Raw genomic sequence first — 143,558 nt, forward strand, 5'->3', positions numbered from 1 at the left:
TTAGTACCTGTTTTTCTAGTGCTAAATACAATGTTGGTATATTATATAGTATACTGAGATTTTAAATGCTCTAGAGGACACTAAATAGCTATGAAATATTTACCTGACCTGTAGTGATTCCTGACTTAGTGGCTGAAAGTATTTATTTATTTATTTATTTATTTATTTATTTATTTTAATTTTTTTTAACGTTTATTTATTTTTGGGACAGAGAGAGACAGAGCATGAACAGGGGAGGGGAAGAGAGAGAGGGAGACACAGAATCGGAAACAGGCTCCAGGCTCTGAGCCATCAGCCCAGAGCCTGACGCGGGGCTCGAACTCACGGACCGTGAGATCGTGACCTGGCTGAAGTCGGACGCTTAACCGACTGCGCCACCCAGGCGCCCCAGTGGCTGAAAGTATTTATGTAACAGTGTCCAACATAGATGTTTTAAAATATCACAATGTAAGGCAATGTCTTTTGTTGTATATTTAATATTATAAACTTATTTTGGATCAAATTTTCACACTTCCATGCTTAGCTATTTAAAAATACACACTTTTGGGCACCTGGGTGGCTCAGTCAGTTAAGCGTCCGACTTCGGCTCAGGTCATGATTTCATGGTTTGTGAGTTTGAGCCCCATGTCAGGCTCTGGGCTGACAGCTCAGAGCCTGGAGCCTGCTTCAGATTCTGTGTCTCCCTCTCTCTCTGCCCTTCCCTGCTTGTGCTCGCTCTCTCTCTCTCTCTCTCTCTCTCTCAAAAATAAACATTAAAAAAATAAAATAATAAAAATACACACTTTTAATTTGTCTAAACATAGTTTCTATTATATATATACTCGTGCCCTCAATTTTAGAAAAATGTCACTTGGTTTGATTTTAGGTACAAAAAAAAGTCTTTACTTATCAACCACCATTTGATTTTTATTAGCCTAAAAATTATTGAGACAAACGAATAAGTAGAGTATGACATATATTGGAAACTTTACATTAAGCTTCGTATATTTGATAAGATATTAGAGATTGGTTTTTTTTTTACAACACTTATCTACCTCTTATGTAAGGTAGTAAAAGAAAGTGAAAAGGTTTAAAGTATATCAAAATATCCCCAAACTGTATTATTTATTTGAGGATTTGAGAGACAAGGTATTAACAGAAGCTTAGCATTAATTTTTCATTTATGAGAGAGTGATCTGTAGCATGCATGTTAGATAGCCCTGTTTACTCTGATTGTGTCCATATGTCGGATTTCTGTCTGTTTCATAAAGAAAGATGGGGAGTTCATATAGCCCATTTTACATAGTATTCATGATAATTTTAGGTTCTATTCTGTATCTTGAACTTGTTCGTTTTGATAGTGCATTATCACTTTAAGATTCTGGATTGTGCTTAAATTACAGTAACCGAAGGTCATTATTCATATTTTTGCTGGACTGAAAAGTTTTGAGTACTAGCATTAACGTTTGAATTATGCTCAAGGTCTTAGACTTTGCAGCATGTTTAGTTTCTTTTCATTTCTTATTAGTATTTTTCAGTACTTAATAGTCTCCTGCTCTCACCTCCAACAAGAACTTCTCTCTGTTCAACATCAGAAACATTTTCCTATTTGGCATGTGCTTTCTAGTTCCCCAAGCAGTATAAGCAAATTGGAAAGTTCAGCTGTCATTCTTGGAAGGTCATAGATCACACTAGCAGCCTGAGTAATCCAAGAGGTTTTAAGTATCATAGCATTTAGTTTAAAGTGAAATTTGCTCTGACAGGGCTGGCAGACCAATAGGAAAAAGAAATATTTGTGCTTGGAGAAGTGCATATGTAGAGACCAAGAGTATAACTGATGGCTGGAAGTGATTTCAGTCTAAAAAAACAAATCATTAAGAGAGTGCATAGGGGTAAAATACACAGTTCATATTTTAAAGAGTCTCAAAATGAACCAGCAACTAAGGTTAGCATTACATAGTAATTAGCTGTGGTGTTCAGGCTTTAACTCACTCAGTACCAGACAATATGGTTAAACTATCGCTGCGAAAACATTGCTACTTATGTTATATTCACTACTTTAAGCCTACAGCAGTAATTTTTGTACCTTAAAAAACCAAGGTATTATGACAGATTATATAAATGTTGAACCAGTAACAGACAAACAATTATTCAAAGGAGGTGCTAATGACTCAGTTTATTGACCTAGGGGTTACTTAAGCAGCTCAGTGGGTTCCCTGAACATTTGGTGTTATGAAATGAGGTACTGCTTGATAGTATAGAACTGACAATTTCAAGAAGTCCTTGCACTTAATTGAAGAACAAGTTAAAGATGACTAGAATGGCATACTTCCCCTAAAAGATTATTATTAAAAGTTCAAGACCATTATAGGTTTGAGTAAATACTCACTTCAGCTTGATAATCACATTTGACAGCTGCCATGAGGCACCTATGAGAGTATTTTTCCTGTTAATTGCTACAAATAAGGAAAAAGAAAATATCTTCTCAAAGCTCCAGTTATTTCTTTCAAGTCATTGTTCTCTTCAAGCGGGCCAATTCTGAGTCACAGGAATACAAGGTTGATAAATTCTTTTCTTGAGTGTGCAGAGCAGATAAGGAGTAAAGTGGAAGGGACTTCCAGCAAGATGGTAGACCCGGCTGACTTAGAAGGCGCCCCCATATAGGTATATTAAAAAGGTGGATTAAATGTTAACAAAAATTTACAATTCACAGCCAAATTCACAAAGATAGGACACACACACACACACACACACAAAATAACCACGCATGAGAATAATGATGAACTCGGTATAGGTTATATAGTAAAGGAAAATGAAACTGAATTCCTGTATAAGGCCTGGAACTTCAATGGGCTGCCTTTTTCTCATCATTTGAAAAAAGGACTAGATGGTTGTAATTCACCAGCCTAGAGAAATGGCCAAAACTTATCTTCTGCCCCAAGACCCTAGGAGGAGAGTTACCCAGGAGAAAGAAATCACAAGCTTTCTCCATGAGCGTGTGTGGGTTCAGAATTTATACTATTCATCCAATTTAGTGAACCCCAAATCAAGTAATTTTCATTAAAAATGTTTTCAGGACAGTGGAACCCCCTGGAGCCTCAATGTATTATAAACAAATACAGAACCTCTCTATAGTAATATTTTCAAGTTCAAGGACTAACAGACAGGCAAAAGCAAATGAATAAATAAAGGCAACTTGAAATTGAACACAATAAAAAAATTGCAAAGCTCATGAAGAAAAGTATTGTCACAAAGGAGAATTGTCAGGCATAACAGTAAGAGAGTTAGGATGCCCAGGAACTAGAATTAATAGAAGACTCTCAATTAGACCATAACATTTTTAAAAAGACAAAGGAATTTAGAAAATTAGTGCAATGTCATAATATGAAAAAGTGCCAACTATAACGTCTCAACATAAAAAATGCAATCATTAAAATAGGTCCTGGAGATGGGTTAAACAACAGATTAAGATGCATAATAAGAGAAGTGTGAATTAAATGAAATTAGAAGAGCATCAGTAAAATGGAATTTCTTTACCATTTGGAACAAATCAGTGACTGTTTTACACATGCTTCTCCCATCATTACTACAAATTAGTTTTTATCTGAAGCATCATAGTATTGTAACTAAATAGAAAGGATCTGTCCCTAAGGTGGTATATATCCCCTTAGAACTGACAGATGTCTTTTAAAAAACTTTTTCAAAATAAATTCCAGATGAGTACTTTAAGTACAACCTCCCACTACTCGTATCATTTGCCCTTGATTTTGGGGAAAATACTACTTGGTTCGATTCCACTAAAATATTCTTTAAGAGTCATTAGCCATTTAGTTTTATCATAATAAAAGGAAAATTGATACTTATGCATGTAAAAGATTAAGAATAAAAACTAAATGGGAAATGACAGCTGAACTTGATATATATTGGTAAAGCTCATCAGAAGACTGCTTAATTGTGTTCACCTCAGTAATACAAAGGCTCAAGTTCAACAACTAACACCTATTAGCAACCTAAAATATGCATTTGTCGCATATAAATTTAGAGAGACAAGGTGCTTTTGACAGGTTCAGTGAAAATTTTAGAAGCTGTCCCTATAGGAGTAGTACTTAACATGCACGTACATTACATTTTTCAGTGTCCAAGACTCCTAGGCCCCCACCTTCGCAACCTTTTTGCATATGAATGACATTCCTATTTAGCTCTAAATTATTTCATATTTATAAAATGAGAACATGGACTATATGATAAATGCAATGGAAACCACGTTCTCTGAATGTTAAGTAGGCTAAGAAGTTTCAATTTGATAAAACTTAAAACTTGCTTTATAACTTTGTAAAAGTAAATGATACTCAGTGATAAGACAAGCTCTCCATCTAGTGTTTGGTTTATAAATTACAAGCATTGAGATCTTGATTTAATCATACATCTAATGCTGGGTGCAATTTTATAGGCTTTATCCCATTCAGTTTATACTTCTCTTGTTACTATATGTAAGAATTTCAAGAAAAATATGTTCTCTTCTGCCAGAATAGTCTAGTTCTTCCTACTGAATTCAAAGGCAAGCTATTTCTACAGTCTGTGGTATTCATCTACATGGAATACTACGGCTTCTTAGTTATTTGATGAAGCATATTTCTATGGCAAAATTGTTTCATGCCGGTTAGCTATAACCTCTAAAATTTCAGCCAGTTTTGATATTCTTTCTTTTCATTCTCAGTTCCTAAATGGTAAAAGTATAACTAAAAAACCCATTTCAAAAGAGAAATTGATACCATTTTTTTAAATGTTTATTTTTGAGAGAGAGAGAGAGAGAGAGACAGAGTGTGAGCAGGGGAAGGGCAGAGAGAGGGAGACACAGAATCCGAAGCAGGCTCCAGGCTCGGAGCTGTCAGCACGGAGCCCCATGCAGGGCTCAAACTCACGGACTGTGAGCAAGATCATGACCTGAGCCAAAGTCAGCTGCTTTATGGGCTGAGCCACCCAGGCACCCCAGTGATACCATTTTTTTTTTTTTATCATGAAAGGTAGCATATTTAATTATCGTTATTTCTGCTGCTGCCTCTGTGGGCTCTCACTGTTTCACATATGGACAGCCGTAATAGTCTCTATTAAATGCTCCCCATGTTTTTGTCTAACACCATTAGTTACCACAGTTCTCTTTCTAAAACACGTAAGTTGTTCCCCTTTTTAAAAAATCATAGACAAATTTCCCAAAGTATATAGTTAGCATGGCATATGAAGAGCTTTCAAAATCTAGTCTTGACATCCCTTTCTAGCCTTATCTGCTGCCACTTGGGTTCAGCTTTCATCGTAACCCTGACTTTAACCATACAAACCAGAGGCTGTTCTTCAGTGCCTTCTCTCTCTTGCTCAGGCTGCCACAAGTGAAATCCAATTTGTCCTTTTACATTCATCCATTCATACAATAAAATACTTTTTGAATGCCCACTGCATGTCAGATACAGTGCTAGATGCTAGTGATATAGCAATGAATAAGACAGTGACAGTCTTTACCTTTATTCATGGTACTTATAGTCTCATAGGAAATAAAGTAAAAAGATACATAGATAGGTATAGATATAGTCATGAAGTGACAGATGCATTAAAATAAAAATATTTTCTGTGAAGACTTTCTAGTCCCCTAGGTTCTTTTGGAACAATTTGTACATACCTCTATTATACTCTAACTTTATACTAAATATTTGTTCTTCTTCTATTCTTTTGTAGCAATTTATAAATGTACTACGGGTAATACAACATCATATTATTATCAGAATTTTGTTCCATGTTTAGTTGCCTCCAATGCATGGCCAAGGGATCATGTCTTACTTATTACCTTCCCAGTACCACATCTTTTTTTTTTTTTAACATTGACTGTCAATACTATACTTAACACATTGTAGGAACTCATGTATTATTTGGATGGATGGATGGATGGATGGATACAAAGGATCACTATTACATTTCACTACCACAATTACGTATTACTAAATTTCTCATGACAAATCATAGTAAAGCTGAAATTACTCTGATCAATTTATAATCTACTTAGGAAGATAAAAATACTGATTTTGATTCTATGATAAGTATATTGGAATATTTGATAAAAAGAATGAACTGTTCTAGAAAACTATTATCAGATCACATTTCACACAGCTCTATAATATCCTTCCTCTGAAAAAAGTTAGCCTATTTAAGTCCTTTCACTTGACAATCCCAAAAGAATTCTAGCCTTCGATATTATCCCATGGATCACAAAGGTAGTTAATAAGAATCACCACCCTCTACTTATAAATATATTACTCTAAAGGATTTTATCTTAGGGAGAATAGAATTCCTTAAAAAAAAAAAGACACAAACCAAAAAGATGAAATTCAGTGTGAAAATTTCATGTGTGTGTCTCTGTGTGTACATACGCACAACTATACACACACATATACATTCAACGTGAGCCATTTTGTGGTAACAACTCTTTAAAAAATTTAAGATCAGTGCATTTTTAGCCTACATTATTAGAGAGTCAGAAACAGGATCTCATTGTATTCTGTGCTGGTTTCAGACCACATAATAAGTACAGTATCACATCATTTTCAGCTTCATTGTAAGATAAACATTGAAAAAAATCATTTTATTTTTTAATATTTTTCATAGAGCATGTGTGAAAGTGGGGGAGGGGCAGAGAGAGAGGGGGACAGAGGATCTGAAGCAGACTCTGTGGTGACAGCAGAGAGCCCAATGTAGGGCTCAAACCCACAAACCGCAAGATCGTGACCTGAGCCCAAGTCGGACGCTTGACCGATTGAGCCACCCCAGCAGCCCTCAAAAGTTATTTAGAGAGCAAATCAGATAGTAAAGATTTGAGAAACCATGTCATGAGGATTGAGTAAACAAGAGTTGTGAAGTAACCATATTAAAGAAGAATTGGATTTCTTTTGTGGTTCCAAATGGTAATTCTAGAACTAATACAACCAGATTACAGGTCAAGATGTAGAACTTTCTAACAGTGTGACGGGCCCACAATGGAAGAACTGCCCTGTGAGTACTCCCATTCCTGGAGATGTTCTGCAAAGAATTCGATAGACCCTGTCAAGGATGTGGTGAATGGAAGCACAGTCTAGCTTATTTCTAAAAATATTTCCAAGCCAAAGATTCTGTGACCTGTGCAAAGAGAACTTGGCTTGAATTTATTTTTTATTTTTATTAGCATCCTTTAATATTGTCATCATTTGCTCTGCATTCATTTTGCTGACTTGGGAATTTCAAAGAAGATAAAGACGTGTGTTGCTTTCATCGAATTTTAATAAAATAATAATACTTTTCACTTATGCAGCACTTTCCATCCAAGGATTTCAAAGTGCTTTACAAATATGCACTAATTAAGCCTCACAAACAGCTAGAGGTAGGTGATTTTCTTCCCTTCCTACGGGAACGTCAACCCTGGCACAGAAGTCTAAGTAGAGCCCCAGAGTGCTTACGATTCTTTACTGGCTGCCGGTCCCCTTGTGATGTGCTGCATGTGAAGGGCCACTTGTCATGCCTCGATTCCCTTTTTCCCCCCTCTCTGAATCATCGCAAGTTTAGAAATATAATGAATGCTGTTAAAAATTTGTTTGAAGCCTTGTAAATATTACAGCAAAATTCCGTCTCCTGCCTGCTGAATGCTAATTAGGTTTCTAAATGTTCATGTAAAAATAAAATCCTAATGTGATTTCTATATTTGTTGTTGAATTTTAAATGTAATTTCTTAGTTACAAAGAGTTTGTCATTTTCCTTTCTAGGTACCTCCAAATCATTGTTCTTGGGACAGAAAACTTAGTAGCAGATGGATTTGGGGGGCCCTTACCTTTCCTAGTTGTCTTTTCACAACACACAGTAACCATTTTCTTTGAACTAGAAATAAGATATTTTTAAGAAGAGATTGCATTTTGTTATTTTTCTAATTTAAAGGTCTAAAAATGATATCTAGACATTGAGGATAATGGTTAAATGACACTACACAGTCCTATTAAAAAAAAATAGTGGTCTAGTAGTGGCATTTTCTGATCTAGAGGACACACGGCTTTTTATGTAGGTTAGGAATGCCTGGAAGAAAGTATGTACACATGGAAACACATGTGAGCTGTTAGATTAAATTCCAATATAAATAGTCAAATGTGCAAACGCTCATCTGAAGAACAGTCATACAGCGCAAGGGCAGGTGCACCGTATCACAGCTTAGTTTCTCTGGGTTCTCAGGGTCCCTAGTGAGGGCATGCAAGTTACTGTGTACTCTGGGTCCTTAGTGGATCAGGAAAGCACAAGTTTTGCTGCCACACTCCCTTTTTATATTCACATTTCTATCTCCTTCTAGACAAACTTACATAAAGAATCTATCTGTTCCTGTTTCAAGGAAAACTTATGATTAGGTATTCCTGGTTTTGAACCAGATTCAAAAGTAACAAGGCTACATCTTTATTCCAAGGGAGAAAGCACAGCATGTATCCACATATCCCAGAAGAATATCTAGCTTCAGGTTGTAGCATCCTGAATAGTTCAGTGTCCCCTCTATATTAGAACCAAACGAGAGATTAGAAAATCAAGCTATTCTGTTTCAGAGTGAATTTTATTTAAAAGATCTTGTGTACATAGAGCTGATCTTTCATAATACGAAAGGACCTAGGACTTCTGTCAAAGTACCATTCAAACTGGTCATAATGTTTCAGATATTCTTTTCTTTAAACAGCAAGTTCATCTGTGATATGTGATGGATCATTACAGAAAAACTCATTGTTAGAGTTTCTAATTTTTCTCCTTAAAATTTTTTTGCAAATGATATCTGTGGAAGTTCAAACAATTTGGCCAGAACACACAGATGTCTCAGGGTGAACTGTTGACTGCATAAATAGAACTTTATTACAGTAAACTTGCAGGCTCAGAAACTGAAACTCGCCAGTGTTCAAGGTTCGATCTTACTTGAACTTGACTTGGAGTGCAAATTCTTACCAACAGTGTGACAGAGAATGTCCTTAAAAAAACAGCTGAATGTCCATTTGTCAATTTACATCAGGCAGATTGGATAATGTCTGAGTGTATTCTTTACCCTCTTGTCAAGCCACATGGAAATACAGTGATCGGAAGTTTGCCTACTGATCATAGAAATCAGCTTTGCAGTTTGCATGTATAATGACCTCACACTCTCAGAACCTTTTTTAAGGTCCCTTCCTCAATGAGGACAAGCCTGCCAAAAATCAGGTATTCCCAATAGTGTTATAGGTCACCCCAAGGAATTGCTTGGGTTGGTACCAACATTGCCACTGGGGAGCATCTTGTTCTGTGCCAACATGGCCGACAGTCTCCCTTCTGAGGCTTCTCTTCTTTTCGATAGAATTACAGTAATAGTGCTACGAGTTCCTCCGTGAGATGTTCTGTTTTTAAGGTGTCTTTGCGTATTTTCTTTACTGATCTACTCTGTGCCTCTTGTTTCCAAGCCCTTGGAAGCCTCTAGATTGATTGAGAAACAAAGATAAAATGAACTCGAGCTTAACCTAAGTCTCCTGCTATTAGGCCTCAGAAGAGATGCTAAAAAACATAAGCAGTGTCTGAAGGCAGGTAATAGTTAGATGAAAAAGGAAGGAGTTGAAATGCATAAGCTATCCAGTCAACTTTTACGTAATTGAGAGTTGTCTGGATACATGAGTATTTGTTGGCCTTAGTGCTTCAGGAGAAAAAAATGTCAACGGCCGACTTTTCTTCTAATTTTAAACTGATGCAGGTGTATCTGTGTTCATGGACTGCATTAATTTCTGTAACATCTTTAAAGCTACCTCTAGAGCAGTGTTTCCCTTCATCATAAAACTAATTTTTCTTCCCAGGAGGCCAAGGTAGGAAGGATGTACTTCTATTTTGCCATTTCAAAATAAAACTCAGACTTAAAAATTGCAACCAATTTTTGGGAGAATCATAGACACATATTTAGAAGAAGCCCAAAAAGTTTGTTTCCTTCAGGATCACTCACTACAAATGCTGACCTAAAACTTAAATCTCAGAAATTCCATTTCCCTGAGCAGTAGATTCACATGAATAATACGCCCTGTATGTGTTAGGTTTTTTATATTTACTATTTGGTCCTATCTCAGTATACACATGCACATATGTGTACACGCATACACAAATCATTTAAAACCTTTAATATTTTAATAGTTACTTCTACTGTGTTTTAACTTAACCTCGTTTTGAGTTTTGAGAGGAAGGTAGTGCCTACATGAGTACATTTTTTAATCATACTGAGATTTTACTGATAAAGTATGTTTCCATCTAGTATATGCCTCAAATAATCTTAAATCATTTAAATATGTTATTTTTTTCAAAGTTCATGTTTCTATATTCTAAATTGTTTTCCTTTGATTGCAAATAAGCTCAGAAGCATTCACTGCATGAGCTGTGCATGAGCATGTTCTAGCTGCCATCTTTGCCTGGCCAGATAAGTACCTTGTCATTTGGCTAAGTGTTGGATAATTCTCTGATCCTTAAAAAGTGCCTTGGAGAACAGATTTTCTTTTAAATTTACTAATAGATGAAAGAATAATTTTTAAAGCAATAAAGTTTGTCCATGTATCAAATGTCATTATAACGCCGAAGGTCATCTTTAGGCTTCTATTATTTCCATAGAATAAACTGACAAAATTTATAATTATCTTGTAATTCAAAAGAAATGTATGACTTTTTTTTTTTTTTTGAGGAGTCAGAGAAGGATTTGCAGATCAAATCTGACTAACTCAAATGTTGTAAAATTCCTTGTCCTGTTCTAGTCATAGGCTTATGGTATGATTTGACCCTGAGTGAGAGTTTTACTGCTAAAACTCAAAATACATGCATTATTATTAACAATCCTATATGAAAAAAATTTTATTATCGATAACAAAACTCATTTTACAAGTTTTAGTGTTGTCGTTCCCTAACAGTACTATACTGATAATTGCTAGCACATAAAATCTTTTCATATTCTGGCATAAAAGCCATATATAAATGTAATTTATGAAAACTTTTCTGATCTGTCCTCCTCTTTGTCTTGAATACTACCTGATGACAGAGGTTTCCAACATTTTTAACACACACTGTTAGAAATATTATGCACATTTTTGTGGCTATATTAATTCAGTAAAATTAGTATTAAATATATATTATATATATAATGTGTGTGTGTGTGTGTACATACACACACACACACACACATATATATGTATATATATATGAAGAAGAAAAATGCTTAATGATAGCCGCATTAATCACTTTTGCTGCTAGGAAGAAAATCTTGGAGGTGTCAAGTTCCCGGCCTCCCGTGTGGATGTGTGATGAAAAATATAACTTATCATTCCTTTTTCTCTTTTCAGCCTTGGAATGGATGGCTTTGGCCAATCAGTTGGCATTCTTGGACGCCCTGCCACAGCTTATGGATTCCGCCCTGATGAACCTTACTACTACGGCTATGGAACTCGATAAAGTCATCCCTTTCCATATGTACTCTCAGCTTAGAAGAAATCTGTGTGGGTTGGGCTAACTTTGAATCTTGACTAATAATGCATGTTGATATTATTGTGGGTCTGTGCTTCTTTTTATTTTTTCCATGTTGTTAGCTACAAATTAACTCTGACCCCTCTGTCCTCTGTTAAGTATAGTTGATGTTTGACTTTGTTCACTCATCAAACCACATCTTGATGATGAATAACATTGCCCATGTTATTCAAAGAGACGCAAAAGAAAATGTTGAAAAGCAACTAGACTGGAAAACAAACACTACATTATGTACATTAAGTGACTAATTTAATTTCTATTAAAAAGAAGGATAAAGTACAAATGAATTAGCAAAAGTCATGTGTTTCTATTTTATGTGTATCATTAAGAGTTTCATGCTTATATAGGGTGCGTATGAATTTTCTTTTCCCCTGCCCTTTTTCCCCCCTCGTAAACTCTTAAGTGTTTTGTGTGATGTGTGCTACTTTAAAGTTTGTAAAAAGAATGTCACCTCATTTTTCCATTCCATCTGCCTTTTCAGGGTTGCTTCTCAAAGTTAACAATGAGTTTTCAATCTACAGTGGAACATGTGCCACAGGCTGTGTTATGTATGCGTGGAGTCTCTTTGCGATTTGAATTCCTGTCTTTCTGATTTTAAGGCAGAATACCTGAGACATCTGTTAGTGCACATGAACCTAGATTTGTATTGGGCTTTTAAATGTTATTACTCATGGAATCTAAAGTATGGAAAAGCTGAGGACAATTAAGGGATAGAATATTTTTCTCACCCATTTCCCATTTGTGTACTTGTCTTTATAAGATTTAGGTAGTTAGAAATAGACATTATAATTAATAATGAGGTTTGAAAGTGATTCATATTACAGTGTTGGAGATTTACTCGAAAAACAAAGCAAAATGAATAACTATAATCTCGAGATATTTGCTTGAGTGCCTGCTATGGAAGGAATTATATGAGGCTTTGAAGGGAATTGATAGATCAAAGATAAGACTTCTGTCCTTAAATTGAAAATCTCATTGATCTACTACACAATTTATTTGGCTTGATTTATGTTTTTAGTAGAATAATAGAGCTGGAAAGGGCCTTTTATTTTTTTTTTTTTAATTTTTTTTTCTTTTCAACGTTTTTATTTATTTTTGGGACAGAGAGATACAGAGCATGAACGGGGGAGGGGCAGAGAGAGAGGGAGACACAGAATCGGAAACAGGCTCCAGGCTCTGAGCCATCAGCCCAGAGCCCGACGCGGGGCTCGAACCCACGGACCGCGAGATCGTGACCTGGCTGAAGTCGGACGCTTAACCGACTGCGCCACCCAGGCGCCCCATGGAAAGGGCCTTTTAAATAACCCAGTCTATCTATGTATTTGAGAAACCAAACACATAAAAATTTTAAATATCATAAACAGATTTTCTTAATTACCTGCTATGTATAAGGAAGTATATATGCTTCTAGGGAATATGTGAATCTAAGATATGATGTGTCTTTGAACTCAGCAACCTAATTGATCTTTCTGAAAGCATACATTTATTTGTCTTAGTTTCCATTTTAACCACACAATATTAAAGCTGGTAAGGGTCTTTGATGCAAAACCCTGTCATGCTGTTTCAGCTGAAAAAATTGTGGCCAGGAGACATCAAAAGACTTGACCAAGCTTATATATTTGGTCAGTACCTGACCTGTCTCCATGTTTCCAATGCAGTAACCTCAATACTAAATATTATTTATCATACCTACAAAGTATAAAACATGCAATATAATAAGTGACATTAATAGAAAGATAAAGCAAACATTCTAACGTGTAACTTTCCTCATACTATTGTAAATTGATTTAGGAAGAGCGTCACCAACGATTCCTAACATTTCCAGGGCTGTGCTCCCTGAGGTTTACCTGCACGTGCTCTCTCTCTCTCTCTCTCTCTATTTTTTGCATTAGTTCTGGAACTTCACAAAGTTAGAAATCATGAACTCTCCATTCAGGCAGGGGCTGGTTTACCTTTACGTTATTTATGAAGGAATATTTTACTAAAGAAATAAGGAAGAATATCTAAAATTCTTACTTCAGACAACAAAAGATTTTGGCCTTGGGCACTTTTAGAAATACCATTTATATGTAAGTCAAATATCCTGGCCTTACTAAATTTTGACTACAGATTAAGGTCACATTTACTTTAATGACTAAATTGCCATGGCTTTTAGGCCTTGGTGTATAGCTGGAAATTATTTCTCCTCATGAGTTTTTTGCTCTTTCTGAGAGTTCCCGAAGGTCCTTTCTCACGTAGGGCCAGGAATAGGTTCCTCATGTTCTGTTTCCTCCTCCTGTCCCCCCACGGCTGCATCTGTGTTGGTCACCTTCCTAAGATTCATGATGCCTGCCACATGGGAGAGCCACCATGTCCAGTCGGGACTTGGGGAAGGAAGACACTCTCTACCCCTTCCTATTGCCTTCCATACGTGGGATAAGCACCTAGTGCTTAACTCTGCACAGCAGAGAACTGAAAGCTATAAATTTTTCCATGACTTTACAGAAGCTTCAGAAATGACAGATGGGGTACATCACACAAAGTAACCTGGTACTATTACCACTTGCAGCTCTGATCACAGCTGGCAGTCAGAAGCCCGTCACTCAGCCTTGCGTGCCAGGGCTTGCTCCAGGCCATGAGGGGTATGCTAAGAATCTTCAGGATAAGCCTAAGCCAGATGGTCAGAAGGTCCCACAGAAAAGAATAGTTTTTCTTCAACACAGTTGAAGGGCTGCTTTTAGAGTCTTTGTTTCTTGTTTTTCAACGTTTTTTTATTTTATTTTTTGGGACAGAGAGAGACAGAGCATGAGTGGGGGAGGGGCAGAGAGAGAGGGAGACACAGAATCGGAAACAGGCTCCAGGCTCTGAGCCATCAGCCCAGAGCCCGACGCAGGGCTCGAACTCACAGACCGTGAGATCGTGACCTGGCTGAAGTCGGACGCTTAACCGACTGCGCCACCCAGGTGCCCCGAGTCTTTGTTTCTTGTAACAAGATTAGCTGTGACTAACCTCCTGGTCTTTAGTCATGAAACAGAGAATAAGAGAAAGATAAACTGATCTTCCTACTTTTTTCCAAGCGTTTCCTGGAGGGGTCTTGTCTAAATCCACCCAGCTGTTCTTGATTATTGGCAAGTCTTCCCAAATTCTGTCTTTGAGGATACCTTGAGGTTTTCAGTGAGGTGAGTTGTTGGGTTCTTTTGTGTCTATGCTAGTTCTGTGTTATTGCTAGTTTAATGGGAATGTAGAAAACACTGGTATGTCCTCAGATATCAAAAATCCAACATATACATTTTAGCCACGTTCTTGAAAGTCTACTAAATTGGAGTGATAATGCATTAGGCTTCAACATACGTTCTCTTTGGAGTACAGCAGAACCTCCCTACTGTTTGGGATAAAGACTTGCCGGAAATAGAGAGCCATTAAAGAATAGAATTAATACTGAAAAAAAAAATCAGTAATATGAAAGAAAAATTCTAAAAGCTCTCTGAGAAAGCAGAGGAGAAGAACATAGATTAAATATGAATAATATAGAAGGTAAAAATCAGAGCACCAACGTTTGACTGGTTGGTTTTCCAATAAAAGAGTCCTTTTAAAAAGTATAGGAATGGGGGGCGCCTGGGTGGCACAGTTGGTTAAGCGTCCGATTTCAGCCAGGTCACGATCTCACGGTCTGTGAGTTCGAGCCCCACGTCAGGCTCTGGGCTGATGGCTCGGAGCCTGGAGCCTGTTTCCAATTCTGTGTCTCCCTCTCACTCTGCCCCTCCTCCGTTCATGCTCTGTCTCTCTCTGTCCCAAAAATAAATAAACGTTGAAAAAAAAATTTAAAAAAAAAAAAGTATAGGAATGGGGTGCCTGGGTGGCTCAAGTCGGTCAAATGTCCAGCTTCGGCTCAGGTCATGATTTCACAGTCTGTGGGTTCGATCCCTGCATTAGGCTCTATGCTGACAGCTCAGAGCCTGGAAGCTGCTTCAGATTCTATGTCTTCCTCTCTCCCTTCCCTGCTCGTGCTCAGTCTTTCTCTCTCTCTGTCTCTCTCTCTCTCTCAGAAATAAACAAACATTAAAAATAAATAAATAGGGCGCCTGGGTGGCGCAGTCGGTTAAGCGTCCAACTTCAGCCAGGTCACGATCTCGCGGTCCGTGAGTTCGAGCCCCGCGTCAGGCTCTGGGCTGATGGCTCAGAGCCTGGAGCCTGTTTCCGATTCTGTGTCTCCCTCTCTCTCGGCCCCTCCCCCGTCCATGCTCTGTCTCTGTCCCCAAAAAAAATAAACGTTGAAAAAAAAATTTAAAAATAAATAAAACGGTAGAGGAACAATAGCCAAGAAGATAATAGAAGAAAACATCCCTGAGCTAAAAAGGATTTTTTCCCTACAACATATGAATCATTTTAAAAAATGGGTGTGACATCTATCTTGACATATTCTGGAAGAATTCCTGAGAAAATGAACTGAAATTTCCTTAAGTATCCTGAAAAGAAAGAAAAAATGCCTTCCAAGAAACAGAGTACGCTCAGACTTTTGACATTAAGTGGCCCTAAGAACATCCTGTGACCCCAGACTAAGTTGCAGGTGTACCTCGCAGGATTTCATATCTGCAATGAACAATAACTTCCCATTGCACCCCTTTCAGAATGCAAGTATCCTTGGTGATTATCCTGTCCCTGTCTCACCTTTGTGTGTTGGGTGGGAGTGGACAGGGGAGGTGGCAGATAACTTCTTTCAGTTCACAAGTCTCTGAATCAAGAGGAACCATACTAGAGGAAACCCTGAAAACCACACCCAAGAAGCCTCATCCTCACTTGAATATGATTTTACGATGGTATCTTTCACTACAAGCCAGAGCCTAATGCCACAATGATATGAGACTTTGGGGGGAAGAGGTGAGCCTATTTTGCGTGGGAACAGAAGGTCAATCATTGGGGCCAGAAGGCAATGTGTATTGATTGAAAAAGATGGCCGTGGTATTCGTCAGCTCTTCTCATCATGAGGTAGACTGTTTTATCACATCTTAAATTTGGGCTCACCCTGTATCTTGCCTTGACCAACAAAATGTGGCAGAAACAACGTAGGAGTCCAGGGCCTAGACCTCAAGAAGACCCACGGCCTCTGCCTTTGCCCTTGTGGATCGCTCCCTGAGACTGACATGCTGTGAAAAACTGGGAGACAGAAGCCCTGCCGTCTCGGCTGAGCACACTCCCTCAGCTGACCTCTCACCAAAACGCAGTCTTGTGAATTCAAGCAAGACCTGAAGAAGAACCACCCAGCCAACCACAGAAAGTTGACTCTCTGTGAAAAATGATGAATCGCTGTTGTTTCAATTTTTGTAGTTTTGGGCTGATGCGGCAGGTTGTATTTTCAAAAGATGCCCGCCCCCATATATTCCATCTCACACGCTCATCTTACAAAGTGATATTGATACTCCTCCATTTAGTAATGGAGTCTATACCTCTTCCCCTCGAACATGGATGGACTTTTTTTTTTAAACTGTTTCAACCAGTAGAGTTAAGCGGAAGTCATAAAGGTGAAGGCTAAGTCATAAAAATACTTTCAATTCTGCCTCCTTCCCTTGGGATGCTCATTCTGGAAGCCAGCTGCCATGATGTGAGAGGGCCAAGCCACATGGAGAGGCCACGTGTATGGGCTTCAGCAGGTGGCTGCAGCTGAGGTCCCAGCAGACAACGTGTCAACTGGCAGAGGCGAATGAGCTTCAGGTGATCCCAGCCCCCAGCCCTCAAGCTACCCCAGCTGAGGCCACATGAGCCAAGATGAGCTGCCCTGCCATGCCCTGCCCAAAGCCCTACAAATTTGTGAGCAAAGTACGCGGTGTCTTATGTACTAAGTTTGTGATGTTTTGTGATGTGACAGTTGCTTCTATCAGGGATACATCCAAAGGCCTATAGAAATCCTCCAAATCACAAGTACTAGGACTTCCTTAAGCCTCTCACTTTCTCTTCACATCCATCACCACCACAGGTATTTTCAATAGATAATGAAGATTATGAATTCACGAGAGTTATTACCCAAATGAAGACCACTAGAGAACCTACCACTCTGAAGTGCGAATAATTTAAATTCATCTCTCAGCAAAATTATCAGTTACTACAAATCATGATCTCTGAAAGCATTGAGAAAGATTTCCTTTGCCAGATGTCCAATATACAGGACTTCCACTGTAAAACAAATAATAATAATAAAATAAAAATAAATAATTAAGTGTTTGTATTTGATCATCACGACCACTCGATATAGAAACTCTGCAGTTCATTAACTGTGAGAAGAAATGTTTAACATGCACATCACCTCCTCTACTCCTTTTCTCTTCCAAGCCTCCTAATCTTGCTAGGTTGGCAGTTTGGGGAACTGAAGGAAATGATTCTGGAATCTGGAGTTTGGTAACTGCTACTTAAAAGCAGAATAAGTATCTCGTATGAGTCCGCTTTTTCCTCCTAACCTGCAATTTACCAACGTCTCAAGTGGGCTGTGTAATGAGCACTGGGCAAGTGTGTGACTGTTAAGTCAAACCCCACAGAGCACGAATATCCGAGCTTGCGCCAGGTGAACGTGGGGCTGCCCGTCAAGGCCTAGATCCCAGGAGGGCTGGCTAAGGAAGTGTTGCTTTTCAATTCGCTTAACTTTCAGAGCTCATTTACTTCCCAGTGCTGGGTATGAAGCAATCTGTTTTAATTCAGTGATTTTGAAAAGGAGACCCACACAAGTTTGGGGAGCTCAAGGTATCTGCAAACTCCAGAAATGCGATGAGACACTTTGGAAAGGGAATCTGAGCTTGTCAATCATTTCTCGTTGAGATTAGTTCAGTCTACCTACTTGGAGCATTTCTAATGCCATCTTTATGACTTGCCAATTAATTTTCAGTTTTTCTGACACTTGATTTTCAACAAGGTCACCAGCTAGACCCCAAGACCCGACCTTCACTGCCCACCTGCCGGTACTCACCGACTTTTGTCCCACATTTTTCCTTCAGCTCTTCTTTCCAGCTTATCTCTTAATACAGGTCAAGTGGAACTGAAACTGCCCCTCCACTGATAGCGACCTCCAGCAGGCCCGGACCACCCAGGCCGGTGTGAGCAAAACCCCTGACTGGCGCCTGCGCAGATAGAGCGACCACTAGAATGACTGACAACTACCTGTACCTCATTATAATACTAAGATCTCCGCCCAAGAAGGAGCACAAACCTCGTTTACATAATATACAAAGTATGTATAGGCCTGTTTCCTTAAGGCGCATGCGCAGCCTTAGGCCCGCCCCTACATCCCAGGACAAGGCTTCCTTACCTGAATATTCGTTCTAACCCTAAAGAGGGTTCTTTCTAACCCATCCACCCTTGCTGGAGGGATCACGGCTTTGGAAACCTTTCCCGGTGATCTCTGTATGTGCTGCAGATAAATTTACTTTGTGCGGCAACTCCTCCTGATGTAGTTTCTATCTGGGACTTGCCGCGCTGTGAACTCACGTTAGTTCAGTTACAATAACACAGAATATGACACAAGTCCCTGCTATCAATGTAGAGTTCTCTTTTGTTACAAGTGTTGCACAATGACCTGATGAATATATCCATTCTCCTTCACATGCACACCTGTGCCTGCTCACACACATTACGTGGGCTTTATTTTTTAATTGAGAAATAATTCATGTAAAAGTCACCATTTAAATGCACAATTCAGTGCTCACTTGGGCGGCACATATACTAAAATGGGAACGATACAGAGAATATTAGCCTGGCCCCGACACAAGGATGACACACAAATTCCTGAAGCTTCCATATTTAAAAAAGAAAAAAAGTATAGTTCAGGGGCGCCTGGGTGGCTCAGTCAGTTAGGCATCGCACTCTGGATTTCGACTCAGGTTTGTGAGTTCGAGCCCTGCGTCAGGCTCTGCACTGACAGCACGGTGCGTGTTTGGGATTCTCTGATTCTCTCTCTCTCTCTCTCTCTCTCTCTCTCTGTGCCCCTCCCCTGCTCATGCTTGTTCTCTCAGTGTTTTTTAGTATACCCGTAAGGTTGTGCAACCTTCACAATGATCTAATTCCAGGACATTTTCATTACCCCCCCCCCCCAAAATTGCCATACCATTTGACAATTCCCATTTCCCCTCTACCCTCAGGCTCTGGCAACCATTCGTCTGCTTTCTGTCTCTATGGATTTACCTGTCCTGGACATTTCATAGAAATGGAATCAGACAATATGTGGCTTTTTGCGTCTGGCTTCTTTCGTGTAGCAGAAGGTCCTCAGGCTCCCTCTGTGTTGTAGCATGTATCAGTACTTCTTATATGGAGGAATGATGTTCCATTGTATGGATATACCACATCTTGTTTTTCCATTCATCACTGTCACCACTCCTTAGGCAGCAATACAGCACTCAGAACGAAGACACAGTAAAGTTCCAAGTGCACGCATCTACCTAAGCAATGTGGTTACCACCATGGGGAGCAGAAGAGTGCCGGGGTACTGAGCCCCCATCTGAAACCTGACCAAGCTTATTCCCCAGCCTTGCCTTTGTTGTGAGTTTGTCTGATGGCGTCTCCGTTTTAGTTGTTCTCTCCCCAAACTCTTTCGTGTGATCATGTTTTCATATAATACCTAATCATTCTTCCTTGGTCTGATTTTCTGTTATTAAAATGCCTGTTTACAAACTTTGTGTAGGGTTACTCTGATCTCAGCACTCGTCTACCTGATTCCATTAGGTCTTTCTCGGTGTCTTGAAGGTAGGAAAGGCAGATGAGCCCTTCTTCCACTCTTGCCTCTTCTCGAAAGAGCAGGGGGGGCTCCTGTGTGGCTCAGTCAGTTAAGCATCCCACACTTGATTTCACCTCAGGTCATGAGCTCACAGTTGTGGGATCGAGCCCCACATCAGGCTCTATGCTCACAGCTGGGTGGAGCCTGCTTGGGATTCTCTCTCTCCCTCTCTGTCTGCGCCCCCTCCCTCAAAATAAATAAATAAACATTAAAAAAAAAAAGAACAGGAAGCAGTGGTGGTGCCATCCTTTGCACTTTTGTGACACAGGCGTCTTTCCTGTCCGCTTGGTTGTCCAAACCAGTGTGGTGACAGTGTCACTGGATTCTATTTACCCCATACGGTGGGAAAAAGTAAATGAAAGAATGAAGAGGATCAGTGAAGAAAAACGTTGGGAGAAAAAGCGAAAATAATTTTTTAAGAACTTTGGTGCCTAAAGTGGGGGCCAAAGCCTGCAGGAGGAGCTCTGAAATCTCTGGGAGAGCTTTGCTTACTTTTTTTAAAACCATGTTTGCTGACCATGGGACAGACTCTTTGTGGACTCCGTTTGTCCTCTGAGCACTCCGTTGTTCCATCTCCAGGCTTCTTCCTCGATTTAGAACACAGACTGGTGTGAGTGTTTGCAGGGAGCAGGGGGTAACTCGGGAGGTAGCAGGAGTCACTCAGGAACACTCGGGGGAGTGGCAAGAACAGGGACTTTTTTTTTTTCTTAAGGAAATCGAGCAAATAATGTTTAACTTATTCTGAGCTAGAAGTGCAGCTTTGAAGACAACCGAGAAAATCGGAGAGAATCATGCATCACTATTTCTCGGCTTAAGTGTGTGACATTAACTCAATTGCCATCTGTACCTTATCAGGAAATGTGCACGTGCTGTATCCTTCCGTCTTTCCTATCAAATGCTTCTCAGCTACTATTGCATGCCCCCCCCCGCAACATTGTTACCACATAATGAAGAATCAGGAGGCCAGTTTTATAGATGTAAGACCGCAAGAGCTTCCAATCTAAGTCTACATTTCAGCTCCTCAGTCCTTTATTAAATTCAAAATTATAGAAGTAACATATGCTCACTGTAACACATAAAGCAATATGCAGATTCATATTGCAAAAGAAGTAACCCCCTCTCTAACCCCATACAGGGACCATTAACAGACTAGTAGATATCCTTCTATATTTCCACTCATTCTGTTAAGAACAAAATTCAACCAAATAAATTTGGAGATCTAGCTGGCTTCCTTAAACGATTCCAGAATGGGGCAGAATACCATCTAGCAAGCAGAGGGGAGCTCTGAGCAGCTGTATAAAGGGAAGGTTTTTTATAGGAAGGAGGGTGGGGCTGGAAAACTATTCTTTAAAAAAAGGGGGAGGGGGGCGGGCACCTGGGTGGCTCAGTCCTTTAAGCATCTGACTCTTGATTTCGGCTCAGGTCATGATCTCACAGTTCATGGATTCCAGCCCCACATCGGGCTCTGATGTTAACAGTGCAGAGCCTGCTTGCGATTCTCTCTCTCTCTCTCTCTCTCTCTCTCTCTCTCTCTCTCTCTCCCCACCCCTCCCTCACTTGCATATTCTCTCTCCCTCTCTCAAAAATAAACTTAATTTAAAAAAAAAGAAATTACCCTTTTGTAAGAGATATTTACATGTAGAAGGGAAATCTCCATTCATAAAAGAGGGATGACCCTAAATCTCTAGAAACTTATCAATGGAGAAGAAATGGATTTAAATCTACCTACTACCCTTATCCTTGTTTACTGGACTTTTCCTGGTAACCTTCCAGGAATGTCTCCCCCACCACAAATCCTTCTGTCTTTAGCTGGAGATGGGATTTAAGGTGATGGCTTTGGCCATTTTGGTGAGTTACTTAGTTTTCCTGGATCTTTCCCATGTGTATAGGAAGTACTCATGTTATTAAACTTTTGTTTGATTTTCTCCTGTTCATCTGTTTCCTGTCAATTTAATCCTTAGTAGAGCTGGAAGAATCTTGAAGAGCAGAGTAGAATTCCTCCTCCTCAACACCTTGTTTTGTATTTTAATAGAACTTACCATTGTGAAAACTAACCTTTGTTCATTTATACACTTAGTGTCTATTTCTCCCCTTATCCGTCAAACCCCTAAAATTTGAGGCCTGTGAGAACAGGGAATTAATCTTGTTTCGTTTGCCGATGTTTCCTCAGTCTTTACAGCAGAGGTTGATACACCATGAGCATTTATAAAGTATTTGCTGGGGGCGCCTGGGTGGCTCAGTAAGTTGAGCATACAACTTCAGCTCAGGTCATGATCTCATGGTTTGTGGGTTCAAGCCCTGCGTCTTGGAGCCTGCTTCAGATTCTGTGTCTCCCTCTCTCTCTCTCTCTCTCTCTGCCTCTACCCCACTTGTGCGCGCGCTCTCTCTCTCTCTCAAAAATAAATAAACATTAGAAAAAAATAAAGTATTTGCTGTACTGAGTAAGTAAACAAGGAGCAAATGTCAGGAAAGCCTTAGAGGAATCAGCGAAGTGTAGAGTCATTTAGTTCTTATCTAGCCTCACACAACAGTAGCTTGAAACTTACATACTGAAGCTGGGGCAGGGAACTTCGCAAAACTAAGATAACTTTTCTAGCATTAAGCTACTCACACACCCTCAATCACTTAAAAAGGAAAAAAAGAAGTTTTATTTGGGCCCCTTGAACCCACGTTTTTGCAATGATTGTGTCTTCTTCCTTCTTAGTGATCAGCATAGTACATGACACAGAAAAGGTATATGTTAAATATTTGTGGAATAAATATTAGTGTGTAACAACATGAAGTTTAAATTTTGCAACATTTGTATAGTGTTCAGTTTCCAAAGCGATGCCAATATTCCTTAAAGCACGGGTGTCATGATGTCTGTTGGCGATTTAAATGATTTCCGCATTGACAGTGGAATATTCTGCGTGGGCTAATTGGTTGAAGCTATGCCCTAGACGCAGCATTCTAGTAATCAGGAATCTACACTCCAGAGGTTGCTAGCTGGAATCATTCCAGAAAGGCTACATTCCAGAAATGGAGCTACAAACACTTTAGCCAACTGGATCGCTGATGGCACTGGATGCTTTGCTAATTATCATGATGAGTGTCAGAAGTGAGTATTTATTGGCAAAAGTAACAACTTATTAATTATCATGATGACTAGTAGAAATGGGCTCTCAAAAGAATTCAAGCTGGGTGAATTGTTTAAAATATTTTAGAAAATGCTCTCCACATCTGAGTGAACAGGGTCTAAAAATTCAAGGTGTCCTCAGCCTTCGGAGATTCCATTTGAGGCTGCATCCCTAATGGTGCTGGCTCTACCACTGGTCTGTAAGATCTCTGGTTGCCAGATGGTGACTATGTGGCATCATCCACAGGTGGCCCAGAAATGTGATGTGCTGCCCAAGGAAGCCAAAGGGTGGAGGGAGGGAGGTGAACCCGTTTCTGCCTCTCAACTTTCTAGTGCAAGGTGGTGGTCACACGGCCTCGGGCTGTATTCTCCAAAATGGTGGTCACTACCCACAGGTGACTACTGAGCATTAAAATATGATTAGTCCAAATTGTAAAATATACATAGCAGATTTTGAAGACAGTACAAAAAATATCAGTAACACAGTGGTTTGTTTTTTTTTTTTTTTTTACTATTGAATGCATATTTAAATGACAATCTTCCGGATATACTGTGTTTAAATATATTAAAATTAACTTCACCTCATCTTTTTTTCTTTAGTAAAAGATTTAAAAGTTTTAAAGACTCAAATCTTTAAAGATTAAAAAGTTTTAAAAACATGAAAAGTTTTTAAGGTGGCTTCTAGCGAAGTTAATATGTGGCTTGAATTCAGTTTCTATAGGCCAGTGCTGACCCAGAATAGACAGCTCAGCCATTGTCAAGCTTATCCGGCAGATTAAATACTATATGTGCCTACCTCCCAATAAACATGCGTTTAATACATTTCTGAATATGGAGCAAAAGTAGGCCTAGTTGCTTTCTTTAAACCTCAGGAGGAAATTATGGTGTCCTTATCCATCTTAAACCTTTTCAGCGACCAGAAACTTTCAGCTCCCAGAAAGAAACTACAAGTTTTGGATGATCAAATTATTGAGGTCAGCTGTCAACTGTGAGGTTGTATTAAGCAGTAGTGATGGCTGCCACTACTGCGATCATACAGATGAGAACAGGGAAACACACACAGAATCCTATTAAGTAGAAACCATTAACAGGTACTATTAACATGATTAAGCCCAATGTACGCTGAATTAAGCGTAACTTCAAACTTCCCGACTCAAATGTTTAAGCTTGAACCACCATCACCTCCGCCAGCTTCAGCCGCAGTTCCGCACGACTTCAGCCCACGCGGCGCAACCAATCGCGGCTGCGGGGGTGAGTGACGTCACTCTCCTAAAAGTCCAGGCCAATTTCCATACTTCTTTTCTGCGACCAGCCCCTTTACTATTTGTTGGAGGCGACGGCGGCCATTTTGGATTCGGGCGGGTGTCAAATTAAAACCGCGCGGCTAAAAGCCTAAAACTTACAATCAAGACAAACTCGCGAGTTCAACTCAAACGCCAAGAGAGGAGACATCTCAGCCAGGCCGCTGGGAGCAGGGCGCGAGGTGCCGACCGGCACCGGCGCCCACACTCAAGATGGCGCCGGCCTGAGCGTCACCTGTGCCGCCTCTCTCTCTCTCGGTTCCGGGTTCGTTCGCCTCAGTGGTGGCGTCGGAGGGCTGAAGGCTGGCGTTCTGTCCGGTTTCCGGACCCGTCTCTATGGTGTCGGAGGGAGCATACCCCCCGAAGATTTGTGGGTGTAGTGGCCACAGCCTCACAGGGTAGGCGAGGGTGGCTGGTGTCAACAGGGGGCGAAGAGGGGACCGGAGCCAAGACCCTCGGCCGCCTCCCCCGCCGGCCTCCCGCAGGTAACAGGGAGCCCGGCGCCGCGTCCTCCGTCCGTGCGGGACCGGGCCGCGGGAGAGGGGCCGGGCCGGGCGCGGAGACGGTGGGCGCGCGCCCCGCTCGCGGGTCCGCGCTCGGCGCGGCGCCGCTGCCGGTTGAGCTGTGCCCTCCGCCTCCGCGCAGCCTCCCCCTGCTTGGTGCGGGGCGCCCTTCGCCTCTGGGCTTCGGGGGCGACTCCCGCCCGGCGCGTTGCTGGCGGCCGGAGCCAGCGAAAGAAGCCGCGGAGCCGGGCCTCGCGGGCAGGTGTGGAAGGTGAGGGGCCAGCGAGCGGGAGCGCCGTCCCCGCCCACCCCGAGCCGGGTCGCGGTGGGACCCCGCTGGCCCCCGGGCAGCCCTCCCCGCCGCGGGTCGGGCGAGTGTGCGCGGTGCCGCCGGAGCGGTGGGAGCCGGGGGTCGCGCCCGCGCCGGGAAACCGCCTGCGTTCCTGCTCCAAGACGAGTGCCGGGCCCCCGGAGGCCCAGCCGGCTCTGTCCTTGCCTAGTGCCTTTTTTTTTTTTTTTTTTTAGAATAAAAGATGAAACATTTCTCGGACGAGCTTGTTTAGGAAACCATGTGAATACTGAGTCGGGTCCTGAATTCTGGAGTCACCGTTACTGCTGTTTTTAAGGACCTGTGTGCGTACCCACGTAACATTTCAAATCCTAGCTGAAATCATACTTACTTGTTTTGGTCCGTAAAGGCGTCTTTACGTATTGCTGGTCAGCTAGCAATGCTGGACTGAGTTCATTACAGAGAACGTGTACTTGAAACAGATCACAGCAAAGGGCCCGAGTAATGTTAGCACCAGATAACAAAGTATCGATGAGTATAGGGCGTCCTTAGAACTCACGATGCAAGCCTTTATCTTTGGAACCTCCAAGCTAAGAGAGCTAAAACCAAGATCATCTCGATTAATTGCTGTGGAAGAACAGAGGGAGAGAGAGTTCCCCAGATGACATCGATTTCTTAGTAGGAGTTGCCCGGTGACCTAGACAAGCGCTTGCATAATCCACAGGTGGCCCAGAAATGGGATGTGCTGCCCAAGGAAGCTAAAGGGTGGAGGAAGGTAGGTGAACCCATGTTTCAAGAGCAGACCTTGCCGACCCAACATCATATTATAGAGAGAGGGGATTGTAAATTCTGCAGAATATCCATGCTCTCCTTTTCTGTCTTCTTGTAACTTTTTTTTTTCTCGTGACTTCTTGACTTCAAAGCAGACAACAGCACATCTTTTTGTTGCCACCTGATGAAGTTTGCCCTGCACTGAGGCTGTAATCCTACTCTAATGTGAGCATTGCAGTCCTGTCGTGGGAAGACTTCTGTCCACGTTAATCACGCTTTCAAAACAGTAAAATGGCAGCCTGTGTCCCAAGAAAGGGAGTCTCGTCTTGCCTTTTTTCTTTTCTTTCTCTTTTCTTGTTTTTAATGTTTGTCGATTTTCAGAGAGAGAGTGCGAGTGCGAGCAGCAGAGGGGCAGAGAGAGGGAGAGAGAATCCCAAGCAGGCCCCGTGCTGTCGGCGCAGAGCCTGACATGGCCTCGGTCCCACAAACCATGAGATCCATGACCTGAGCTGAAACCAGGAGTGGGAAGTTTAACTGACTGAGCCCGTCAGGCCCCCCCCCCTTTCTTTTTTTTAAGTTGTATTTCTTGGGGTCTTAGACCCAATATATCCACTGCTAAGAAAAACTGGTTTTAACCGCTTAAAGCTTTCCTAACTCTAGGTGTCGTTGGGCCCAGTGTTCTGGCAACGACGTAGTTTGCTATTGAGAAGTGACTAAACTATATGTCCCTTGCTGTGCCTCTGCCGAGTGCCATTCAGTCAGCCGGAGCACCGCCCCTGCATCCTGGTGGCCGTCTCATCTCCTTTGAGGATGAATGCTAAAACTACACGAACACCGTGCTTTCCTCCCAAGAGGATTTTCATTTTCTTGCAGTTCCCCGTGTTGGTTTTGAAAAGCTGTATTTTGCGGCTAAGAGAGAAGGAAGTTAGACTGGCCTCCGTTACACGCTCTTCAAAGTAACACTTCTCTGACTAATGCCTCCATTCTCACAGAGGAGTTCTAGAGAAGTAGGCATTTTCTGCTGATGAAATGGCAGCTGGGGTCAAAGAACATGGACCACTCAAGCTGCCCCCTCATGCCAGCCCTGGTTGTAAGGCTGTCCATGTGGCGGTGAGGAAGTGCATTTCCAGCTGGGCTTCTGGAAGCCTCGAGATGGAGGGTAGTAATGCACCCCTGCAGATCTGACGAAGCTACTCCCAGTGTTTGCTCTTCCTTCTGCCAGTTGCCTTCCTCTGTGCTTGCCAAGTTTCTGCTTCTTTGTGGCTTTGGCTGGCCATGGCCCTGACTCCACCTCGTGGCATCCTTTTACCTTCAGCAAATAGAAATATGTCTTGCGCGTTCAGATTCCCGAGGCAGATAAAGACCTGGCCGGGGTCCTAGAGATGGCTAATGTGTGAATTGACTGCCCTTTGGCCCAGGGTAGGCACCTGACCCATTCACTGTGTCCTAGAGGAGAGGGGCAACATCCAACTACTCAACGTGACCTTCGCTGTTCAGTGGGGGTGTTGTCATAGGTACCATGCCGTCTCCAGAACAGGGGAGTTAACGGGAGCTGGTTTTCTCCGTGGGCCCGGGTAGACCCTTCATTTGTAGTCCCGGTAGAAAGGTGAGCGTTACACATAGTTCGGATACTTGGCATTTTTAATACTGTTTATCCCCTTGCTGTTGTTAAGGTCAACTGCAGAATAGGGAGGAGCCCAGTGGATTTGTTACAAAGACGACTTCGTTCTTATCCTCAGAAGTATTCTTGGATTTTTGAACAGTTTCAATTTTAGATAGTTTTAGCTTTGTCCATGTTGTGTTCTTTATATAACGATGTGTGTGGGTCTGTAGGCACTTGGAATTCTCTGTTTTAGGCATGTGTCTTCAGCAGCCCCTCATACTTTGGTAACACAGAAAGTGTTGTGTGGAACTTCTCTAAAGTGGAACAAAAAAATCTAAGTAGAGGGTCTATGTATAATGATTGTTGGGTGTGTGTTTGTTCAAAGGGTGCAATTTTTAAACTGAAATTTTTAAAGGTCTCTGTAGAATTTTTGGCCATGTTATTTAGAACTGGCAACTTCTTACCACGTCCACCAGAGTTAGTAAGAACTCTTTTTATGTTTTATTTTTTCTATTATGGTAAAGCCAGAACTGCAGACTGACTGCCACAGATTTTTCAAACGTGTGTTATTTGGCCCGTACAGGTTTAAACACATTCGAGCCAGCACTGAAAAATACGGAGATTTCCACATAAATATTCAGGCTCTTGGATCCTTATGATAAATGACCTGATCTGGCAGGCCTGGCTGGGACATTGTGACGGCCGCTCCCTGCAGAGTGCAGGCCTTGTCAGCAGGTGCCTGTCACACGCAGGGCCCTCTGCTCCTCCCCCAATACTGTGGGGCCACTTTGCAATGCCTGCTGTGGCCGTGGAAGTTTGTACCCCCGTTGTAAAGAAAGGTGTGTGCTTAGTGTAGAAGGTTTGGAAATGCAGGTGCATGTCTGTCTGTGACTTCCTCGTGATCCGACACAGACAGCAAACCTCTATTAATACTTGAGCATTTTTTCAGGCCTTGCTATGTCTGTGTGTATCTGTATGTATATAGACACATACACAGATACAACTTTATTGAGGTATAATTGATGTGCAATAAACTGAACATATTTAAACCCTACAATTAAAAGTTTCGGTATTTGTTCTCACCTTTAACCATAATCAAGTTAGTGAATAAATCTATTCCCCCACAAGTCTCCTTACACCCCTTGCAATCCTTTCCCCTCTCCTGGTCCCTGTAACGGGGCTCCTACCCCAGGCAACCACTCATCTGTTTTCTATCACTGCGTTTTCTAGGTGTTCCTGTCTGTGTGGGTTTTTTAGCATCTGGGATGATACAGTTTTGCACTTTCCCCTTTTTACCTAGCCCGACTTTGAAGAGCAGTGGGAGCGCACCCTTCCTTCCTCCCTTCCTTCCTTCCTCCCTTCCTTCCTTCCTTCCTTTCTTTTTCTTTTTCTTTCTTTCCTTCTTTCTTTCTTAGTTTCTTTTTTCCTTTCTTCCTTTCTTTCTTTTTCTTTCTTTCTTTCTTCCTTCCTTTCTTCCTTTCAGTTTATTTACTTATTTTGAGAGAGAGGAAAGGTGCAGAGAGTGAGGGAGAGAGAGAATCCCAGGCAGGCCCTACACTACCAGCACTGACACTGACTCTGTGCTCTAACCCACAAACCGGGAGATCACTACCTGAGCAGGAAATCAAGAGTCCCAAGACTGAGCCACCCAGGCACCCTCTTTGTTATGTTTATTGTCATCGTGTTCAGCGAGTTGTCTCTATCCCACTGTTTTCCTGGTGCTCCCGGGCCTTTGCCCAGCGCGTGAACTCTCCGTTTGTTAACACGTTTTTCATCATTGAGAGAACTACTCTCCAGTTTGTTTGGTTCTTGTTCTAATTTTAAGTTATTATAGACATACAGCAGTTTTCTCATTGGTGAATAATGACGTTTTGCAACAGGCTCCTGTGAGGCAGGATATGCGAGCAGGTTAGGGAGCGCGGGTGATCTTATTCTGGCTTTGATCAGCTGGCGCTGTGAGCGTTCCGTGAGAGTGTGTGTGTGTGTGTGCGCGCGCGCGCACATGTGTGGGGGGGAGGGTCGCGAGGGGCAGTAACTGCACGTGGCCTGGTAGGTGCGTTTTCTCGTAGAGCCTCAGTTGTTCCTTGACAGGCACCGCCGGTGACTTGGGGCGCACTTGGCCAGCATTTGGCGTCCTTGTTGTGGGCGGCCTGGCCGATGGGGACTGGAGGGCCGGGTGGGTGGGAGCGGCGGGGCCCCCCGCACGCAGTGATCTCCCCTCCCCCCCCGACCCCCTGCAGGTGGAGGCTTATGTGTGCAGGTGTTTTCCTCCTTCTTCAGCTGTGCCGGGCCTCCCGGCGGAAGGCATGGGCTCGGAGAGCAGCGCCCTGAAGAGCTACGCGCTGACGGAGCCCGCGTTCACCCTGCCGGCCGGCCTGGCCGTGCACCCCGCCGCGCTGCAGGATGGCCGGCGCGCCTCGGTCTTCGTGTACCGGAGAGACCACGAGGACCGCGTGAACAAGGCAGCCAAGGTACCGCGTGCGCGGCGGCGCTCGCGTTTGTGGGGGGGGGGGGTCACTGGCTCGCTTCCTGTTAAGAAATACGAAGCGGAACTTAACGAGGGTCACAGGAGGGCGATCCTTAGGAATCGTGTTTTTGTTCATGACCTTCGTGGTTGTCCTGGGGCGCGGGGCGGGGAAGGAGGGCTCAGTCGGTTACGCGTCGGACTCTTGACTTGGGCTCAGGTCATGATCTCGCAGTTTGTGGGTTCGAGCGCCACATCCGGCTCTGTGCTGACAGCTCGGAGCCTGGAGCCTGCTTTGGAGTCTGTGCTTCCCTCTCTCTCTGCCCCTCCCCTGCTCATGCTCTGTATCTCTCTCTCTCTCTCTCTCAAAAATAAACATTAAACAACAACAAAAAAAGAACATAGTTGTCCTCCCTCATGGGAAAATCTCCAACTTGCAGGACATGTTGGAACCAAAAAGCTTCGGAAAACGCAGGGTGAGAGCTTTTATCATATTGTTTTAGTGAGGAAGTTCGGAAGGTAATTTTCCATGGCTAAATTAAGGTAGAGTTTAATTGAGTTTAGCAAAAATCTGTAAGTGTTGACATTTTGGTAAGTATATGATTTAATTTGTAAAGTTTATTTATATTTATTTTATGTCTTTTAACTTTTATTTTCATTTTTAGCTTTTTAGTTTTTGCATTTCAGGTTTTAAATTTGAGTATAGTTGTTGACACACAGTGTTAGTTTCAGGCGTACAACATACTGATCCACCTTCTCTATACAACATACTGTGCTCACCTTTAGTGTATTGATGACGGACCTAGAAATAAAGTAGTTTAGAAACTGCAGGTACTATTTTTTCTTTTCCAGGACTATTGTGATGTCCCAGAAAGAATGTTGGCCTGGGTTCTGGTTCTTGCCAAGGGACCTTAGTCGCTTCATTCACTTCTAGAGGCTTCAGTTTCCTCTTCAGGGAGGGGGTCCTCCTGGCTCACACCTTCCAGATGCTGATCCTGGAAGGGGACCAGTGTATTAGCAGGGGCTTGTGCACTGTCGGGGGACCCCAGCCTCTGATTAGAAAACGTGATTGTACCTCGGAATATAATTCAATAGAACAACCCTAAGTGTCTTTATTTATTTTTTTTTTTAAGTTTATTTTATTTTGAGAGAACACAAGTGTGTATGAGCAGGGGAGGGGCAGAGAAGAGGGAGAGAGAGAATCCCACACAGGGTCCACACTGACCGCCCAGAGCCTGATGCAGGGCTTGAACCCACGAACTGCGAGATCATGACCTGAGCTGAAATCAAGAGTCAGACACCCAGCCACCTGAGCCACCCAGCTGCCCCTGTTAAAGCTTTTTATTGTAATTTTGCAAAAGATAAAATGCCTTGCTTCACTGTCGTCTTCTTACTTGCAGTTAATATCTGACATACTTCCTATTATCTTCATCTCATAAGGCAGCACGTTTTTTAAGTAAAAAAATGAGGGTGACTGTTATTAGTGAAGCACTAGAGATTTATCATCTTTCTTAGCTTTTTTTCCTAAATAAGTTCATAAGATTATTTAACATTGTTTTGTTTATTTATTTTTGAGAGAGAGAGAGCACAAGCAGAGAGGAGCAGAGAGGTGGGGGGGGGGGGGACAGACGATCTGAAGCAGGCTCTGTGCTGACAGCACAGAACCTGATGTGGGGCTTGATCTCCTGGTTCGTGAGATCGTGACCTGAACCGAAGTTGGACGCCTAGCCAACTGAGCCCCAAGGTTTTTTAGCACTATGTTATTCTTTATGATATGTGTGCCAAGAAAGTTGAACAACCCAGATCACGGTGTTTTTAAACGAGAAAAGTAAAGCTGCACTGTCGGTGTCCGAGGGCTCATATGCTGCAGGGACTGTGAGTTTGAGACAGAAGATTTCTCCCCCCCCTTAGTACAGACCCTTCTAAACCAAGGCTGAGTCTTTTCCAGTACTTTATACTTGTCTCCTCTATTCTTCAGGCCATCTTGTGGCTTTAAATATCTGAGACCCGAACCTGAGAAATTTGAAATGTCTACAAAATGATAAATGATAAGGTTTCAGTGCAGGTCACAGTTCTTGAAAATGTGTCACGTTTCATTGGGTTATAGGACCTTGGTGTTCCTAGATTCCTGAAATAGTAGAACAGTATGTCCAGCTCACCTCACTTTCTCTAGAGTTCAGGCTCCTGGTCCTACCTTTGACGGTTTTGGTGGCCACTTCCGACAGATGGGCAGTGTTTTCCTCGTGTATACTGTTAGGTCGTGAGTGTAGTGTTCCTCTAGTATTATAAATAAACTACAGTCACAATGCAGGGCAGCCTGTGGAATAAGATGAAACATGGTATAACCTTTCTCTACAAAACGATACTAGACGTTCTTCAAGTCCATCAGATCCTATCATTTTATCTTGAAGTCACTAGCTGTAATAGTATAATTTTCTCACCGGTGGTTAGGACTCATTTCTGAGGAATAGTAAGGAATGATAACTCCTAAATCAGAGTGTGGTTCCCGTAGTTTGCTCTAATCCCAGTGCTCAGGTGGGACCTCGTGGTGAGGACGAGCTCGTGAATGACCCTGAGTGTATTCATAACCAGGCAGCCACGTTAACTCGAGGAGTGCGTTTGTGGACGCTGTGCACCTGCCTTGGGAGACACTGTGCTCTTCTCCATGACTCAGGCCGCTTTCTGGAAGGGTTGGTCAATATATTTGGGGCTGCACAGTGTGTGGTCATGAGGAAGAAATAGAAGATCGCTTGCCTTCCCCTTGGGGAATGCTTTACCGCTCTTCCTTATATACTGACATGCTCTTTCTGTTCCTCTCCCCCTTCGCCCTTTTCTGTGCTGTTTACAACCCTTATTCTAATAAATCAACTGCCCTCCATTGTCAGCTGGTTCTCTTCCAAGGTTCCTGATCATCATCCATTCAGAAGAACTTAAGAAGTGCCCCCATCCCCCAGGTGTGTTGGGCCACCTCCAGATGGCGCAGGCTCCTTCCCAGCCTCGGCTCTCCCCAACAATATCCAGACTTCAGGTTCTCGTCCTTTCTCTTCTGGTGCTTATGTCTGGCCTTCTGCCCCTGACGAAGTAACTGCTGAGCCCTCTGGTCTCAGCTCCAGGTCCACATTCCCACTTGCCTGTGGAATATCTCTACCTGGATACTCCCTTAGCACCTCAGGTACAGGCTTTCCAACACAGGATTCTTTATCCCTTCCTCTTCCTGCATTTTATTCCTAGTGTCTCATCTAACCTCTAGCTCGTGGGCATTCAAAGACAGAGTGTGCTTCTGTCTTTGTCTCAGATTTGCATCTCAGCAGAAGAAGCCAGAGTATTTCTCCCTGAGAGTTCTTGCTCTCTCGTTTTAGGCGTCCTGGTTACTTTGTTATATTTCTTTAACAGAATGAAACTATGGCTTGCTTCCTGTCGAAAAACTTGCAGGTGGACGTGAGCTGATAACTACTATGTTGTGCAGTTCCCAAAGTGAAATAGCGAACCAGAGATAGAACTTACAGTAATGAAAAGTTAAGCCGCTAAGGCTTGAATTAATTCTCTGGATAGCTGCGTCCTAACCTGTCCTAAAAAGTAGACGTAGTTTATATTCACGACTTGACTCTCACACCTAATGTCTCTGTGTGGGCCTGGATAAGTACAGATGTTGACAGGTTATCCAGTGCTGCTCCTGTTGAACGATAAAAGTCCTTGCTCGGAATCCTCTGTCTGAGAGGATTCGCCTGGAGCAGAATGGGCGGAACGGGGATGTGATGACTCAGGGGCAGGTACTTTCGGCCCCTCCACAAAGGGGACTCCTTCCACAAAGTCGCCTCCCTCCACCACAAGAGCCGTTGCTCTCTTTGGTCGATTCTCACTGCGAACATCTCCCAGTCGCCATCTTGTCACCCCCTCTGTTCTGGAGCAACAGAATCTTGAGTCAAGAAGTGTTTCTATTTGATTCGTAATTGCTGATTTCCCTGTGAGTCTGTATGCATAATTTATGCAAAATACCGTGTGTGTTGAAGGGGAGAGACACATGACGTTCTCGGCCAGTTAAGTGCCGTGTTCAGAATCACGCTATGAGTTATTCCTTTCTGCCTTTATTAAACACACAAGTCACTTTGGACTGAGAATTTTCCTGGGAATGTAGGGTTAAAAAAATAAGCAGATTGCAATTTATTATTTCATGTATTAATTAGGTGAAATTTACTGACTCTGTATTTAATGCCAGTACTCAGCCCGGTGATATTTCTTCTGACTTACTAGTCTGCCCTGACTACCAGAAGCATAAAACTTCTTTTACGTACAACCAAAGGAAAATAGAGTCTTAAGAAATAAAAGCTGAATGAATAATTTTTCCTGAACAGGCAAAAGTAAAAACTCAAAAGTGTTCCATGCTGGGTTTGCAGATTACTTGAGATGATTCTTAAAATGAAAAAAATATGAAAGAGGTTGCATAATTTTATTCAGAAACCATAGCTCCAAAGACCCTTGCAAGCAGTTCTGTCCACTTAAGCTCAGACATTCAGCCAACTTGCTAGCATGACTCTTGGCTCATCTGGGTCTTTGCTGTATTTGCGTCTATATGTACGAATTAATAGTTCATATTTAAACTATTAGTTTAAGAATTAAAGAATTTTCTAAGTATGTATGTATGTATTTATTAGAGAGAGAGAGAATCCCGAGCAGGCTTTGCACTGTCAGCTCAGAGCCTGATGTGGGGCTCGAACCCACAAACAGTGAGATCATGAGTTGAAACAAAGTTGACACTTAACCCACTGAGCCACCCAGGCACCCCAAGAGTTTTCTTAATTATTTGTTATTAGAGTGACTCAGGGAGGGTAACAGCTTTCTTCTTAAAAACAAACAAGAAATCCTACTGGAGCTATTCCTAGAGTTGTCAAAGTTTGGGAGTATTACAAGAAAAGAAAAGAAACTGGGCAAATTCATTTCCTCAGAAGATTCTCCTGTGGTCTCACCTAATAGGCTAGTTTGAAATGACTGATATAAACCTTGAACCCGCACTGTGTTCCAGACTCTCATGGGAGCTCGCATTCTTCCAGAAGGTATTTTGGAATATTCCATGCTGAGTGCTCATTTATGAGATGAAACCGAACATTATATTGAGGGTTTTTGTCCCAAGTGATGTCTTCCATGTGCGCCCCCCCCCCTCCAGTGTGATGACAGGTTTACAAGCCTTGCTCGGTGTCCTGCAGGTTGCACAGGCTTCTCCCTCTAGCTGCCTCCTGAGGTTTTTTATTTATCTGATCTCCACCAGTTTGATGATAACATGTACAGCTGTGGTTTTCTTTGCTTTTTCCTGTTTGGTGTTCATTGAACTTTTTAAATCTGTAAACTTTAGTATTTGGCTGAATTTGGAAAGTTCTCAGCCATTACAATTTTTATGCCCCCATTCTTTTTTTTGGGGGGGGTGGGGGAGTCCAGTTATATACATTAGACCTTTTGTTTTTGTCACATAGGTTCCCGAGGCTATGATTATTTTTAAAAAGAACAGTTGGGGCACCTGGGTGGCTCAGTCGGTTAAGCGTCCAACTTCGGCTCAGGTCATGATCTCGCGGTTCATGAGTTCGAGCCCCGCATCGAGCTCTGTACTGACAGCTCAGAGCCTGGAGCCTGCTTCGGATTCTGTGTCTCCCTCTCTCTCTGCCCCTCCCCTGCTCACGCTCTGTTTCTCTCTCGTTGAATTAGTTTCTAATATTTTATTTTTCCTTTCTAAAATTTCTACTTATTTTGGAGCACCTGGGTGGCTCAGTCGGTTAAGCGTCCGACTCCGGCTCACGTCATGATCTTACGGTTCGTGGGTTCGAGCCCTGCGTCAGCTGTCCACCCAGAGCCCGCTTGGGATCCTCTGTCCCCTTCTCTCTCTGCCCCTCCCCCCGCTCGTGTTCTTTCTCTTTCTCTCTCAAAAATAAACAATTATTTTTAAAAAATAATGAAACTTCCACTTGTTTTAAATAACAGTTCTGGGGCGCCTGGGTGGCGCAGTCGGTTAAGCGTCCGACTTCAACCAGGTCACGATCTCGCGGTCAGTGAGTTCGAGCCCCGCGTCGGGCTCTGGGCTGATGGCTCAGAGCCTGGAGCCTGTTTCCGATTCTGTGTCTCCCTCTCTCTCTGCCCCTCCCCCGTTCATGCTCTCTCTCTGTCCCAAAAATAAATAAACTTTGAAAAAAAAAAAAATTTAAATAACAGTTCTTTCTCTGCTGAGAACTTCTATTTATTTCGTAACTGTTTTCCTTTACTTCTAGGGGAGAATGGTTATAATATAATGGTTACGCTGTTTTAAATTCTTTGTGATAATTCTAATATCCGGTGTATTTTGGGGTTGATATTTGTTGACTGTCTTTTCACTTTTTTTGTTGTTGTTAAGTGAGAGCATTTTGGATTGCGTACTGAACATTTTGAATGTCCTGTCGCATAGACTCTTGGTTCTGTTTTAATCCTCCGGAGGTTGTTGGTGTTTCTGGTATTTGAGGTTTTGACTGCAGGCCGTCAGTCCCCTCGGGTTCAGGCTTCAAGTTTTCCAGCTACTCTCCACCCGCTCTCGCTGTGCGTGGTGCTCAGACCCCGGGTCGTTTCTCAAAACTCTGCCGCGCCGGTGTCGGCCCGCTTTGTCCGCGTCGGTTCGGGACTCGGTCTGAGACCTGTGCGCGGACAGACACCTCGAACGTCTCCTTCTCCAGTCCTTTCGCCTCTGGGATGTCCTCGGACTCAGGCCGCGCTTCCTTCCCGCTGTTTTTCTGGCCGGAAAGGTGGCAGGGTCTCTATCAGAGCTGCAGCCACGTCTGCTGCACCGCTGTGCGAGCGGGGCCCGCCGTCGGTGCGCAGCTGCGAGAGATGCCATCCCTCGCCCGGGACGTGGACCCCCACGGTGTGTCTTCTCCTCATTTTGACTCCGCTCCAGAATCTGAGTGCTTTGTCCAGTTCTCTGGTCATTATTTTGGGCACCTGCTTCAGAGTCGATGGCAGTGATCTTCGGGAGGCCTGGGCTCCTGGGGGGCTCACACTGCCCTAAGGGAGCTGCAGGTCTCCGTAGAGTGACTTAAATGTTGGTAGAGTCAGAACAGGTCACAGATGTTCCTTCACCTTGTTTGGAATTTTGGGGGCAGGGGAGCTGGACAGGACCTTGACTACGAGGATATGTCTTCTGACTTTCACCCCGACTTATGCGAAACTGCCGTCAGTCTGGTCTTGAGTCATTAACTTCACCACCCCTTCTGTTTGTGTGTTTAAAGCATCTGAAGACACTTCGTCACCCTTGCCTGCTGAGATTTTTATCATGCACCGTGGAGGCGGATGGGATCCATCTGGTCACCGAGCGAGTGCAGCCTCTGGAAGTGGCTTTGGAAGTGCTGTCTTCTGCGGAGGTCTGTGCCGGCATCTACGACGTACTGCTGGCCCTCGTCTTCCTTCACGACAGAGTAAGCGGCCCACATGCAGTGTGCTCATAGGCTGTGGTATAGACCAGGTTGGGTGGGGCGGGGGGGGCAGTCATGGGACGTGTCGAAATCCTAAGGCACCGTTCTGACTCAGAAGCTTCCTGATGGAAACCCGCACGTCGGAAGGCACGGGGGTGCCACAGACAGATGGTTTGTGGACGGGCGGTCAGCCCTCTGACCCTGCGCAGTGTTTCCTAGAACTTGACTCCCTTGACGATGGTCTCCCTCGAGTTTGGGGTAAGCCTTTCCCTAAAAATAGCTGCAGCTGTATGACTGTTCTTAAGACAGAGAGAAAGCCTTGACGCTAATGCCGCTGTGGGCATTTCCAGGAGTTTTGTTCCATTTTAGATTTTGAAGAAAGAAATGACCATTTCTTCAGAAGAGACTTTCCCTTCTTTTCGAGTAGGTGGTGCCACTGAGAGCCAGCCTGTTAACACTGCAGTCAGGTTCACTGTCATGGGGATAAGGGTAGTTCCTCTGTTTACCTCTGGTCTGTTTCTGGACAGTATTATGGAGCTGTTTCTTAATGGAATTTGCATTCTGAAGTAAGAAAGCCTTTGGTCGTCCTCCAAGATTAAAATGACCAGTCACAGGTTAGAAACATTTGCATATGACTCATCTCAGTGTATGTTTTTGGGTTTTTTTCACTTTTCCTATTAATGGGGGACAGATTCCAAATATCACTTTGGATTTATCATCTCTTAAAAGCTTGTCTAAGATGCATATAAAGAATTGCAGGGGCGCCTGGGTGGCTCGGTCGGTTAAGTGTCTGACTTCAGCTCAGGTCATGATCTCACAGTCTGTGAGTTCGAGCCCTGTGTCGGGCTCTGTGCTGATGGCTCAGAGCCTGGAGCCTGTTTCGGATTCTGTGTCTCCCTCTCTCTCTCTGCCCCTCCCCTGCTCATGCTCTGTCTCTCTCTGTCTCAAAAAAAAAAAAACAAAAAAAACAAAAAGCCAAACAAACATGAAAGAATTGTTAGGGCTTCATGTGGAGGTATATTTTCTTTGTTGGAAAAAGTGCGTGCACATGGTGAAAAGCCTGGACAGTGTGGGAGCACATAGAGGGAAGAGCAAGCCCCCCACCGTGAGTCCAGGACCCCACCTCCGTCCAGGGGCAACCACGGTGATGAGCCTGGTCGTCTGGACATGTTCCGTGTGTGCATAAAGCAAATGTCCCTACGCCTAGTCTCCTTTATTTCTCAAATGCAAAAATACCATCCGTACTATTCTGAACCTTCCTTTAAAACGGATATATATATCTTGGAATGTTTTATATCAAAATATGTACACGCTTTTCTGGCAAGTAGGATATGTAAAACGCACTTGTTTACTGAAATGATTTCCAGTTTGGGGGAAAAAACATACACGTACTTGAATTCTGTTCTCCTTGCCTTCTTCCTTCTTACTTACTTGACCGTACTATGTTTTCTGGTCCCGTATCCTGTCACATCTGTGCTCTGTGAGGTATTTCTAGTGGGCCTTACCGTTAGTCCATTTTCCTCTTCTTCCGGCAGAAATTTTTAAGGCCTCCTGACAAGATTTCAGGGGAAGATTTCTGGGTTCGTGCTAGAATGTAGGTGAGAAAGAATTTAGAGGAGAAAGTACAGCAGCCTAGGGGAGCAAAGATAAACTTCACCTTTAAAGGGAGGCACACGCTCCGGGCCATGACGACGTGTACCTGTGTGCGTACCATCCCTCCTGCCTGGCGTGGAGGCGGGGACGTGCAGAATCTGCGCCCTGCTGTCATGCCTTTGTTTCATTAACCTGCCTCACTGGGCAGGGGAGAGAACAGAAGCCTGTCCATCGCGTTTTTCCTTCCCTCCGACCTCGTAATGCATACGCAGGCTTGTTCGGTTTGTCCCTCCTTAAAGTTGTGCTTCGTTTATTGTGCCACAGGTGGGCGGACTTGCCTTAGCTTCTTTCGGCGATCAGTTTTTAGTTCTTTAGAACTTCTGCCTCACAGATTCTAGCGGCAGCCTCTTCCTGTTCTTTTTCTCCAGGGGCACCTGACACACAACAACGTCTGCCTGTCATCTGTGTTTGTGAGTGAGGACGGCCACTGGAAGCTGGGGGGGATGGAGACCGTCTGCAAAGTTCCTCAGGCCACACCCGAGGTAAGCCAGGGGACAGGCCCTCTGTGGCACCCGGAATCGGATAGCATTTTAGTGGGCGGTTCTTACCTCGGGACCCTCCTTCGGTGTTCGGGTGATCCTAGCTTTGGACACTGGACTTTTTTGTCGATGCCAGATTCATAGAATTGTAGGAGTTTATTCTTTCAGAGGCTTCCTTTATTCTCGTTTCCTCAGTTGGTAGCTCGGGAACTCGAGACCGAGGGGTAAAATGGCTTGGTCAGATTTTTAATTAAATGCTCTCCCCTTCTATTCCTATAATACCCTGTCCTTAATGACACCACTTAATGTTTAATATTGAAATTACCTTTGTGTGTCCGATTTCTTTCCCAGTATTTGAGCTTCTTGAGGGTGCGAGAGTCTCTTTGGCTTATTTTTACATCTCCACCCGGAATAGTGCCTGGGACGCATTAGGTAGTCAGGAAATGTTCATTAACAGCCGTCCAAGTTGTCCGAAGTCCTCCATCGTGCGCTAACAGCCGGAGTTAGGACGCGAACATCTCAGCTCCTCGTGGGCTGTGTTGTTGCTGCTTCTGGTACCTCTTAATGGTTTTGCCTGACCAGGTTCTACACATTGCCCTCCTAGGTTGATGAACCTTTCTGTTCTATTTCCTGTTTTTAATCATTTTGCACATTGCCACTAGACTTGCTCTTTCTAAAAACAACAATAACAACAACAACAAACCCAGTCCCATCACGGTAGCCGTACTAAAGTGCTGGCTCATTGGCATACTGACTCAGTCTGGTTCCCCGTTCTCTCGTGGGGCCTCCGCAAGGGGGCCATGTTGAATGCGCACCTTCATGGGCTCTCGCCGAGGTCAGACGCTCCTTCTCCCCGCAAAGGTGTTCCTCCGATGCTTTCTGCCCCAGGTGGTCCCTTTCTTCTCAGAAGTCACCTTACATCTCAGTCCAATGGCTTGTAACTCACTCCTTGACTTCTCTTCCAAATTCTTTACCATGGCGTGTAAGGCCCTTCACAGGCTCTCCCCGAGCCTGCCTTCAGCTCGACCTACACTTACAGTCACTGAGCTCCTCTCGGGCCGCACCCGCACCCCGGTCTATGCAGCTCAGCTGTGCTCTTGGGTGGGCGGTGCCTTTCACCCGCTTCTTCCTGTGTGTGCCTTTCTGTCGCTGAGATGCTTTCTTCCCACGGGCTCTCTGTGGCATGTAAGATGAAGCTGAAGTCTGTGTTCTAGCTCAGTCTCTTTGTGAAGCCCTCCCCTGGGTACTACTCCCCGCCCAACGAAATCAGTCTCTCCTTCTGTGCTTCCATATGGCACTCAGCACCTGTTACTGCGGTTCTCAGTTTACATTCTAGGTTGTGAGCACCTGGCTGGCGGCAGGGACTGTATCGTATTCCCTTTGTGCTCCTAGTGCCCTAAGTGGTGTGTGGGACATAGAAGCACTTGAAAACTAATCTTTGAATCGGTGAATGAATGTACTTGTTCTGTGGATGTTATCTCCGTAGTTGACAAGGTCCTCAACTTTTATATCTCATGTGGCAGAAGGCCTTAAGATTGACCTAATTCAGCAGGAAGATTATTGATAGATTTGTTCTATGCTAGAAAAGGCTTTCACTCGTTAATAACTCTGCAGGATGTGAAAGTATTCCTAATTATCAGTGTAAGGAAAGCAGGTGCAGAGATGCCTCTGACCAGCAGAGGGCATCCTAAACCAGCTGCAGGGGAGAGGAAAGGGCACTTACAGGTGTTTTCTGCTGAGCCTCGTGCTGTGCCAGGTACTGTATTCACATTTTTTAAGTAGCGAGATTTTAAGTTTGTGTATTTAACATGTGTGTCAGTTAGAAGGCTTCATTGCTGCTTTTTGCATTGCTGGTTGCTTCTGTAACTTGGTGTAAGACATTGGTTCACCAAACCTGTGTATGAATTATTTTCCCTAATTTATTTCTCTGTCTAGTTTCTGAGGAGTATTCAGTCAGTAAGAGACCCAGCATCTATCCCTCCTGAAGAGATGGTAAGATGATACGCTTCAGCTGTAACGAAGGCTTCTTTGTATGAAACTTAAAAGAACCTTTCGTCTGCCCCCTCTTTCTTGGCTAAGTTGTAGATGCCTCATAATTCCTTTGGCCGTGACGGCGTCTGGGATTAATCTTATCACCACAGCAGGGAGCCTTTTTCTGGACAGTCTGCGTACATTTTTGGGTCGTACAGACCCCTGTGTTACCATTAAATACCTCCGTGTGAACAGGGTTGGTGCTTCATCCCCATTTCACGGTCTTGGTGTTCTGTTGGAAGCCCTAAGAGCTGGGGAAGCAGCAGCCCTAGCCGTCCCTGAGCTGCACCCAAGCCACTCGTCTGCCCGCCGGTCGTGAGGTAGGGCTCCAACGTGCACGCAAGCATGATTATTGACGTTAATGATCTTGTCTGACAAAGGTCCATCTACAGATCTCTCCCCTAGGTTGATGAACCTTTCTATTCTGTTTTTGTTTCTTATCTTCACCACCAGCTGCCGGTGAAGAAAGATTATATTTGCCAGGACACGCGAAGGCCGTCGCTCCCTCTAAATTTTTTCTTACAATTACTGTAAAACAGACCACGATCCCCAGAGACATACAGGAAATACCAACCCAACTATAACCTTGAATATAGACCTAAGACTTGAAATAAATCAGGTTGTTCCAAATCAGTACTATGTGTATGTACTAGTGTTTTTCAGACTGACTTGTGGGTTTTAAATCAAGTTAGAGGTCCTGACAGTTATTGGGGGGGGGGGAAGGGGAGGAGGAATAAAATAGAAAATATCAGTAAGTCTGAGTATTGTTTTATAAAAGTTTTGTTACCATTATGTGTATTTATGTGTGTGTGTGTGTGTGTGTGTGTGTGTGTACTACCACCACTAACAATAATAATAATAATAAAATTTTTAAAAACGTGGGTTGCCGTCAAAAATATTTTTGAAAGCCACAGACATATATCATATTTAGGCCCTTTGTCTCTTTTGGCCCTTGTTTGATATTTTAAAATCTTTGATAAATTGCATTCCCTCATGGTTTTAAGAGCCTGCAAGCCAGTGTGTGGTACTCTATAGTTGGCTTTGAGTATAAAAACGGGAGAGAGTGCTTCAGAGAAAATGTAGATCGGGTTTCTAAGGCAGATTCTCTAGGTTTAATGATCTTTACTGCTTTTAGTCTCCAGAATTCACAACTCTGCCAGAGTCACATGGACATGCCCGGGATGCCTATTCATTTGGGACATTGGTGGAAAGTTTGCTCACAGTCTTAAGTGGACAGGGTGAGTTGTTGCACTATTACATCCACAGAATAAGCAGGAAGGTCATTCACAGCCTGTTCTGGGTGGATTCAGAGGACCACAGTCTTTGACCATAGTAAGGAACCTGTTGCTTACCAGATAACTTGTGTATGGCAGATCTTAACAGCCCTGAGGAAAGAAGCTTTGATTTCTTTGCAGAGTTTTAAAGAATTTTAAGTAGGAACCACTTTCGACTCTGTTTATATCACGTGTTATAATCTTATCAATCAGTATCGGTACTTGTGGTCTAAAGACTCTGTTCCTTATTGAGTCAGCCAAGTAAATGAGTGCTGTTATCGATTTATATGTAACGATCTGAAGAAGAGAGGAGGATTCGGCACTTTTTATTTAATCTGAATCAAGCTGGACGTTTCCTTATCTTTATTCTTTCCAAGTCCTTTTGAGTTTTTTCTTCTTGATGTAATTTACTCATTACCTTTTCTTTTGTTGCCCCGAAGAGCCCAGGCTCCTGAACACATTGTTTTCTTCTCTCTTTCGAGCTCTTTGATGGCGCGCCTGGTGGCCTGCTTCATTCTGGTCCAGCCACCCCAGGCCTTAGGTTGTCCGCCCGTTAACGGGCCTGGGTGGGGGGGGGTACATGCCTCGTTAGGCCCCTTCCCGGCCTGGCTCGCACTTTGCCGAAGCTTTGGGCACTTCTAACGCAACTTCTTTTACCAGGCTTCTGCAGCATCCTGAAGTTACAAGCACCCTTCGGCTGCTCGCTCTAAATTGTCTCAGCCTGGATACTTGAGAATTAAACCCCATTAAGGCCCTAAGGCATGCCCTGTGGGGAATGAACCCACTACTCCTCTGTGTCTAGAATGGTGGTAATTATGCACCATCCTGGAGAGAATAGAAAACACAGTCATTCAGATAACTTTTCTTGTTCTGTGGGTGAGGAACCCTGGTCCATAAGGCCCTCAGACCAGCCACTTCTTAAACTTCCTCTAGGCCCGAGCTGAGTTACACCTGCCGCTGGGAGATAAGGACACAGAGGTGAGGCCCGTGGGGGTGGGGCTGGATGTGTTGGCAGATGAATTTTCTACACCTGCCAAGGAGTGTGGCTTCAGGTGAGCCGGAAGCTGTTTAGCAACAGCCAGGGCTTTGTTTGTTTGGGCTTTTTACAGGTTGGTTTTTGCTCCCGTCAGTCTCCAGCTATAGAGGTCCTGAAAGGAGGGAGAAGGCTTGGAAACTAACTGTACCTCTGGATTTCAGTTTCAGCGGACGTTCTCTCCAGCTTCCAACAGACCTTGCACTCAACCCTGCTGAATCCCATCCCCACATGTCGGCCGCCGCTCCGCACCTTACTGTCCCATGACTTCTTCAGGTGAGGGCACCCGGCGGGCTTCCCCGGCCGCTCGCAGGTGCCGCGTCCCTTGGTGGGGTTTCGGGGCCCCCGGGTCACACAGTCCCTTCTGTTGGCATAGGAGAGGTCAAGTCACATCCGCATGGGAGGATAGGGGGCGAGAGTGGATTGCCTCTTGGGTTCCTACCACAGGAAGTTCTATAAATCTTTAACTGTGGTGAAGGCCTGGGTCTGGAAGTTACAGCCAGAGCCCTTAAAAGCCACGCTGCATCTAGTGGGTGGCACCGGTCAGGTAATCGAGAAACTTCATAAACACGGCCGCTCCTTTCTGCTGCCATTGTGTTCTAGGAGTTTGTTGTTGTTGAAAAGTTTTCTTGTTGGGGGAGAGGGAAGGAGCTCGTTTGTCTTCAGGCAGAAGATTGTCGTGTTTGTTTGGTAATGCGTGATGGAAACGCAAGGAAGTCGATTTAGAGGGAGGGGCACAATATAAGGTTAATACTGCCGCTGGATTCAGAGATGGTTTTGGACCTCTCTTCAAGGTTAGTTTCAATTACGTGTCCTCCTTTTCTTCATTTCCGTGACCGCAGAAATTCCGCACAGGTTAATTTCACATTCATGACTTTTAGTAGCAAAACTGATGTTCTGTCCTTTTGAAACTAAGGATCCTTACGTGTCAGCGGTTGGAGAGCCTGAGACAAACCGGAGCGGAGGGAAAGCCAGTGCTCTCCTCCGAGGGGGTGAATTACCTCTCCCATAGGACTAGGGTCCATGTTATTAAATGGGGCACAGGTAGTTTCACTATAATTACTAGGATTTTATTGGCCACTCTGGTTTCAAAGAAACTGTTCAAAACCTTTCCCGTCACAGGAGTCTTTTAACCAAGGTGTTTCTGTGTCCTTTTAGAGGATTCATAGCAATATCGTACTTACCTTGATACAAGGTCTCTACAAAGACTCCTTCATAGCAAATAGATTCTCTCCACTGTTTGATAAAAGAGTTGTTTAGTAAGAATTGTATTTTTGTATTTTTTTTTAAACGTTTGTTTATTTTTGAGAGAGAAAGAGCACGCGAGTGGGAGAGGGGCAGCGAGAGGGGGACAGAGGATCTGAAGCGGGCTCCACGCACACGGCACAGAGCCCTGACGCAGGGCTCAAACCCATGAACCATGAGATCGTGACCAGAGCCGAAGTCAGACGCTTGACCAACTGAGCCCTCCAGGTGCCCCCCAAGAATTGTGTTTTAAACAGAGATGGGAGAGAAAGCCAGAACACACACCAGCTCCCCCTTCCTGAAATCTGACGGTTGCCCGTGAGGAGAAGCCAGCGGGAGGACCCGGGCCGGCATCTCTTGCCGAGGCAGCTGCGCGAACTCGATTAGGCTTTGGTTGTGACATTTGTGCTTTTCTTCTGCTACTAAAGCCAGAGGGAAAGGGGTGCAGGTGTAAATGGGGAGCCCCAGGTGGCTGGCCATGCGGTGGGGCCGTGTGCTGAAGCGTCGGCCCCGGCCTGGCAGCCTCCTCCCGCCGGACTCGATGCAAGCCGCCCTCCCCCCGGGGGGCCCACAGGCCCCCCTCCCGCCCCCCCCCACCTGGCTGAGGAGATGACTGCACGGCTTCCGGCAGGAGAAATGGGGAGCCTCCCGTGACTGGCACGGACATGCCGGTCTCCCCGGCCCCTTTGACGGCTCTCACTGGAGCGGACTTGAGGTTCAGCGGCTGTTTTGCAATGCTTCACTGCATCGCTTCCATTTCTGCCAGGATGGCTCCGCTCACCACATCCTGTGGCAGAGCAGGTTCCCGTGACTGTGGTTGCAAAAACACCGCCGAGGTGGCGGGCGTCGGTGTGCCCACCGTGTGTGCCGGAGCCTGAATCCTCTTCGCGCATCTCTTTGCTGTTCTTAAGACGCCAGATGCTCCACGGGCTCGTTCGCAGTATTTGTCTCTTGAGCGACTCCGTTATAATAGAGTCTTCTTTTTTTTAAGAGGTTTTTTTTTTTTTTTAAACGTTCATTTATTTTTTTGGAGAGAGACAGTGTGCGCGCGGCGGGGAGGGGCACAGAGAAGGAGAGGGAAGGAGAGAATCCCAGGCAGGCTGTGCTGCCAGCGCAGAGCCCGACGTAGGGCTCGAACTCACAAACCACAAGATCGTGACCCTGAGCAGAAATCAAGAATCCGATGCTTAACCAACTGAGCTACCCGGGCGCCCCTATATAATGGAGTCTTCGAACTGGCAGAGGAGAATGTTTCCTTGAGTATTTTTACAGCCCGGTCTGTGGTTATGGCTTCAGTATTGAATACACCTTCTCTAATTTGCCATCCTGCATGTTTTTTTTTTTTTCTCTTTGGCATTTAGGAATGATTTTCTAGAAGTTGTGAATTTCTTGAAAAGTTTAACATTGAAGAGTGAAGAGGAAAAAACTGAATTTTTCAAGTAAGTCCAGAAAGTTAAGGGCTTAAAATTCAGTACCTTGGGTTAAGTCCGCGTAATGACTCATCTCCAGAGAGATGAGTCCGACGTTTACTTTCTTGGACAAAGTTTTTTGAACGTTGCCTGCGTGTCGGGCTTTCTGCTGGGCCCTGGGATGGCTAGTTAGTGCTTAAGCGGTGACCGAGCTCGCGGGGCGTCCCGACGGCCCAGAGGTCGAGGGAGGAGGTGGTTAGAGAAGAGGTATGGCAGGCAGAGGGCACCGCGAAGTAACGCACGGAGGTGTTGTGCCTCGTGTACGGAGCAGCAGGCAGGCGGGTGAGTCCGCGCGTTCCCACACCGCAGTGGGTGAGAGGTGGGCACCCTCGGACGCGGCCGTGAGGAGCATTGCCGCTGTCTGTGAGCGGAGCACGCGGGCTGTGAAACGGTCGGATCTCCCTGGAGGCGGCTCCCTCTGTTGCCCTTGGAGGGCGCAGAGTGATTTCTTACGGGACTTGGGTCGGCCAGTGGCCTGTGGTGGGCCTCGATGGGAGGCCCAAGGTGAGGCAGCGACGGTACGAGGAGGACGACACAGATGAGCCCCGCTTCTAATGCTGGCAAGGCCGTGGCGATCGTCACCAAGAGCGCCGGAGGATACCCGAGGAGAGGCCCTCGCGCGCAGGGAATGTGAGGAGCTGGGTGTTCAGGGCGTCGGCGTGAAGGGGTCGTGGGACTCTAGACAGAGATGCGCGTGGGCCTTTGACCAGGTGGCTCTGAAGCCGGGGCGAGATGCGCGCAGCCGATGAGCCGGAGAGGAGTATTGGGGTTCACTGGCCTGCCGTTGGTGACGGTTTCCCAGAGAAAGCGGTCGCATGGGGGGCACGGCATGCCCAAACTGACCCTGGGGCCCCCACCCAGCCTTCTAAGATGGTGGTCGAGGAATGAGACGGAGCAGCGATGGCCGGAGGAGGTGCGGGGGAGGCCGGGAAGGCGGCGTCCTCGGCAGAGTAAAGCTCAGGAAGGGCAGGGGACGCCGTCAGGCGCCCAGAGAGCGCCCCGTCTGAGGAGCTATTTGAGGGCGTGGGGAGCCCAGCCGCGCTGGCGGAGATGTGCTCAGAAGGCAGGCGAGAGCGCGGACACTGGGGAAGACCTGCGGGAAGGTTTGGAGAAGGGCCAGCGGAGAGTAGCCGAAGAAGGGGATGGAGTCGGGAAGGATTTTTTTTTTTTTTTTCAACGTTTATTTATTTTTGGGACAGAGAGAGAGCATGAACGGGGGAGGGGCAGAGAGAGAGGGAGACACAGAATCGGAAGCAGGCCCCAGGCTCTGAGCCGTCAGCCCAGAGCCTGACGCGGGGCTCGAACTCCCGGGCCGCGAGATCGTGACCTGGCTGAAGTGGCACGCTTAACCGACTGCGCCACCCAGGCGCCCTGGGAAGGATTTTTTTTAAGGGCAGAAGAGCCGTGAGCACGTTCGTGGGCCGGGGCACCGGGCTTGCAGAGGAGGGCAGCCCCACTGGGGGTCCTGGAAGGGGCCTGGATGCCAGGGCGACAGCTGCGTGGGGGTGGCCATCGGAAGAGGTGGCGGGAACCGAACGAGCCCCGGGGGAGCCCTGTTGACGGCCTCTCCGCGCAGCAGGAGCAGGACCATCCGCACAGGGTGGCTGTGCAGCGGCCGTGATACTGTCCCTCTCCCCCCCACCCCCCATTACCTGTGTGTTCTTGACAGAGGGCTTTGACGGGTGTGACGTTAGGGAGTTAGTAAGAAAAGCCTGAATTTTGTTTCCTATGGAAACTTCAGATAATCTAACATCCTGCATCCTTCGTAGCGTGGATGGGACCTTGTGTGTGCGCTGGCGGCCTTGTCTCGCACCCCCTGCGTTTTTTCTTAGATCCCCTGCATCGGCCGTTCACCTCCTCTGGCCACGTTTCCCCGTGCCTCCCTCTGACTGAAGTAGGGGAGGGCTGCGTGTGTCTACACTGGACGAGGAAGCGGCTACAGTGGCACCACCGGCTGCCCAGGCTTTTCTTCTTTCCCCTCAGATTCCTGCTGGACAGAGTCAGCTGCTTGTCCGAGGAGTTGATCGCCTCGCGGTTGGTGCCTCTTCTGCTTAATCAGTTGGTGTTTGCAGAGCCAGTAGCCGTTAAGAGTTTTCTGCCTCATCTGCTTGGCCCCAAAAAAGGTGAATTTTTTTCAGAGGATTATTGGTAATTAAGGACTTCGGGTGTTATTAGTCCTTATTTGAGCAGACTGAGATTACTGCATGGTGTAGTTAGAGTATGGCTCCAAAAGAGTCATTGATCCCTGAGGTGATTATCTTGACTCAAACCTGGGTACCAGAGCCCATGGGGTAAATAAGGAGCATCTTCTTGGAGAGTCAGATTTATTGTAGAAGGTGGTATATTGGGAAAACCATACATATACACATACACACACGCACACATAAACACCTAAGATTCAAGTATGCAACGCGCATGAAGTTTTAAGATAAGGCGTACGTCCTCACAGGGCTTTTGCATTTGCAGTTAGGCCTGTGCCTTCTTTTTTTTTTAATGTATTTTTTTAACGTTTATTTTTGAGAGCGCGCACGTGAGTGGGGCAGAGCAGAGAGAGAGGGGAACAGAAGATCTGAGGCGGGCTCTGTGCTGACAGCCTAGAGCCCGGTGTGGGGCTCAAACTCACGAACCATGAAATCATGACCTGAGCTGAAGTCAGAAGCTTAACTGACTGAGCCACCCAGGCGCCCCTTTAATTTTGGTTTTTTTTTTAGAGAGAGTGTAAACGGGGGACGGGCAGAGGGAAGAAAACCTTAAGCAGGCTTCACGCTCAGCGCAGAGCCCGACACAGGGCTCAATCCATGACCCTGGGATCATGAGCTGAGCTGAAATCAAGAGCTGGACACTCAACTGACTGAGCCACCCAGGCACACCTAGGCCTGTGCCTTCTGGCTTCCTAAGAGCAACCCACTTATTTTATATTTTCAGTGGAAAGACTGAAAGGCAGGAGATGACTTTCCTACCTGGAGCTCCAGTGTTTTTCTGAATGTGCAATTAAGGTTATTATTCTGATACTCTGTAACTTCATAAGCACTGGAGATGGGAATGTACCAGGTTAGAGAATTTATTTTCAGAATTTATTTTCTTAAAAGATCTCCACCCAACAAAGCAGCAGCATAGGTACCTGTTTTACAGCATAGAATTTTGTTACAGCCTTTGTTATTCCCTGAGGGTTTTTGTTTCTGTGTCTGTTTTCAGTTCAACTGTAGCCGACACACATGACATCCGTCTCAGGTCCTGGAGTTTTTCTTCCCAGCTGCCATCCCTTTACTCAGTAGATCTTAGATGGCGGTGTGCTTCTGAATCACCTGGTGACCTTTTTAAAAATGTGCCTGTATGGCCGATCCACTGATGGTGGGACAGCCGGGGCAGGACTATATATGTATTTATTTATTTGTAAAGGCCCCCACATGATTGTGACGGCGATCTCTGATCACCGCTACCATAACTGGCAGGAAGAGAGGACCGCCCGGCATCAAATCCCATTGTGACATTTAACACCTCCTGGTTCTGCAGATGAAATTGCAGCCACGGTCCTTGATCTACCCTAGTATATGAAATTCCTCACTGGTTAAACACAGATGTATAAAGAGTTACTGATTCAGGAGTCCCTTAAAATACGCAAGCTTTCTCTGTTGCAGGTTCAGCGTGGCACAGTATTTCACAAGGCAGAGCGTGTTTAAGGTCGTTGACCCTTGAGTAATCTGAGTCAACCAGAAAGGTGTCCTTTGCTTTGGGGCCTAGAATGTGTGGGAAGCTCTGGGCTCAGTTTCTAAATTATCCTTCGTGCTCCTTTTGCCGAAATGACCATTTGCTTCTTCACACGGAACCGCCTCTGATCGCGGGGTAGACAGCGCGCGGGGAGAAGTGCCTTGCCTGCTGTCGCCGGCCCTGTTCCGGTCGCGGGTGATCCCTGTGCTGCTGCAGCTGTTTGAGGTGCACGAGGAGCACGTGCGGATGGTGCTGCTGTCTCACCTGGAGGCCTACGTGGAGCACTTCACTCCGGAGCAGCTGAAGAAAGTCATCCTGCCACAGGTCAGAGACGGCCGGCGGGTGCAGGCTGGATGGCCGCTGCTAGTTTGGGGGCTGAAAGGAGGGGGCGGGTTCGCAGCACTGAGGTGATAGGTTAGGGGGTCGGGAGGCCCCCGTCGGGTTGAAAAGCTCCTCGGATACCCAGGGCTGAAATTCAGACTGCGTTCCCATCCCATTCACATAGGCAGATCGATTAAGGTGTTTGGTCTTAAGCTGGGAAAAACCGTAGTTCCGTTTGCTAATTCTTTTGTTTGTTTGTTTTTTTAAGTTTATTTATTTATTTTGAGAGAGAGAGAGAGAGAGGGAGCACAAGCAGGGGAGGGGCAGAGAGAGAGGGAGAGACAATCCCAAGCAGGCTCTGCACTACCAGCGCAGAGCCCGATGTGGAGCTCGAACTCACAAACTGTGAGATCGGGACCTGAGCTGAGGTCAAGAGACAGACCTTTGTGGATGTTTTGTGACAGAAAGTATACGTGTATACTTATAATTAAGTATAATTAAATACCATATACAATATGGTATAAATACCATATACCATATTTAATTATGGTATAATTGAATACCGTAAACAAATTAAAATCTAACCGAGAGGAAGATGAGATTATTCCTACCAGTGGTTTTCAGACTGTCTATCAGCCTCTGGGGAACCAGGTGATGAGTCACCCACTCTGGGGCTCCGGTGTATGTCGGTTTGCCATGGCTGACCTGACAAATAACCACAAACTGCATGGCTTCAAGCCGTAGAAATTCTCTCCCGGGTCTGGAGGCCGGTCTGAACTCCAGGTGTCAGCTTGACTCCTGCCGGTCCCTGCTGTGTCTTGGCTCGTAACTCAGGCCCATCCACTTCATGGGACTTAGGGCCCACTCTCACCCAGGGTGACCTCATTTGAAGGCCATATTCTGGGTTGCTGCGAACTTTTAGGAGATGATATTCGACTCAGTAGGAGTTCTTTATTTCTTTGTTTTTTAAATTTATAGCCAAGTTAGCATATAGTGCAACAGTGATTTCAGGGGTAGATTCCTTAATGCCCCTCACCCATTTAGCCCATCCCCCCTCCCACAACCCCTGCAGCAACCCTCCGTTTGTTCTCCATATTTATGAGTCTCTTATGTTTTGTCCCCCTGCCTGTTTTTATATTAGTTTTGCTTCCCTTCCTGTATGTTCATCTGTTTTTTATCTTAAATCCCTTATATGAATGAAATCATATGATATTTGTCTTTTTCTGACTATTTCGCTTAGCCTAATACTCTCTAGTTTCATCCACATAGTTGCAAATGGCAAGATTTCATTCTTTTGGATTGCCAAGTAATACTCCAGTATATGTATATACCACATCTTCTTTATCCATTCATCCATCGATGGACATTTGGGCGCTTTCCATACTTTGGCTGTTGTCGATAGTGCTGCTGGGGGTGCCTGTGTCCCTTCGAAACAGCACACCTGTATCCCTCGGATAAATACCTAGTAGTGCAATTGCTGGGTCATAGGGTAGCTCTATTTTTAATTTTTTGAGGAACCTCCATACTGTTTTCCAGAGTGGCTGCATCAGTTTGCCTTCCCACCAGCAGTTCAAAAGAGATCCTCTTTCTCCGCATCCTCGCCAACATCTGTTGTTGCCTGAGTTGTTAATATTAGCCATTCTGACAGGTGTGAGGGGGTATCTCATGGTGGTTTTGATTTGTATTTCCCTGATGATGAGTGAAGTTGAGCATCTTTTCATGTGTCAGTTGGCCATCTGGATATCTTCTTTGGAGAAGTGCCTATTCATTTCTTTTGCCCATTTCTTCACTGGATTGTTTTTTGGGTGTTAAGTTTGATAAGTTCTTTATAGATTTTGGATACTAACCCTTTATCTGATATGTCATTTGCATATGTCTTCTCCCATTCTGTCAGTTGCCTTTCAGTTTTGCTGATTATTTCTTTCGCTGTGCAGAAGCTTTTTATTTTGATGAGGTCCCAGTAGTTCATTTTTGCTTTTGTTTCCCTTGCCTCCGGAGACGTGTTGAGTAAGAAGTTGCTGTGGCCAAGGTCAAAGAGGTTTCTCCTCTAGGATTTTGATGGCTTTCTGTCTTCTGTTTAGGTTCTTTATCCATTTTGAGTTTATTTTCGTGTCTGGTGTGAGAAAGTGGTCCAGGTTCATTTTTCTGCATGTCGCTGTCCAGTTTCCCCAGCACCATTTGCTGAAGAGACTGTCTTTATTCCATTGGATATTCTTTCCTGCTTTGTCCAATATTAGTTGGCCACACATTTGATGGTCCGCTTGTGGGTTCTCTATTCTGTTCCATTGAGTTGAGTGTCTGTTTTTGTGCCAGTATCATACTGTCTCAATGATTATAGCTTTGTAATACAGCTTGAAGTCTGGGCCTGTGATGCCTCCAGCTTCAGTTTTCTTTTTCAAGATTGCTTTGGCTATTCGGGTTTTTTCTGGTTCCATACAAATTTTAGCATTGTTTGTTCTAGCTCTGTGAAGAATGCTGGTGTTATTTTGAGAGGTATTGCATTGAATATGTAGATTGCTTTGGGTAGTATTGACACTTTAACGATATTTGTTCTTCCTATCCAGGAGCATGGAATCTTTTTCCATTTTTTTGTGTCTTCTTCAATTTCTTTCATAAGCTTTCTATAGTTTTCAGTATGTAGATTTTTCACCTCTTCGGTTAGATTTATTCCTAGGTATCTTAAGGGTTTTGGTGCAACTGTAAATGGGATCAATTCCTTGGTTTCTCTTTCTGTTGCTTCATTCTTGGTGTATAGGAATGCAACCGATTTCTGCGCATTGATTTTATATCCTGCAACTTTGCTGAATATGGATCAGTTCTAGCAGTTTTTTGGTGGAATCTTAAGGGTTTTCCATATAGAGTATCATGTCACCTGCGAAGAGTTAAAGTTTGACTTCCTTCTGGCCAATTTGGATGCCTTTTATTCCTTTGTGTTCTCTGATTGCTGAGGCTAAGACTTCCAGTACTATGTTGAATAACAGTGGTGAGAGTGGACATCCCTGTCTTGTTCCTAACCTTAAGGGAAAAGTTCTCAGTTTCTCTTCCCATTGAGGATGATATTAGCGTTGGGTTTTTCATATATGGCATTTATGATCTTGAGGTATGATCCTTCTGTCCCTACTTTCTTGAGGGTTTTTATCAAGAAAGGATGCTATATTTTGTTGAATGCTTTCTCTGCATCTATTGAGAGGATCATGTGGTTATTGTCCTTTCTTTTATTGATGTGATGTATCACATTGATTGTTTTGCAAATATTGAACCAGCCCTGCATCCCAGGTATAAATCCCAATTGGTCGTGGTAAATAATTTTTTAATGTATTGTTGGATCCGGTTGGCTAATACCTTGTTGAGGATTTTTGCATCCATGTTCATCAGGGAAATTGGTCTGTAGTTCTCCTTTTTAGTGGGGTCTTTGTCTGGTTTTGGAATCAAGGTAATGCTGGCTCCATAGAAAAAGTTTGGAAGTTTTCCTTCCATTTCTATGTTTTTGGAACAGCTTCAAGAGAGTAGGTGTTAACTCTTCTTTAAATGTTTGGTAGGATTCCCTTGGAAAGCCATCTGGCCCCGGACTCTTGTTTTTTGGGAGATTTTTGATTACTAATTCGATTTCCTGACTGGTTATGGGTCTGTTCACATTTTCTATTTCTTCCTGTTTCAGTTTTGGTAGTGTATATATTTCTAGGAATTTGTTCATTTCTTCCAGATTGCCCATTTTATTGGTGTATAATTGCTCATAATATTCTGTTATTATTGTTTGTATTTCTGCTGTGTTAGTTGTGATCTCTCCTCTTTCATTCTTGATTTTATTTATTTGGTTCCTTTTTCTTTTTGATCAAACTGGCTAGGGTTTATCAATTTTGTTAATTTTTTCAAAGAACCAGCTCCTGGTTTCATTGATCTGGTCTGTTTTTTGTTTGTTTGTTTTGTTTTCTTTTTCGATAACATTGATTTCTGTTCTAATCTTTATTATTTCCCGTCTTCTACTGGTTTGGGGTTTTATTTACTGTTCTTTTTCTAGCTCTTTTAGGTGTAAGGTTAGTTTGTGTATCTGAGACCTTTCTTCCTTCTTTAGGAAGGCCTGGATTGCTATATGCTACCCTCTTCTGACCGCCTTTGCTGTGTCCCAGAGGTTTTGGGCTGTGGTGTTACCATGTTCATTGGCTTCCATGTACTTTTTTAATTTCCTCTTCAACTTCTTCGTTAGCCCATTCATTCTTTAGTAGCATGTTCTTTAGTCTCCAAGTATTTGTTATCTTTCCACATTTTTTCTTGTGGTTGATTTCAAGTTTCATAGCGTTGTGGTCTGAAAATATGTATGGTATGATGTCAATCTTTTTGTATTTGTTGAGGCTGAAATGTGTCCCAGTATGTGGTCTATTCTGGAGAACGTTCCATGTGCACTGGAGAAGAATGTGTATTCCACTGCTTTAGGATGAAATGTTCTGAATATATCTGTTAAGTCCATCTGGTCCAGTGTGTCATTCAAAGCCATTATTTCCTTTTTGATTTTCTGTTTAGATTATCTGTCCATTGTTGTAAGTGGGGTATGGAAGTCCCCTATTTTTATGGTATTATTATCAATGAGTTTCTTTATGTTTGTGATTAATTGATTTATGTATTTGTTTGCTGCCACATTTGGAGCATAAATGTTTACAATTGTTAGATCTTGGTGGATAGGCTCCTTGATGATATAATGCCCTTCTTCATTTCTTGTTACAGTCTTTATTTTAACGTCTAGATTTTCTGATATAAGTGTGGCTACTCCAGCTTTCTTTTGGCGACCATTAGCATGATAGACGGTTCTCTATCCCCTTACTTTCAATCTGAAGGTGTCTTTAGGTCTAAAGTGGGTGTCTTGTAAACAGCATATAGATGGGTCTTGTTTTCTTATCCATTCTGTTACCCTATGTCTTTTGATTGGAGCATTTAGTCCACTGACGTTTAGAGTGAGTACTGAAAGATATGAACTTATTGCCATTATCTTGTGTTCAGAGTTGGAGTTTCTGGTGGTGTTCTCTAGTCCTTTCTAGTCTGTTGTTTTTGGTCTTTTTGGTTTGTTTGTTTGTTTTTGTTTTTTGTTTCATCTTTTTTCCCTTCAAAAATGCTCCTCAAAATTTCTTGCAGGGCTGGTTTAGTGGTCACAAACTCCTTTAATATTTGTTTGTCTGGGACATGTTTTATCTCTCCTATTTTGACTGACAGCCTTGTTGGATAAAGAATTCTTGGCTGCATATTTTTCCAATTCAGCACATTGAATATATCCTGCCACTCCTCTCTGGCCTGCCAAGTTTTTGTGGATAGGTCTGCTGCAAACCTGATCTGTCTTCCCTTGTAAGTTAAGGACTTTTTTTTCCCTTGCTGCTTTCATGATTCTTTCCTTGTCTGAGTATTTTGTGAATTTGATTATGATATGCCTTGTTGATGGTTAGTTTTTTGTTGAATCTAATGGGAGCCCTTTGTGTTTCCTGGATTTTGATGTCTGTGTCTTTCCCCAGTTTAGGAAAGTTTTCCTCTATGATTTGCTCACATAAACCTTGTACCTAATTCTCTAATTCTTAAATTTTGCTTTTTTGCCTTAGTCTCCCTCTTTTTTCTGCTTCATTGTTCTCCATAAGTTTGTCCTCTATCTCACTGATTCTCTGCTCTACTTCATCCATCCTTGCCACCGTGGCAACCATTCAAGATTGCAGCTCAGTTATAGCATTTTTTGTTTCATCCTGACTAGCTTTTACTGCTGTTATCTCTGCAGAAAGGGATTCTAATCTGTTTTCAACCCCAGCTAGTATTCTTATTATCGTGATTCTAAATTCTGGTTCAGACATCTTGCTGGTATCTTTGTTGATTAAGTCCCTGGTTGTCATTTCTTCCTATTCTTTCTTTTGGGGTAAATTCCTTCATTTCATCATTTTGAAGGAAGAAAAGGAATCAGTAAAAAAAAATTTTTTAAGTAAAAACAACACAAAAAAATCAAATAATGCTAGATCCTAAGTGTATTTTGGTCTGGTTGTTTAAAGGAGCTTGCTAGATTCAAGAAAAAAGGAAAAGAAAAGAAAAAGGAAAAAAGAAAACAAAAGGAAAACGTTTGAAAATTAGATATAATGAATACAGTGAAATAGAATAAAATGAAATGATGGAAGTAAAATAGAATTTAAAAAATTTTTAAAAACGTAGTAGAAAAAAGTTAAAAATCTTTTTAATAAAAATGGAAAACAAAAATAAATGTTTTATCTTTATTCAAAAATAAGAAAAAAAATTGAATAGATGGATCAGTGAACAGACTGAAATATGATTGAAATTACATCGGTTTCCCCTAAAAGTCAAACAATGAAGTTTGTAGTGCATAAACTAAGCAGGCGGAGAGATTCTTGTTGTTCCTCAAATGTGCGGTTGCCTTTTGAGCAGGGCTTAGTGTAACGGCTCCATTCTCCACTAGGTGGCACTGCTTCACTTACTGGGGAGGATTGTTTTGGCGCACGTAGGCATGTATGCGCATGTGCGGGTGAGATGAAAATGGCATAACCCAGCTACCCGGTCTCACCCTGTCTCTAGTATCAGAACTCTGTGTTCTTCCCGACTGGCAATCAAGCCTCATTTGTCTCCAACTTCTGTCCACTCCCCGCTTTTATACTGTTCTTGACCAAGCCATCAGGCTGCCAAGCAGCACCTCCTCCTGAGTTTTATCTCAGATGGTGGCTGTGTTTCCCATCCCCTCACTTCTGAGGGACTTTGGCTTTGACCTGTTCCTGACCCTCTGGGGGAGGGTCTCACCAAGCAATGGCCGGGTGCCCACCTGCCCCAGAAAAAGTTCACGTGATTGTGTAGCAGCGTTTCAGTGATTATGGAAAATCACAACGCACTTCTGGCACCAGGCTTCCCCCTTATCATCCTTGTTCCAGTGAATGTGGTTCTCCAGGGTCCGGTGGCACCTTTGCCTGTGTGGGGGCCACACAGCCTCTACCAAATGTCCTCCCAGCAGGGGAACCACCTCTCCTTCTGTGGCCTGTGGCATCCTCAGGCCACACTCTGTGCCCCTGGGGATTCGCCCTTCCCACCACAGCACCGCCAGGTATTGAGCTGTGGAGCCTCAGACTCTGCGCTCCCCCTTTTTAGAGTCTCAATGGAATTTAAACCCTCTCCTTTCTCCCCTTTTTTGTTCAGTCCCTTGTGTACTCTTCCTCTTCTCTCCACAAGCAAAAACAGCTCCCTGCCCTCTGCGGCTTCTCTCTCCCCCAGCTCACCTCTCTGCACCATGTACCTGCTGAGTTTTGTGGTTCAGGTTGTGTGTATCGTTTTGTTAACCCTCAAATCGGTTTTCTACGTGTGCAAGATGTTTAGTGTTAATCTGGCTGCATTTCAGGGACAAGAGACACACAAAAAACTTTCCTTGCTGTTCCGTCATCTTGGCCCCTCCCTCAGTATGAGGTTTTAACAGATTTTGTCAGCCATGTGGTATCTTTCAAATAATTTGTTTTCCTATGAGATTAATTTATTTATAAATTATTTGTAAGGCCTGGTTTTATGCCAGGTCTTGTACAAAGGTCCTGGGGCCATAGGGGTATATAACACACCTTGCTTTCAAGGAGCTGGGAGGTGGGAAAGATAGGTGTTTGTCACCTGTTGCTGTACAACCAGCCCAAAACTTAGTACCTAAAACATTTTTTATTTAAAAAAAATTTTTTTAACATTTACTCATTTTTGAGAGGGAGAGACAGAGCATGAGCAGGGGAATGGCAGAGAGAGAGGGAAACACAGAATACAAAGCAGGCTCCAGGCTCTGAGCTGTCAGCACAGAGCCCGACGTGGGGCTGGAACTCATGAACCATGAGATCATGACCTGAGCTGAAGTCGGATGCGTAACCGACTGAGCCATGCACGTGCCCCAAAAGTCATTTTTTTCTCGGAATTCTTTGCATTGACTGGGCTCAGGTTGGGAATTCTGTTGCTCCACATGATGTCAGCTGATGAGCAGTCCCCTGGGGCCCATTGAGGCCGACGCACGCAAAACGGTTCCTTGACACCTTGAAGGGGATGGCTGGGCCTCTCTCTCCACGTGGTCTCAGGATGTCTCGGGGCCTCTGTTCCCCTTCATCCCATCTCCAGCGAGGGAGGTGGACTCCTTACAGGGCTGCCCGGGGCTACCAGAAGTGCCAGGGCAGTCTTCTGGAGGCATAGGTTAGGAGTGGACAGTGTCTGTTATGTTCTCCTGGTTCGAGCATAACACTTCTGTTATGTTCTCCTGGTTCGAGCGAGTCACAGAAGTCAGCTGAGGTTCATTAAGAGTGGGTTTGCATAGGGCATGGATACTGGGGGACCACGGGGGCCTGGCGGGCTTTAGGGTCAAGCAGCACAACATGGCACTTGGTGCTTCCATTTGCAGCAGTAATTGTTACCCTGATGTGGTTGTCTCTGAACATATAGACGAGGGACGAAGCATCCTCCCTCTGAGAGGAGTCCTCCTACGTCTCAGAATTGGCCCTGAGCTGAGGTCAAAGAATGTGTAGGTTTTCAGTGTGTGAAAGACCGTGAAGACTCTTACTGGAGTTCTGTCCTATGTAGGGGAATAGCTTGGCCGATTTTTATGCGCTAGAAAGTTCCTTTTGGTAGTAGTGTGGAAGATGGACTGTAGGAGGGGAGAGGAGGTAGGAGGCTGTTAGAATAGTCCAGCTAAGAGAAGGCAATGTGTGGGGGACATACGACAGTGGTCATGGGAGAGGGACATATAAAGGGTAGAAGGGTAGGACGCAGCTGCTCACGAGAGAGGAGAGGCTTGAGGATGACTGAGGTTTGTGGCTTGGGTGGTTTGTTATGGTACAGTTAGCCTACTTGATGGAATTCTCATCATTTGTGAAAGAAACACTTTATTTGTACAGCTTTGTTCTGAGAACGTGCCTGATTTGTTAGCATTGGACCTGAACATCATCTTAGTCTTGCTGGAAGTCTTGATCTTAGATAAATGAGGAAACTAGAAACTAGAAAAATTAAACGATTGGTCAGTCTAGGTGTCTGCAGTTAGCCCCTCTGCCACAGTTACGGACTCTTGTCACTCGGCGTCTTTTGATTGGAGCATTTAGATTCTCCCAAGAATTTGGAAAATCCTCTACAGCAATACTACCCTGAACACCCCGTCTTAGCCGATCTGACCCTGAGCAGAGTCAGGCCTGGTTGGTATTTGCTGGAGTCCTCCTGGGAGTACTGGGTGCTGTCGGCTTAAGAGACTGGAGATCTCCAGAGCACTCAGCTGCCTTTGTTCCTGGGGCGGGAGCTGACAGGCATCATGAACAAGCCTAGAACCTTTCATAGCAATTCAACACAATAATTTTATGCGATTTCCAATAGATTTATTTTTGCTTTTATTGTGTTTTCTACAACGTGTGGGTCTGTGATTGATTGGGAGGGGGACCTATTGGGCCTTGCCCACCAGTAGTTTGACAGCTGCCGACTCGGAGCACGCGTGTAAGAAATGAAGTCATCTGAACAAGCGCGGTCTGATTGCAGCCCAGGCGCTGGTTTATGGGGAAAAAGACAGGCCGTGTGGTCGTGTGCACTTACCACCTGATTTACTCCTAGGTCTTGCTGGGCCTGCGTGATACCAGTGATTCCATTGTGGCAATTACTCTTCATAGCCTAGCAGTGCTGGTGTCCTTACTTGGACCAGAGGTGGTTGTGGGAGGTGAAAGAACCAAGATCTTCAAACGCACAGCCCCAAGTTTTACTAAAATGGTGGACCTTTCCCCAGAAGGTAAGAATGATTAAATGGGCTTTTTATTTTAAATATTGTTGTTTTAATGAAATTTTTAACATTATACAAGTAAGGCAGGTGGGTTGTCTTCAGTCAGAGGATAGAAACAACTGTAAAGAAAGCATAATTTCCCTCTCCCGGTTCTTTCTGGGTGTATAAGGTAATCAATTTTAATAGTTTAGTGGGAATCTTTTCTTCCTTTTCTTAGGCCCATAAAGATACACAGGTATCTGTGTATACACACACACACCCACGTATCAGATTTTTTAACAAAACAATGAGAAAATACTGTGCCCAATTCTACAACTTAATTTTTTCGTGTAGTGCCTTTTCAGGGACTCGTCTCCAGGTCAGTATGTAGAAATGTCACTTTTTTGACAGCTGCCTAATATTTCATTGAATACATTTCATTTAGTGATTTCCCTGTTGATGGATATTGCTTTCATTTCTGGATTTTTAACCACTACATTGCTGCAGTAGATGTCCTTGTACTTGTATCTTGTAGTTTGCCTTTTATTGCTAGAGGATAAGGTCCCACAAGTAGACTTACTGGGTCAAAGAATATATTTAAAATTTTCTGGATACTCTCTGTCAGTTTCTAAAGGTTGTAGCAGCTCTTAACAACACTAGATGTTTAAGTCCTTTTGATTTTGATGGCCTCTTAGGTAAGTAGCTGTTGATTTTTAAGAACTTCAAGAAATACTTATTTCTGGCATATTCCAATTGGATATTACATGGCACGTAGCAATAATTGCTGGTCTTTATAGGTTGTAAAAAGTCAAGAATAAAAATTTTATATCAACGGCATTGCTTCTTTGCTCCTTGATACAACCCTGAATAGGATGGTGACCTTGTTAGGAAACACGGATCTCCGATTCAGTTCTCACGGATGGTGAATTTAGCACAGAAACCGTTACAGTAGAAAAGAACTATCAGATAGACTTTTCTCTAATTCTCATGCCAGGAGAATTTTTTATTTTATTTTATTTTATTTTATTTTATTTATTTTATTTATTTTATTATTTTTTTAATTTTTTAATTCAAATCCTAGTTAACATATGGTATAATGATAATTTCAGGAAGAGAATTTAGTGATTCATCACTTACATAGAACACCCAGTGCTCATCCCAACAAGTGCCATCCTTCATGCCCATCACCCATTTAGCCCCTCCCCCCACCCAACACCCTGGCAGCAACCCTGTTTGTTCTCTGTATTGAAGAGTCTCTAATGGTTTGTCTCCCTTTCTGTTTTTATCTTATTTTTCCTTCCCTTCCCTATGTTCATCTGTTTTATTTCTTAAATTCCACGAGTGGAATCATAGGATATTTGCCTTTCTCTGACTTATTTCACTTAGCATACTTTAGTTCCAAAAAGATTTCATTCTTTTGATCGCTGAGTAATATTCCGTTGTATATATTTACTACACCTTCTTTATCCATTCATCAGTCGATAGACATTTAAGACTCTTCCCATACCTTGGCCATTGTCGATAGTGCTGCTGTAAACATGGAGGTGCATGTGCCCCTTTGAGTCAGCATTTTTGTGTCTTTTGGATAAATAACCTAGTAGTGCAGGTGCTGGATTGTAGGGTGGTTCTATTTTCAGCTTTTTGAGGCACCTCCACACTGTTTTCCAGAGCACTGCACCAGTTTGCATTCCCACTAGCGGTGCAAGAGGGCTTCCCCTTTCTCCGCATCCTCGCCAACATCTGTTGTTTCCGGAGTTGTTCATTTTAGCCATTCTGACAGGGGGGAGGTGGTGTCTCCTTGTGGTTCCAGGAGGGTTTTTAAAGCAACGCTGGCTTCCTGAGGTTTTGATAGGTCCAACTCTTCTTGGTGCTGATGAAATCATTGTCAGTCAGGAACTCGAAGAGGGTGACAAAGCTGCTCCCTCACTGACTAGGATATGTTTGGAGCACGTTGAGTGAATGGAGTCTGTGTGGTACCAGGTAGTTTTGTTTTGTTTTTTGTTTTCAAGCAGAGTACACCAAACAGCAAATGAGAGATTTATTTATATTTCATACCAGAGGAATCTGTAGGGGAGGAAGAAGGGTTTTGGGATGCAGTTTTGGGATAAGGCTGGGGGCATCAGTCTCTGAGGGCAGCTTTGTTGCATGTTGAGTCCCCACTCCAATCTGTTTTATTTATTGGATGCAGTTTCCTAATTGTGGACTTTCTATAAACTGTTGACCTATAATCTTAGTAAGAAACCAAAAAGGCACCAAAGTAGAACAGATGAATTTTTTTTTTTTAATTTTTTTTTAACATTTTACTTATTGTTGAGACAGGGAGAGACAGAGCATGAACAGGGGAGGGTCAGAGAGAGGGAGACACAGAATCCGAACCAGGCTCCAGGCTCTGAGCTGTCAGCACAGAGCCCGACACGGGGCTAGAACTCACAGACCGTGAGATCATGACCTGAGCCGAAGTCGGCCACTTAACCGACTGAGCCACCCAGGTGCCCCGGGATGAATTTTTATTAAAATAGATTTTTCTAAAGACTTTCAGTGACTTAGCTAAGCTCTTCATCCATGATGGCTGCCGAGCCCTGGTGACTGCCTGCATTTCATTTTTTGACGCATTTCAAGTTTACAGTTAAGAGTGGACCTTCTTCTGAACAACATGGGGGAATGCTGGGGAGGAGCATGTCCATAGGAGGGTACCCTTGGACTTTTTTTTTCTTCCTTCTCCCTTGCAGTTTACCTATATGGTCAGACTTAAGAATATGGGATAATAGATTTATGAAAAGGGAAGAGAATTGGAGAAGGGAACATTGGTAAGAGACACTGGTAGGCCCTCGCGGGGAGGATGGTAGCAGAAGCAAGCAAGAAGGTGCTGGGCTTGTAGAGGTCAGACCCTGCAGGGCCCGGCAGGCCTCACTGTGATGACTTACCCCGGGCCCTTCCAGGAAGAGGAGGTACTAAGCCAAAAATTTTGCTGGAAACTTTTTGACCAATGTCCACTGTGGAGTATGAACTTTTAGGTAAACTGTTAAAGACAGCATTTTCTGGAAACCAACTTTTTTCCCCAATTGGAAGTTAAATGTCTATAGCATAAAATTTACCAATTTTAACTGTCTAGTTTTGTAGCGTTAAGTACATTCACGCTGGCGTTCTTGTACTCTCGGACTTTTATTCTTAGTAGAATCAATTATGGTTTTAAATCACCAAAGTGTTCAAGAGCCGTTAACTCTTATAAGCAGGTATCCTAAAGGTTCTGTCTAATCCAGCTTCTCAGCTAGCTCTTGAATCCTTTCGAGTCCCTTTCCGCCACTTAGACACTCAGCCCGTCCGTAAACACCCGGAGGACAGGCGTCCAGTCCGTAACAGGTGTTTCTTCAGATATTTGAAAATGCTCTCTTCCTGCAACTTCTCTTTTGTCTGTGTTAAATACACCCATTTCTCTTAACTGTTGCCCACCTACCCTGTTAGAACAGGAAGCAATTTCTTAGCCCTTTTACTTTGGGGAGTTTTTAATGTATCTTTCCACTGTCCCATGTACGTCGTCATCTGTAGCCAGCAGGCTCGGATGCGCCAATCTTGGGGAACCCCTCCTCTGGGGTTTTTCTGGTGGCACGCCCAGCAGCAAGAAGCACGTGCAGAGCGATTGTTCCAATACTCTTACACAGACAGGGAGAAATACTCCATTTTTGTAGCTTTTCCACTGTTTGGATGAATGTTTTCCTGAGTATTAAGTTTTAAATTCTGAAAATTAAGGGCACCTTGGGAATACTGAGGCTGATTTCTCGTATCACTTCGGACTTTGTAGTCAGCTGGGGTCTCATCTGCTTTTCCTGGACCACAGGGTACCTACCGACCATTTCTTCGTGACTGGTGAGGAGAGCTGGTGACGGGTCTTCGGTGCAGCATTCTCCAAATTGGGTCCGAGGAGGACAGTTTTGTTAGATGGCAGTAGGTTTTCTGTGAGAGACGGAGTGGCGTGGTTACGTTTGGGAAAGCGTTAGGAGTGGCGTCCGGCCATGTTGCACCAGACTCCACGGCTTTGCCCACGTTTGAGAAATCTCTTTAAAATGAGGGTATGTCCGGTTGAGCACATGACACTTTTTGGGGGTGACACTGCCTGGCTTAGAACCTTTCTCTGTTTATAGACAGTTACGCCAACAAACGTTGAACGTCTGGGAAAGGATCGGACGCTCCGCCTGCTGCTTGGTGTGCTTCCCTCAGAGTCCGGGTTAAGCATTTGAGTAACTCAGTTCTGTTACGTTCTGCGGGGATTCTCTTTTGTAGCTACAGTTTAGTAGCCTGGATACTTCTATGAAATGAGAGCCAGACCTCGTGTGCATGTTAACCTTTTCCTAAATATATGGCTTGCTCTTAACATTTTATGAGGGTAACTTTTGTACTTACCCCCACAGGTGATCAATATTCTCAGCCTATCAAATTCCCCATGAATGGACTCTCCGATGTGAAAAGTACCTCAGGAGACCGTGAAGACTTCCCATCAAGTTCTAAGAAGTCTGAGGAGTGGCCCGACTGGAGCGAGCCGGAGGAGCCTGAAAACAAAGCTGTCAGCATACAGATTGGTCCCGCGGAACCCCGCGACGCCTCCACATCCCCGCTCCCTAACTTGAACACGGAGGAGGCGTCACGGGATGACTTTGAGCCCAGCAGCTTAGACAGTGAACCAAACGCAGGAGGAGGAGTCCCCGCTGTGAGACCTGGGGCCGCAGGGGGACCTGAGCCCATTCCTGCCTTGTTTTCACTCACTGAAGAGCCCAAGCCTTCGAAACCCGGCCTGTGCCAGGAGGCCGGTCTTGCGCCAAGCAGGGATGACCCGGGCCACACCGAGCGCCCAAAAGTGTCACCAGAAGGACGCCTTAAGGTTCCATCTGAACTGGGTTTAGGAGAGGAGTTCACCATTCAAGTGAAAAAGAAGCCAGTACGAGATCCCGAGTTGGACTGGTTTGCGGATATGATCCCAGAAATTAAGCCTTCGGCTGCTATTCTCATTTTGCCTGAACTGAGGACAGAAATGATGGTTTCCGGCAAGGATGACGTCCCACCAGTGATGCAGTTTTCCTCGAAATTCGCTGCAGCAGACCTTACCGAGGTGAGGATCGGTAAATCGCGTCGCTAGCGTCAGGGTGTCCTCGTCCGTGCCGGTTGCCCGGTCTCGTTTGTCACGCCTGCCGTTTTCCCAGGGAGGGAAGCGACTGACGCGCTCAGCTGCTTAAAATGAGGATACGGGCAGTTCCTGTACCCGAGGGCTTTCCTTCCCCAGGAGGATGTAGCGTGCTCAGCAAAGTGTTTAACTGGCCACTGGTTATGACCAGGATAATCTCTTTACGGGGAGAGGGATTAAGCCGAGAATAGGGTGTCTTCAGATTGATTTTGGATTGATACGGTCCTCGGGAGGTTATCTTACAAAGCTGCGGCTTTATGATTCTGGAACCAAAGCGATCCTCCCCTCAGCTTCCTGTTCACAGGGAGGGAGGGAGTGTACTGAGCACGAGGGAGTCTGTTCTGGCGTCGAAAGGCGAGCGTTAGGCTCCTTTCGATTCGGAAATGACTGGTTTCAGCAGGCTGCCCTTGGTTTGCTTTATCTTGCTGCAGGGAGAGTCCGAAGGCTGGGGAGACGAAGGGGAGCTGAACTGGGAAGATCACAACTGGTGACAACGGGCGGAACTTTAAGGCAAAGGGTTTCTTTAAAAACTCCAACTAATAATACCTCAAAAGCGGGCTCTGCAGACCGGAAAACCCAGAAGCACCGTTTTCCCCGCCTGTGCCAACTGAAGCGTGAGCGCCCGAGTGGCGGTCGGCGCCCCGGCACCGGTCCTGTGGAGGGGCCTGAGCGCGTCTGCCTGAGGCCAGTTTCTGTGAAGGGCAAGCAGCCGTGGAAAGGTTGAATTTACTGCTTGTTTTCCAGGACAATTCCAGAGGTAAAGAAAATAAATACAAAAATTCAAGCTGATTAGCTTAATTCTGTGCCATTTCTTTAACAGAAGAGTAAGCTTTACTACGAGATACAACTTACTGAAAAAGTTTTAGCTATAAAGTATATAAATGATTTTAGATTGCTGAGGTTTCCTTAGGCAGCTTATTTATTTGTTTACAGATGTACGAGTGAGGGGCCCTGTGGGGACCTGGGCAGTTCCTGACCGTTCCACATGTATCACGTTGTACCAAAGCTCTTCATGAGAAACCTCCCCCCTCGACCTGTTCTCTAAATAAATGTCCAATAAAGACTATTTTCGCTAGATTCAACTTTACAAAAGTTGTTTTATATGTGCTAGAAAACGCATAGTTCCATCAGTGCATTCATTTACAAAACACAGAGCAGGCTGACAAAGATGATTGGGGGGGGGGGGTGGCCCAGTCTGTTCAGGAGCCACCTGACAGTACAAGTCGTTTTAGCCTATCCATCCTTTCTTGGAGCATCTCCAGTTTCACTACAAGCCAGTCTGGAGCAGGAGACTTCTGGAGTAATAGTTCCACCGCCTCCAAGGCCACGGACGCCGCCTGTAGTGCTGACCCGCACTCTTCTTCCGCAGGGAGCTCACGACGGGCTCTTTTTGCGCAAGGCTGGCAAATGAGAAAAACCTGCGATAAGTAATGCCATGATACCCATCTCAAAGATGATAAAGAACTTTCTTTCTGGAGTTCTGAAACTGTCAAGTTTTATGTGCTAATTTTATTTAGTCATTGGAGGGAAGCACCACCCCTGCAATCACCTAGAAAACTCTGGGAAGGCATTTCTGGTTAGTTCCACTAACATTAGGGCCCAAGGAAAGTAAGAGAAACGCCTGCCTCATCCAGTCATTTCCAGTGAGTTTCTTTGGGATTATCTTGCAATCTGTCCTGACAAAAAAGCCCCAAGTATGTATTTTCTAAATGGTTCCAGTTTACCTTTTAATGCTAAGTTTATAAATGAGGAGCGCTGTGGTCTTTTGGAAACTTTTACGGCCAATTCCAGAAACTGTCAGGCTTTTAGCATCACCGCACTGGGGTGGGAACTGGGGCTGAGCCACCTTTTGTGATCACGGCCTTCCTGAGGAAGGTCATAATAAATTCGAGAGAGAAAAAAAAAACATGCACAAGCAGGGGAAGGGCAGAAGAGAGAATCCCAAGCAGACTCCGTAAGTCAGTGCAGAGCCCAATGTGGGGCTTGAACTCACAAACCATGAGGTCGTGACCTGAGCCAAAACCAAGAGTCGGACATCTAACTGAGTCATCCAGGGCCCCATGGTCATAATAAATTCTTGGGGGCTTATTTACACAGATATGTAACTTTCAGGCTTGAAATCTGTAAAACTAAGTCTTTCCTGAAAACTAGTTATAAACAAACTTTTCTTTTTACAAAAGTTACAACTAAACTCACCAGAATATCGTTCATTTGGACTGCGATTCTATATACATGTGTGTATCAGTGCTCAAAACAATATTCTGAATATCCTTAGGGGTATCAGATTTCTGCCTTTTAATAGGTAGATGTGATTTCTAGACACTGCCCAGAATTATCCGGCTGGGTTGATGAATGAAACAAGGGATCAGCCTAAGCATTTTGGAAGGTGAGTTCATTGGTTTTCCGTGGTTCAGAAACTACTGTTTGTCACTTCACTGATAACAAATACAGAACTTTCCCAAAAGTTACTACAAACAATTGAAAGTCCTGTTGAAAGAGCAGGGATAGTATGATGTTAAAACTTATTTGCAAGGGTGCCTGGGAGGCTCAATTTGGTTATATGTCCGACTCTTGGTTTCGGCTCAGGTCATGATCTCACAGTTCGTGGGTTCAAACCCCACACCAGGCTCTGTGCTGACAGTGTGGAGCCTGCTAGGAAAGAAGAAATGTGATTTTTAAAAGAGCAGCTACTGTAAAACAGAATTTTACATTTCTAGATCTATTTGATTATATTTTAAAAATATTTTTGAGAGAGAGAGAGAGAGCGCTTGAGAGGGAGAGGGACAGAGAAAGAGAGGGAGACATAGGATCTAAAGCAGTCTCCAGGCTCTGAGCTGTCAGCACAGAGCCAATGGGGGCTCAAACCCACAAACTGTGAGATCATGACTTGAGCCAAAGTTGGTCGCTTAACCGACTAAGCCACCCAGGTGCCCCGATGTGACATTTTGATATTCAATAGGCCAGGAACCATCCTGTTTTTTTTTTTTTTTTTTTTTTTTTTCACTTTTATCAGTAAGAAGGGCAGAATTTCTCTTAAAGCTTGACCCATGCTATAAAGTCCATACCTGTAAAGATGACCGCTTTGCTTCTTCTACAGCCACGTTAGCAAAGCGTTCCCAGAAAATGGCTTTTTCCTGTTTCACACGTTCCACCCTGGCAGCCGTGGTTTCATCTACAAACCCAGTCTGCCACAAATCGTGAAAAATCAAGTAAACACCAAGCATTCTCTAACAGAAAATGCTGTGATATTCAGAAAATGAGAAGACACCGTGCATGTGTGTGTAAGCACCCAGTATTAAACTATTCTGGCTTAGCCTGTGAGCTAGGCAGGTTTTGGAAGGTGGACTCATCTGTAAATGCACCATCTTCGTGTGATTTGGATAAAATCACTCTCCAGTGTTCTCCTTCCCTACAGAAAAGCCAAAGTGTCTTCTTTCCAGGAAAAACTGATAGTCTGCAAACCTTCATTGTACAGGGTGAGAAACTGGTAAAAACAACATGTACGCACATACTTCACCAGCTGATGTGTGAGGTATACGTGCGTATAAACAGCCACATGGCCCAGTTTAATAATGGGCGTAGTACAAAAAAAAATCAGTAGTTGAGCATAATGCACTTTCTCTGGTCTTCTAAAATCTGTGGCTTAATGTTCTGCTGGTGTTGCAATTAGCCCCTTATGCCCCAGAACTGCCCCCATAGAAGTTCCAAGGTGTGCACAGACATGGGAGCCAAATGACTCAACAGTTGGGTTCTAACTATTAAAAAAACAGCTTTAGAAATGTCACAGTTTGGAAAACTAGGTCTTTGTTGGCGCAGGAAAGCCGTGTAAAATTCTACGTAAATGAGAGGAGTAAACGCGGCCTCTCAGGCTCCCGGTTCTCTATGCGAATTTAGGAGGGTAACGTTCGGGGTCCCTCGGTCCTCTCACTGCCTGAATTCACAGCGACTCCGCCCGGTCTCTGACCTGTCATCTGGCCCCGGCTGTTTAACTTGTGTCACCCGTGTGCTGAGCACTATGAACAATTTAAGAAGATACTTAAGTCGGTTACAATCATACAATTTTAAAAAATGACGAAATACGTGATCCCACTATTTTGATCTACATAAATAAATACCTTCTCCAGAAAGGATACAACTTTGTTCTTGGTTTCTTCAGAACTGAGACACTGTGGGACTATCTCTTCATGATTTGTTCCCTATCAAAAGATTGATAAACGAGATCAATTTTAATATATTTCAACAACTTGCAAAGACAAATACATGAGTTTTAAGAGCAACTTAAGAATGCATTTTAAAAGAAAACTATCCGAGGACACTCAGAAGACCATCAGCTCACAGTCCCTTCAGGGCGCCTCAGGACAACGCAGCGTTCTGCACGGGCACAGCACTGTGAGCTTTAGTCACCTCTGCCCGGTCTCTGGGCCCCTTATGAGCACAGGCGTGACTGCACAGCGACAGGCAAGAAGGCTCACCTTCTCCATGGACCTGAGCTCACGGGGCTCTGTGTTTATCTCCCTAACTCCTACGATAGTTTGAGATGAAACGTGTTACTCATTTCAAACTCAAAAATACTGTCTGGAAGACAGTGTCCGAGTTAGTAGGCCTGGTCTGAATGCTCGGTTCTGGTTGTTACCACCCTTGACCTTAGCAAAGTCCCTTCATTTCTCTATGCTTCATTTTTAGATCCTGTAAAATAGATCGTTAGCAATACTTCCTCCAGCAGAAAATTTTAATGACCAAGATCAAAAGTAACTCAATAAATGTTTCTAGAACATTTTAGAATATTGCAAATATTAAACTGTTTTGGAGGTAACTATGATAGGTTGGTCTTATAATTACCTGGGCAAACTGAGTAAACGCCTCTAACGTATGTTGTTCTAGGATCCAGTTCCTGTCAGTTAACAGTAAGGCAAAAATAGAAGATAGGTTGGGCAGAATTTTGTCCTACAAAGAGAACCAAACCTTATTAGAGGAAAATCTCAGTAGAGTACATTCACTCTTCTTTATTTATTTTGAGAGAGAGCACGAGTGAGCAGGGGAGGGGTAGAAGGGAGGGGAGAGAGAGAATCCCAAGCAGGCTCCACGCTGTCAGCAGGAAGCCCGATGAACCGTGAGATCATGACCTGAGCCAAAATCAAGAGTCAGACACTTAACCAACTGCACCATCCAGGTCCTCCAATATTCACTATTCTTAATGTCAGGTTTCCTTAATTCTGTCCCCGTTAGGTCATGTCACTCCTTTGTTCAAATGCTTCCAACAGCTTCTCATTTCCTTCGGAGTAAAGGCTGAAGTCCTTACAATGGCCCGGAAAGCCCCACTACCGGTGTGTTAGCTCTACTGGCTTCCCTCCATGTATCAGACACGCTCTCAAGAGGGATCAGGCTTACGATTTCCCCTGAGTGCAGGACGCTTCCCCCAGATACCCGCATGGCTTGCTCTCTCAGCTTCAGGATTTTACTCACAGCTCACCTCGGTGAGGACACCACTGCCAATAACCCGTTTAAAACTGTACCACATACACATTCTCTCTTTCCCACCCTTACTTTCTTTCTCTCCAGAGCACATACAATATTTCATATGCTATGTCACTCCTTCTTAGTTGCCTTCCGACAGGCTGAGGGTGGATATTTATTAGTTTGTTCATTAATGAATCCCCAGTGATTAAAACAGCACCTGACACACAGCAAAAACTCAGCAATATTTTTCTTGAATAAAATGTCATCTCCTGGCTTTAAAGGCTCTTATACGCTGATGAATCCACCAAATTTTTCAGGCCTTTGCTCCGGGGAATATATAATTTCTGCTAATAAACCATTTGTTCCACAGCATCTGGGCCCATCAGGGTGCATACCTATTCATGAATGAGACAGTATTTCGGAATTTATCTTATGCTAAAAAGACAGCTCGAATGCAAACATCTTTGGATACTTCTGTCCAGAGTTTAAAAGAAGCTGTCAACATCTACCTTTCTCTCATGAAACATAACCTTGTGTGTGAAAACAGTATGATACCATTTACTTGTGAGCAAATAAGAGCCCTTTAGAAACTAGCCAGTTAAATGTTTCTATTGCAAAGATTTTAATATCTACTGAGATAACATCCATCATATTTTTGCTCCAATTACATGACAAGGTTGTCATCACCCATGGACGTGAAAAAAGCCAACTATCTAGACTGACCACAGTAATAAGGAAGGCAAAATTCAGTTCAGGAGGTTGTATCTGGAAATGAAGTAGTATATTGTCAGACCCCTGCAGTATAATTTATACGTAAATATCCATTTGCCAATTATATATACTTTGCAACATTTTAAAAACATTGTCTTAACAAACAAGTTCTTTTTCATGGATATAAAACCAAGAGTATATACAGTTTGATAAATTACCCAATTTCCTCATTATATACTATTCCCTAGAAGACAAATGTCTGCCTTCCTCAGAGACGTTGTGTACTAAAGGCCAACTGGAATGAGACTCTCAGGCTACCGCCAACTCTAAATTATCTGTATGTCAAAATGTATTTTTCTAAAAAGAAAAAAACTTACAATGACAAAGTCATCCTCTCTTCACAAAATACATCCCCCCCCAACTTTCATTGGCAACAATCCACAGAATTTCAGACAGAAATCAGAAGCCTGAAAATTTTACTAATTCTTACAGAGATTTTGTTAACAAAAGAATTAAAGGAATTTGGGGAACAAAAGCATGAAGAATATTACCTGGATAGCTTGAGGTATAAAAAAATTTCCCAGAGAAGATACAAAATCAAGCACTGCCAAACAAACATGGTCAGGAGGCTCTAATTTAAGCAGTGAGGTCTGCAAAGTTACTACCTAAAGTGGCAAAGACCAAAGAACAGTTAGAAATGAAAACAAGTATTTTGTAGAGACCTAATGAGTAAGATTTTGATGGATGTGTGGAAGGGAAAACACAACAAAACCCAAAACAGCTGAACACTCAACAAAGCCTACACTTCACAAGTGGAATTTGAAGAAAAACAAATGCCTGACCCAATTATTACAGTATTCATCCTCCCAATTGCTGTTAAAAATAAAAAAGTTATCTTCCTGAAAAACTACATACCAGTGCTCTCCTTTCAAATCCTTAATAGTTGTTCTGTATTATAAATTATGGTGATGGAAATTCATTATTTAAAGCAGGGATCGGCAAACTTTCTACGAAGGGCCAGGTGGTAAATACTTTAGGCTTTGTAGGTAGTATGTTCCCTGCTGCATACTCCTTGTTTTTTTTTTTGTTTTTTAGTTTTTATTTTACAAACCTTTAAAAATGTAAAAATCATCCTTAGCTCTTGTCCTATAAACAGGAAGGGAGAACCTAGCCAGGAAGCCATAGTTTGCCAATCCCTGGTTTAAAGGAACACAGAGATAAAGTCTCCTATAAAAGAAGCAACACCTAAATGAACAATTTACTTATGCTGAAATTTTAGAACTTTAGTTATGTGGGTTTTTTAAAGGTAGACACAATTCTATCAAAATTATCCATATTTGATTTTTCAAAAAAGATTAGAAACTTCAGAATCCACAAAGTCTGAGTCAATGATTTTACTGTATTCTCATTCTCTGTAATTTAGTTAATCCATGTTATGCATATAGAATTTGTAATTTACTTACCATAATACATATATACATATATTTAATATAATATACATATGTACATATATACACATATATACATATTATGCATATATAAATATGTAATTTTTTTATAAATATGTAATTTAAAACTGCACCTCATTAGTATGTATTTGTTAATGCCAAGTTGTGAATGTGCACAACCAAACCAAGCTACTAAAAAACAAAGTGTTAGTAGTTCTGCTTTCCAGCATATACGGTCCTGTGATAAGGTATTATTCCTTCCATCCTCCTCCAAGGAATGATTAGTTTTACCTCGTAACTGTTTATTTCTTAATGTGCCTGTAAGCTTAAGCCAACTCTCAATTTGGGGGATCAGTTCTGTCCAAGATGGACTAATTCCAAAGCCTCTGAATCATTTCAGAGAAGACGGAGGCCTTTTGCCGTCTCCTCTCTGTATCGGCTTAGAAACGCCAAAGGCAGGCAGTGACGACTAGGCAGCATCAAAAGGATCCCCCCGACAGTGACCTCGTCCTGCCTGCTCCAGCCATGCAGGCTGGGGGCCAGAGAGAAAATTCAGTAGTCCTTTACGTCAGAATCATGCTTTCAAAGAGACTGTGAAGATGGTCCCTAAGTCCACATTGCTTATATTCTGCACTCCCACAGCTGCTGAAATACATTTGAGCACGGTCTGCATGCAAAGTTCACACATGAGCTATGACTCCTGGCCTCAGAGATGTTCTGGGGCAGTTAAAGCTTGGACTATTTGGCATCAGGGAGATAGGGAAGAACAGATATGGGCTGAACCAACAGCCTGTATCCTAACCATACTCTACTGGATGAGTGAAAGAAATGAGGGGACCGCCCTAAGATAAAGCAAACCTGTGACGTCTACATTCAGTCCAGCAGGACAGGGGGAACAAGCAAACTGAGCAACAAATCGCTAAAAAGGGCTGTTTCTACAAAGCTATTTTAGGTCACACCAGTTCAATAATTTCCTCAGCAAAGTATCAACAATTTGTTCACTGTTCTTACCTGACTTATCAGATGAGGATCTAGAGTTTGAATGAAAAATCCCAACAGTGAAAGTAAAAGGCTAAGTGTCTGCCGAACATAAGGTTGACCTGTTACCTTAAATACGAAACACAAAATAACTTTGGTGAAAATTTTCAATTACATGAAAATAGCTACCTTTTAATGAACATTTATTATACACTAGGCAATATGCTAAGTGTTTTATATTACCTCACATATACCTTATAACTCTATGAAGTAGCTCTTACTACCCTCACTTTACCAAAAAATAAGAAAAAGGGGCAGAGAGGTTAAATAATTTGCTCAAGATCACATGACCAGAAATTCCATTTCTCTTCTCTGTAACTGTGGTTTCTATCATGATATGGTAAGCTAGATCACCAGCAGAGAGATCCTCAATGAATATTTACTGAATGATTTGTGAGGATTGGGGGAAAGCACTTCCTGAAGTTAAAATACTAAAGAAGGGAAATTTAACCATATGTAAATTTTAATGATAAAACATTATCTGCAAAACCATTTCTATTATTTACCAAAAGTGTGAATGTTGCCTTCAGCTTCCAGCAGCTGGCACTACTCAAAGAAAACAAATGTCCTATTTAGATTTTTAAACTAAATGTCATTTGGAAACCACAATCATCTGTGGGACACCCATCATCCCAATTCTAGCCTGTCACCTGGCCTCTGCCATCGCTGGGGAAGAGGAACACAAAGCAGCCATAGCCATCCACTTGTCCCTGCCGCCTTTAGGCCAGGTCACTCTCCACTGCCCAAAAGATTTCATGGAAGACCCCAGAACCACAGAAACAGGCTATACTAACCCAACAGAGAAGAGAAACAATACCAAGAAGGGTTTGATTTTTTTTAATAGGGTCCAAATGGTCATGAAAATAGTTAGCTGGACTGTCAGTCACTCTACTAGGCTCTAGTTTTACTAGTGGAATCCTGTCACACTCAAAAAGAACTGGTTCAAAGAGCACAAATAGGTATTTTAAGTTCTGATGGCAAGTTCTATCAAGCACCTAAAGAAATTACATACATTTCACTCTACAGGGAAATTTTGGTGCTATTCTTTTTTCAGTGTTTCATTTGTTCTCCGGAGAAATTATCAGCTGCTTTCCTTACCAGCGTAGTGTTTAAAAATGCCCAAAGCTGACTCCCGATTTCCAGAATTGCAGTCTGCTGTGCAATATCCAAAGCTTCACTAGCAGAATTACACACAGCAAGCAAAGCAGAAAGCTGTGTGTTCTGTAAGTGGAGACAGAGGGAAAGAACCGAGGTTAGATCCCAGTCTAAAGGAGCCGAGGCCCCAGAGGTTATGGATAACTTGTAACTCTGCATAAAAACCCGTGGCCAATGTGTGTTCTAAGACCCAATGCCATCTTTTCAGCTACTTCATTAAAACATTTTATTAAAAATAATTTTCCTTATAGACAAACATCTGCTTCATTTTCTACATTTTTTTTCCTTTTAGGTTAAAGTTTAATATCAAAATGGAAACAGCACTGTATTTTAATACAATGATACAGACTGTCCATATAATCAAGCTAATTCTATAATATTCATCAACTAGAGTCTATTTTTTTCACATGATGCACCTAGCAATCTTTTACCATTACTAGATTTTTATTATTGCTGTTGTTTCATAATTAATCTTTAAAATTCCTCAACAACACTCTGCATTCAATAAACAAATACAATACCTGAGAAGTACACTATCTAGAACTTGAAACTAAAAACCGTCTTATCTGGATCTGCTCTTATCTATATATGGAATCTCTCTCTCTGACTGGCCAGGAGTGCAGTGGGCTGCACGTAATGATTAGTAACAATGCCTTTAACCCATCATACTTCAACAACATTTAAGTTTGAAGGATTAGCACACAGCTTTTTATTTAAGATTTACCTATTTCCTTCTACAAATAAGCATGTAAAATGACCTGCTGAAATAAAGTTTTGGTCAGGGCAAAGATATATTCAAGTTTAGAAAACAGGTGCATTATTTTGCCTACTCCAAAAAATGTTTTATCTTCAACTGCAAAGATCAGTGCACAATAAATGTAAAACCTGAACAATCTAAGTGACTCCTGTGTATTTCAAAGTTATCTCAAAATAAATGCAAATAAAAACTTGTATTTCCTTTAATACGTGTATATGTTTTAAATTATCCTGATAATTTAAAAAATTATTTTTAATAAAATTTTATTTTATTAAAATTATTTTTTAATAAAATGTATCAATGAAGTAGCTGAAAAGATGGCACTGGGTCTTAGAATACAAATTTGACACAGGTTTTTATGCAGAGTTATAAGTTATTCATAACCTCTGGGGCCTCAGCTCCTTTAGACTTAATTATCAAGAGCCATGAATAGAACAGAGTGTCAGAACACTTACACTCAGTGTGGAGATCTAAGCCTTAAAAAAACCCTGACCTCGTAATTTAAAATTGCAAATAGACCCCTAGCCCCTTGAATATCCTGTCCCCATCCCTGCTTGATTTTTCTCCACTTACCCCAAACTAATCTAAAACATTTACAAATATATTCATTACTTATTTTACTGTCCACACCTGAGCTAGAGTCCAAGTTCATGAGAACAGGAATTTTTGTTTTGTTCCCTATTCTATCCCCAATGCCTAGAACAGTGCTTGGCACACAAGAGTGTTCAAAATATGTTTGCTGGATGAAATAAATGGAGAAAATGATACTAAACTGGAAAACTGAACCACATGTAGTATAGTCAATTTTTCAATTTTAAAAAGTCGTGTAGTTTTTACTTCTTCTAGATGAACTTCTTTTACGTTTCATTAAGAGGGAACATAAAGCTCGTAAGAACTACATAAAGACTCAGATGGGGCGCCTGGGTGGCGCAGTCGGTTAAGTGTCCGACTTCAGCCAGGTCACGATCTCGCGGTGGGTTCGAGCCCCGCGTCAGGCTCTGGGCTGATGGCTCAGAGCCTGGAGCCTGTTTCCGATTCTGTGTCTCCCTCTCTCTCTGCCCCTCCCCCGTTCATGCTCTGTCTGTGTCCCCAAAAAAATAAATAAACGTTGAAAAAAAAATTTTTAAAGACTCAGAATAGGTGTGTCTAAAATGGGGGCTGCATTTTGTCAAACAGTAGAGTCATGTCTGCCTAATCTAATGATGTGTCAGCAAAATCACTGCAAATAAAATATTTCATACTGAGTTTCATCTTGGTCCAGTGTGTCTTGAACTGCAGACCCTCAGTCCCCAATGTAATTTACATCAAGATGGAGTAAGTTTCTCACAGACCCCTTTACAATGTAGAATCTGAAAGCTTGCTAGTTTCTAACCTGAGGACAGAGACTGTATCCTTCTTATTAACAACCCATCACTAGTACCTTAAGTAGTGCTCAATAAAGTTACTAAATGAACCAAATCAATCAAAATTCTTTTCTTACCAGAGAGTCAAGCTCTCCCAAAGTACGACTATTGCTTAGCCACTCCGTACACCGTGCAATGCCTACTCCGACGACCTCTTGTGCGGCTTGTTTCCTAAGCTCGGCAGGTAATGCCTGGAAGGAAATATATTGCCACAGAGACAGATTTTCTGCTTCTCTGGGGGAAAATTTCTGGATAAACTCCACCTGAAAAAAATTGAAGAGTAACAGAAGACGATCTGATGAATGGATACACAAAAGCGGAGAACTGGCTCCCACTGTTTATGTTTTTAAAAAGCTTTTAACTGACAAGGACCAGACCAAGGTAAATGATACAAACATGCATTATTGTATTTGCTGTTGTTGCATTTGTTTGCAAATGCAAAACGCAGTTTAAGTGGAACATGATATGTAGGCACTGAGAGATGTTAAAAATAATCGATTTCATTATTAGTCAGGTAGCTATTTTATCCTACCCAGTAAGTCTATTATTTTCCTAAGAACATGTGTGCTCGTGACCTTGTTAAGTCAAAAGTAATATTCCAAGGTATGCCAAAAGAGCGATTCGGCCAACCCTGGCGGCTTACTGTTATCTCAGCTGATTAGAACAAAGGACCTACAGAAAGAAGCAAAGCTCATCGGTTCGATTATTCCACTAGGCTAGTTGGCTTTGCTCTCAGAGGACACACAGAATTTGTTTCACAAACGTAAGCCACCAGTTCAGAATCATGTGGCTAGCAAATCCATTCTACCACTGAAATAATTCAAAGCCTTTGCCAAGTTAACAGAAAAACAGCACTAGTTTGTTAAAAATGAGGCATCAGCAGACTAGCTAAAAACAGAACACAAACATTAAAAAAACAAAAAGTTAAAATAATAGTTTCCAGTGGAAAAACAGCAAAAATAATGGTGCACTGAATTTCTAAATTAAATATAACCTAGGAAGTATATTAATATAATTTTTTAAGAAGAATAATTCAATTTGTAGTATCTCAAATCTACTTGATGAAAACTTCCTATACTAAAAAAAAAAAAAAACCCTACCATGTTAAATTTGACAGAGTAATTTTCTCACATTGTGTATCATATTTATATTTGGATTTTGTTTGCAGACAACATTTAGCTGTCAAAACAAGGGAGAAATTGTGTGGCTATCTTCTGGGACAGCTGATAAAGCCAGAAAAATGGACCCTGTGATGAGCTATGTGTCTATTATAATAAGCAGCTTTATTCATGAAACCAAACTGCATCAGGAGGGCCAAGAGCAATGTGCCAACTGATAGACATCAGCTGAACATGACCTTTCTTTATAATAAAATCCAGTGAGTGAATGAACTAGTTCCCTTGCCAAAATAGAAATTACAAATAATAATGCCCTGGACAACATAAAAGGGTAGGTGTTGACAAAATTTATTACATAGAAAAAGTGATTTATTTACTATTTTGAGTTTGAAAACCCCAGTCTCAATACAATTTTAAATATTCAGGGGCACTGGGGTGGCTCAGTCAGTTAAGTGTCTGACTCTTGATTTCGGCTAAGGTCATGATCTTGTGGTTGTGGGTTTGAGCCCCACATTGGGCTCTGCACTGACAATGTGGAACCTGCTTGGGATATTCTCTCTCTCTCTCTCTCTCTCTCTCTCTCTCTCTCTCCCTTCTCTGCCCCTCCCCCATGCTCTCTCTCTTTCCCAAAATAAATAAATAAAACTTAAAAAATATATTTAAAACTGCCAGTGCGAACAACAGTTCATAAGGAGTGAAGTAGAAGTGAATAATTTGTAGAGACTTAGGACCTCCCTTGTTAAAATTGAGAAGAGAGGAAAAATACAACAGTGGGCTTAAAATGCAAATACTGACAGTACTTTTTTCCTTTTCATAGTACTTTTTATTTTAGATAAAAATGGCAACACAACTATCAGTCTACTTAAACCAGGTATATTAAATCCTTTGCTCTCAGTAACCTTGTACTTTTGCTCGTTTCTATAAAACAGAAATATTATTAACAGTTACACACTGAAAGAGATAATAGGATATCAATAATTACTCTCCATATTGAAACAGAAACACATTTTAATCTCCCTATTTACTGGCAGTTCCCCCCAAATTATTGCCACACTTTTTTTTTTTTTTTTAAGTAAAACATCACTGAACTGGGATCAACTATTTTCACTATGTTAATGCTGCACCACTAATACAAAATCTGGGTTTTTATTTCACCTTTTAAAAAGATACCATCCTGTATGCAAACAGTAATTACTTCCAGCTTCGCTGCTTGTCTCTCCTTTTCCCCAGTGCGTGCTCTCCCCCCTTCACCCCTGTCCCAGCCGCCCTTCCTCCCCCATCCTTTAGCCTATGTCACAAATGCCTCCATCTCCAAGAGCCTCCCCTATTCCCCCCGTTCCCACCCATACCTCCCCACAAATGATCTTCTAAGTTATGAACACCCAACAAAACCTGATTTGTGCCAGTTTTGGTACTCCTTACGTAGCACCTTTCACCATGAGCACTTTAATAAATGTGTAGTTTCTACCAGATTATATGTTATTTCTGGTATCATGATATATAGCACAGTGGTTTCCAAGTTTTTTCTTTTAAACAAAGCGCTATTAAAAATTAACGAGCGAGCTTTACACACCTCAACAAGAAAAGCAGATTTCACAGCTACAGGGACAAGGAGGCAGACCGTCACCCTGCGAACAGGAAGCCCCGGAACAGCCGCCTGCAGAAGAGCTGAGAGAGAGCCGGGGCCGGGGCGATACAAGCACAGCTTTTGGATGGAGTAAGACGGATCTGGCACAGATCCCGGCCCAGCCGTTCGTCATGGTGAGTTTCCCTGAGCTACTGTGTCTTCACGTGCAGAATGAACTTTAACACCACGGATCCCACCCACAGGCTGACGCGGGAACTCCAAGAACTGAAGTGCCCAGAACGCAGCCCAGTCCATCTCAAAGAAGGCCCGTTCCCTCCCTCCTTCCTTCAGGAGGAGGGATCACGTCCTCAGGGAAAAGGAGAAAGAGCAGAGCCTGGCAGGAGAAGGAACACTTGTGAAGCGTTCCCTTCGAGCAGCTCGCGTTTCGAATCTCAAGTCTCAGCTCTGTCCAGGGAAGGTTAGTACCTCAGTTTTAGGATTAGCTAAATGCCACGGACACTCAGACAAGAATTCAAATTCAGACATGTCCCTTTAAATTTAAGCACAGTAAGCTGACCAGGAAACCAGTATTTGATAACTGAGGGAAAAAGTTAAAAGTAACCTCTCAAATATTCCTAACTTCCAAATCTGATAGCCTCAATTATTTGGAAAAACTTAGACAATTGAGGAGTGTCTAAGATGTCTCTAAACATTAACTAGAGTTTATTTACAACCACATTTCTAGACCTCGCTTAGATCATTCATCCTGAGTTGTAGTATTCTACAAGTTAAAATTTTACAACAACACTGGGAAAAGGACAATTTTATTCCCATTTAATAAATGAGAAAACTGAGGTTAAACGGACCCTCAGGAAGGGCTTCCCAGTTCACGGGGCCCCTGTGAAGAACAGTGTCCCAGAAACCAAGAGAAAGACCCCTGAGAGGGGAATAAAAGGGATTAAAATCTGAAGGGACGTGGAGCAGACAACTCTTTGGGGGTTTTGGAGAGGAGAAGAGCAATACTTCTGTGTTTTCTAGAAGGCTAGCAGGTGGGCCCGGTGTGCTTTCGGCATCGGCACCACCTGCAAGGAAGGGGGCTAGGAGGCCAGCATGGCTCCTCTGGTGCCTGTCCAGCTTCTCTCAGGCAGGAAAGTAGACATGGACTTAAGGCAAATACTCTATTCAGAAACGACTCCCAATATTTACTGAGCACCCTTGTAAGCACGGCACTATGCTAAGTGTTTCGCCTGTATTACGTCTGGGTCGTTACAAAATTTTTCAAAATAGTTAACACATATCCGCCATTCTATAGACAGGGAAAGAGGTTTGGAAAGGATGCTGTGCCCAAGGTCACAGTAAGACAGGATTCAAACCCCCTTCACTGACCTAGTGGTTCCCAAGCTCGTATCCATGTCAGAATCATGTAGGAATTCCAACGACAATAATAACACAAATGCCTGGGCCTCACTGTACTGCCTCCACTCTGCACCCACCCCATTCACAGGAGAAGGTCCAGGAGCCTAGGTGTTTCAAAAAGCCCTAAGCAGCTCCTGAAACAGCTGCAAAGCGCTAGTCCAAGGGACTGCACTGGCCGACACAGGTGTCCGTAGTCAGAGACTCTCCTTTATCGTGGCAAAGCTGGCTTTCCTCACAAGAGCAATCAACTAAGGCTCATCGTACTTTCCGTTTTCCCAAAAAAGTTCAGCTTATTTGCCATAAAAAATAAGAGACATCCTTAAGGGAATACAGATATTCTCGGTCTTCACAATAAATTAAAAGGGGAAGAAGGGCATATAGAACTTTCTCATGTCAATATCTTAAATGGCTGAGAAACAAGGGGAAAGATATATTTTGGGAAGACAATGACTGTCTGTAACTTGCAGCAAAGACAGCGACAAAGGCTCTCTCCTGACCAAACTTAAGTCAGGCTCTTCTTCCAAGCCTCTTCTCAACTCGTCTTCCATCTGGGATTGTGTCCATCCCTGGGCTTGCAGCATCCAGGTTTAGCAAGAATTCTGCTAAGTCCTTTTAGGAAGCATCCTCAGCCTTGATATTTTATCACCTTGGTCTGTGTTTAGCAAGAATCACCACTTCCTCTCAGCAGTTTTCACCTCCTGACCTACACCTTGCTCCCTGAACGTGAATCCCTCCCAGTCTGTGCTGTATTCAGACTCGAGCCCAGTTCTACACTGAGGCCTCTTTTTCCCTATAGCAACAATCCCAAAATAAAATCCACTTTTATCACTTTGACTACACTGGATGGCTCTGATTTTTCTTTAACAACATCAAAATCTAAACCCACCTAAAAGCGATAAGCAAAGCAATCAATACGTTAAAAATTTATACTCAGATCATGTCAACATTCAAATGTACCATAAATGGGGCAATGGGAAGCTTTCAGAGAGTCTGAATCCAATTCTCAGCAGCTACCCAAAGACAGTGACTAAGATCATATCCTTGCCTGCTGGGGTGGGGCCATGAAGAAAAAGAGCCGCCTGAATAGTATCGATAGGTTGGTGAGCTGGTAACATTCTCCAGGACAAGATTTTATCTGGGAAAAGACAGGAGAGGAGAGTAGACTTAAAATCATAGTTTTTACAAGCTTTCATATGCCCAAATATTAGCAGCAGCTCTTTTGGAATATAAGATTATAAATAATTCAGATTTTTTATTTAGAGCTTTTCTTCAATAAGTTGTTTTTCTTTCATTAACCTAGATTATTTTTATGAGAAAAGGGTTTTGACACCATATTTAAAAACAACCCTTTGGTGTTGACCACTGGATGTTATATGTAAGTGACGAGTCACTAAATTCTACTCCTGAAAATATTACGCCACATGCTCGCTAACTAGAATTTAAATAAAAATCTGAAGGAAAAATAAAGAAAAATAAAAACAACCCTTTGGGATTTCTATTTTGAATCACTATTTTGATGATAACTTGATATGTTAATCCCCTACTCAATGACAGTTCATGGAATTTTGTACGATCTAAGCACAACAGTGCAGAGACAGGTATAACTCTAAGACAGAAGCTCCATTAAAAGATTTTATAAGATCAATGTCCTGGCAATCAATTCCTATCATAATGTACTAGAGCTTTTATTTGATTTGAAAAATAATATACATAACATAAAAACTACTATGGATCTGCTTTGTACAAGACGTGCTAAGGATTCAGAAGTGGGTAAGTGCTCCAGACCACTAGCCATGGAGACATACAGACCAGCTGTTCAGGTCACTGGACCTCACTGGATTTAGTCTACAACATCTTTCAACAGTAAACTAAGAAATATATGGCATAATAGCTACTAAGAAATGAAAGACACATGGACCCACATAAGATCTTTATCACAGGTCAGGGACAAAAAACCCAAAATAACAAACAAATCATGACCATATCATATGGAATATATCAAACATCTCAAAATCTGAAAACAAAAAAAGATCAACACTGAAAAGATTAAATCATCACTACATCATTTTCTCTTTATATCCGTTCACAAAGCATGATTTCTTTCCCAAAAGGCGTAAGTTTCTGTCACAGTAGTTCCTCTCAAATCATTCTGACCGAGAGACAATAAAATCAAGAGGCACCTTGTCTAAGTCATATTAAAGGGAGAAAGAAAAGAATAACTCTCAGTAAGCAACATTACAACTATATTTTCGACTTTGCATTCAATTTTAAATTTATTCTCAGTTAATCTAGTCTTTCTTTCTCAGACCAATTAATGAAATCCTGTAAGATTTTGAAAATATGAGACAATTTCCGCAGTTTTACAGTTTCTGATACACCTTTTTCAATAACGTCAGAATTAAAGCACAGCAAAGAAACTGCCAAAACAATTTAGCAATCAAACTATTTCTCCTTTTGATATTCACATTCTTTAAGATTATCGTATCCTTAAAGGAACTGCATGGAAAGTGGGTGTTTTAGACCTTGTAATTCTCCTCACCAGATGAGCCACTATGGTGACATGGTGTGCACAGAGTTCAGCAGTCCCATACCTGTGATTTAAGAGAAGACAATGTTTATGAAATAATTCATACAATCATTCAGAAAAGCAAGGAGATGAACTTCTAAAAAGCACTAAATATTCTAACCTGCAATTTTATCCATGGCCAAGGAACAGCACAATATACAAAACTACCGAGGCAACAGTTATCTATTGGCTTGAACCGCAGAAACAAAAATGGGAAGCTAGTTCCTAATTAGTGCTATGCTATGAATCAAACCATTTTGGGCAGCTGGTAAAGGGTTATTGAGACAGAAATTTTCTTTAAGCTTACATTATAACATCATTTACTCTCAGTTACTACTATAAATCAATCCAAAAACCAAAAAAATACATCGTACCGTGAAAGGAAGCACCATGTATCCATAGCTAACAAAGAGGTGATCAGATTAGCACTAAGCACAGCATTCAACAGAGCAACATCCTAATGAAAAACAGAAAGTTCATGATAAATTATGATTACTATTACATTTCTCAAAATAAAACAACAAAACACCATCACAATCCAAATAACAACAGATCCTCAATGGGAAGGTTCAACTCTCTAGTATCTGAAAGAACCTATAGCACCATTGCCTCAACATTGATGAGCACCTACTGTATGTTAAGCATTATGCTGGGCTATGGAGATTCCAAAGTGATTTTAAATGTGTTTACTCAATCATTAGGATCCACAAAGATTCTAGTGCTAGATATTAACCACTGTAAAACATCTTAAAGGATACTGATCCTTATGTAAATCCTAAGAATTTCTTCCCCACAATTGTCTCAACATCTTTTCTAATTTAATTCCGTTAAAGAAACTCAACATTATGCCTAAGATCTACAGACTTGGTACTACAATCTACTACTTACTTCTCCTTCTCTTTATGGAACAGAATTAGGTAAAGTTCGAACATTTTTTCTCTTTTCACTCCATATTTCCATATCTTGCCACCTAAAATGTTTTCTCAAATGTTCTGGCTGACCATTACATCTGAATACCACAGGGCTCTAGGATTACCATTTCCTAAGACACAACTGAATCATAGGGTGAAATGTGCAAACTCAGAGAATGACATCTGAAAACATGAACTGTTCCTTTCTTCTGCATATAAATCAAAACTTCAGTGAAAAGAAAGTAGAAGGGTAGTCTCAGTGTAGCCCAGCAGATAGCAAACTTACCAGCTCAGGAAACAGTGAGGGATGAAAGGAAGCGACAAATGTGCACAGATGAACACAAACATGCTGATACAAGGTGACAGCAACCTCCGCTTGCCCTTTACTCTTTACTGCTTGTAGGTGAACAGGGAGAGAGAGTTCACCAGAACACTGCTCAAAACTGTAGAAAATGGCTTTAAATAGAGATACCCTGCAGGGACATTGAGAGCACTGAACGTTATGAACATTTTAATAATTAGCAGGTACAATAATAATATGACATAAGGAGGGTTATTTTAGCAAAGCAAAATGTCTCAAGAGGTATGTATCAACAACAGTTTCCACTGTGTGTGAATACATAACCATAAAAATAAAATATAATCATTGTTTGACAAATTTCTTTTTTTTTATAATGTTTATTTATTTTTGAGACAGAGAGAGACAGAGCATGAACAGGGGAGGGTCAGAGAGAGAAGGAGACACAGAATTCGAAACAGGCCCCAGGCTGAGCCGTCAGCACAGAGCCCGACGCGGGGTTTGAACTCACAGACCGCAAAATCATGATCTGAGATGAAGTTGGACACTTAACCGACTGAGCCACCCAGGTGCCCCTGTTCGACAAATTTCTTAAAGGAAAAGAATTTTCTGTACCTTTTTTTCCTTTTTTTTCTAACCAAATGTTTATCATAGTACTGAACTACACAAAGTCACAGACAAAAGTCATCAAAGAACCTGAAATTTAAATATGGATTAGATACTCTATAGAAAATAGAAAATAGGTATAAGAAAGGGGTCATTCTGAGGCGCCTGGGTGGCTCAGTCAGGTAAGCGTCCGACTTCGGCTCAGGTCATGATCTTGTGGTTTGTGAGTTCGAGCCCCGCGTCAGGCTCTGTGCTGACAGCTCAGAGCCTGAAGCCTGCTTCGGATTCTGTGTCTCCCTCTCTCTCTGCCCCTCCCTCGCTCACACTCTGTCTCTTGCTCTCTCAAAAATAAATACACATTAAAATAAAAAGATAGAGGGGTCATTGTAAGATTGAAATGGTTTAAGAAATCTTCATAGAGGATTTAAATAACAAGTTAGAAATAGGCAAAATATAAACAGGCAGAGAAGACAAAGCACAAGGAAAAGGCAGGCAGGAGTAACCAGCATGACTAGAGCAAGCAAGCGACAGGACGAGCAGCAAAAATGGGTGATGGCGGCAGAACGCGATGGACTTAAGATGCAAAGCTAAGCGGTTCCGCCATCACGCTTTTGTTTTTGAGGAGAACAGGAGGCTCACAGTTGGGCTTCAGGGGGACTAACCGGGTGGGTGGCACGCGGCACGGGCTAGAGGAGAGGGCAGACATTGCAGCAGGTATAACCCAGGGAGTAAGACTACTGCCTGGCGGTGGCAAGGGGGACAAATACGCGTGAAATCTCCCGGGAGGGAACTTACAGCATAGAGCATTGTTTCTCAGAGCTCAGTTTTAAATGTTAGTAAACGCATCTGCCCTATTACTCTCAGCGTTTATAACACTGAGTATTAGTCAAAACCTTCTAAAACACTGCAAATATTTTTAGCATCTGTTACAGGTTTATATATTTTGAATCTATATTTATAAGTAGCAATATAGATGAGGTCTACACAGGAGTAATTAACTGGAAGACCTTAACTTCAAATTCATTCCCAATGGCGGACATTCGAAACCCTCTCTAGCATGACTGAACATCACCACCACTGTGTCAGCTACCTGGTTTTCGCTTCCAGGAGCTGGCGTTCTGTGCACCACAGGGCCTGCACATCCTCGGGCTGAGAGGGCAGCTTGTCCATGACGACAACCAGCAGAAGACACTGTGGGAACTGCAGTTCACATGGCAGCTCTCACACGTAATAAGAACACGTTCGTTAAGTTACAACCAATTGGTAAAAACATACTCTACGTAATTTCAACAGAAATCTGCTCGTGATGTGTAAAGGAAGGCAGAGGCATAATTGTTTTCTTGGAACATATTTTTCATTTAAAAAAAAATAGAAGGAATTTTAAATAAAATTTTTAAAAGGGATGATTGATTATGTAAGGGAAATGACCCTACCTCTAACATGCAATAATTACTGAAGGGTTTAAAAGTAAATCTGTTTTGAAGCTTACCTAACTTACTATCCAAAACCACCTGCACGAAAGGTTGAAATGTGAGAAGCTGACTGATGAGCGGATCCAGTGTAACTAGGAAAGTCCCTGCTATTTCCTCCTGTTGTGCTTTAGAAATCCTGGCAGCATATAGGCTTGGAGGAAACTTGCTGGAAAGGCAGGGAAAAAATGCATCCATTAATAGGTCTCTCCTAACTTTAGGTAGACATGAGTATTGTAAATTCATCTTCTAGCAGTGAAAATATAGAAAAAATAAGTAGCATGTATTTTATAACAAAATTCAAGGTACTAAATTGATACCACAATTGTATGAGGACCTCCAAACTAAATAACATGACTATAATTCCACAAAATTAAGTTTCATAACCTTATAGAAATCTTTGGTATTGTTTTGATGCATTTTAATACCATTTTGACAGCAGTGTCCTTAAAAAAAGACCATGAAAATATGAATTATCAAATAACCAGTAAAAACATTACATATAGAAAGGTATTTCTGATAAATACTGGCTTACACACTTCTATTAAAAGTTGTTTTAAACTAATGCAGAATGCTGAATTTACTAGGAAATAATGCTCAGAAACAAGAGCTTTGTGAGAATTAAATGGTATACTAGTCCTGAAGGAAGATGCAAAGACTTTTTCATGGAAGATGTTTCAGGAGGTACAGTTAAAACGAAACTTCAGCCAAACTTATGTGAAATAAGATGTGTATTCAGTACTTTCTGCCATGTTATTTTAATTGTGGCAAACTTGAGGGTACTTGAGAAAACCCTGTCTAGCAGGAGATAACAGCATTTGAAGGGATGCACTTAAGATACACATTTGAGGCCTTTGAAGTGTGATGGAAAAAGCAACAGTCTGTCAATTATTAGTTGCTTGAGTTTGGTTCATTCATTTGACCTCCTTGAACCTCAGTTTCTTCATTTGTGGTGTTGATTCAGAGTGGCTGTGAAGATTAAATTATAAGTAAGGTGAAAGATATACATAAATAAAAGGTAATGAAACTCCACAGACTTGAACTATAGCTACTAAGCATCAAAGCAAGTACTTGTTTTTCAATCAAAAATTTTTTTAATGTTTACTTATTTTGAGAGAGAGAGAGACAGAGAGAGACAGAGAGAGATTGTAAGTAGGGGAGGGACAGAGAGAGAGGGAGACACAGAATCTGAAGCAGGCTCCAGGCTCTGAGCTGTCAGCACAGAGCCTGATGCGGGGCTTGAACTCATGAACTGCCTGACCTGAGCTGAAGTCAGATGCTTAACCGACTGAGCCACCCAAGTGCCCCTCAATCAAATGGTGTATTTTTAAATTGATTTATGTGACAGCTGTTTATTAAATGCCTGTCTATACGCTCCATGCACTGTTCCAGAAGCAGGTAACACAGTGGTAAACAGAACGTACCAGATCACTGCCTTTACAAAGTTCACATGCTAACGAAGGGGGGCAGTTAGCAAACAAGGAAGCAAGTAAATCCATAATATAACAAATATTAATCATTTGAAGGTTTGTACAGCAAAGTCCCATGATCTCCTTAATGTCTTATCGCTCACTTTGACTATGGTATGGACGACAGACTAGAGGGAGGCAAGGGAGGAGGGAGACAGTAGGTGGGATGCTCTCCGTGGAAACCCAGGTAAGAAACAATAATGGGTGACATCAGATGTGAGCAGTTCTGGTGGTGAGAACTGGCTGGGTCCTGTATACATACATACTGAACCCATATACTAGGTATATCTATTTATACTGGAGGGGACACTGACAATTTGTTATTGGGCGAGATGTGGATACGAAAACAAGGAAAAGTGTCAGAGATGACCAGGTATTTCGGCCTGATGAGTTTGAAGAACGAAGTTGTCTGGGGACTGGCTGCTCAGGCCACCCAGCTGAAGCCGAGAAGAGGACCTGCTGAGAAGGCACAGCCACGAGGTCAGAAGAGAACAAGAGGGAGAGGTACCTACAAGCCAACGGAAGGAAGTGCAAAAGGGAGGGTCAAGCGCTGTGAACAGGTTACATACGCGGAGGCTTAAAACTGACCACCAGATGTAGCAACGTGGACGTCACTGATGAGCTTGACAAGAGCTGTTTTGGCGAAGTGGTGGCATCGACAGCCTGACTAGAATGGCCCCAAGAAAAAAGGTAGAGACAACGGTATAGACAGACAACTCCTGGGACTTTTGCTGTAAACAGAGGCAGAGAAATGGGAAGGCATTGGAGGAGGCTGTGGACTCGAGAGGTGTTGTTCTGTATTCTTACGATGTCGACCATGGGGAAAGTAACCGCATGCTGGTATCCAGATGAGAAAGGCCTAGTAGGAGGGAAGACTGGTGATGCAAGAGGGAAGGGAACAACTGCTAGAGAGAGACCCCTGAGCAGGCGAGTTCAGGGGACCAGCACGTACAGGCCGGCCTTAGGCGGGCGCGGACACTCACTCACGGGTCAGCGACCACATGGACCGAGACACAGGCGCAACAGTCAATGAGCGGAGGAAGCCATGCCTTCTCAGTGACATACTCAGTGAGGACGTTAACTGGCAACGGGGAATGGGGAGGAGGTGTCAGAGACGTGGGAAATTTGAGGAGGGAGAGGTATGAAAAAGGGGTCTAGAAGACTAGAAAGCACTGCTGGACAAATGAGATGACAGAGTATCTTAATGCCAAACGGAGGGCTCTTTGGAGGGTCTGTCAATTTCACATGTCGCTCAGCCCCTACCTAAATAATACTTTTCTGGATTTCAATGTTTTCCCTCAGATGGAGTTAACTACTACACATCTTAAATCTCACAGAAGTTAAAATAAAAATTTACAACGATAAAGAACAATACATCCATGTACACAGAGGCTTTTTTTTTTTTTTTTTTTGCCTTTAGTATTTATCACCATACCAATTATTCATCACTCGGGTTCGAGATACTAGTTAAGAGTAAGTAAAACTCACATGGAATCTATTCTTTAAAAGCTTCCACATCTAATTATTTTAAGCAAGCAGTTAAAAGTTTACTGAAACAGTAAAAAAAAAATTACTTTCATGTTTTATTTTGAATGGCATATGCTTGATCTCTGCACAGTTCAAATGGCACTGTTACATTTTAATGATCACATGGCATTCTTCTTACCTGTGTATCTGAAGATAAAGCTGGTGCAATGTGCAGCAAGAATCAGAGAGTAAAGGAAGAAATTCCTAAAATAAAACAACTCTAGTCATTCTTTGAATGCGCTGTGGTTTTCTAATACACAGCCCCTCACAAAGACATGCAAAATAAAATAAAATCCTGGATGTGCCGCATTAAAGAAAAAAAGAGGTTCTTGCACGAGGACAACAAGGAGGATGAGGCTAATCAGCACCTAATTTGCTGTTAAAACTGTCACTACAACCACAATTAGCAGAGATCGCTTCCTGAGAACCTACTAAGCCCTCAGTACACATGTAGCAAGGGACTTTGTATCACTTTATTTAATTTTAGTCCTCTCAAAAATCTTAGATTCAATTCACAGAACAGAAAGCTAAAGCTAAAGTATCAAGTAACTCAATCAAGTCTCACAGCTAAAAACCAGCATGGCTAGGATTCAAGCACAGTTGTGCAGCTCCATTATGGTTAGGCTACCTCTCAGGAAGTAAAATAAATAGTTCCTGGTGTAATACAGGGTACAGAAAAAAGCTGATTTTTCTTTTTTAAAAATTAAAAATTCCTGAGAGAAAAGAAATGATTAAAAACGGCATGATTAGGTGTAATTTTGCCTCCTACACACAGAGCAAATTATCAGATGGGTAACCACCCATGAAGTGCCATTGGTGCCAGGACCCTCCCACCACGGGCCCTGCCAGCTGCAGGGAACCCCGGGTGCGAGCAGCCAACCGGGAAGTGGCACATGCCCAGACCAGCTCGGGCAGCACACCCAATAGGAGGGCAATGTGCTGGTAGTCTGTGTGCCTGCGCAGGAGTCCCAACTACAAGAAACAGTCACTGGAGACCCTCATCTTCTCCTCCAAAGAGAGGAAGACAAAGTTAAAGACAAATTCTACACAGACAACCAACAGTTGTTTTTCTTTTTAAATCACCAATATGTATTAGTGACGTTTCCTGGACCGGGTGCTATAAGCATTCTCTGCTCTTCTCTCCAAATAATCTTCCTTGATAACTTATCTACTCCATCCAGATATCTCCAACTATCACTACTATCTTAAGGACTCCCAAATATGCAAGTCTACTTTAAATTATTATACAGCTTTACAACTTTGAACATTTCAACTTTAATAATTAAAAAATTCAGAAATATAGTAAAAGTAATTTATGAACAGTATTTAAAGCCAAATTGAATTATCTTCTGATAACTGACTTGTGCTTATAGAAGTAATTTTATTTGTATTTATACTTAAAGAACTGATTTTTCCAGAGAATTGAATAAAAATAGTAACATGATGGTAGCAACTTAAATGATATAACAGGTGCTCAACATTTAATAACAGTATTTTTAAAAAACCTATAAAACATATTCTTCACAAAATAACTTCAACAGATTGATCTTTTGGCAGGAATGATAAAAACAGGACAATTTATAATTTATTATAGATTTCACATTTACACATTTAACAAAAAAGCCTTACCTTAGTATAGTGCAAAAGGGAGTTGGCAAAGAAGCGACACAATTTGAGTGTTTTCTGAAATAATCTATAGTCAGCATTATCCTGTTCCAAAAAAGGAAAAAAGCATAATAAATAAGAAAAGAGTAAGAAATTAGCTAAGCTTGTAAATGAGACAGTATTTTCTAAGAAGATTTCTTAATAAACAGAACATAAGCATTTTCCAAGTAAACATAACTCTCTGAATTGTTAGGAGCAACATAAACATTAAATGATAGAGATATTTCAAAAAATTAAACTCTACTGAAAATAAATTTTACTTTATAATAGCAAAAGGGGTGGTCATCCCTGGTTGATCTGAAAGTAAAAGAAATTTAGCTACCTTATTATGTTTTGCTATATGGAGAGCAAACAGATGATCAAAAAAGTCTCCAACCAATAAAAGAATGATATATGAAAGAAAACAGATAAAAGACTTCTCATGTCAGTTCAAAGAAAAGAAAATACAAGTTGCCAATAAACTAATATTGAAAGAATTCAATTTACAACCTAATTAGATATCTTTTAAAGGGAAAGGGGGCGGGCTATTAGCAAACATAAAAAAGACTGATAATATCGAAAAGTTGCTGAAAAAGTGGGGTAACACCCACTTTATCGTTCATGGGAGCATAAAATACAGTCTTTGCATTATTATTTTTAAAAGCTAAAGTATTGAATTCCCTTGACACAGTAGTAGTTCCACTTAGATCCTACAGAAATACTAGCTTGCACAGGGGCGCCTAAGTGGCTCAGTCAGTTGAGTGTCCAATTCTTGGTTTTGGTTGAGGTCATGATCCCAGAGTCATGGGATGGAGTTCTGTATCGGGCTCCACAATGAGCATGGAGCCTGCTTAAGATTCATATTCCCTCTCTCTCTCTCTCTCTCAGGGCACCTGGGTGGCTCAGTCAGTTAAGCCTGACTCTTGGCTCAGGTCATGATCTCACGGTGTGAGTTCAAACCTGGTGTTGGGCTTTGCACTGACAGCGCGGCACCTGCCTGGGTTTCTCTCTTGCCCCTCCCTTGCTCCTGCTCTTTCTCTCTCTCTCAAAACGGATAAACAAAACAAGAATTAAAAGACAACAACTCGGGGCACCTGGGTGGTGCAGTCGGTTAAGCGTCCGACTTCAGCCAGGTCACGATCTCGCGGTCCGTGAGTTCGAGCCCCGCGTCGGGCTCTGGGCTGATGGCTCAGAGCCTGGAGCCTGTTTCCGATTCTGTGTCTCCCTCTCTCTCTGCCCCTCCCCCGTTCATGCTCTGTCTCTCTCTGTCCCAAAAATAAATAAAAGACAACAACTCTCTCTTCCCCTGACATTTTCCCCCACTCAGGCTCTCTCTCTCTCAAAAAAAGAAAAAAAGAAAACACAAGAAATACATACTAGCTAGCACAGAAATGCAATGCAACATTTTTATATAGTGAAAACTGAAATGAACCAAGTATCCATCAACTAGAGAATGGGTAAATAAATTCAAGGTATTTTCATAAATAATTGCATAAAGCTATTAATAAAAGAATTGGGGGTAGGGCGCCTGGGTGGCTCAGTCAAGTAAAACAGCCGACTCTTGGTTTCAGCTCAGCTGATGATCTCCCAGGTCAGGAGTTCGAGTCCTGTGTAGGGCTCTACGCTAACAGTGTGGAGCCTGCATCGGGTCCTCTCTCTCCCTCACTCTCTGCTCCACTCCCACTTGCTCTCTCTTAAAAATGAATTCATTAAAAAAAAAAAAGAATTGGGTAGATTTATCTTCACAGACATACAAAGCCCTGAGGTAATTAAGTAAAATTTCAAGTTGCAAAACAATATGTATATAATCCTATTATTATTTTAAAATGCATTATAAAATGTTAATATTTGCTTCTTAACCCCACAAAAATAAATCAAAACTTTACCTACGGTTCTCTCTAGAAGATGAAAGTAGGATTTCACTTTCCATGTTAAATATTTCTGTAACATGTGAGGATTTTCTGAGTATATATTACATTTGTAAAATGATACAACAGTGGGCGATGCCAAGTTAGCTATGTGCTTGCAGGGGAGGTAGAGACTACGGAGTCATCCTGCCTGGATTGAAATCCTGGCCCTATCACAACTGCTACATACCCTGAGAAGGTCATTAAACCTCTCTATGAGGCTGCGATGTGTGGCTTATACCATAGTTTAAAGTGAGGTTTACACAGTGCCTGACACTTTGGGCAACTTAACTCAATAAACGTGGGTTGCTTTGTCACTCCAATGTGTAATACACAGTATAATCCAAAAAGCTTTAATCAGTACCATAAACTTAAGCCAAACAGATTCCTTATTGTCTTTAATTCTGAGAATAATTTCATATGAAATAGCATATACTAACTTTAATGTTAATCGATTACGTTGGATTCCTTTCCAATACAGCAAAACCTTAAATAAACCAATCAAAACAGAAATGGATGATTCATTAATTAAATATGACCCTTCATTTTGACCTTTACTAAAAATATCTGGAAACAGTAAACAGTCCTCAGCAGAAATAGGTTAGATGAAAATTCACCTTCCTGATAATAACAAACATGAATTTTCTTAACAGAGAGCTATGAATCTACACTGACCTTATAACACACTTAATAAATCTTTTTTTTAAAGTTTTATTTAAGTTGAGATATAGAGAGGGAAAGTGGGGAGGGGCAGAGGGAGACAGAGACGGGGAGGGAGGGAGAGAGAGAAAAAGAGAGAGAATGAATCCCAAGCAGGCTCTGCACTATCAGCACAGAATCCAATGTGGGGCTCGAACTCACAAACTGTGAGATCATGACCTGAGCAGAAGTCAGACATTTAACTGACTGAGCCACCCAGTACCCCTACACTCAATGAGAAATCTTAAGCTTAAGGGCTTAAGTGTATCTTAATTTCGGCTCAGGTCATGCTCTCAAGGTTGTAAGACTGGGTGTGAGATGGAGCCCTGTGACATGCTCCACACTCCTGCTTGGGATTCTCTCTCCCCCTTTCTCTCTGCTCCTCCCCCAAAGTTGCACACCCTCTCTCTCTCTCTCAAAATAAATAAACATTAAAAAAAGAAAAAAGAAATGTTAACCTTAGATGTCACTCACAAGAAATCTTCCCTGACTTCATGACTGGATTCCTACCTTTACTACCACAAGCCAACACCCAGTTCTCCAAAGATAATTATTCTATAACTATCTGTTTATTTTTCTGCTGCCCTAGACTATAAATTGTTGAAGGCAGAAAATCTAACTTATACAGAATAAGCACTCTGGAAATGCTTATGAAATGAATGGCCAGTGACACACTACTTATTATGTTTGCCTACTTTCAATTTTTCTTTCTCATTCAAGGAGACATTGTACAGATTTGGTTGAAGGATCTAGTTTTCCTTCATTACTAAGCAAGCATACTAGTTAAATATAGAGCTTTTATTCTGACATTTTTAAAAGTGAGTGTACAACTGATTATCCCATCTCGATTTACTGAATAGTTCAAAACCAAAAGTTTGCATCCCACTGTCAACGAAAAGGGGTGAAGATATAAGCAAGGAAGATCATTTTCAGTGTTTCAAAATACTGAGCATCCTTTCTTTAAATAAAACAAAAATACTAATAAAATCTAAATGCAGCATGCAATAAAGTTAAGCATAGGCATATAGATATAAAAGTACACATCTATTACCAACAAAACGAAAGGCAACCTACTGAATGGGAGAAGGTAAGTGTAAGTGATATAACCAATAAGGGGTTAATATCTAAAACACATAAAGAACTCCTACAACTCAACACCAAAAAAACAAACAAACAAACAAACTGATTAAGAATGGGTAGAGGACCTGAATAGATAACTTTTCCAAAGAAGACGTACAGATGATCAACAGGCACATGAAAAGATGCTCAGCATCACACATCATCAGGAAAATGTAAATCAAAACCACAATGAGATATCATCTCACACCTGTCAGAAACGCTAGTATAAAAAAAAAAAAAAAAAGAAATAAGAAGAGCTGGTGAAGATACAGAGAAAAGGGAATCCTCATGCACTGTTGGTGGGAACACAAACTGACCAACAGTGTGTGTTGGTCAGAATGTAAATCAGTACAGACACTATGGAAAATAGTACGGTGGTTCTTCAAAAAATTAAAAATAGAAGCCATACAATCAATTATCCCATGTCTGGGTTTTTGATGAAAACAAAAATGTTAATTCAAAAAGATACATGCGCCCTGATGTTTATAGCAGTATTATTTATAATAGCCCAGATACAGAAGGAACCTAAGTTTCCAACTACAGATGAATGGATAAAGAAGATGTAGTATATAAATATATATACCACAGAATATTACTCAGCCACAAAAAAGAACGAAATTTTGCCCTTTGGGACAACATGGATGGACTAGAGAATATTATGCTAAGTGAAGTCACAGAAAGACAAATACCATATGATGTCACTTATATGTGGAATCTAAAAAACAAAACAAACAAAATAAAACCGAAACAGGCTCATAAGTGTAAAGAACAAACTGGTGGTTGCCAGAGGTGGGGGTGGGGAGGGGGAGTAGGAGGATGACGGAACAGGGTGAAGGTCAGTGGGAGGCACAGGCTTCCAGTTATGGAATGAAAAGTTATAGGGATGAAAGGTGCAGCATAGGAAATATAATCAATGGCATTGTAATAACGCTGCATGGCAACAAATGGTAACTCTATTGTGCTGAGCACTTCATAATGTATACACAAATGTCAAGTCACTGTTGTACATCTGAAACTAAACAGTAAGTCAACGATACTTCATTTAAAAATAAGGTGTTTTGGGGCGCCTGGGTGGCGCAGTCAGTTAAGCGTCCGACTTCAGCCAGGTCATGATCTCGCGGTCCGTGAGTTCGAGCCCCGCGTCAGGCTCTGGGCTGATGGCTCGGAGCCTGGAGCCTGTTTCCGATTCTGTGTCTCCCTCTCTCTGCCCCTCCCCCGTTCATGCTCTGTCTCTCTCTGTCCCAAAAATAAATTTAAAAAAGTTGAAAAAAAAAAAAATAAATAAATAAATAAAACAAAAATAAGGTGTTTTATATTTACATATTTAGAGTAAGCCATATATTTATATGTAAAAAAGTATATTTATTCTCTAAATACAAATTTTACAAGCATTATATAGACAAAAGTAGCATTTACAGTGGAAATTAAATTTATATTTAAGAGTTTTACAAATAAATTTCCTTATCTTTACAGAAAAACTAAATCATTTGTGGTTAAAAAACTGTATGTTAGGGGCGCCTGGGTGGCGCAGTCGGTTAAGCGTCCGACTTCAGCCAGGTCACGATCTCACGGTCCGTGAGTTCGAGCCCCGCGTCAGGCTCTGGGCTGATGGCTCGGAGCCTGGAGCCTGTTTCCGATTCTGTGTCTCCCTCTCTCTCTGCCCCTCCCCCATTCATGCTCTCTCTCTGTCCCAAAAAAAAAAAAAAAAAAAAAAGTTGAAAAAAAAAAACTGTATGTTAAAAAATCTAATATGACATTCTCTTTTTGAACCTGTTCAAGACTTACCAGAAAATAAATATCAATCTTAGGCACTGTTATAGGTTGAACTGTGTCCCCTAAAAAGATATGTTGAAGCTTAATCTCCAGTACCTAAGAATGTGACTTTATTTAGAAACAGGGTCATCACAGATATAATCCGTTAGGATGAGGTTACACTGGAGTAGGGTGTACCCTCAATTCTGAATGACTGGTGTCCTTACATGAAGATGAGGTGAAGACACAGGGGGAGAACACCACATGATGATGGGAGGCGGAGCATGGAGTTCTACAGCTGCGAGCCAAGGAATGTCAGTGACACCAGAAACTAAGAGATGGAGCAGACTCTACCCTAGAGCCTTCGAGAGAACATGGTCCTCCTCCTATATCTCAGACTTCTCTCCTCGAGAACTATGGGAGAATAAATTCCTGCTGTTTCAAGGCACCCAGTTTGTGGTTTGTTATGGCAGCGCAGGGAACCTGATACAGGGACTGATACATCTGTATGCTTCCAAAAGTAGTATATTAGCTATTAAATCTGGTGGTTTTATTTTGATGTTTTTGAAAACGAAGTGAGAAAACGGCTTCAGGACTTTAATATAAATCGGTCAATTCCTCAATAAGTATCAATAGTGAACAGCAGAGGGCGCTGCTGACCAGAATTATGAGTTCAAAACGGACAACCTACACAGACCATCTCAAAGCTCCCTTTCAGGCAGTGGACAGTCAGTAGTGTTAGTCACTTTATCAGTCCCAAATTTTCACAAGGGAATACATGAAAATTTCCTTGGGCAGTTAGGAAAGTTTATAATTTAAATTCTTTAAAAAAAGGTTTTTTTTCATGTTTATTTATTTTTGAGAGAGACAGAAACAGAGCGTGAGCAGGGGAGGGGCAGAGAGACAGGGAGACACAGAATCTGAAACAGGCTCCAGGCTCTGAGCTGTCAGCACAGAGCCCAACGCAGGGCTTGAACTCACGGACCTTAAGATCATGACCTGAGCCAAAGTCAGACGCCCAATCAACTGAGCCACCCAAGCACTCCAAATAATTTAAATTCTTTGATTTCTATATACAAGCCGTTTCTAACAAGCTGAACTTAAATACTTTGTGTACAAAGAGCCACCCTAGTCAGGCCTCAGGACTTCTTTTCTCTTCCACTATACTGTTGCTTGGGCTCTCCCTGTCTCTCTCCTGTCCCGCAATCTCTGTCTAATCTTACTTTCCCAGCACTAGCTGGAGAGTCTGTGGGGTCAAGTTAAGCAAGAAGGAAACTGGGAAAAGAGAAGGTCGGGGTTGAGGATAAAGGTGGAGAAGAAAACAGCCTTCCTGCCACTGACACACGATACCCAACCAAATGTCTCCTCCTCACAGGAAGGTGAGGGGAATTGGCAAGGGCAGTAGGAGGACAGAAGTGGGGATGGAAAACAACAGGGGAAAACAGATGTAAGGGGAGAACAGGTAAGAGAAAGAGAAGCAAGAAGGAAAAGGTCAGCCCCTTCCTAAAGCCACTCCTCAGTTCGTTCTTACCAACCTCAGTTTCAAACTCCCATCCTCCCCGAGGGTCTGTCTTTCCAGATCATCTCTGCCCCAGGAATTGCAACCAGTGCTAAGGAAAGGGATGACTCCTTACATGCCCACCCGCCTGAAGGCAAGGCAGGAAGGAGCACAGGTACAAAGGAATTGCCTGTATCAGTTAGCAAGTCTACAGCAGGAAAGGAGGTTACGGTTACTTTAAGGAAGAAATATTTAACTCATTTTCCCACTGAAGTTATTACATACAACTCTTAGGTCCTGACCACTATCAGTCCTATAATTTCGGGTCATTAGGAGTTAAATAAAATTTAAAGGGCTAGTCTGAGAGCAAAAGGCACTATGTATAAATCGATTTAGGAAAATGAACTATAATTCCCAATAAGCTTATTACAAATTTTTAGAGTGCAGTATGTTTCATGAATGGGATGTCCATTCAACGCTGTAACTTTCTGAAATCAAAGTAAACGTAAGCGCGCATCAATCTGAAAACACCGATACATACATATGCCCAGGAAAGTTATATATCACATCATTACAGGTTGCGATAGATTGGTGAAAAAAAGGCTGACTGTGGCTGTATCAAGACGACCTTAAGTGAACACAGGACTAAGGAGTTAGATTTTTGTCCGAGGGTAGAAAAGAATCAAAGGATTCTGAGGGGAGTGCCTCAACCAAGCAGTCATTGTGTATAAAGGGAACAACTAGTCTCTAGAGGGAATAAGAGCTGGCAGAGTCTAATGCAATGTTTGGGGTGAAAAGTAATCACGGACTATAAATAATCCTAGATTGAAAAAAACAAAAACAAAATAAGTGAAGATCCTTTAAGGTAAACCGATCCATAGATTCAAATGAGATTTAGTTAACTGCCAAAGTAAAAAAGAACGACTGTTCAACGTGCTGTTTAGACTCTATTTTACCTGTGCATCTGACTGCGTCATCTGCTCAGCTAACTGTAAGCATGAATGGAAGGAGAAAAGAAGGTCTTCACACAAGCGGGTAATTATATCTTTGTGTTTCAGCTGACTCTTTATAACCGACTGGTGCTTAAGGCTCTGCCTAAATGAATAAAGAGAAACAATCACAAGTAATACATCAAGTAACATAGGACCATAGAAACAGGACTTGAGGGGCACCTGGGTGGCTCAGTTGGTTGAGCGTCCGACTTCAGCTCAGGTCATGATCTCACGGTTTGTGAGTTCGAGCCCCGCGTTGGACTCTGTGCTGACAGCTCGGAGCCTGGAGCCTGCTTCGGATTGTGGGTCTCCCCCTCTCTCTGCCCCTCCCATGCTCATGCTCTCTGTCTTTCAATAATAAACGTGAAAAAATTAAAAAAAAAAAAAAAAGAACTAGGCCTTGAAGTAACATGTAAAAATCACAATGGATCATATATACATTAGACATGGCATAATTAAGATATGCTGATGCTACTTCTGAAGGTGTCATGTTAGCTTAGTAAGGGGCTATTTTTTTATTGCTTCTTATAAAATGTTAATTGAATTTAATGCTCCAGATATTCTGCTAGGCCCTGGGGATGGAGAAGTGAATGAAAACACAATCTCTGCCCTGCCTGCATGGAACTTCTGGTCTAGCACAAGAGAGAACATCACATAATTTTAAGAATAATTACAGTTGTGATAAATGCTGAGATAGAAAAGTCCAGGGTGCTACAATAGAGAGACCTGAAATAACTTATTCTCAGGGTGAGAATATCAAAGTTATCTTGAGGATGTAACGCTGAAGCTGCGAACTGAAAAGATAAGCAGGAGTCAGCTAGGTGTGGACTATGGGAGAGGAACATCCCAGGCAGAGGGAAAGAGCATGAGGAGGCCCCAGGATTGGAGAGGTTGGTATGTTTGAGGAAGTAAGACAGGGAGAGAGCAGCAGAGATGAGCTGGTGAAGAAGGCAGAGGCTGGAGAGGATGAAGTTGTATCTCTTAGTAAACTGGGATGGATTTTAAGCAGTAGAGTGACATGATCTAATTTACATTTTCAAAAGATCAGACTGAACACTGGCTAGCAAATTAACTGGAAGGGTCCAGGAGTAGAAAATATTTGATAATGAAGATAATGTGGTATTTCATTAGGCACTTGCTACGTGCCATGCAGAGCTGTAAGCATTTCATATCGATACACTCAAATTAACTCTCACTATAAACCCACCAAGAAGGTGCTATTGTTATTACTCCCATTTTCATATAAGCAAACTAAGGCTCAGAGAAGTTAACCATCTTGTCCGAGTGCTCAGGAACAGGAAGTGATTTCAGAATGGACTCAAACACATGCAGTATGGGCTCTGGGTTGACACTTTCAACCACTGCACCTTTACTTGTTGGCAAATTAGTAACCTCCTGGTGGTGCAAGAGAAGTATCTAAGACCTAAAAATACTACACTGGCCTTTAATGTTTTATGCGTGTGTATAAAGTAGAGATTCTTAGCCATTTTACATCTCAAGTCTACCTCTTCCCACCCCCAAGAATCTGATGGGTACTCTCCCTGGTAACCCTTCGTAACACTCTAGCTAAAATTACTTTATAAGTGAAATTAAACTTCAACAACTCAAAGGCATATAACAAAGGGATTATATTTAGCTCTAATTATGACTATTTATCTAAGCCTGGAAACAAAACACTTGATGGGTTAAATTACAGTAGCAGTAGTCAAGTGGTTAAGGCCCATGGCCCATAATTTCGGAAGTACTAGTAACAAAGTCTAAATATTTTTTTAATTTTAGAAGTAGCACAGTGGAGAAGTCCAATTCGGTCTGGGAGCTACATGCACAATATGTGAATTACCAGACAGCAGCGTCAGTAAACATTATTTATACATACCCATACAAAAATGTTTTAAAATGCAACCTACAAAAACTTACAAATAATTAAGAATTGGAATATAGAAAATACATTACAAAAAGCAAAAGCAAAGAAAAACAACTTACTTAATTATAAATTTCCAAGTATTAGCATGAAATGCATGGTCCATGCTGGAAATAACAGAGCAGATATCCAACAATGAATGAATAACTACAAAAAAAAAAGATAACAGAACTCTTAGGACATTCAAATGTCATATGGGGTGAGTTTGCCCTATATTTAAACATATCTACTGAAGAATTTTGACATCTGTTAAATTAGGTAATGCAATTAGAAAAAAAACTGATTCAGAATAATTATTAAAAAGTATCACACTTTTGATTTGTTTTTATAAATACAGAAAATTAATTTCTGACATTTACAACTACCTAAATAAAACTAAATGATCTAAATAAAACTAAAATGTTCGGTGGAATAAAAGTTGTGCCCTGTTATGACTGAAATATTCTATAGATATTCTAATCCAAAATGACAAAATAAGCTGCAAAGGAAAGAACTCCCAACAGGGAAGAATGAAAGTAAATCTGCACAGTGTTTAAGGAAAGCTTCTACTCTTCCATTTTATTTGTAAAAATGGCCAGTGACTTCCCCTTCTGTGTCCACACTCTTGGGCAGTTTCCTTCTACACTGATCTGGGGCTTAGCCACATGACTTGCTTTGTTCAACAGGACAATAACCATAAGGACAGCAAAGACTTAAAAAGTGCTTGCACACTGGGGCTTATTCTCTCTTGATGACCGAGCCTGGGCTGGTCTCCTGGACGATGTGCCACACAGGGCTGGCTCAGTGCTTCTGCCTCTGCCAAAAGCCAGATACGCGTGAGGTCACTGACCACAAAAACACAAGTGAGACAGGTGCACCATGTGGAGCAGAGAAAGCTGTCCAAGCTGAACCCAGCCTAAACTGCTGACTCACAGAACCGTGAATAAATACAGCAGTAGTTGTTTTAATCCACTAGATTTTGGGGTGGTCTGTTACAGACCAAGAGGTACTCCTGACATACTGCACAAAACCAACTTATCTCTTTATGCTGAAGCTATGTATGCAATTTTTGCCCTGATACTACTGTTTTTCAAACTCTGGATGGTAGAATTATGAGGTAGCAATCAGCAATTCTTTAAAAATGAAACATGTAAAACAGATTATTATTTTACGTATAATAAATGAACGTGCATACATACACATTTAGAAACATGTACATATATATGTAACTAGATGTGTTCTGGGAAGAAATGCAAACTTCATTTCCTACTGAGCTAATGCTTTAAACACTCTAAGAACTACTGCCTCAAAATCTAAATTATTTTACAAGGTATACAGCTGCACAACTTTCTTGGAAAAATCATGTATGGCGAACACTGACAATACACAAATCTATGTTAAGGCATCACATAGCAATTTTATAAGTTCTAAAAGTTAGAAGACTAAAAACTTATCAGGTAGTGTTTAATTTTTTTTATACATAATAAGATACCATGAATCATTCGAAACAACGTTTCAGTACCATTCGGTTCGGTAACTGAATGGATATGCAGTTTAGTCAATATATGTCATATACTAAGTAGGAAGTTTTCTTCACTTACCTATCACCATATTCAAAATATCATCATTGTCATCTAATAAAGGGTCCATGCAAACCATATCCAGTAGTTCCATTAGCTGCTTTTGAAGAGAATAGGCCTCCTTGAAAAGAGCCTGGAGAAGGTCTGAAACTAGGTGTAAATGCCCAGAATAGACAGATTCGCTATCCTGATCACAAATAAAAATAAAAGAAACAGCAAATCATGAAAAGCTCAAGAGCCAAATTTACTTTAACTCATTCTATCAGAGCTCATAACTTTAGTGCTTTTTACTGAACCACGTATTTATTCATTAAACAAATGACCATTCACTATGAACAGTGTACTTCAAGAGATGCAGGCACATATAAAATAGGTTTTTTTTAAAACACTTATTCATTTTTGAGAGAGTGTGAGCGAGGGAGGGGCAGAGAGAGAGGGAGACACAGAATCCGAAGCAGGCTCCAGGCTCTGAGCTGTCAGCACAGAGTCTAACGCAGGGCTCCAACTCATGGATCGCGAGATCATGACCTGAGCTGAAGTCGGACGCTTAACCAACTGAACCACCCAGGTGCCCCTAAAATAGGATTTCTGACTTCTGAGACCTTGCAAATATAAAAAAAACTAAAAGGGAGATACACAACATTCGATCAGGTGCAGACTTTTAGCCCTGTCACCAAAGAGAAGTGTTAAACTAGCGATTTTTATTCACCGAACCATACCAGTATCAAAACTGCCTGAGACCCACAAATTGTAGGCCAGCTTTGGTCCTTTAAAGCTGCCTCAGGAATGTAGAGATGGACTAAAAAAGGGCTGGTGTCCTTTCAGAGGCACCCAATCATTAAGGAATTCATCTCATCCACCAATGCCATGACAGAACAATTTCAGGATTCCTGTGATTCAACACAAATCCATCTCTCTTCTTTCTTTATAGTAAGGAAATAGAATAAAACAACAAACATAAAACCGCAAAAGCCCATTTTTAATCACTTCCTTGTAACCACTTATTTTGAAGCAAATATTTACATACGGGCATAGTTCAGAAATATTGCAGGTTCAGTTCCAAACTACTGCAATAAAATGAGTTAAATAAAGTTTTTGGTTTCCCAGTGGATATAAAAATTATGTTTACACTACACTGTAGTCTATTAAGTGTGAAATAGCATTATGTCCAAAAAAACAATGTATGTACCTTAATCAAAAATTATTTATGGCTAAAAAATGCTAACCATCATCAGAGCTTTCAGCAAGTTATAATCACTAATCAGAGATTACCATAACAAATATAATAATGAAAATGTTTGAAATATTGGAAAAATTACCAGAATGTGACACAGAGACACGAAACAAGCAAATGTTGGAAAAATGGCACCAACAAACTGGCTAAACATAGGGTTGTCACAAACCTCCAATTTGCAAAAATGCGCACTATTTGCAACGTGCAATAAAACAAAGTATGCCTGTTCGTGGTTCTTTGTTCTATGGAAAAGTTTATTCCAATAATATAGGCTAATATGTAAAATCTTACGTACAAACACTATTTTCTTCAGCCCTTTTGCCTGCGGATTCTAGGCCATTTAAAGTACACTTACACTCATTACTCACCTTACAATGTACAAATGTACTTTTGATTACATGTAGGACTGTGGAAGGAAGACTATGAATATTTTCTAGAATGATGGACTCCTGTGTGGCACAGATATGCTGAACACATCCTGTAAGAGCTGCTAAGAGCTGCACCATTGTCTGGAAATAAGGGAAGAGGTTTCATTCAGTTATGTTTTTGTGCACAAACATACAAAGGTATCAGATGATACGCTGGGTACTAGGGATACAGCAGTGAACACAATGGACACTCTGTTCCTTCTTTCATTGAACTTCAATCTATCAGAACTACGTTATCGGGACAACTAGCTAGCCATTTGGTTAAAAAACAAAAGTTGGAATACTAACCCACACATCAAAGCATAAGGTAGGTGTTCTCCATATACACTTGGAAATTACAGGTAGGGCATGCTATCTTGATTATTTGCTGTCTTATACTCAGCATGAAACTGTATTAAAAAATTCAAGATTTATTTTTTTGCATTCGTATCTTTAATTCTATAAGTTTAATTCCAGCACTGGACCACTACACAAAGGATATATCACTTAATTAATATCAGTACAAAAATTCTTACACTGTTTAAGCTCCTCCTCTATACCCTTTCTAATATATTTGACATACTTGTAAAATATTCCTTAGAGTGGTCTGGATTTCTAAATTATGGCTTGACAGTCCTCTGGCTTGACTGGTTAACTCGTACATCATGTCATCAAATAATTTCACAGTCTGTGAAAACAAAGCACATTATAAATAGGAGTAACAGAAAGCACAAGAAAGGGAAAGACATATTTTTAAAGTGAAAAAAATGACAGGCAATTTTTCATTACTAACAGCCATGGGATATTATCTAGCTTAACAACTGCACTTATTAAAGTAAAAATATATGTTTTTATATATATAAAGTATTCATATGATATTATCTCTCTAAAAAAGCCTCAGACAGAAATTTATTTGTTTTACATTTCTGTGGTTTGAATCTATTTAATAAAATCCATTAAAGGTAAGTGCTCCTCTACACAGTAAAAGTTGATGGTCTTAACCAATCAACACTCATATGGGTATTTACAAGAGTATTTTCTGCTAGTGATGATGAATTGGTGAACTACTTATTCACTTGTATTCTAAGCAGTTCCTCCTTTTGAGCAACTCAAAATACCATTCCTGGGTTAGGGCTACAGTACGTGACCTCAGAACTAAGTTTTTTGGTCTGTGAGAAGTTAGCTATCCTACGATCTTAATACTCAGATTTTTCTGAACAATTTAAATGGTCTAAACATTGCAAGAATAACAACAGAGTGTAATTAAAGAGGATGTTATTTCCCAAAGGCAAGTTAACACTCAACATCCTTATTTTAATCTATATAACAGCTGGATCTTTTTCTGGTGGCCAAGAACAAATTCTAAGAAACTTTTAGATAGAGAACAATCAAGTGAATATGAGTAACAGGAATATTGATGATTATCTGCTTCAAAGGTAAATTTAGAAAACCATTCTAATAAGAGATAAGGTACCATTCAAAAAATGTTTAATTTTGGAACCAAAATACCTTTAATTTCCTAAGTTAAAAAAAAAGAAAATTGCCTGTGCTTTTCAAAGAAAAAGTACACTATATCTGTATCTATAACTATATCTGTATCTAAAAGGTAATAATGTAGATGGTGAACTTAGTGTTTTCTCTTGGTTATTCTAAGCCTTCCTGAATAAAATTTGGCTCCATTTTTCTAGGCAATAAAATTTAACAATTATTAATAAACTCCACAGAGAAGATACTTAGCTAACTTCATCATTCATCCCCAAATTTTCACAGAATAGCTTTATTTTTTTATTTTGACCTGCACACAATAAAGCAGCTTCATTCATAATTGCCCAAAGTTGGAAGCACCCAAGATGACTTTTAATATGTGAATGAATAAACAAACCAAGGTACATGCAGGCAATGTAGGCTATCTTGCATTCTGTCGAACACAACTGCAATCTGGCCTCGTGATATTTTAGGAATATTCTCGTTTATTTCAGAGTAAGCGTGTTTCTGGAGCCTCAGATCAACATCCATTTTCCGGCCATCGGTCCTCAAGTTAAATTGCTGGCACCAGCTCCGCAATGTGTCCCAACATACTTTATTAACCGGAGGCAAACTGGTTGGCAAGGGAAGGATCGGTGTATTATAACAGCTATGTTTTGGATAAGACTTGAATTGTTCACTCATTTGAGGATGACAAACTTTATCGTTTGTCCCAGGCACCTCCATGCCAACTTCTGAGGTGGAAGAAACACTTGGCTCCATTTGATGTTCTTCCTTGTTCCTCATTAACTGGAACCAACGTGAGCACCACAGTTTCTCCCTCTAATGCCTCCTCAGATATATTCTGCTCGTTGTTTTCATAAATTGAGTACGCCATTTCCAGGAATACTCAGGGGAAGGCCTCACTGAATAGCTTTAAAATACAAGAGTGTTTAAAGTAGCTACAAATAATATAAATTCAATTAATGAAAGATCTATACTATTTGAAAATAGAAGTTTTTAATCACCTAATGATCACCCTAACACCATGTTCTCACATGAGATCTATTTCTTACTACCTTATTTGTATTTCAAATATGTGTGATACATTTGGAAAAATGGAGCCACAGTTAAGAATAAATTATCTAAAATTGAGGCTAGATATAAACAGCCTTTATAACATGTACATTGATTAAAATAATAATAGTACTATACCTTTGGCAACACTTGTGAGAAGAAAGTCTGTTCCAATGTCAGGTGGTTCATATGAGGTAAAAACATTTCCACGATAATTTTTAGAATTTCTATAAAGTGAAATAGCAACATATTTCGTAAGAAAATTAAGTTGTGTCAGCCAACAAAGATCACTGCTCCTTCCCCAAATCCAAGAATCTGTAAGTACTACTAATCCAGAACTCTGTACAGTTTCAAAATGCCACATTCTATGTAGAGAAACTATTAAGTAGCTGAAATAATAACACAAAAACAAAAACCCCAAAAAACAAAAAAAACAACCCTGTATGTCCAGCCACTGAGGACCACTTAATGGATGTGCATACATCTATTGAATAGGATTTGGTATCTTTAAATTATTAAAAATAAATAAATAAAATTATTATTAGAGATCATCTGAAACCATAAAAAAAAAAAATTCACAATACTTTAAGGTTAAGTGAAGTTTCCAAAATAGTATAATCCCAATCTTAATACATATAAACATGAATAATAGATAGCCTGGGAAGAATATACAGAACCAAGATGAGAACGTTCTATACCAAAATCTTATTGACCACTTCAAATTAATGGGTGTTCCATTATCTTTTCTGTTTTTATGCATGTTTCAAATTTTCTACAATGAATAACTCTTATGCTCAGGATAAAAAGTAATTATTACTTTAAAAAATTAAACCCAACAGGCTACATAGATTGAAAATTATAAATATTCCACAACCAAGTGAAATGTAAATAAGGTAACTCAAAATAAATGAGTAAACTGTGGAGTCTAGACTTTAATTCATCCCTTCTCCCAGCTAAATAAGTAAATAAGCCAACTAAGATTAAGAACAGAGATGAAGATGAGAAAGTCACCCTGAAAGCAGACCGCAAATTATGTTTTATATAAGTCTGAACGGTGTCACAACTAACATTTAAAATTTACAACGTGCTTCTTACATGTGCATTATCAATAGATTTGGTATCCACCCAAAATAGAATTTAAATAATTTGAAGGAATTGGTCATTTTAAGTAACTGAAATTTACAGAGGCTGGAGCACTACAAGAAGAAGACATTTGAAGGGAATATAAAACTGTTATTGAGATACATATGACGCAGACCTTAATGACATCAAGGTAAATCAAACAATTAAGATAATTTTACTTACGAATATGCTCGATCCAATTGTCAGAATGCTGATACATAGAGTAAAAAAATTAAGGAAGATACGAGTATCACAGTAATAGAATATTCACTACTAAGAATCAATCTAAAAAGTAGCCTTCTTGAAGTTTAAGCAATGATCAGTAAGAAATTGAAATTAGACTCAAACTGAAATTAGACTGGCTTAATTTTGCCTTTTTTTAAAATTTTTTTTTAACGTTTTTATTTTATTTTTGAGACAGAGAGAGACAGAGCATGAACAGGGGAGGGTCAGAGAGAGGAGACACAGAATCTGAAACAGGCTCCAGGCTCTGAGCAGTCAGCACAGAGCCCGACGCGGGGCTCGAACTCACGGACCGCGAGATCGTGACCTGAGCCGAAGTCGGGCGCTCAACCGACTGAGCCACCCAGGTGCCCCTAATTTTGCTTTTAAAAATGTAATGTTATTAGGTAAATAAACTACAATATAATGAATATACCCAAGGAAATATTTTCAAAATTGCTCAGGGATAAAACTGTCTTTTCCAACTACGTGTAATAGACATACCTTTGACAGATGAGGAACAATACTATACTAATCCATAGGCTTCTGGTTTCTAACACAGGAAAGAAATTTCTTCTCCTGAGCACCTCTCCAGTACTTTATTTGCACCTGTCTAAAGCCACTCAACACGTTCTACCTTCTTTTCATATTACTTGTGGACCTATCTTACCAACCTGATCAGTCTGAGATTCTTTTGCACACAGCAGATGCTTACAAATAAGTGACCAAAAATTACTCTATGTTCATTACAAAAGTTAACAATAATCGCATTATGAACTGTACACTTATATACCATCAAGAATTGTTAGAAATGTTTTACTGCGTAATAATAATTAAAGAATATGTCAGCAAGAAAAATGAATAAAGTATAATCCCATCACACTAATACAAGAATGGATTCTTCTGACACCTTACTTTGCATATATGGATTTTACCGCAGCAATCAAAATGAGGCATAACTCATTTTAAATCTTTCTTGCTTCAACGTTTGCTTTGAGTGATACAGAGCGAGCAGGAGAGGGACAGAGAGAGAGGGAGACAGAGAATCCAAGCAGGCACTGTGAGCGCAGAGCCAGAGGTGGGGTTCAAATGCAGAAACCATAAGATCATGACCCCAGCTGGAACCAAGAGTCGGATGCTCCACCGACTGAGCCACCCAGGCACCCCCTAACTCATTTTAGTTTGGTAGGGTTGGATTTGTTTTATGGAAAAATTTCAGCAAAGGTCCAAAAGGTTCTAGCCTCTTCCAAAATTAAACATAAGTTATGCTTACCTGGACATGCAAGTAAAGACTGGAAAATAAATGTCAAACGCAAAACATGAAAATAATTAGGTTTGGGTGATGGGACTATAGATTAAAAACTTAACTTTCATTTGTTGAAAAGTGTTAAAAACTGGGGCGCCTGGGTGGCTCAGTCGGTTGAGCATCCGACTTCGGCTCAGGTCATGATCTCACGGTCCATGAGTTCAAGCCCTGCATCAGGCTCTGTGCTGACAGCTCGGAGCCCGGAGCCTGCTTCAGATTCTGTGTCTCCCTCTCTCTCTGACCCTCCCCATTCATGCTATGTCTCTCTCTGTCTCAAAAATAAACAAACATTAAAAAAAAATTTAATAAAAAAAAAAAAGAAGTGTTGAAAACTGGGGGAAGAACAAACAGGTTTAGGTTCTTTTGAACATTAAGTTTGAGAGGCAAAACCAAGTGGGAATGTTGACTTTCAATTACTGATGTCATCCATAAACCTGAGGGGGAAAAGAGGAGCCGTGTTCCTTATCTTTGTTCCCCCAAAGCATAACACCCTGGCGGGGTATGTGTTATGTGCCCAGATGTTCTGGGGTGGGAGGATGGCTATATTTCCCAAGTCAACATCCTTGAGGATGGCAATGCACAATGACTAAGAAAGATCTCTGGCACCTAAGTGGGATTTTGCCACTGCCTGTGTGAATGACTTCTGCGTAACGGTAATACATTACATTTGGCTTTAGTTGTAAAAAAATTATTTGAGACTCTCTAAAGTGAAGCCCCTTTTTTTCTTTTCAGTGTGGCTTTATGTTGAAGGTGAGCTCAAAGATGTTAAAAAAAAAAAAAATTACCTTTCAACACGGAGGGATAGGATTCCAGGCGCCATTTACAACCGCAGGACGACTACAAAACAGTATGCACCTGCGCAAGGGAGGCATTAACTAATTCGAACCCGGCAGATGAAAGCCAATTACAAAAGGAAGCAACTCCTAACCAGCAATAATGGAACAGAGTTCTGAGAAGAAGAGTAACATTTTTAGTGACTGGAACTCTGCACCATGGCAGAACGACATCTTTTAATTCTCCTAATACTGGGAAAGGTATTCCGATGCCCCATCCATTCGAGACGGGAGGTCAGAGTATCTACCTCTTAGGGAGTCAGCGCTCACCTTACAGCTCAGGTCTGAGCACTCGCCCTACCCCGCCCCCCGTTACCCCAAGGAAAGGTATTTACATTTAATTACACGTGACGAGCACAGAAAAACCCAAAGGCACAAACGCCCGGAAAAAAACCCGCCACATCCACTGCCAAAATCATCGGGTCCACTGCGAGCCCTTCCAGTGCCGGAGGGAGGCGTGCCTTCGGCCTGGGCAGCCCCGGTCCCCTGGGCTCCCCCTCCTTCACTCATCTCTCCAATCGACGAGGAGAGGGTTCAGGCCGCAGGAACACAACACGGCCCGGCGGCGAACGTGACGAGGCCGGAGAAAGGCTGGAAGGGCTGCCCCACATCCCATTCCAGGTGGAGGTGACAAAGGATATAAGGAGCCGGGGCAGGACAGACGGCAGTTCCCGGCGGCATAGCTCCTGCGACCAGCTACTTAACTCTTCCAGCCGGACGGCGCTCGCCGCGACCGCGCGTTCCTGCGACATCTTTCGCCCAGGAACACGCCTTCAAACCCGTCCCGCCAACGCCAAGACCGGAAACCGCCGCCGTCCCGGCGGGCCTTGCGAGCTCTCCGCCGGCACCAGGACCATAGAGAGGAGGCGGGTTGCTACCGTTCCGCGGTGAGCTCGGGCCGCGCCCGGCCGGGAACAGAGCCGGGTTTGTCTGGCCCGCGGAGGACTCGACTCACAGGTGTCCGCTCTCGGTCCCGAGGGTCTGCGCCGCGAGCTGGGCCCTTCCTGGGCGGCGAGCGTTCTCAGAGCTGCGATGCCGGAAACGTTGCACTGAGGCGCTTTGGGGAGGTGAGGGCGGAAGCCCCCAGATTTGCGCGCGTCTGTCCCCCGGGGGCGTGGAGACAGCGCACCTGCGGCCGGGGTGGCCGTGGGCCCTGAAATGAATCCAAGCCCCAGGGCGCGGTGGGGTTGAAACAGCCACCTTTTTACCCGCTTCGCGGGGCAGCCCGACTTTGTACATCTTGTGTTAAGGGGGACAGAGACCCCGCCTGCCAGAGTTGTCCAAATTGAAGCGGAGGGTGTATAAAGTACCCAGCGCGGTAGATACCGTGAGGGGGCTCAGTACGTTGCTTCCACTTTCGAGGGGCCTCTCCGGTCAGTGCCCTTACTTTGTGTTTCTCTACCACCAAACGAATCTTTACTAACTACTCCAAAATTCTCCTACTCCCGTACACCCAGGGCTGCTGGTCCTTGCTAAATGTTTGTAGGCGGGGGTCATTTGGGGGAATTGACACACACCAGAGCCTCCCTGTGCGTGTTCTTATAAGAGATGCTCATTTGCCAAAATCAAATCTTGAAGACCTGTTACTTGAAACAGTTACAGACTGAAGTGAAGAGATTCTGGCGGCTTAGGAGGTAAACATGTTTGGGCAAGGTCATGATTAAGTGGAAGACTCAATCAGGCGTGTCATTTCCTGCCCGAGAATTTTGGACTTTTTTTTCCCCCCCTAGTTGTTGATCTGTTGTCCTTTAGTTTTTACAGTGTATTCTCTTCTCCATTTTTTGGACCCTGAAGGGTTTGTGTCTGTGTTTTCAAACCTTTTTAAATATTTATGTATTCATTCATTCATTCATTCATTCATTCATTCATTCATGAGAGGGACAGCATGCGAGCCGGGGAGGGGCAGAGAGAGAGGGAGACACAGAATCCGAAGTAGGCTTCAGGCTCCCAGCTGTCAGCACAGAGCCTCACACCGGGCTCGATGTCAGGCATGGTGAAATCATGACCTGAGCTGAAGTTGGATGCTTAACCACTGAGCCATCCGGGCACCCCTGTGTTTCCAAATCATTTTATCTCCCTCACCATTCGCAGCTTTTACAGCAAAAGCAGCTGTATGGTGGAAAGAGGGGCTGTTTAATGTTAAATTTTAGCGAAATATGGCATTTTACCTTTTCTTAGTCTTTTTGTTTGTTCATTTTAAAGTGAGCAAGCTCTATGTGTGGCTTGAACCCAAGACCCCAATGTCAAGAGTCACGTGCTCTATGGACTGAGCCAGCCAGGCACTCCTCATTTTACTTTTTAATTTTCTTTTTTTTCTGCAGACCTAATTCAAAAGAAGAGCAGAGATCTCTAAGAAGTCATTTGGAAACATCTCTAAATATTTGTAACTGTGTATAAGCAGCTAAAGAAAACTTAACCCACAGCAAAACTAATTGAATAATTGAGGCAGGTTTATGTATGTGTCATCAGTTCTATCCAGAAGCTGAAGAATCTTCCTTTGAATTTAAGGATTGTGTACATTTAGTGAGAGAATGACTTTTCAATTTAATTTCACTATAGAAAACAATCTGGAAAATGAATTAACACCCGTTGGACATGGAGTTTTGGCCCTGGATTCCTCCAAAGAGTCTTCAGTCTCAGAAAGTAAAAAAGATAGGGACAAAAAATGTTATACCGAACAGTTTGACTTGCCTCAGGATCATGTGTTGGAACATAAGCCAGTGGGAAATGCAGCTCCCTCTCAAGACACAGAGAACTCACTCAGCGCAGCTAACAGTTCAAGTAACTTAGAACCATGTGAAAAACATCCCTGCATGAGAGTTGCCAAAGAGCATGCTATGCCCGAAGATTTCAAGAAAGTGTTAGAAAATAAAGTCATAGAAAGGTTACCAGGTCTCCCCCATGTTAATGTATCGGTAGTGAAAACCGTCTTGTTGAGAGAGAACTGCCCTGGAGAAAACATAGTTTCACAAAGTTGTTCTTCTCACTCTGATCTGATTACAGGTGTTTATGAAGGAGGCTTAAAAATCTGGGAATGTACCTTTGACCTGCTGGCTTATTGCAAAAAGGCCCAAGTGAAATTTGCTGGGAAAAAAGTGTTGGATCTTGGCTGTGGAGCAGGGTTGCTGGGTATAAGTGCATTCAAGGGAGGGGCCAAAGAAATTCATTTTCAAGATTACAACAGTATGGTGATTGATGAAGTAACCTTACCTAATGTAGTGGCTAACTCTACTTTGGAAGAAGAAGGAAATGATGTCGGCGAACCAGATGTGAAAAGATGCAAGAAATCCAAAGTAGCACAAGAATTATGTAAATGCCGGTTCTTTTCAGGGGAGTGGTCTGAGTTTTGTAAGCTTGTACTAAGTAGTGAAGAATTCTTTGAAAAATATGATCTCATTCTTACCTCAGAAACCATTTACAACCCAGATTACTATGGTTCTTTGCACCAGACATTCCTCAGATTATTAGATAAAAACGGACGGGTGCTTTTGGCCAGCAAAGCACATTATTTTGGTGTAGGTGGAGGTATTCATCTCTTTCAGAAATTTGTAGAAGAAAGGAATGTATTTGAGACTAGAACACTCGAAATAATTGAAGAAGGACTAAAGAGACACCTAATTGAAATGACTTTTAAGTAACCCAGTTAATATCCACTGAGTGTCCTAAGTGAAATAAAGAGAATAATCAAAAACTTGTCTTGAATGTTTGATTTCTGCTTCGCTATTATTTTTTCTGAAAGTATATTTGTTTGCTTATCCAAGTAATATACCAGCAATCTACTAACTATAGTCACTAAGTGAGACAAGAAATAGTGTCCCGAGCATTTGATGAGATCTAGGAGGTTATTTCGTGGGAAAGTTTTCTGTCCCCACCTTCATTCTATTTGACCTTTCTACCACCTTTCACGTTACATAAATTTGTTTTCAGAGAAAACTGACACTTCTTATTTCAAGTTTTGAGTTTCTTCCCAGGCTTCATTAGTGTCTGTTTACATGAAGTGCCTGGTCAGATCACCATGCCCTTCATTCTAAGGGCATACATACACATCACCAAATGCTAGTGGACCTAAATATGAGCCTGAAGCCCTTAGGTAACTAGGAAGAAGTTTTTGTTTTGTTTTTATATTCATTTATCTCATATAATAACAATGCTGAGCAGTTTAATTCACACTAAGGTGGAGGAAATAAAGGGGAATCACGGTAGTATTAAAGTGACACAAAACTAAAAAAAAAAAAAAAAAATTTTTTTAAAGACAAAAGATCACAAGTTGATGACCAAAACTTTCACCTTAAAACAGAAAAAGAAGGGGCGCCTGGGTGGCTTAGCCAGTTAAGCATCCGACTTCGTCTCACAGTTTGTGAGTTGGAGCCCTGCATCGGGCTCTGTGCTGTCAGCTTGGAGCCTGGAGCCTGCTTTGAATTCTGTCTCCGTCTGTCTCTGCCCCTCCCCCACTTGTTCTCTGTCTCTGTCTCTCAAAAACAAATGCAAAAAAAAAATTTTAAGAAAACAAAAAGAAGAGCAAACTAAACCCAACAGAGGCAGAAAGAAGGAACTAAAGATTAGAACAGAGATAAGTAGAGAATAGAAACACAATAGGAAAAAATCAACAAAGCCAAAAGTGGGGTCTTTGAAAAGATCAATACACTGGATAAATCTTTAGCTAGACCAATCAACAAAAAGAAGTCTCAAATTATTAAAATCCATGATGAAAGAGGGGATATTACTAAGGACCTTATAGTAATGAAACATTTTTTAAAGAAATTACACAAGATCTAGCTAAACGAAAAGACACTGTGCTCAGGGTTGGGAGACATACTATTGTTAATTCTCCAAATTGACCAATTCAATACAGTCCCTAACAAACCCTCACCACACACACTTACCAACTTTTGTTATCTCTTGTCTTTTTCTTGATAGCTGCTCTAACATCCATGCATTTGAAAAGCATCTTACAACCTTAAAAGGCATAAAAACAAATATTGAAATATATTGAACTTAGAGGGGCACCTGGGTGGCTCAGTTGGTTAAGTGTCTGACTTTAGCGCAGGTCAAGGTCAAGATCTCACAGTTCGTGAGTTTGAGCCCCGCATCTGGCTCTCTGTTGTCAGCACTGAGCCTGCTTCAGATCCTCTGTCCCCTTCTCTCTCTACCCCTTCCCCCCACCACTTGCTTGCTCTCTCTCTCAAAAATAAACATTAAAAAAAGGGGGGGGGGCCTGAATCGCTCAGTCAGTTAGGTGTCTGACTTCGGTTCAGGTCATGATCTCCAACTTGTGGTTCAAGCCCCATGTCAGACTCTGTGCTGACAGCTCAGAGCCCGGAGACTGCTTTGGATTCTGTGTCTCCCTCTCTCTCTGCCCCTCCCTTGCTCACACTCTGTCTCTCTCTCTCTCTCTCTCTCTCTCTCTCTCTCAAAATAAATAAATAAATAAATAAACATTAAGAAAAAAATTTTTAAAAAGAAAAAGAAATATATTGAACTTAGAATTAGGCCTTTGAATCTCTGTATCACGGTGTTAAAGCAAGATTTTGAAAATCAAACTTTTTAATTTTGATACCTATGCATTCATATGCAAGAAATATATGTGAAAAATAATACAAAGAGATCTCATAGAACCTTCACCTGTTCCCCCATTTTCTCCCAATGGTAACATCTTGCAAAACTGTAGCACAATATCCAAACTAGAAAATTGACATTGATCCTGTCAAGACATAAAAGAGTATCGTCACCACAGAGATTCCTTCCGTTGCCCTTTTTAAGCCACACCCACTTTCCTCTCTGGTTCCTTCCTTAAACTTCTTGAAACCACTGACCTGTTCTCCATCTCTGTAACTTGTCATTTAAAGACTGTCACACAAATAGAACTACAGTATGTAACCTTTCAGAATTGGCTTTATTTCAGTCAATATAATATTCTACAGATTCATGCAGGCTATTGCGTGCATCCATAGTTTGTTCCTTTTTTTTCCTTTTTGTTGTTAAATAGTGTTTAAAAAAAACTTGTAATGCTTATGAGTAACCCCGTATAGCCAAATAAGTAGGAGACCCGAGGGAAAAAGACTAGCAAAGGAAAACCCCAGATTCTGGGGAGCATGGTCTACTAGTTAAGTAGGAAAGAAGAGACAAACACATTTTGGTCCTAGAGTGAAAATTTTCACATTCGACATTCTGGAAGTTGGGATCTGCCTTCCTATCTATAACTATACCATAAGTGTTTTTTTTTTTTTTTTTTTTTTGCTGTACCTAAAAAAAAAATACAAATTGGACTCAATGAAACGTGATATTTACCGGACATCAGGTAGGCACTTTATATACCATCTTGCTTCATATAACCTTGTGAAGTATATTATCATCCCCAGTTTGGTAAGATCACAATAGCAAATAGTTTTCAGCATTTACTATATGCTGGGCTGAAGAACTTTACATAGACTAACACTTCATATTCATAACATCCCTGAATTAGGTTATAATTACTATCTGCATTTTATAAAGGAATCGAGACTCATAGAAATAGGTGATTTGATCCCAATCATTCCTCACCTTGAGCCAGAATCTTAACTGAAATCTTTTATTTATTTATTTATTTATTTTTGAAAGAGCTAGAGAGAGCACAAGCAGGGGAGGGGCAGAGAGAGAAGGAGAGAGAGAATCTGAAGCAGGCTCCACACTCAGCACAGAGCCCGACCAGGAGCTCGATCTCACACCCCTGAGATCATGACCCGAGCCGAAATCAAGAGTTGGTCACTCAACTGACTAAGCCACCCAGGTGCCCCGTAACTGAAATCTTCTTCAAAGCTTTTCTCTTTTCACCAACCCAGTGCTCTTAACCTTCCCAATGCCTGTTTTTCATCACAAATGTTCCTTAGCACCCTTTTATTATCCTGAAACAGAAGTCATAGTTAAGCGTATTTACACACATCATTAAAAATTAAGAGACTCTCTGGGGCACCTGGGTGGCTCAGTCGGTTGAGCGTCTGACTTCGGCTCAGGTCGTGATCTCACGGTCCGTGAGTTCGAGCCCCATGTCAGGCTCTGTGCTGACAGCTCAGAGCCTGGAGCCTGTTTTGGATTCTGTGTCTCCCTCTCTCTCTGACGCTCCCCCGTTCATGCTCTGTCTCAAAAATAAATAAATGTTAAGAGAAAAAAAAATTAAGAGGCTCTCAAATACAGAGAACAAACAGGGTTGCTGGAAGGGTGTTGGGGCCCCCCAACACTTAAGTGCCCAACACTTAAGGAGGGCATTAAGGATGAGCACTGGGTGTCATACGTAAGAGATGAATCATATATGTAAGCGGTTCTAATCCTGAAACCAATACTATACTACATGTTAACTAACTTGAATGTAAATAAATAAATCAGATAATCAGATTTACATAAATCCCTATGTATATGTAACCATACACACACACACACACACACACACACACATATGTATGTATATAAAACAATAATGAAGAAAGTCATAAATAATTTTTATCTTATCAGGTCAATGCACAGGTGTAGTGACAGAGAAGACAGGTGGTAGATACTTGTGCCTGGGGTACCATTACTGTAAATATCACAACAAAAAAGACTTAAGATATAAATTACAGCTACTAATTCAGGAGAAGGATGCATAACAAGCTTTCTAATCTAAATAGTTTAACTTAATCATCCAAAGAGGCATATACATTAAGACAATGAGTCTTGGAGTCCAATACCTTGGGTTAAAATTCAGTTTCCTCAACTGTAAAGCAGGGTTTATAATAGTGTCTCCCTAACAGAGTTCTTTTTAAAAGTAATAGTTAATATTGAGCACTTATCGTGGTTCCTTCCAAATGGTTCCCTGTATAAACAGAAATTATTATTTTGAAAAATTCTCATAATATTTAGTCATCCCGTTTTCTCAAATATGAGGCCTTGTTCTTGTTTTGTTTTTCTTTTTTTTTTTAACTGGGTTTGTGCCTTTACAGTTTACAAATCCCAGTTCAGAACTTGGAGAAACTAGTAAATTCCAGACCTTGCACTAAGCATTCCAACCCCATTTTCTCCCTTCACCCCTCACCCCCTCACCTTGCAGTTTCTAAGTTCCTGTCTTCGGATGCTTTGGCACTGCAGATCTTTAAGGATGAAGAAAAATACATTTTGTGCAGTTGTTTCTAAAAACTCAGCCCCACATAATCTGTGTCTGCCTTTAAATTTCCCATTTCTCAGACATGTCTGGATCCTTAGCTCCATTTCCACAGCGGCACAGATGGCTTTCGGCCCTTGCTCAGAATCTGAAATATTTGAACCGGTGGTTAGAGCTAGAGACAAGTATTCCCATGTGACTTCCCCCTGGACACTGGACACTGTAGTGCTGATCATCGAAGGGGCACTGCAGTCAGGTGGCTACTGAAACCCGTCCCTATTGCCCTGGCGCACAATTCTGGAAACCTAACATCTCCAGCTAGCCATAAAGGACACGTATAGGTCTAGCAATTTCCTCAGCCCACTCTGACATCTCCAACAGGCTGCCACCAGCGAGGGCCAACTCCTGCTCCCAGTGTAACAGACATTCATCATTCAGCCATCGCTCAATCTGAGGCTACAAAGGACAGGTCAATATGCCTTAGAACTTGACAATAAACTCACCGCTCTGAGAAATTTACTTAGTCAAAGAGATACATAGAAAAAAATATTATCCTCATTCTGCTGGTGTAAATCTGAGGTGGGAAAGGTCTTGGCTCATTCAGATTCTTTATTTGTGTCTAAAATGTCTAGAACTCAAAATTCTTCTAGGTCTCTGCTGGCCTAGCCTAAATAACTTCTGGTGGATCTCTATCAACTTGATTCTGAACCTGTTTTTAATAGCATGAAGAAGACTGTTTGGGGTAGGGGGCATTTTTTAGGGGAGAATTTGTGTGAAAAGTTAGAATAAAGCCTACATACTCAAACCATACCCAATTGGTCACTGGCACACCACATTCTCATTAACCCATCTCTATGCCAGCTTTTTTTATTGTCCAGCCTCTGTGTTTTAAGAATCTTCAGAGGGAGTCGCATTTTCAGTGATTTGCTTTTCTCTCCAGAGCTTTCCACAAATTGAACTGTGTTTCCTGTTTCCTTTGCTGTTTTCAAGCTTCTCCAGGAGTTTTTATAATAAGAACCAGAAAGATTCTCTGTTCTAAGGAAACTACCCCAGAGAAACATTTTCTAGGAAGAGTGGCACAGATGTTTCTAATGCTCTCAATTTTAGTTCCTTTAACAGGAAATATGTTCAAACCTGTATTTTAAACATTAAGCCACCACTCTCTTCACTTTGCGATTATTTTTTATTTTTCCAGAGTGGGAAAGAGATCACATTCTATGACCTCCCAACATTAGAAATTCTCCTTCCCTGTCTCTGCAGTCCTGTAGTTTAGCATAAAGAGAAATAACCTTAGTTAAAGTGAAAATCATTAGAGATTTTCATGGCTCAAGATTTTACTTTGCTGTCATCCATTTTATCACATAGACATTTTACTCAATTGCTTAAAATAAATGACAAAGCCAAATGTGAAAGCCTGAATAAAAATTAGTTTACCCAAAATGGTTTAAAAAGACATCCTGGGGGCGCCTGGATGGCGCAGTCGGTTCAGCGTCCGACTTCAGCTCAGGTCACGATCTCGCGGTCCGTGAGTTGGAGCCCCGCGTCGGGCTCTGGGCTGATGGCTCGGAGCCTGGAGCTTGTTTCCGATTCTGTGTCTCCCTCTCTCTCTGCCCCTCCCCCGTTCATGCTCTGTCTCTCTCTCTCCCCAAAATAAATAAACGTTGAAAAAAAAATTAAAAAAAAAAAGACATCCTGAATGGGCCCACTATTTGGTCATATATAAACATGTATGCACAAGTTTTCTATCTCTTGGAAATATTTTAGCAAGAGGAAGAATTGACCCCTCCTGGGTGCCAACCCCTTCATGTTGAATTTTCTCCAACACTTGCAAATCACAGAGCATTCTGCCCTACTCTAAAGCCTTAATGTGTTCTCATTCCAACAAGAATTCACCAAGTACTTACTTTGTACAGAGAAGACAATTTGTGTCTTTAATAATTCCTGTTAAAGAAATGCAATGCTTTGAAGAAAAGTTGCATGTCGTGTAGTAACTGAACACATTTCCAGTTACACCCCATTTCTCCTGGATCTTTATAGAAGTGATGCGATGAAGAAACAAATCCCCAAATATATTTGACTTCTGTGTACCTCTTTTACTGTGACTTGTGCATTTCCTTTGTTAATTAAGGGACTTTGTCAAATTTAACCAATGAGGGATCAGAGATGAACTAACAGGAAACAGAACAATCTAGATAACTGGTAGCTTTGGACTCAAGACTCAGAAGAAGAGAGATGTATGACAGCAGGCAAGCAAATAAGCAAACAAAGCCAGGGAAGGTAGGAAGGAGAGGGGAGAAATTAAGAATGATAGTGAGACAAACAGGGAATTATATGAATTAAAATTTAGAGTAGCAGAAAGAGTTCTGGAAAAGGTAAGATGGCAGAACTCAAGGAAAAAGTTCCCACTATCAGGGAGTCAAGAGTTGCCTGGAATTTGCTCAGTAGTTGAACTTTTAAATGAATGACTAGAGGAGAAATTGCTGGTGACTCATGGCAGAGGAGCCAGTCAAGGGACAGGGTTGGGTTGTGGGACTAAGGTAAGAAGCCAATGAGAAGCATTGAATGCCAGCCCAAATGACCTTGCAGTGGCCACAGCATTTCATCCTAGCCAGTGTTGGTTTATGGGACTACACTGCAGAGCTTTATACATAGAATGACCATACACCCCAGGATGCTTGAAGCAGTCCTAGGTTATGCCTGTTGTCCCGTCTGGTTTAAAGTTCCAGCGCTCTCAGGGGCGCCTGGGTGGCTCAGTCAGTTAAGTGTCCGACTCCAGTTCAGGTTATGATATCGTGGTCCATGAGTTCAAGCCCTGTGTCGGGCCCTGTGCTGACAGCTCAGAGCCTGGAGCCTGCTTGGGATTCTGTGTCTCCCTCTCTCTCTGTCCCTACCCTGCTCGTGCTCTGTCTCTCTCTGTCTCAAAAATAAATAAACATTAAAAAACAAATTTTAAATAAATAAAAAATAAAATAAAATTCCTGCACTCTCAAAAGTTTACCGATTTGGGTGAGCCTATTTCTTTTTTTTTTTTTTTAATTTTTTTTTCAACGTTTATTTATTTTTGGGACAGAGAGAGACAGAGCATGAATGGGGGAGGGGCAGAGAGAGAGGGAGACACAGAATCGGAAACAGGCTCCAGGCTCTGAGCCATCAGCCCAGAGCCTGACGCGGGGCTCGAACTCACGGACTGCGAGATCGTGACCTGGTTGAAGTCGGACGCTTAACCGACTGCGCCACCCAGGCGCCCCAGGGTGAGCCTATTTCTATCAACCCACTGCAACACTACCCTTAACTTTACAATTGTGTGGAATAAGTTGTAATTGAAAGAAAAATCACTCCGTAAGTATTAGCCTCCAGTTATGTGTTAGGCAGTAAGCTTGAAAATGGCACCGAGCTTGAAAATGAGATAAAATGATATGTTACTTGCTTCTAGTGAGCTTCCAGTCTAGGGTGGAAATAGTGACATGATTACTGAACCTCTTGTGTAGATGTTATACATTCTGGGTAGGCTCCTGACAGGCTTGTCCTTTGAGCTGTAGAGGAAGACCATATGCCTGTAATGGGGTGTACAAGGAGACAATGGAAGGGGGAAAGGATGGATACTGATTCTTTCCCAATATCAATCAGCTGGTGGCAACTTGGTAGATTTTCAGACAGAAACAGAAGTTGGAAGATTGATCACAGGGTTAGAAAATTTTGCCTTTCTTCTTTTGGCTCTGAACTTCAAGAATTAAGACAGTCCTGAAGGGGCAGACGACCTCTGCCAAGTGGGGGTAGGCTATGGGGAGCCAGAAGCAGAAGATGACTAACCTATATCTAATAAGGGGAATGCTAGAACACTCCCCTCCTCTCTCTAGTTAGAGTCTTTCTCTAGCTAGATCGTAACAATCTCCCAATCTAGAGTCTTTCTCTAGCTAGATGGTAACAACCTCTTGATCTAGAGTCTTTGTCTAACTAGATCGTAACAATCTCTCAATCTGGAGTCTTTCTCTAGCTAGATCATAACAACCTCTCGATCTAGAGTCTTTTTCTAGCTAGATCGTAACAATCTCTCCATCTAGAGTCTTTCTCTCGCTAGATCGTAACAACCTCTTGATCTAGAGTCTTTGTCTAACTAGATCGTAACAATCTCTCAATCTGGAGTCTTTCTCTAACTAGATCGTAACAATCTCCCGATCTAGAGTCTTTCTCTAGCTAGATCGTAACAACCTCTCGATCTAGAGTCTTTGTCTAACTAGATCGTAACAATCTCTCCATCTGGAGTCTTTCTCTAGCTAGATCGTAACAACCTCTTGATCTAGAGTCTTTGTCTAACTAGATCGTAACAATCTCTCCATCTGGAGTCTTTCTCTAGCTAGATCGTAACAACCTCTCGATCTAGAGTCTTTGTCTAACTAGATCGTAACAATCTCTCAATCTGGAGTCTTTGTCTAGCTAGATCGTAACAATCTCTAGATCTAGAGTCTTTCTCTAACTAGGTTGTGACTAGATCTCTAACAGTCGTAAAGGCCAGGGGTTTTATTTTCTTAGGGGGAATTACCAGTTCCCTTACATAAATATGCAAGCAAACCAGTCACATGCAACAGGAGAGTGGCAAGAAGGGCAGTCAGTGTTGAGCTAGTGCCAGCATAGTGGAAAAATTCTTCCGGGCTGGTGAGGGAAGACTTCTCATGAGAGATAACGCTTGACCTCGGGCTCAAAGATAAGTGGATTTTCAACAGACTCATTGAGGAGTGGGGTTGGAATTGCAGAGAGGTGAGTGCTAACAGGAAGGACTAGTCTGTGAAAAAGCACTGGACCCTGGGAGCATGTTAATTCATTAATTCATTGAATATTTATTGAGCACCTGCTCTGCCATTTCTAGGTGCTGGGGCAGGAGAAGAGTCTGCATTTCTAACAAGTCTCAGGTGATGCTGATGCTGCTGGATTATGGACGGTACCCCCAAGAAGCAGAGCTCCAAATCATGGAGCTACATGACCTAGCCAGAGGTGAAGCTGGCTCAGAAACTGATAAAAGCTTTGAAAGTCAGTATTTTTCCTGTTAAAGGTTGCCATCAGTTAAATTTCTTTGAAACTTCATCTTACCAACGTAAACCATATGCTCTACGCACACTTTTAAAAAATGGCATCCTTTTAAAATAATCTCATGCAGGTTAGTACTTTAGTTTTAAATTGTATGATTGAGACTGAATTCTCTAAAGAGTGAGTTCAGTCTTTTAACAACCTACACCCAAGATTCAAGGAAAATGCCACCCATCCTATCTGTTAAGTCAGTAACAGATCCCTGATCATAAACCTTTGGGTTTCACTTACCACAGGTAATGATCAATGTGTAGAGTGCGTTTATTTCTTGCAAGGAGGTGACCGTGATGTATTCCGAGTGAAACTTAGCCTCAGGCTCTTAATTTAGTCTGGTTGACTGAGAGATTTGCTATGTCTATAAAACCCTCAGGGAAAGCAACAGAAACCTTACTGACATTTTCACACCAGTATGTTGTGACTTTCTATTGTTCCTTAATCATTAAGCACATCTCAGAACCAGCAGCACAGAGCCAAGATAAGCATCCAAGAAAGCAACAGGCTGGGTGGTGTGGTAGAAAGGCCACTGGAATAGAAGTCAGACAGACCGGAGTCCTAGACCTGATTCGTGCCCTTGGTAACTGTGGCCATGCCTTTCATCAAATGACTAAGATCTAATAGTTTTGTCCTCAATCAGATACTGGTATTTGTTCTGTTTATCCCCCCACTGAGTTTCAAATGTAATATTGTATATTAAAGTTTCCTATAAATTTGTGACCTTAGTCTTTAAAACCACTGGTCTTGACTCATGTTTCCTTATTGTTCTCATATTTGACTAAAACAAACTTTACTAGTGCTACCACTGCCTTTATTTAGTTAATTGCTTCCTTTGTTTATCTCTCTCTGTAATCGAGGATTTCCCAATTCACCCAATGCAAATTCAACCAATGCTAATCCATTCAACCCATACCACACACAATAGTTTTCACAGCACACTAATTTCATCTCTTCTCTTCCTTGATTAAAATCTTTAATCGCTTCCCATTTTCAAAGACCATGATCTCCAAATGGGGTGATATAAGACACCATGTTGTAATACCGGAAGAAAATACTGGACCGTAACACGTGTATTCATTTTTTTATGTAAAACATAAAAAGAAATTAATTCTTGATTTATCTCCATGGTATAAGACACACCAGGAGGTTAGTACCATCTCTGAATACTCCCCTAATAACTGTCTCTGTCTTTATTTATATAACATCAGGACCATGAAGACCATGTCTCTAAGAAAGAGCGCTCATGAAGCCTTCATGAAGAACGATGAAAGTGGCGCCATCATGGAAGACTTTCCAGGGAAATTGTTAAAGGGTACCACTGATTATTCCCAGGGCAGACTGCCTGACAGACTTCTGGAAAAATGCTCTAAGTGCCTGAAAAAGGGGCCAGTGTCTTACCACATCACTCTTTTATCTAAGAAATTTTAGAAGCTCTCTATTATCTCAAGGATAAAGTTGTAATCACTTAGTCTGCATTCAAGATTCTGCTTAATGTAGCCAAACACTACCATTGCTGTCCTGTCTCTAAAATATTGGTATACCTATTCCACCCAAAGCAATCTTTCATTATCAAAGGTTACTCACCCCATTGTGACTACCTGCTCTTCTTTTCACTCTTAATTTTATTTTTTCTTTCAGTTTTATTGAGATATAATTGACATACAGCCCTGCATGAGTTTCAGGTGCACAGCATGACTTGATTCACATGCCTTGAAAATTGATTGTCACAAGTTAATATTCATCATCTCCTATAGATACCAAAAGAGGAAGAAACAAAAGGAAAAGCGTATTTTTTCTTGTGATGAGAACTTTTAGGATTTATGCTCTTAGCAACTTTTTTTTTAAATTTTTTTTTCAACGTTTCTTATTTATTTTTGGGACAGAGAGAGACAGAGCATGAATGGGGGAGGGGCAGAGAGAGAGGGAGACACAGAATCGGAAACAGGCTCCAGGCTCTGAGCCATCAGCCCAGAGCCCGACGCGGGGCTCGAACTCACAGACCGCGAGATCGTGACCTGGCTGAAGTCGGACGCTTAACCGACTGCGCCACCCAGGCGCCCCGCTCTTAGCAACTTTTAAACATACCATACATCAGAATTAACTATAGGTATCATGTTGTATATGACACCCCCAGTACTTACTTATCTTATGACTAGGAGTTTGTACCTTTTGACCTTCTTCATCCAATTCTCTCACTCCCTACCAATCTGATCTCTTTTTCTATGAGGTTTTTTTTTAATTCCACATAGGAGATCTTATAGTACTTGTCTTTTCCTGTCAAACTTATTTTGCTTAGTGTGATGCCCTTAAGATCCATACTGGAAGGATCCATTGTCATAATGGAAGGATTCCCTTTCTTTTTGTGGCTGCATACTATTCCATTATGTGTGTGTGTGTGAGTATGTGTGTACAACATATTTTCTTCTATTTATCTGTTGATGGACACTTAAACTGTTTCCGTATCATAGCTATTGTGAATAATGCTGCAACAAATATGGAGGTACAGATATCTCTCTGACATAGTGATTTTGTTTCCTTCGTATGTATATATCCAGAATTGGAATTGCTAGATTGTATGGTGGTTCTATTTTTCCTTTTTTGAGGAACCTCCACACTGTTTCCCCATTTTTCTCTTTGATTTTAACATTTTACCCCTCATTTGAGGTCTACCTTAAGCCCTCCCTCCGTGAAGCCTATCCTAATCTTTTGATCCACTATACTGGCTCTTTTGTCTGAACTTTTCTGTAATATGGCTGCGTAACTCCAAATGAAAATGGTCATATAATTTATCACCCACACTGGGACACTTGAGAGTAAAATGAAGCAGCTTTAATAACAGGCTATCAGATATAAACAGGTATAAACTAGGACATCAAGTATAAACTAGGACTGTTGTGTGCAAAACAGTGCCCCCTGGTCACAATAATGCTCATTACTCTCCCAGTGATGGGAGAGCACAGAAAAAAATCCTCCAGCCACCTGAATGCCAAATTTTGCTCTGAAGTTAGCAAAAGGCTATAATATATGAAAAACTGGTAAGTGGAATTTTAAATAATTTTTTAATTTTATTTTATGTTTTACTTGGGGCTGGCTTGCTTGTATTTTCAGGGAAGTATAGGACAGTCACACTGTAACCAACCATGATCCTTCATCTCAAGCCGATAGACACAGGCACATGATGCAGCAATTCGTGCCTTGGTACCCTCTGGGTCTTTGACCTTCAGATTAGTCAGTTGTGCCCGGTGTAGACCATCCACACACTCTTTTCGCTGTCAGTTCTCAGAAGATTATTTCCAAGCCTGAAACAAAGGAAATCTGACCTATTCTTCATGATGTCCCTTGATTGTTATTTTATGCTGAATCAAATAAAGCACGGCCTCTTTAAGGAACTGCCATATCTTACTGGGCACCATTGTTTCCTTTAAGGCCCTACTCTCTTTAGTGGGTACTGACAGGGCTTCCATTGGGCACCACTGGTTCCAGTATCTCTTGCCAAGCACCAACACTTTCCAGAGGGCACAGCTCCAAGATACCAAAGCTGTTCTGATGTGAATGCACACAGAACTTTCTGCCCCACCCCCCCACTTTTTTTTACTATATCCTGTTAGTGCAAAAGCTTCTTCAGGTATATTGAGAGGTTTTTTCTTCCCTCTAGCAAGGCATTCACCTCCACCCCCCTCTGGACTCTGTTATGAGTTCATTACAGATATGGGCAGGTGCAGAACTGGGAGGAAGTTGTCGTAGTGAGAAAACAAACCTTCTTCCCATCACCTAAGGATCTGCTACAGAACCAAGCTCTTTCTTGAAAATGGAGTAGTCCTGTCCCAGGTAGGATTGTCAGAAAAAATACAAATATTTTACTGGACATATGCATACTAAAAAAGAATTTGTTGCTTATCTGATACCCAAATTTAACTGTATGTCCTGTGTTTGTTATACCTGCTAATTCTAATAAACCTACACCCAGGGGACTCCTCAGTCCTTCATAGTTGTCTGTTGGTGAATCCAGTTAAGACTCAAGCCAAAAGTCCACCTATGTTTGTTTATACCAATGCAAATGTTTGTCTAGTTTCCTTCATGGTAGATCAACTGACATAAAGGTCAAGAATACGAAGAATGACATAGAAGAATCACATTGGAAGTACAAATATGCCCTGTGTTGGGAAGGAAATCACCTTTATGCTAAAAAGGAACTGACCACTTACTGTCTTAAGTGACCGTGGCCAGTCCTCATTCACGAGGTAGCAATATGCCTGAGCTTGTAAAAAAAGCCAGAGCGTGGGCAAGTATGTTAGAGAGGCTGTAAAAAAAAAAGCCTGTAAAAAAAAGCCTGAGCTTGGGCAAGTATGTTAGAGAGGTAAGAGGGAAAGCAGGGGAGTATGATATCTTGGAAATGGACAGATGAGTGGAGGGAGAGATTACCAGTGTCAAGTGCTATAGGTTGGCCAAGTAAGATGAGTGCCGTTGAATTTAGCAATGTGAAGGTCATTGGTGATATTAATAGGAGCAGTTTTGGTGGAGTGATTGTGATGAAAGGGAAGCATAAATGGAGTATGTTCAAAGGAAATCAAGAGGAGGGCAACTAGGGACAGAAATCATGTATGACTAGTTTGAGGAGAAGAGAAATAAGGTGATGGCTGGAAGGAGAGGTGGGATTTGGGGAAGAGTTGCCTAAGCTGGGGAAAAATAAAACACCAGATGACTTGATGGAAGAGAAGGAAAGAAAGAAGGGAAATGCGGGAGCAATGGCCCTGGTTGACAAGAGATTATATTCAAAGCCATGTGGAAGGGTTGGCCTTCGAACACAGAGAGTCATCCATGGTAACAAGAGGAAATGCAAAGTATATGGTACGGGGAAGAACTTTGTAGAACTTTGTAGAAATCTTCATTCGGGGGTGCCTGGGTGGCTCAGTCGGTTGGGCGTCCGACTTTGGCTCAGGTCATGACCTTGTGGCCCGTGAGTTCGAGCCCAGCATCGGGCTCTGTGCTGACAGCTCAGAGCCTGGAACCTGTTTCGGATTCTGTGTCTCCCTCTCTCTCTGACTCTCCCCTGCTCATGCTCTGTCTCTCTCTATCTCAAAAATAAATAAATGTTAAAAAAAAATAAAAAAAAAAAGAAACCTTCATTCGATGGTTCCTATTTTTTCAGTGAAAATAGCAATGTTATCCGTTAAGACTGAGGGCAGGGAAGAAGATACTAGAAGTCTGAGGAGAGAGGGAATGGTGTGAGCAGTGATCTAGACAGCAGGGGAATGACTAGAACTTGGGAAATGTACTCTGATTAGCAGGTGACAGTGTAGGGACCACTTGAAGTTCATACTTATGAATCTAAAGGAAGACCAGTGAGTAAGGTTTTGTGGCTTTTCTCCACCCATGACCAGCCACAGGGGTGGAGACAGAGTAATAGCCAGAGAATGAGATTTACATAGCTTTGGGATTTAGCCAAGAGAAACCAATGGCACAGAGTTCAGCGACTCATCTGTAAAGTAACAATGGCAAGTTGTTATACTTGTTGTATACTATATACAAGTTATACTTGGAATAGGTCTCCTCTCCAGACCTCTCCAGACCTCTTGGAGGTCTCCGCTCCAAGAAACAGCCCTGGAACTGTGAACTGCCCAGCAGACCCTTGATAGTAACACTTAGCAGAATCCTTGCACGGTGTGCATTGCCTGAGATAAAAGATCAGTGTGAACACACACGTACGGTGCCTCCAACTGTGCTAAGAAGGTGATCTGGTCGAGATATAGTCCTTCATAAGAAACGCTTCTAGTCTTTCCCACTCATTGGCATTTCATATCTTTTTTGCATCTTGCCGACTTGGATCAAGATGAAAAATGTAGGTTGGTTTCATCTGGGGGGATTTTTCCATGCACATTTCAATGCTTCGGGCTTTCCTATATTAGAGCATTGCTGTTTCCTCAGTTTTGATTGCTGATGAGGATAGAAATAACGTATGGTCTCTGGCGGCTCTGAAAAGTTCTGCACATTGACTAACCCATCAACTACCTTTGCCAAACTTCCACTCTGTCAAGTCCCTGTCTGATATGAGTGTAAGTCACATACTTTGTATGACTTTGCATTGGGTAGGTACTAAGCACTAAAAACCTTTATATCTAGCTGGTGAATGAGAGAAAACATTTTTCTAGGACTCTAGAAAAAAGCTAGAGTCTGGGTGGTTAGGGCAGGCTTCACAGAGGTAGGTCTTGAGGTGTAGAAGCAGCTAGATTGAAAAAGAAAGGGAAGCCACTTTCTAGAAGGTACTGCTATAAAGAAGATTTGTTAAAGAAAGGCTAAAGGTAGTGTTCTTGAAAACGGTTGCGCCAAATCCTAAAATCTTAAGACACTTTACCTTTGTCTTTGAGACGATGGAAAACAACTTAAGGTTTTAGCAAAGTGTTGGGAAACACTGACTCTCTATTGCTCTCTTGATATAAATTAATTTTTAAAAATCCTGATGCTAGAGCATTCTTACAGAATGCTGTTAGGGCAGACTGTAGTTTGAAGAGGGGTTGGAAAGTTAAAAACAGTCTTGTAAAATAAATTGTGTGATGGTGCCACAATTTATAGTCTCAATCCATATTTTTAAAGCATTTGTATCCTCAGTATTAAAAACAATTCCACAACAGATGTTCTTGTGTATAAACCTTTGTGCACACTCCTAATGATGTTGGCCAGATTATCAGGTCTAACTGTATAAATATTTTTTTAAGATTTCTGATCCATATTGAAAAATTACCATCCAGAAAATTTGCACCAATTACCTGCCCAACATTTGTGCGTGAAATGTTTTATTTTCTTCCCCCAGAAAGACAGCTTAGTATTTTTACATATTTTGCCTCTTTCTGGGGGAAAAAAGGGATATTTCCTTCTTTCAGAGCTTATTGCTTTGAGAGTGAGATGAAGCTTTTCACATATGTATATGATAATTTGGATTTTTAAAAACTTTTTTTTTTGTTGCGAATTGCATTTTCCACCATTTTTTCTTTTCTTACTTTCAAAGTGAATTTATTTTGAGAGAGTGAGAGAGAGCATGAGTGGGGAAAGGGAAGAGGGAGAGGGAGAAAGAGAATCCCAAGCAGGCTCCACACTCAACAGCACACAAAACCCCACGCAGGGTTTGATCCCACAAACCATGAGATCATGACTGAGCCTAAACCAAGAGTTGGACACTTAACCAACTGAGCCACCCGGGCACCCCCACAGTTTATTTTTCTATTGGGAATATTCATTGTTTTCCAATTGTATATATTTATGTTCATACGTATTTACAAATCTATATATGTCACAAATACTTCAGTTCTTTTTCTATTTGCTGCTTACCTTTTAACTTGGTCTATAGAAATTCTTGATATAAATTAATTTTTAAAAATCAGTATTTTAAAAACTTCTCCGGGCACCTGGGTGGCTCAGTTAAATGTCCAACTTTGGCTCAGGTCATGATCTCACGGTTGGTGAGTTCCCTGTTGGGCTCTGGGCTGACAGCTCAGAGCCCAAAGCCTGCTTCGGAGTCTGTGTCTCCCTCTCTCTCTGCCCCTTCCCTGCTCTCACTCTCAATCTCTCTCTCTCTCTCTATTTCTCAAAAATAAACTTTAAAAAATTGAAAAAAAACCTTCTCATTTATGACAACTGGCGTGATGTCAAAAAAAAAAAAGTCCCATCAAAGATTATATGTCTAATCATCCATATTTTTTTCAAGTACTTGGTGATTTCCCTTTTTTAAAAAAAATTAAAGGTAATCCATCTGGAATTTATCTTAGTGTAGAATGTGAGGTAGGAATCTACTTTTATTCTTCTTCTTCCCCTCCAATATTAGCTAGTTATCTTAACCCTATTTAGGGCTACTCTTTCATTGATGGTTTGAAATGTCATGTTTATCATAATTTAAATCCCTATGCATACTTTAGTATGCTTCCAGATTTTCTATTTGGCTTTATTGTTTTGGCTTATTTTGGCAAAGGTATCAAACTGTTTTCATCAGTGTACCCTTATAATGCAATTTTATATTTGGCAGGAAAGTCTTTCCTTACACTTTCCTTTTCAACTCTTTTCTTTTGCAGGGTGGGGTAGGGTGTTATTCACTATTCATATATGTTTATTTTTTCCAGGTAAACTCTACAATCATTCTGACCATTTATAAACTATTCCTTTGGTATATTGGCTGATGTTATATTAAATATACAGATTCATTTGGTAAGAGTTGGAAGACTTAGAATATTAAATATTCTAATCCAGTATTATGGCACACCTCCCCAGTTATCCACATTTTTCTCTTAAGGCCCTATGTCTTCACAAGCCCTAAAAATTTATTGAACTTATTCCTACATATTTTCTATATTTTGTAATTGTTAAACTTTATGGAATTATTTCCCTTATATCTTAAGCTAGTAGATTCTGGGAAGTAGAAAACCTATTTATTTTAGACATTTCCCTTTTCTTGAGAATTTGTCTTCCTTTGGCTTTATCTCACTTCTCTTTACTGAAATACATCAGATCTCATTCACCTAGAGAAGCAGCTCAGAGAAGCAGAAAAAACTTTGGGTTGAAACCATGCTTTGACTCTTACTTCTGTACCTTAGTAACTGCATAACCTTGAACCAGTTAGGTAGCTGGATCAGAGCACCGGTTTCTTCATCTGTAAAGTGGGGATAATGAAACTGATTTCATGGGTTTTTTTGTGAGGATTAAATGAAGTAATATGTGCTACACATTTACCAGGTTCTTGTCCCTAGAAAGATGCACTCAGCACGTGTTAAGTAAACATTGGTTGGGCAAATATTATCAACACAGAGCCATAATCCCCTTAAAGTCAACTGCGAGTGGTTTTCCCTTGCACTTTTCAAGAGAAGGTAATCCAATAATAGATGAAGCGCTACCCAGTAAGTTTTGGTCTAAAATCTGGTGTCATGGAGATGCCCGCACAGATGGTATGATTGGAGGGGGCCCAGGAACGGTCATTCATGCATACTTCCCAACCCAAGGTCCAAAACATTTGAAATGGAGTAGAGAGCCTGCTGTTGCATCAGTGTTTTCTTCTTGGGATTCCTTTGAAAATAGAATTACATTAGGACACTAATAGTTTCATTTGAATTATTCTATTGAACCACTTTTTATGTATGTGTAGAGGTGAGCCCTAGGGACAGTGACAACTGTGGAGGCTATGAAAGGAGAAGACACACACACACCCAAAGAGGGACACCAAATATTAACTTGGCTTGCGTGACATTTTCTGCAGTAATTGCTCTGAGAAAGGGACCCCATTTGCAAATGAAAAACCCTCATTTTTCAGTTCAGGATATTTCCTATTAGTCACTTACCATCATGGCTTATAAATCTGCCCATTGTAGGTTTGCTGACTATACAGCAATCCTCCAGAGGCTGTGCAGCCCTTGGTAAGTTTATGATTTTCACAATTTCGGGAACAAAGGGCAGAGAGGTAAAATACATAAGGCAAGAGGTTGGGGGAAACAGCTTACATCCTTTGTCTTGCCATGTTAGTCACTGAGGACTATCGTCTGATTGCTATGGAAAGTGTCTTCTTAAACCAGATCTTGTTTGAGGATTGTTTTTCCGTTGTCTAGATGAATCAAGTAAATTAGCAATTTTCTTGTTACTGACAGAATTCTGGAAACAGTTAATCCTAAGGACCCCAGTGAACCTTGGACCTTTCTAAATGGGACTTCAAGCTTTCTATCCTGAACAGGAAACAACTTTGTAAGATATTAGCCACAACCAATGAAACACCAAACATTTTCCACCAAAAACATGTCAATTTCAATGATCACATTTTAAAATTCTAAGCAAACAATGTATTCAAATTTCAGGGACCCGCCCAATGTCTTACTTTCATGTTTTACTGACATGGAAGTTAGAACAAAGCCCTAAAGCCTCTTGTCTACAATGTTTATTTATTCTGTTACCAGTGTCCTTTTTTGTGGCAAATCACAAGTTACTCATCCACCCACCCATCCTATCATTCAGCCAGTAAGACTTGAGAATATACTTAAGAGCATAGGTGTATGCTAGGTAGTATAGATGTCCCAAACTGTTTACATTTCCAATGGACAAAGAAGATATGTTAAGACTCCATGTCTCTATTCCCTTGTACAAAAGAGTCTCTATTGTCGCTACTTACAGTTCATTTGTTCTCATGTTTCATTACTTCCTTCTGTTCCACCATTTCAATGGACTTCTGTCTCATCATTTCACTCAATGGACTGATCACTTCATATTTCCAAATCCAATGGTACTTTTCTGTCCTTACATTACACAACTGCCCAGGAGTTGATGACTGCCTTGTTAAAACCCTCTCTTCCTTTGCCTTCTATGATGCTACACCTTCTGGCTTTTCTCCCGTCTCATTCCCTGCTCGATTTCAATCTCCTTTCTCAGTTCATATTGCTCTGATAACTGTCTAAATGCACCCAGAGCTCTAAAGCCTTCATCACCTCTTTATCTTCACTACTCTGAGTATCTCATCTACTCCTACCGCTTTAAATACTATGCATAAGCCAATGACTCTCAAGGTATTTTCTTTGGCTCTTTCCTTTCTACCGAGCTCTGCTCATATGCAAGTACCTGATCAAAATCTTCACTTGTATGTCTAAACGTCCTCTTAAGATATATTTGGCAAAACAAAGCTTGTGATCCTCATTCTCCTTCTCAACCTCCTTATCTCAGTTCATAGCACGCATTCATTCGGTTGCTTGGGCACAGACATAGGAATCACTGTTACTTCCCCCCCTTTCCTTACTTCCACATATGACCCATAAACAAGTTGTATTAGCTCTACCTCCAAAAGAGATCTTAAATATGTGCCATTTTAATTTATCTCCACTGCTACAATCTTAATCCAATTCCAAAATGGCCCCTTATTTATTTCATTCCTGTCTCTTCATAATTGATTCTGCATAATTATCTTTTTAAAATATAAATCAAACCTCCCACTCTAGCTGAAAACCTCTAATGGTTTTCAAACGCTCCTGGAAAATAATCTATGATAAATTTGTATAAATTTTCCTATGCCCTATAAGGGACTATATTCCTGCCCTGTTTATAATTGCAACCTCAGCATATCCCATTTTTTCCCCTCTTTGCTCACTGCATACGCTACAGGCACACTGTCATTCTTTTTGTTGCTTGAACAAGGAGTATGCGCTTAACTTTTCACTCTAAACTCCTGTCCCCGTATCTTTACACACCTAGCTTCTTGGTGTCCTTCAGGTCTTAGCTCAAATGTGCTCACCTTCTCAAAGAGACCTTTTCCAACCATTCCAAGCTAAGTAGACTTTCTTCCCTCACCTTGTCAGTGTCCATGACCTGTATTTTCTTCGCAAGAAATATCATTGTCTGAAATCACCTTGTGCAATTATATGTTTGCTTGTTTATTGTCTACCTTTCCCTCTCTGGAATGTCAGGTCCATGAGGTCTTGGGACTTTAGTTGTCTTATTCACTGCTATATCCTTCGTGCTTATAATAGTATCTTGCACATAAAAGGCTCTTAATCTGCGTGTGTTGAATAGATGAGCAAAGGACCTTTTAGCTGTTTGCTGCTGCATGGATAATAATGCCCAGGATACTTACCACCTGGGGCTTACAAGCTTCTCACTGCTTCCTTATCTGTCTAGCTTTATCCTTCACTATTCAGATTCCCTCTGGACTCTTCTTGGCTTTGACTTGTATTTTCACCATTTACCGCTCTGTATATATGGCTCTCTGTCCTCGGGCACTCTTCCCCCTCTGTATCCACCTTCGCCTGGCTCATTCCTACTTCCATTTTAAGTCTGAGCTGGGACTCCATTTGCTGTGTGGCCATGGTTGGTAATCTTGCCAAACTGCTTCCGTTCAGACCAGAAGGCTCCGAGTCCACATTTAGAAAGTTCAGAGGTCTCTTTGCCTTCTTGGAATTGGGTGTTTCCCTGAGTGTCAATAATAAGACAAACATTGGTGGTTTTGACTGAGACAATGGTGTGACAATTCCTAATAAAGCCTTGTTTGTTTATTTACTTACTTTTAAGTCAGCTTTATGCCCAATGTGGGGCTTGAACTCATGACCTTGAGATCAAGAGTCGCATGCTCTACTGACTGAGCCAGCCAGGCGCCCCAAAGCCTTGTTTTAAATGGTCTATTACCATAGCAATCAGAAAATAGTCCTAGTGACTAATATAGTAAAAAAAAAATAATAATAATTTAAAGGTTAGGTTAGACAGGGTGTTTCTATACAAACTGATGGTTTTTGATTTCTTACTTTTCTGCCCATGGGCCTCTCAGCTCTTTTCTGCGTGTTTTCTAAGTGATCATGTTGGGGAATTGATCTCTAATCACCAAATTTCATGAGCATATTTCTAAGTCAAAGTCAGATATCTGATTAACTTAAGCTGGGCAATAGCCTTGAAATTGAGAATGGGAATTTGTGATTTGTAAAAGATATTTCTTTCTCCAGGGCAGACAACTGAGGCAGAAAAAAAAAAAAAAAAAAAACCAAGCAGGTATCACCATAAATACATGCTCACTCTGATCTGCAGGTTATCTTTCCTGGACTTCCAGATTAGAATAAGTGTCTCCTGCTCTGTGTACTAATGCTTCTTCTATCACAAAACTTAGTACGTTATAGTTATTTTTCTACTTGTCAATTAGCAAATAAAATCTCAAACATGACCATACTCTACTTAAAGGCAATCATCTTATTCTGACTTGGCATTTAATAAATACTTGTTGAATCTGTTGAATGGGTGGATGATTGAATGAAGATTCAAAGTAAGTCAGTCAACGTGGAATATCACAAGATCATCTATGAGTAAGTGTGAATTACAGAGTCAGAGGAATGTCTTCAAGTTCAGAATAGGTAAAAAACACTGGGCTGAGGTAGTTGTGGGATGCTTTGTACGGGATGGGACAAGAACATGGCTTTGGAGGGTAGATACAGTTGAGTGACTGGATGAGTAGAGAGAGAGGATACTACTCCAGAAACAGTCAGTGGCAGAGAAGACTTAGGCAAGAGGCATAGGGCCAGTGAGTGGACAAGCACTGCGGTGGCATTGGTCCCAGGCTGTCAGGTTGAGGTCTGACGAGGGAGAGCTTTGATGCCCAGGCTAGGGAGTCAGAGCCTTTTTCCTATAGACAATAGGAGCACATTAAAAATCTTTAATTGTACAAGTGATAGGCTGCAAATTCAATTTAAGGAAAATGTATCTTGTTTTGGAAGGAGGAGGAACCGGAGATAGAGAAACTAGTTTGGAGTCTCCCATTCGGTACAAAGGGAAGGCTTAGATTTGGCAAGTAGCTTGGCAAGGCATATTTAGAGGAGAAGGATGGCAGCCAATGGTGTTGATACAACATGGTAGGGAAGTGGTGAGCCACACGTCCTTTTCCTCAAAGAGTAAGTGTGCTTGAATTCCTGGTGGCCTTTGTGGACTCCTCTCCCTATATTCTTTATGTGCACCGAGTCTCAACGCCCGTCATCAATTCTAAACGAAGACCCTAAAATCCTTAAGATTGGGAGTTTCCTTCCACCCTTCCTCCCTCCCTCCCTCCCTCCTTCCTTCCAGTATAATAGATATATTCAAGCAGGCTGGAAACTCAGGCAGGACCTGATGCTGCAGTCTTGAAGCAGAATTTGAAGAAATTTTGGGAAACCACAGTGTTTGCTCTTAAGACCTTCAACCGGGGCACCTGGGTGGCTCAGTCAGTTGAACGTCCGACTTCAGCTCAGGTCACGATCTCACCGTCTGTGAGTTCGAGCCCCGCGTCGGGCTCTGGGCTGATGGCTCAGAGCCTGGAGCCTGCGTCCGATTCTGTGTCTCCCTCTCTCTCTGCCCCTCCCCCGTTCATGCTCTGTCTCTCTCTGTCTCAAAAATAAATAAAAACATTAAAAAAAATTAAAAAAAAAAGACCTTCAACCGATTGGATGAATTTCATCCACATTATTGAAGGTAGTTTACTTCAAGTCAACCGATTTTGTATAAAACTATAGCCCAGTTTTTAAAAAGTTGGATTTTGACATTGGTACAATACACAGAGCTTTACCAGGTTGCATCAGTTTTATAGGTATGTGTGTGTGTGTGTGTGTGTGTGTGTGTGTGTGTGTGTGGTTCTATGCAATTTTGTCACATGAGTAGATTCATGTAACCACCACCACAGTTGAGATAGAGAAATCTTCAACCACACAGCTCTCTTTTGCTACCACTTAATAGTTACATCACACCCTTATTCCACTCTCCATCCCAAATCATAGGCAACCACTGGTGTTCTCTATTTGTATTACGTGTTATATTTTAAAATGTTACATAAATAAAATCGTACACTATGTACTTTTTTATTTCACTCAGCATTAATTCTCTTGAGATCATCCATGTTATTTCACATATCAATCAAATTATATAGCTCATAACTATGTTTCTTTTTATTTCTGAGTAGCATTCCATTGAATGGATGCACCACATTTGTTTAAGCATTCACCTGTTCAAGAACATTTGGGCTGTTTCCAGGTCTTTATAAATGAAGTTTCTACAAATTTTCATATACGAGTTGTTCTAAAAACAGACTTTTTTTTTTTTTCATTTCTCTGGATAAGTGCTCAAAGTTCAGTTGCTGGGCTGCATGGTGAGTATATGGTTAGTTTAAGAAACTGCCCAACTATTTTCCAGAATGTCTGTACCATTTTACAGTCCCACCAGCTTTAGGCTATGCTTCTCTCCTAAGCTCCAGACCTTTGCTTCCAATTGCCTATTTAGTAAATTGACCTGGATGTCTCAAATCCTCGAACTTAGCTTGTTAAAACTTGAGCTCGTTATCTTCCCTTACACACCAATAGTCCTGTATTTTTTTGCGTGGACTAAGATAACCCTTTAGTACACAAACCAAACACTGAGAGCCGCCTAGATGCCTCTCCCATGGACTCTCTCTTTCTCTCTTTCAAAATAAATAAACATTAAAGAAAATTATTTTTAAAAAACCCTATATCCATCACTTGGGTTGGTACATTTTATCTTCTATCTCTCAGACAGAGGGGAAGACTTTTTAATGTTTATTCATCTTTGAGAGACAGAGAGAGACAGAGCATGAGTGGGGAGGGGCAGAGGGAGAGGGAGACACAGAATCCTATGCAGGCTCCAGTCTCTGAGCTGCCAACACAGAGCCCAACGCAAGGCTTGAACCCACAAACTGTGAGATCATGACCTGAGCCGAAGTCCAACGCTTAGGTGACTGAGCCACCCAGGTGCCCCAGGAACAGGCATTTTAGAGTTGGTAGTTATATTAATGCTTGAAGCATAGAGATGTGAAAAAGACTAGCTGGTCCCCTATAAGTAGGTCCGAGTTGCCAAATGAACTCAAATCCCTCTATGTGGTAGCAGACTGGAAAAGAGAGACCTATTCTTGGCAAAGCTCTAGCCTCAGATTTCGGCAGAAACTGCAAATGAATTCTACCAAACGTATTAAACAACTTATTTTAGCAGTGTGGACAGTCAATCGTATATAGCATCATCTGCTGCCTTAGATCCCCTGCCAGTTACACTAATTTGTAAAATAGTCCCTAAAATAGTCACCTAGGAGTTTAGTTAATAATAATTGTACCTTGGTGACACAGTTAGATTCCTGAAGGAAGTTTTCAAGTTGTCTGTGGGATGGACCAGAGCATACTTGCTCCTGCTCAGCACAGGGCATTCAATAGAAGCTGAGAGTCATTACTCGCTGGCGTTACCAGCTGCACTTATCTGAAGTCAACCACGTGAGTCTAGGCACCCAACTAGATCTTTCTTGTCCGAGCCACAATTACCTTTGGATCAATCCCCAGAGACACGACTTAACGCAAATCACACTGATGTTCTGAAATAACGTCCTGCTGAGAAGTAAAATAAGGAAATATACGACGGAGTCAGGTGGCAATCTACTCTGCGGCTCCCTCTTCCAGTCTTCCCTTCCAGTTGGATAGCCAATTTGACTTCTAGTGGAAAAGCCATTGACTCTTTTGCTCTGAGTACTCAAGTCTATTAAGAAGTCGCTTATGTGGAAAGAAATCAGCACTATCACGTCCCTAGGGGCTGTGCAGTGTGACTGCTTGGCATAATTGTGGGTGAGGAAGCCAACTCAGCTTTGTAACAATAGGGAATATGTTCAGGAAATCCCCCATTTAAGCTCATTTCCAAGCGGTTTTGTGCAACTAGTGCGATGGGACATTGGAGTCCTTGCAAGTCAGAGCCATTATTACTGTTATATCCTTAATTATGACCAGGTTCCAACAGGCTACTGTGACTGCAGCCAGAGACATGTGAGAAAAGAATCCAGGGTCCTACCCCTTGTCCTCCCTTGGAACACAACTCATTTCTAATGCCGTTTTTCTTCCCAGCTACTCAGGGTCCAGCTTTGGTTTTCCTTTGGATACACTGGCCATAGAGTGAGCCTAAGAAAGTGAGGCTGGACGTCTGGGCATAATGGTTTGCCGTAGAGCTAGCTAATCTTCTGAGAAGCTTGTCCAGTGTAGGCCCAGATACCTGCAAGATTCTCAGGCAAGAGCTCACTGTCTGAATTCTTTCTATATTAGCGTTCCATTGCTGCAGTAATAAATTATCACAAATGTAGCAGCTTATAACACAAACGTATTATCCTACAGTTGTGTAGGTGGGAAGTCTGACACGGGCCTTACCTGGTTAAAATCAAGATGTCACAGCGTTTCATTCCCTGTCTGAAGGCTCGAGGGGGGAGATCTGTGTCCTTGCTCATTTGAGTTGTAGGCAGAATTTGGTTCCTGGCGGTTTTAGGGTGGCGTTCCAGGCTTTCTTGCTTATCAGCTGAGTGCTTTTCCCAGTTTCTCAAAACGGGACCCACATTTCTTGGCTTGTGATCCCCTCCCTAGTGGGTATACTCATTCTCTCAATGTGAATGTCCTGTCGTTTTTCCTCTGTCTCATCTCTTTACAATGTATGTAGCTGGGAAAGGTTTTCTGCTTTTAAGGTCTCATGTGATTAGATTGGGTTCACATTGGCAATCTGGGGTAACCTCACCATCTCAGGGTCTGTACCCTTTTTTTGGTTATTTGTATATATATATATATATATTTTTTTTTAATATAACTTATTGGGGCGCCTGGGTGGCGCAGTCGGTTAAGCGTCCGACTTCAGCCAGGTCACGATCTCGCGGTCCGTGAGTTCGAGCCCCGCGTCGGGCTCTGGGCTGATGGCTCAGAGCCTGGAGCCTGTTTCCGATTCTGTGTCTCCCTCTCTCTCTGCCCCTCCCCCGTTCATGCTCTGTCTCTCTCTGTCCCAAAAATAAATAAACGTTGAAAAAAAAATTAAAAAAAAATAAAATAAAATATAACTTATTGTCAAATTGGTTTCCATACAACACCCAGTGCTCATCCCAACAGACGACCTCCTCAATGCCCACCACCTACTTTCCCCTCTCCACCACCCCCCCATCAACCCTCAGTTTGTTCTCAGTATTTAAGAGTCTCTTATGGTTTGCCTTCCTCCCTCTCTGTAACTTTTTCCCCCCTTCCCCTCCCCCCGGTCTTCTGTTAAGTTTCTCAGGATCCACATATGAGTGAAAACATATGGTAACTGTCTTTCTCTGCCTGACTTATTTCACTTAGCATAATACCCTCCAGTTCATCCACGTTGCTGCAAATGGCCAGATTTCATTCTTTCTTATTGTCAAGTAGTATTCCATTGTATGTATAAACTACATCTTCTGTATCCATTCATCAGTTGATGGACATTTAGGCTCTTTCCATAATTAGGCTATTGTTGAAAGTGCTGCTATAAACATTGGGGTACAAGTGCCCCTATGCATCAGCACTCCCGTATCCCTTGGGTAAGTTCCTAGCAGTGCTATTGCTGGGCCATAGGATAGATCTATTTTTAATTTTTTGAGGAACCTCCACACCATTTTCCAGAGCGGCTGCACCAGTTTGCATTCCCACCAACAGTGCAAGAGGGTTCTGTTTCTCCACATCCTTGCCAGCATCTATAGTTTCCTGATTTATTCATTTTAGCCACTCTGATCAGCACGAGGTGGCATCTCAGTGTGGTTTTGATTTGTATTTCCCTGATGAGGAGCGACGTTGAGCATCTTTTCATGTGCCTGTTGGCCATCTGGATGTCTTCTTTAGAGAAGTGTCTATTCATGTCTTCTGTCCATTTCTTCACTGGATTATTTGTTTTCCAGGTGTGGAGTCATATCAGCAAAGTCCCTCTTGCCATGCAATGTAACGTACAAGATTCAAAGATTAGAGTTTGGGCGTTTGGGGAGAGGGGTGTCGATTACTCTGCCTCCTACATTATCTAAAGGTAAGGATTCATTATTGATTTATTGAACACGTATTCATTTAGTGCCTACTATACACAAGACAATCTACAAGGCACTGGATGCTCTATCCTGTTTCACTTGTGAACTGTGAGAGGTGATGGAAAATTTATGCATTGAGCAAATTTACCTACTGAATTTTCTCTTGAGCCACACACTCATTGTCCATAGGGAGAAGAGGACTGGGAAGGAGCTGATGACAGAGGAGACTCTCAGACAACCATAGTAGTTGTGTGTGCTCATCTGTCTCTAACTCCCAGGCTGATCCAGTTCACTTTTCACAGTTTAGGGGCTGGGTGCAAAGTGTGGAATTAATGATTTGGAGGTACTGCTGTGAAAGTTATCTTTAATTCAGAAAGAATCAACTGATGTAACAATACATAAAAACTTCAATGTGTGGGGCGTCTGGGTGGCTCAGTTGGTTAAGCGTCTGACTTTGGCTCAGGTTATGATCTCGCAGCTGGTGAGTTCGAGCCCCGTGTCGGGCTCCGTGCTGACAGCTCGGAGCCCGGAAGCTGCTTCGGATTCTGTGTCTCCCTCTCTCTCTGCTCCTTCCCCGCTCGTGCTCTGTCTCTCT

The 143,558-nt window shown here is 41.9% G+C and overlaps 4 protein-coding genes and 1 non-coding gene across 18 annotated transcripts in view; 4 read left to right on the forward strand and 1 right to left on the reverse strand.

The window, feature by feature from the left end:
- Window positions 1-11,825, forward strand: part of KIFAP3 (kinesin associated protein 3) — a 177,713-nt gene extending 165,888 nt beyond the window's left edge. For both annotated transcript variants that reach the window (XM_040451611.1, XM_040451612.1), the window contains one exon: window positions 11,349-11,825. In XM_040451611.1, the coding sequence (XP_040307545.1) occupies window positions 11,349-11,457 (109 nt within the window). In that variant the 3' untranslated portion in view covers window positions 11,458-11,825. The remainder of the gene's footprint in view (window positions 1-11,348) is intronic.
- A 7,363-nt stretch (window positions 11,826-19,188) lies between these two features.
- On the forward strand, window positions 19,189-19,295 carry LOC121015206 (U6 spliceosomal RNA). The gene has a single exon (XR_005783695.1). It is a non-coding gene; the product is annotated as a U6 spliceosomal RNA (small nuclear RNA).
- Window positions 19,296-24,694: 5,399 nt separating this feature from the next.
- On the forward strand, window positions 24,695-66,897 carry SCYL3 (SCY1 like pseudokinase 3). Of its 10 annotated transcripts, none has more exons than XM_040451613.1 (14): window positions 24,696-25,161; window positions 25,705-26,243; window positions 30,083-30,313; window positions 37,545-37,730; window positions 39,749-39,862; window positions 41,795-41,851; window positions 43,026-43,128; window positions 44,362-44,473; window positions 46,804-46,881; window positions 48,895-49,034; window positions 50,759-50,943; window positions 60,508-60,679; window positions 65,056-65,750; window positions 66,254-66,897. In XM_040451613.1, the coding sequence occupies exons 3-14, from the start codon at window positions 30,149-30,151 to the stop codon at window positions 66,311-66,313; spliced, it is 2,067 nt and encodes a 688-aa protein (XP_040307547.1). In that variant the 5' UTR covers window positions 24,696-25,161; window positions 25,705-26,243; window positions 30,083-30,148; the 3' UTR covers window positions 66,314-66,897. The 10 variants fall into 10 exon arrangements, with proteins under 10 accessions (XP_040307555.1, XP_040307547.1, XP_040307548.1 ...); XM_040451614.1 differs by having other exon boundaries at window positions 30,123-30,313; XM_040451615.1 differs by having other exon boundaries at window positions 25,705-25,812.
- Window positions 66,898-66,899: 2 nt separating this feature from the next.
- FIRRM (FIGNL1 interacting regulator of recombination and mitosis) lies at window positions 66,900-112,307 on the reverse strand. 2 transcript variants are annotated; one of them, XM_040451598.1, is made up of 24 exons: window positions 112,136-112,261; window positions 109,317-109,356; window positions 108,150-108,238; window positions 106,054-106,158; window positions 105,432-105,572; window positions 103,851-104,016; window positions 102,333-102,417; window positions 100,314-100,452; window positions 92,368-92,448; window positions 90,878-90,942; window positions 87,763-87,911; window positions 87,364-87,493; window positions 85,656-85,842; window positions 84,833-84,915; window positions 84,432-84,483; window positions 82,938-83,027; window positions 77,869-78,054; window positions 75,575-75,697; window positions 74,450-74,545; window positions 72,542-72,655; window positions 70,662-70,766; window positions 69,938-70,018; window positions 68,888-69,007; window positions 66,900-67,222 (listed from the first exon to the last, which is right to left on the reverse strand). In XM_040451598.1, exons 1-24 carry the CDS (start codon window positions 112,244-112,246, stop codon window positions 67,022-67,024), a joined length of 2,739 nt encoding a protein of 912 aa, XP_040307532.1. In that variant the 5' UTR covers window positions 112,247-112,261; the 3' UTR covers window positions 66,900-67,021. The 2 variants fall into 2 exon arrangements, with proteins under 2 accessions (XP_040307532.1, XP_040307533.1); XM_040451599.1 differs by lacking the exons at window positions 66,900-67,222; window positions 68,888-69,007; window positions 69,938-70,018; ... (13 more) ...; window positions 100,314-100,452; window positions 102,333-102,417 and having other exon boundaries at window positions 103,923-103,979; window positions 112,136-112,307.
- A 20-nt stretch (window positions 112,308-112,327) lies between these two features.
- On the forward strand, window positions 112,328-115,190 carry METTL18 (methyltransferase 18, RPL3 N3(tau)-histidine). 3 transcript variants are annotated; one of them, XM_040451627.1, is made up of 2 exons: window positions 112,328-112,451; window positions 113,816-115,189. In XM_040451627.1, exon 2 carries the CDS (start codon window positions 114,026-114,028, stop codon window positions 115,130-115,132), a length of 1,107 nt encoding a protein of 368 aa, XP_040307561.1. In that variant the 5' UTR covers window positions 112,328-112,451; window positions 113,816-114,025; the 3' UTR covers window positions 115,133-115,189. The 3 variants fall into 3 exon arrangements, with proteins under 3 accessions (XP_040307561.1, XP_040307563.1, XP_040307562.1); XM_040451629.1 differs by lacking the exon at window positions 112,328-112,451 and adding an exon at window positions 112,458-112,561 and having other exon boundaries at window positions 113,816-115,190; XM_040451628.1 differs by lacking the exon at window positions 112,328-112,451 and adding an exon at window positions 112,583-112,867 and having other exon boundaries at window positions 113,816-115,190.
- Window positions 115,191-143,558: the final 28,368 nt, after the last annotated feature.

Source organism: Herpailurus yagouaroundi, unplaced genomic scaffold (assembly GCF_014898765.1).
Source record: "Herpailurus yagouaroundi ecotype Mexico unplaced genomic scaffold, PumYag 205, whole genome shotgun sequence".
In the NCBI taxonomy this organism is placed as follows: Eukaryota; Metazoa; Chordata; class Mammalia; order Carnivora; family Felidae; genus Herpailurus; species Herpailurus yagouaroundi.

Excerpts from the sequence above, each read along its gene's own strand:
- FIRRM (XM_040451598.1), bottom strand. The coding sequence starts at position 112,246 with ATGTCGCAGGAACGCGCGGTCGCGGCGAGCGCCGTCCGGCTGGAAGAG. Across the intron at positions 84,916-85,655 it reads CCTCACTGTTTCCTGAGCTG|GATGTTGCTCTGTTGAATGC; the intron begins GTAAGTTTGCTA and ends GTTTTTCATTAG. Across the intron at positions 72,656-74,449 it reads ATCCTCATCTGATAAGTCAG|GTAGTAACTTTGCAGACCTC; the intron begins GTAAGAACAGTG and ends TTGCCACTTTAG.
- METTL18 (XM_040451627.1), top strand. The coding sequence starts at position 114,026 with ATGACTTTTCAATTTAATTTCACTATAGAAAACAATCTGGAAAATGAA.
- SCYL3 (XM_040451613.1), top strand. The coding sequence starts at position 30,149 with ATGGGCTCGGAGAGCAGCGCCCTGAAGAGCTACGCGCTGACGGAGCCC. Across the intron at positions 37,731-39,748 it reads TCGTCTTCCTTCACGACAGA|GGGCACCTGACACACAACAA; the intron begins GTAAGCGGCCCA and ends CTTTTTCTCCAG. Across the intron at positions 39,863-41,794 it reads TTCCTCAGGCCACACCCGAG|TTTCTGAGGAGTATTCAGTC; the intron begins GTAAGCCAGGGG and ends TTCTCTGTCTAG.